Genomic DNA, 142,427 nt, shown 5'->3' on the forward strand with positions numbered 1-142,427 from the left:
TACTATGGCTACCATACAAACTGGAAGTGATCATTATAAATGACATTGTAACATGTCAAAAAGGTCTAGTTTACAATGGAAATAAAAATTTAATAATTCTTTTTATTAAATGCTATTTTTGTCAAGAATTCACACCATTGTTTCCTTTAAAATGTCCTTTCCTCTTGGAAAATGTTTTACTGACATTAAAACTAATGATCTGATTCTTCTGTGGGAACCAAGGGAATGTTTAATTGTGTGTGCTGACTGCTGAAGCCCAGCTTTTGTTACAGTATGATTATCAAGAGGCAGACCATCACCATAACGACTGCATACAATGCCTAGAATGCAAATGCTCCATGTAGGTAAATGTGCAAGAAAGGTTACAAGCAAAAGAATGATTAAATTACACGCATTCTATCCCAGGAACTCCTCTATCTAACTAACTCACTCAACTAGGCGAACCCATATTAATGTACAACTGGCCATGCACAATGTCGTGTCAGACATTTTACAAAAAAGAAATACAGATACCACACTAGTGGAAATGATTATGCATTGAAATATTGAACATAAAATATTTTTAATGCATTTTAAAGCATTATTGATCTTGACCGATATGATGCCTGAATGCTTTAGTGTATGGCTAATGAAACAATACACCTGGAAATAAGTGTTAATTTCAACATTCATATGAGAAACATGTGATACCAATTAGGTGCACCCACAGGCCGTGCAGTTTACACCATATGTGTGGCTACTCAGGTTCTGACAGACACTGTAAGGGACCAAAGGACCAGGTGGCATGATCTAGAATTGTGTTTAAATGCGTTTGGCATTTTGTATTTTTTTAATTAGTTATTAGTATGTGTGCACACTTTAAGAAATTAATAGGTTCAGCAGCACAACCAACACATCAGTTACCAGCACACAAAATTAAACATTGCCTTGGTGCTCACAGGAGAAACACATTGGCCCTCATTACGACCCTGGCGGAAAGTGACTGACCGGACCGCCACAGCGTAAATAGCGTTTCCGCCATTGCAAGAAGGAGCAAAGTGCGGCCCATTCCGACCCATCGGGCACGAGCACCACGGCATGGCGGAAGTGCAAAGTCTGCGATGGCGGAAATGACCCCAAAACGGCCCACACCGCCGCCGTACGGCGCCCTAGGTGCAATACCGCCACCCATCACAGCGGACACCGCAGTGTGCGCCTACCGTAAAGTACGGTGACCGGAAATATACGGAAACGGAAGTTAAAACACGGGCCCGGAACGGGAAACAACCCGCCGTACACCTATAAAACCACTGAAACCACACAACCACTAAAATCACCACCCTGAGACACAACCCAACCCGTCATCCACCCTAGCGAAACCAAGAAAAATGGGAAAAGTAGCGAAGAAAGCGTGCGACCGCAAGCGGCAGGTCCACTTCTCCCGTGAGGAACTCACCGTGCTAACAGAGACCCTCCAGGAGAATGCTGCCGTCGTCTTCTCCACGCAAATGACCAGGACGGCACTCGCAAACAAGAAGGCCATATGGGCTCTGGTGGCACAGCGGGTAAGTGCGGTGGGGACCGCACCCCGCACCCCACAGCAATGCCGCAAGCGATGGGACGACCTGCGGATACGCGTCCGCAGCATACTCTCTGCCAACCGCAACATTGCCACAGCCACCGGGGGAGGGTCGGAATCACCAATCAAGCTGACCCCCTGGGAAGAAATCTGTGCCTCCACCATCGGAATGGAGAGCATAGAGGGAGTCGGAGGGATGGAGAAAGGAGTGCAGACATCCGAAGATTCAGGTAGGTGGGCCTAATGAAACAATGCTAAATCCACAAAGTCCATCCATTCGAAGCACCATGTGTCCCCATAGTGCAACAGAAACACATGTCCAGGAGAACGTCCACACACATTGGCCTGATAGCGCACGTTAAAACCCACAATAAATACATAAATAATTAAAAACCCCTTAAACACGCACTACACGTGCAGCAGGCACACCCTAACTGCAGGCTGCCAAACAACTGCACCCTCACTCCACACACAAATGGAAGCACCTCCAAGGCCCCGACCCAAATCACCCTCAGGTACCACCCCAATGCATGTGATACATTGCCATTCCAATTCCCACAGACCCACCAATAACCCTCGCCCTCCTTTACTCCACCACAGGGTCCGATCCAAACGACGAGCTGCAGGACACCCCTACCAGCACACCTGCAAAGAGGGCCAAGACCGACGGCCAAAGACCCTCCACCTCAGCTGCACGCATCAAGACACGGCAGCAGCACTAATCAGGTGGCAGCACACAGGAGGGAACATCAACAGGCACCCCAGCAGCCAGCATGGCCACAACACCACCACCACAGGTCCCCCCAACGGATGCCACAGAAGGCACTGCCTCCGGTGGCAGCAGCACCATAGGTGACACCCCATTGATGGCAGCATGCTCCGACACAGAAGACGGGGATGTCGAAGTCAGATCCATCCATGACCTGTCCCAATCCCCCTGTCTGTTCCATCCCGTACCACATGAGGATACCACGCACAAGACGACGACTGGCCATCCCCCACAAGCCCTGTGGCAGGGCAACATGAGGACAACAGCCCCTCTGTGACACCCCCGCAAATGGCCATGGCCCAGCAGAGGCAACAGTCCCTCGACCAGTTAATCGTGCAACAGCAGCAACTGGCCACGCTCCTCAAGGACCATGCCGATGAATGTGGGGGCACTAAGGCAGACATAGAAACATCACCTGAGACACTTAGGGCACAAATGGAGAGTGGCACAGAGACACTAAGGGCACAAATGGAGAGTAGCACCGAGAGCCTGAGAGTCCAAATGGAGAGAAGCACCGAGAGCCTGAGAGGGGAACTGCATGCGACGTCCAAAGACGTATGTGGTGAACTTGCCGCAGTGCGCCGTGTGCTCACTGAGCTCTCGCAAACCCTTAGGGACATGCATGGACGTGAGCAGGCAGAGACATCATCCGTTGCAAGTTCCGTCCAGGGCAGCCCCCAACGTAGATCTGGGAGGAACCTGCGCTCCACAGGCAGGGGTGCCCCTGATACCCGCAGAGGGGGCTTGCAATAGCGACTGCCCACGGACGATGAGCATCTTTGGACACTGGTGTTCGGGGGGGAGGTGGGAGGGTGGAGGGGGTGTGTTGGGCTCACTTGGGTGGCGGGTCGATAGGGTGTACAACATGATATCACATATGCCATAAAAAGTGCACGATCAACCAATGAGATGTGTGGACATTGATCTTTGTGTACTAGGCCATTATAGGCGTACAGTCCATATTGTGCATGTACCAGACACACACAGTGCCACGCATCCCGTGTCCATGTATCAGCCACCAGGCGTGAGTGCTAGAAGCATGCATCAATGAGATGCTGACGAATGTCACGGGCCTCCGGTGCCTCGCAGACTCCTTGAGGTGCTGCCACATCCCCACCCTCATCATGACCATCTTCAGGTGCTTGCAGTTCTGCGTCAGGGGGCATGGGCACATTTCTACGTACGCACATGTTGTGGAGCATGACACATGCCATCACCATATTTGCAACCTTCTCATGGCGGTACAGGAGTGCCCCGCCAGACCTGCTGAGGCAGCGGAAACGACCCTTCAGTAGGCCGAATGCCTGTTCAATGACTACACGGGTACGTGAGTGGGCATGGTTGTAGTCCTCCTCATGCTGGTCCCGTGGGTTCCGGACTGGTGTGAGGAGCCATCTCTTCAGTGGATATCCAGCATCACCTGTATGTGGACGAGAAACGTATGATGTGGAATGCCATTGCTACGTACGCACACCCCCCCCCCCCTTCCTGCCAGGTCATTGCCGAATCACATACCCCACATTATCATGCATGTAATGAGACTCACCGAGTAGCCAGGATCTGTTCCCTGCGTGTCGCTCCATGTAGCGTGGTATTGTAGAGTTCCTCAAGACCATAGAATCATGGGTTGATCCAGGGAATCGGGCACAACAATGAGTAATGATCCTGTTGGAGTCACACACCATTTGTACATTCAGGGAATGAAATTGTTTTCGGTTGCGGTACTGGGCCTCCATGGCATGTGGGACGACCAATTCCACATGGGTGCAGTCGATGGCACCAATGCAACCCGGTATGCCGCCAAGTGCATGGAATCCCACTTTTGTGTTGGTAATTTCCTGCTCCGAGCGTGGTAGAGAGATGTAGTCGTCTGCGTGCTGCAGGAGGGCATCGAGCACTTGCAATAGTGTCCGTGAGAACAGTGGCTGAGAAATGCCATGCAACTGTCCGACTGTGTGCTGGTAGGTGCCTGTGGCCAGGAAGTGGAGTACAGACACCACCTTCAGTAGGGGTGGGATGGCGGTTGGGCTATCTATCATGCTGACAAGGTCAGCCTGTGTCATGTCCACAATGGCGGTTATGGTGTCCCGGTCCAGACGGTAGAGGGTGTGGATCTGCTCATCAGTGAGGTTGAACGGATGTGCTCGGAGGCGTGGGATTGCGGGCTGCCTGCGTGGTGGTAGTGGCTGTGCTGGCGGCCCTTGCTGGCCCTGCCTTGGCCTCCTCCTCCTCCTGCGTCTCCTCCGTGCGGCCGGTTGTAGTTGGTGTTCGTCTTCTTCTTGGAGTTGGAGTACTTGCAGTGCTATCAGGTCCCCCAGGGCCAACATCGCGAGTCCTGCCGGTAGCATTTCGGAGTGGGTGTGGGAGGAGACTGGCTGTGCAATTTATGTGTTTCCAGGCTGAATGGCCTCCACCTGTGGTGATTCATTCCACCTGTGCAAACTGCTCTCCCCTTCGGCCGAGCACGTCCCGCGCACAACGCTGCAATTCGTGGAATGGCATCTTGCTATTGCAATCTTGTATTTGTACCCGATGGCCGTGTAACATTGGTTGATATGTACATTCTGTTGTGGTCCCATTGTTTCACATACTATCTGTGCAGTCGCGAACAGAGTTGTGAAGGGTCAGTGGAACGTAGTACTCGAGTAACGGTGGGCCCTCATTCATCACTGTACCGAGTTGCAACGACGGGCGGGGCGTCCCATTCGTGGGTGAAGGCAGTTGCCATTTTCACACACAGCCGCACTCGATGGATTAATTAGTGTTTTCAAACGGCCACAGATGCCTCTTCGACGTGATGTTGCAAATGAGGAATTCGAAGGGCGGCGCTTTCGGTTTTCAGCTAGCGGCGAGGAGATGCCCACAGGTCTGACTGCAAATATAACGTTCTATTGTTCAATGTCCTTGGGACAGGGGCCATGGCGAGAATGCTATGATTGATATGAATAGTATGGGATGCGCAATTGCGTAGTGGACGATAAGGCAGGACGTTCCCAAATACATGTTACTTCACTAGACTGGAATTACGTGCTGGGGCACTGTGGATTTTGCAGGCTGCATAACGCACAGACTCAATGGATATTTCTAATGTTATGTGAGTAAATATTCAGGCGTTTTCATTACGGGATGAGGGAATGATGAATGGATGCATGGGCAGGTGATTTGATACAGTGTTTGCCATGTACAGGGCTTCTTGGGATCTGTCCGCCCCCCCTGCGCTATGTGATGCAGGGCTGCCATAGTGGGACCATCGTCTATCTGGCCTTGTTGAGCCCTCCCTGTCTCGACGCGCCTTCAGACACTTGTGTCCATGCACGTTACCAATCCCATCTGAAGGATTCTGTTTTCACAGGCGCATGCACAGGTACACTCGTTTGTGATGGTGTTTTCACCTCGATATAGATAGTTATGATTCGCAAGTGGTTTTGGGGTGGTGATGATCCTTTGGAGTGGGCTTGCATGCATATGGCTGTGGATCTAGTGTGATCATTGATGTGAGTTGTTCGAATGTAGTTCTGATGGCCATTCTATTCTGTTTCTTTTCTTTTGGTTGACAGGTATCTCCTCCCCTTTTGCCACTGCCATCTGTATGCCACTCCTGCAGATGGATTTTACTCCCGACACCTGCTGCTTCGTGTTAATCAGTGGAGCAGCATTACGATCTTATGGGACGATCGCCAATGGGCCACATGCCCTTACGCAGTACTGGTGGCTCGGAGCAACATTTCGGCCTTTCAGCTGGACTAGTGCCTCCCCATTGGGACGGCCCTGCGGTTCTGTGCGCTTCCATGTTGCCTTTTCGTACGTGTATGTGGCTCTGTGTACCATGAGGGAACAGGGCGTCACACGAGTAGTGGCTGGTCATTTCTTGCGGATGCAGCCCACAATGGTGAAATGTGTTTTGGAGTTCATGGCCTGATGGCTGTATGGGCTTGGTGATATTGATGTGCATTAAAATTCTATTCTGATATGGGCCGTGTAGCGTTCTTCTTCGCAAGTGATGTGGCATATTCCTATTTGGGGAGCGATGTATTGTGAGGGGATCTGCATTGGGTTCCAGCTTCGGAGTTTTGTTGCGTGGTCCTGTATTGGGCGCGTTTGCCTACGAAGCCCGTGAGGTCAGGGATGGGGGCTGCCAATATGACAGTTTGAATGTTGTCATGCTCAGGGGCGGGGGATTGGGTTTTGTGTGACAGATGCCGGTCAGCCAGGTGGACTGGTGGAATGTTGTGATTTTCGGAATATTGCTGGTCACAGGTGCCTGTGTTTGCGTGCGTTTCTTGGTGGGGGACTGTGGTCATGTCCATTGGGATGGCGTCTGTATTCGTGCCATCTGTGCCCTGCAGCTCCCATTGGCCCCTCTTGGGGTCCATTTGTTCGTTGGCATGCATGGGTGACTTGTGCATTTCACTGGTTGCATTGTGGCTTCGTTGCACCTACGGGGAGTTGTGCTTTGTGGGCAGGGAGCGGTGTACGGGCAGTCAGTGGGGCCGTTTACGGTTGATTCGCGATGCCGTACTTCTCACCATGGCGGTATGGTGCATTCCGCCATGCTTGATGGCGTTAGGTACATGTCCGCTGGGGTCGGAATTGGCGTACCGTTGCGCCATGGTGGTGTTTACGGTTTGGCATGGCGCGCGCGCGCGTGCTTGGTGCAGTTAGCGTTGGCGTTCACTACGGTGTCGCTAATGGCATCGTACTTTGCGGTGACGGGTCATAGTCGCACCGAGCGCTATTCGATGGCGGTATTGCATTTCCGCCATCGTTTTCCGAATTCCGCCAGGGTCGTAATGAGGGCCATTGTAAGTTTTATTCTGAGCATTACTTCTTTCAAGAAAGGCTATTTTGAGAGGAAAATGCTATTAAAATGTTTAATCTTACTAACATTGTAAAGTACCTCATTTTTAATTTTACATTAATTTCTAATGATCACGTTCATAATAATCATAATAAGAATGTTACACTTGTTTTATGGATCAGAGCACATTATCAAAACCTAGAATTCATGTGTTTCCGTACATATTGTTTGGATTGATGGTTATAATTCCAAAATAGACAGTCTGATACATTACTATTTCACTCTTTCCACATACCCTGATAAGAAAAGGGGAAAGGTCAAACAACACCAATGATGCTTTTATTATAATCAAAGATTACTTTGGGAGTAGGGATGTCCAATGATTTTTTTTATATATTTGGGGTAAATCCGTCCAGTAGTTTTTTTTAAATGACCAAAATGTAAGGCAAAAAAATTAGTGACATCTCCGTTCACTCCGCCGACGGACTTCCCGGTTCGCTCCGTGGACAGTGCCCTGATTGGCCGAGTGGCTTGCGTGTTGTTTTCAAAGAGACTGTGTGTAGTGAAGATGGCAGAAGTGGAGAAAGTCAGGGTGTTGGTGCTTGGAGATATGTTTGTGCATGGTTTACAACAGTACAACAGTATGCTCAATGCAGGTATGTTGCAAAGAATTTTGATGTTAAAGGAGTGGAGGTGGTCTGGAGCACTGTGCCTGATGGAAATGTACAGGGAATTGTACACGTTTGTGAAGATATGGGCAGGATCAACAGTCCCCATGTGGTAGTTTTGCACTATGGTGCTTTCCATTTGGGCTATGTCAGTGCCCCTACTTTGTTGGCAGATTTGGAACACTTGGTTCAAGCAGTAATGAACATCCTTCCAAATGCCAAAGTAATTTTTTCTGGATTAGTACCTAGGGCAATATGGGACAATAGTTCCTTTTTTTTCCTCAGAAAAACAATGTTAGGTGTGTAATCAACCGAAGCATGTGTGCCTTCATGCTTAGAGCTTATATGTTCTTCTGTAATAATGAGAATATTGATTCCAGTAATGCTGTTTATTTTAAAGAAGATGGCATTTCCTTATCTTTTATGGGAAATGCCATTCTGTTTTGGAATGTTGTTTTGGAATAATACAAGATACCAGGTATCTGTCAAGCATCTGCAAAAAAAATAAAAAAAAAATAAAACGGCTCTTTTCAGAGCCAACCTCAAAGGGGAAATGGGGCACACTATTTAAATTTACATTCACCACACTCAAATTTTCGATATGTCCGTGGACATGGCGGTAGTCCGCGGACATCAAAATCACTAGCTAGGGGTTCAGTATGTTCTATGTTACATGTATATAAAGTCAGGGATATTATGGTTAAGTTGTGCTACTAAAAACATATGAAATTCAGTAAAAAAACTTTGTTAAAGGGACGTTATGGTTAAGTTGCGCTACTAAAAACCTATGAAATTCAGTGAAAAAACTTTGTTAAAAGGGACGTTATGGTTAAGTTGCGCTACTAAAAACCTATGAAATTCAGTGAAAAAACTTTGTTAAAAGGGAGGTTATGGTTCAAAGTAAAACCGAAAAACCCCTGAAATTCGCCAGTTATGGTAAGATAAGCAACCATAACTCGTGCCACCGTGCACTGCTAACACTAACACACAGGACATCAAAGATGACATCAAAAATGTCATTGATGACTTCACTGATGACATCACATGGCTGGCTCTCCTTTTTTTCCTTTACTGACATATCTAAGCCACATAGTTTTCTTCAGTAACAGTCAGGAAGTAAAAATTGAAAGGTACTATATTTGTAGACTTAGGGTCAAGTCATATCATAGGAAACATATATATAGCAGAAGACACAGGCTTGAAAGAGAGCAATCCTTTCTGTGCATGAAGATAATCACTAGGGTTATCAGCATTTTCTCATAGTTTTATTTTTATTACTATACCTTCCCTGTATATGGTCATATTTGTATACATTGTACTCACAATCCTTTCCTTAGGGTTCACTGACATCATTTGATACACATACATACAGTAAGTAGCAGCTTTGAAACAGAGCAATCATTTCTATGCATAAAGATAATCAGTTAGGTTATGAACTCTTTCTGCTACTACTTCTGCTTTTTTGCTTACTTCTCTGTCCCTGTATATACTCATATTTGTATGTGTTGTTGTCTCTTTGTGTTTTGTCTGTATTAAGTGTAATTATGTATTAAGTGGGTTTTATTAGCTACTTATTACATGTTTCACAGTACGCAAAACTCTAATAAGAAAGCAGTTATCATTTCATTATTCTACATGGCAAGATTATGAATATTGCACCTTCATCGTGTATACTGCACACACTGCCTCGGTTTCTGCATGAGTTGCTTAGTATTCTGGATAGAACTTCATAATAGAATGCTATTTATATCAATGCATTGCTTAATGCACTAATTAGCTCATGATATTTATTCAAATGATCCTTGACACTTTTTGGTCAACATTATAAGAATCCCTCCTACAGAGTTTTCATGAAAAGTAAATGCACATGAGATGTCATCTTTGATGTCCTGGATGTTAGTGTTAGCAGTGCACGGTGGCGCGAGTTATGGTTGCTTATCTTACCATAACTGCCGAATTTCATGGGTTTTTCGGTTTTACTTTGAACCATAACGTCCCTTTAACAAAGTTTTTTTACTGAATTTGATAGGTTTTTAGTAGCGCAACTTAACCATAACGTCCCTTTTAATATATATATATATATATATATATATATATAGAGAGAGAGAGAGAGAGAGAGAGAGAGAGAGAGAGAGCAAGGCATAGTTAAGGTTCAAACTGAGTCTCAATGGCTTTCAGTAAAAGGTATTTTTTTAATAATGTTTGAACGCTTGCATGATAAATATGAAAATATTCAAGAGTAATATAAAATTTAAGATTTGTAACAACTTCATAAATTCATTTTTTTTTACTTTGATCGCGTCGTTTTGAACAGCTTATAACATGAGGTTTTCCATTAGGAGAAATAAAGCCCCTCCCAAATATGTGAGAATTGGCTGCTTTGACTTTCTTATTTGCAGGTGCCTAGATTTTATGTGGAATTGGTGCAGTGTAAGAAATGTGTGGAAAACGATTCAGCCAGTTTTTAGATATTAACGTTTGAAATGTATCTATCTATGACACATGCACATTACATAACTAACAGCTCCTAAAAGCTCATACCAAAGGCAACTCTCAGTTGACTTTGATGTCATTTTTAAGGTGATGAAATAAATATATACTTTTCATACGAACTGCACAGTGCATGAGTTTAACATTTCATACATTACACAATTGACATCTAAAAACTCACATCAAAGGCAAATGAGAGCTGACTTTCATGACAGTTTTAAAGTGATGGAATAAATGTACACTTTTCATACAAAAATATACACTTTAGGAGGCATACAATGTATGACCAGAGTGAAAGTACTCTTTCTATTAAATCACTGCTCCTACATTTGTGATATTAACATTATGTATATGAACGTTAATAATGTGCTCCTACAACACGCACACATGTGCTTACTACACATAATATCTAGACATGCAAGCGCTCTCACATGCACATAGAACACATGCCCCTATGACAAGTGCATCTACGACATGTGCACCTATGGCACGTGCACCTGTGACACATGCTCCTACCACACACACTCTTACAACAAATACTCTTATGCCACAACATGCACTCCTGCAACACTCACCAATATAATACATGTTCCGATGACAAGCAAACCTACCACACACAAGTCTACTACACATAACATGTGGATGTACGACACGTGAACTTTTGACACATGCATCATACACACATACTCTCACAATGCATACTTCGATGGGTCTTCATTGGCTAATTTCAAGTGCAACTTTGCACAACCTATTGCCGATTTGGTTTTGGCTTACCCTAATCTGATTCTTATGGGAGACTTTAATGTCAAGCCTAACAGCCCCACTGATTCCCACGCTAACAAATTTAATTAGTACCTTAATGACATGGATCTTGAGCTATGAAACTATCTCCCCACGCATAAGCAGGGAAATGTACTGGGCCTAATCCTTTCTGAAAATATAGTGAGGCTGTTTTTAATCCTATCCCAGTACTCTGGTTCGACCATTGTATTCTTCCTTGTACTATTTCTTTTTCTGTTGTTTCTTCTTTGTGTTCTTTAACAATCTCCTCACAGCATCGGCACTGGTGCAGGGTTTCACCCATCTCCTTAGCTAACCATTTGATGACAAGTACAAATGATTTTATTTCTGACGATAAGCAAGATCCTTGTAATGCTCTTTTGATGGCCATAGAAGATGCAGCAAACACATTTGCATCTGCAAGGGTCAGTAATGTTCCTGATAAACCCTCACCGCCCTGGTTTAATTCTGAGCTACAGGCCCTTAAACAAGTTTACCCGCGCTGTGAACTCAAATGGCGCCTTGATTTTGTTGTGAATTCTACACTGACCTGGAAACTGCCAGGAAGCAACTAAGCTGGCCAAATATCAATACTATGTCAATCGTATCTTATCATCTTCCTGTGCTGCTTGTGTGCTATATAAAGTAGCCAATGAGCTTTCAACTGTATCTCCTTTACTTGAACCATTGCGCTCACAAGCGCAAGGAGATTCTATTAGGTCCTTTTTCAATGAAAAGTTTCAGATGATTTCGGAACGCCATCACCTGTAGTGGGGTGGGTTGCCCGGAGGCGAGGCTTTTTGAGCCACCTCTGATAAGCAATGCCCCCAGAATGGCTTACTTCGAACCAGTCACAAATGACATTGTCATAGGGACCCTCATAATTTTGAAATAATCTGCTTCGGTGGACTCAATTCCACTCTGGTTTATCCAGTCTCTGCCATTCGAAGTTATTTTGCTTTTTACAGCAGCACTTTGTGTCTCTTTTTTCACAGGGATCATTCCTGTCACTTTGAAGCATGCGCTTGTGTCCCCTCTATTGAAGAAGCCACAGCTTGATACTTCCCTTGCATCCAACTATCAGCCTATCTCACTTTTACCTTTTATCATGAATCTCATGGAAGCTATTGTCACCCCTCAACTGTCTCGCTACCTTGAATCCCAGGCTCTTATACATCCATTCCCATTGGGCTTTCGCCCTGCCAGGGGTACTGAGTCAGCGATGATTTCTGTTTTGGCCGATATTGTCCTACTCCAGGACAATGGCGAGATAGAGGTTTTAATTCTCCTTGACCTTTCCACTGCGTTTGATACGATCGATCATAACATCTTTCTTCAATGCCTGGAAGAGGCGGGAATTTCTGGTCTCCCACTAGCCTGGTTCCCATCGTTTCTCTCGGAGTTTACACAAACTGTTTCTTTATTTTCTTTTATATCACCCCCAGTGGCTCTCACCTGCAGGGGTCCCTCACTTTCCCAGTTTATTTTTAACCTCTATCCACGCCCCTTTGCAGATCTCCTCCAGGAGCACATAGTACAGTTTTATACATACGATGATGATACTCAGCTGCTCTTTTATTTGGACTCTCCAGTCACTGGCTCCCCTTTCAAGCTTAGAAGCTGCTTGGCGGCAGTAGGCGACTGGATGGCCTAAAAATTTGCTAACGTTAAATGGTGAAAAAACAAGGATTATAGTCGGGGGTCTGTTACATCGCAGGCAGCCTGGACCAAGGATTTCTGGCCAGAAACTCTCGGTCCATGTCTCGAACCAAGCAAGTTAGTTAAACGTCTGGGTGTAAAAATTGTACCCTCTGGCTCTCGGGAGCTACAAATCTTGCTCGTATTTATTTATTTACTACCAATTCTTGTATACCGTGCCACATTCCCAGAGGCCTCAGGGCACGCACACACAACAAAACAAACAAATAGAGCATTACATAGAGCAGCAAATCAGGGAGTTGGAAAGAACAGAATAGAGGAGCTGAGGCGACTAATCAGGTGGTAAATTAAAAAGAGTAGTTTTCAGCTTTTTCTTAAACTCTTCCGTTCTTGGAATGGCTCTGAGGCTCATGGGAGCAGATTCCAATATGTAACTCAGGCTTTCTCAAGATGAAAACTCTTTAAAAATGGCTGCTGTTTCTTCCATAAGAATACTGAGCTAAAGTAGTGGCAGCATCTATTCTAGGTTCCTTACATTATTGTAATGGCATTTATTTAGGACATCCAGTTTTTTTAATCCAGAGGTTGCAGCTACTTCAAAAAGCTGCACCCTGGCTGGCTCTGGGAGCGAACTGTCTCTCTCACTCTCAGGGCCTTCTTCAGCAGCCTCACTAGCTTCTGGTGAGCAGTCCTATTAGATGTGAGTTCTTTTGCATTGCTCACTGTGCAATTGATCAGTGTGGTGCTGAGTACCATCATGCTAACTTGACCCCTTATGTACCATCTCGGTCTCTTTGTTCAGCTTCTCAGAAATTCCTGACAGTACCAAGATTCCACAGATTATGGGCGGGAGGTTGAGCTTTCTCAACTCTGGCACCTGCTATGTGGAACTCTTTCCCGGCCCAGCTATGGTAGGTGAGGGACCATTGGAAATCTCTAAAAACCTATCTTTTATAAATATCTTTTTTCCTGTCCTTCTGCTGTTTACAGTGGTTCTATCTCACTGGCTGTGCTTAGATGCCTCTGGGATTAGTTCAATGCTTTATAAATGCTGTTACATTACTTAACACACACTCTTACGACACACACTCCTACAATATGTGCTCCGACAACAGATTGCCTGGCCACCATTGTCAAATTATGTGCAGAATGGTTGACGCCTTTGATAACCAAATTTGTCAATCTCTCATTAAGGGAGAATATTGTCCAAAGCTCTCTTGAACAGGCTTGGATCTCACCACTCGTAAAAAAATAAAAAACTCTTTGGTCCCCAACATCCCAGTCATCTATCGTCCAATTATCAACTCACCCTTCCTTTTGAAGATCCTTGATAAAGTGGCTTATCAGCAAGTTAAAAAAATTCCTGGAGCTTAATAACATTCTTGGCTCCAATCAATTGAATTTCAGAAACAATCATAGCATGGAAGCCACTCTCCTTCAGCTAAAAGCTTCTATTCTGCAACATGCGGATAAAGGTAAAGCGTCACTTTTGATGCTGTTAGATCTTACTGTGGCATTTGATGATGCTGATAACACCATCCTAACCACTAGGCAAGATACTGCCCACTTCTCTACTGAGGCGACCGGTTGGGTGCTCTCTTTGTGGATCCAAGAGGATGGTGAGAGTTTACTTTAACAATTTTGTGGCAGAAGAATATGTTCTGGAGTGTGGTCCGCCCCTGGACCCTTGCCTATCCCCAATGCTCTTCAATATTTTTATTCTGCCTCCTTTCAATTGTCTGGATGCAGACGGGGTTGGAAATGAAAATTATGCGGATGACATATATAATCGCATCCACCATTGGATGACTACTAATGACCTGGTACTGAACAATGGGGAGATGGAGATAATGTTGGTAGACACAGCTGCCAAACTACATAAATTGGATACGGCGTATGCCTCTTTTCAAATCTGTGACTGCCTCTTAACAACACTCCCCAAAGTTAAAACACTGGGCCTTAAACTGGGCTCAGAGCTTACTATGAAAGCACACACCAGTAGCCTGTTATCTTGTGCTTCCTACTATGTCAAGTTACTTGTTCAGGCGAGACCTTTTCTTGATAAGGCAAACAGCGAAACACTGGCCCGTGCAATTATTGGATCATGTCTGGATTACTGTGCCACTCTTTTGCAGGCCATTGGAAAAACAGAGATAAATTGGTTGCAGGTGGTCCAGAATAATGCAGTTAGGGCCGTGACTGGCTTGCACAGAACGGTGCATGTTTCTGCAGCAAGAAGATCACTTCTTTGGCTGCCAGTACAGAAGCAAATCCAGTTCAGGACTCTATGCATCTCGCATGCCTGTCTGTATGGCAAAGGTCCAGCCCATCTAACCAAAAGGATTAGATGGTTGCCAGCTAGACGAGCACTACGTACCAACAACACTGGCCTGGTGGAAACCCTGGTAGCCAAACTCTCACATGTCCAGAATGGCTACTTTTGGCTGCTACAATTGGGAAGTATCCTTTGTAAAAAACAAATTTTGATTTGTAACAAACGAATTTTGATTTGTTTTCCTTGAATTAATGCTTTCGCTGCATAGAAGTATTTTTAGGAGTGCCTGTGTTGTATGCATTTATGAAGATGCATCTATGTGGTGTGTTCATAGACAATGTATAGAATGTTTTCCACAAATGTAATACATTGTTTGAAGCCAGACATCTTTGCTATAAATATCTGTTTTGTTTCTTATGTGTTATATTTATTTTCAGGTTTAGTCATATTCTGGATACTTGTCACATACTTTTAATACTCCTGTGTGGACAAATCGTTTTTACTCTTACAGTTCAATTTACACTCTAATTATAAATGCAATATGTAAAGTATTCCCACCTCTAAACTTCATCCGTGGCACAGATGAGTATGCGATGTCTAGTTTAAATATCCATTCTACCTTAATTTGGAGTCAATGCGATAAACGGTGCTATAATGGTACCTATTCCATGCATGCAGAGGAAGCTCAGTGTGTTTGTGCTCATCTGTTCCATTTCTTCACAAATCTGATACATTGACCGTAGCCAGATATCTCTGCTACCCAACTCCGTTTTGTTTCTTATGTGTTATATTCATTTTTAAGTTTAGTCATGGTCTGGTTGTCTGTCGCAAACGTTGTACACACTACCGCAGCACGTGCTTTACCTGTTAATTGTGGGAGGAATCTGGTTTTCTATCATGATGTGGACCGCTGCCACATGATAATGATTTAAATAGCGCTTTAATTGTGTGCACCTTTTGTCTGGATGTCATATGCTTTTTACTCTCTTGTAAAAGAGAAAACGTATTTTTACTTGCTTAAACAAACATTAAATATAAAAGTTTAAAAATAAGGAGTAAAATAGTCCCACCTCAAAATCTTATCTATAGCACTGGGTACAATAAACAATAAAACCAAACAACAAATTGTTCCATATAATGTATCAGTAAATAAATATACATTATAAAACCGTAAAGAAGAAAATAACAAAACAGACAGTGGCCTATCAGCTCATCTCATTTTTATATGATTTTCTACTAGGCCATGCTTTATGAATACATTTGGTGATGCAAATACCAAACTGTCAACCCTTGTCCTTTTGCAAGAGTACACAACTTTTAACCTTACGAACACCATTACTATTAAAAATAGGTTTCAGAAAAATAATTCTTAAACCTTTCTATAAAGGACAAAATAATTCAAAGTGTACCTATGTTTGTACTTCATTTAATCAGTAGCAGTAGAGCAAGCACTCAGTTACAAGAATCCCATGCCATAATACAATGTGGTAGCAGTAAAACACCAACTCTAAATTTCTAAAAAAAAAGGAAAAGAAAAATGAGGTCTCATAAAATCGAGGCCATGAATAAACAGTTCCCCTGCGGGTGAAATGCAAGCGGGAGGATCACATGCATAGGAATATCGCTCATATGATCTGGGACGACATGGAGGGGAGAATGTGGTATGTTGATACCCCTTATCAAACTCCCATATCCTTACAAACCCCACAGAGTAACGTTGTCCTTGCCTCCCCCATGTTATGCTGTAGGGTAGACTACATGAATGACACACCATGTACTGAGATGAAGAAGAAGAAGAGCTACCCATATCGATATCAAAGCAAACCTAGTGGTACGGTCCGTATGAACTATTACAGCAGACCGGGCCTTCCAATTATCGGGTATCACAATTCCTATAGGAGAGCAAAAATTCAAATTTATCATGTGAACTTACTAAAAGAGGGAAGATCTGTTGAGAATCCTCTTCAGTGGTAATGGCAGGTCTATTATCAGAGGAAATAGACGGGGTAAACTTAGTGTCATTTGATTTACCGACCTACCAAAAAGTAGATATACAAGATCTATTAAATCAATTTTCAGATGTCTTCAATTAAGAATCTGAAAGAGTGACAGGGTAGTTCACCCCATTCGCACCCCTCCAGGAAAAGTAGTGAACTTAAGACCTTATAGAATCTCAGAAACACATATAATTATTATCACAGAGTTGATAGAAAAGATGTTGGAGAGTGATTATAAAACCTCCTATAGTCCCTGGTTTTCGTCCATAGTGTTGGTGGACAAGCCAGAACGATTGTAGAGGTTCTGTATTGACTTCCCAAAGGTCAATGAGATCCTACAATTTGAGAACTATCCAATCCTTCCATTGATGATCTCAGTGAGAAATTAGATTCGGCCACTTATCTCTCCATGATCAATCTGACTAAAGGCTATTGGCAACTCCCCCTTAACAAAGAGGACAGAGAAAAGACAACCTTTCCGACCCCAAGGGGAGTAGGTCCAATTCAAAGTTCTCCCATTCAGGTTACATGATGCCCCCTGCAACATTCCAAAAGCTTATGGATAAAGTGTTGCACCCACACTCTAGTTTCTGTTGCACATATATAGCTGATGTAATTATCCACAGTGAAACCTAGGAAGTTCATATGATACATCTTTACCAAATCACAAAAGCCTTACAACAAACAGGTCTTACGGCTAACCCAAAGAAGTGCCATCCAGCCCAATCAGCCATAAGGCATCTAGGTTTTTTTGTAGGGAACGGGCTGCCACAATCAGAAAAAGTTAGGGCTGTGCAAGAAACCCCAGTTCCAAAATACAAAATGGATTTTAGAGCCTTCCTTAATGGTCAGTTATTACTGGACGTTCATTTCACTGTTACAGTTGGGTTAACCAAAAAATGGAAAAATGTGGCTCCACAGAAAATACAGTGGGAAAAGAAAAATTAGGCCTGTTTTGATACATTAAAAACAATCTTCGGTAGTGAACCAATTTTGAAAGCTCCAAATTTTAACAAGGAGTTCTTGCTCCAGACGGATGCCTTGAAGGTAGGCTTGGGGACCCTTCTATCCCAGGAATGCAGAGGGTTAAACACCCTGTACTCCATATTAGCCGTAAGCTCTTCCCTCGTGAGAGGAATGACGGGACTATAGAGTTAGAGACATTAGCCATCAAGTGGGCCATATGGTATTTTAAATATTACTTGATTGGAAGGAAATGTAAGCTTGTAACAGATAATTCCCCCCTTACTTGGCTAAGCCTCTGAAAGGATATGAACCCCAGGATAATGCACTGTTTTCTTGACCTCCAGCCCGTCTGTTTCTCAGTTGAACACAGAAGGTGTAAGGAACAGGGAAACAGACTTCTTATCTCGTTTCCCTGTGGAGGAGGAAGAAACCAGTGACGTTAGGTGAAGGATGTGTGACAAATCTCTGGATGTCGTCCCTTTTCCCATAGGGAAGAACCCTTCTCATGTGGCCAAGGAGGTGACACTGTGAACCAACATTTCCCCTACGGGGTGGAACGCAGTGGGAGGATCACATGGGGAGGGATATACCTGATGTTATGAGGGAGGACATGGGGGGGAGAACACAGTATATTGATACCTCTTAATAAACTCCCATACCCTTACACACCACACAGTTTAACGTAGTCCTTACCTCCCCCATGTTATGCTGTACTGTAGACTACATGAATGACACACCATGTACTGAGATGAAGAAGAAGAAGAGCTACCCATATGAATATCAAAGCAAAACTACTGGTACGAATAAGAAGCGCCAAACAATGATGAACACCGCGAAAGAATTAACAGCGCAGTTTAGTCAATATGGAAAATTGAGAATGCTTACCAGTTTAAATATGGAGGAAGGACTGGATACGAAGTCAAGCCCTCACCGGAGGAACCGTAGTCAAAAGTGACGCATGAGGAAGTTCGGAAGGCAGGTGGAGCTGGACACCGAGAAGGGAGCGAGAAGGAGAGAAGCTGGTACTAAGTAGAGAGGCCGCTCTCCACTCAAGGAAGCAGAAGCCTGGCCATGGGGGACACAGGGAGACACGAGGAAGCAAAGCTGCATCCCCAAAGCCTTACTTACCTCTGCTGGTCCACAGAGGAGCACCGGAGGATGGCGAGTGCAGACCAATCCCCACAGCAGACCGCTGGTGTTGCGAGAGACCCACAGCCATTGTGTACCTAGCAACAAGGTACAATGGCTATTGAGTAGATGTGGGGGCCCTGAGAAGTAGTAGCAGAAGTTGCCTGAAGGGGAGAGCCCCCAAAATACACGGTCACGGACCGTGGTGGACAAAGAGGAAGTGCAGGAAAGTGGGAGAAGAAAAGCAAGTCTGGGACAAACACATTTGAAGATTGCATCCAAGGAAATCTTCCTCATGACAGTACCCGGGAGGTGAGTGCACCAGGTCAGCTACAGACACAAGGAAGAAAATAAGGGTCTGGGACCCCCACCCACAAGCAAGTTGTATCCAGGGAGAGCTTCCTAGCCACAGCACCTGACAGGTTAGTGTACCAGGTTGGCTGGGACTGTAAGAGACATAAAACCAAGACCATTGAAACGATGTCTGAGAAAGGCAAATTGAGCAATGATACTTGCACGCTTACGAGTCTTCAAAACCACAGTGTCTGACAGGTTAGTGCACCCTATTGACTGTGAGACTAGAAGAAGAAATTAACTGTGAACCCCTTGAACTGTGTTATTAAGAAAGGCCAAGAAGCAGAAAGATGAATCAATGGAAAAGAGAAACATAAGCCCTTGAAGGAAAGTGGACATTGTCATCCACCAAGAGCAAGGAACCTCTCTCTTGCTGACACGAGGAGCCGACAGCCTGCGGGACCATAGTTGCCTATCTTTTGGAGTTGTTTTGGGGAAAAAGAAACAAAACCCCTTGAAGGAAAGTGGACATTGTCACCAGCCAAGAGGAGGAAAACCTTGTCTTGGCAACACCAGAAGGCGGCAGCCTGCAGGACCAAGGCTGTCTATCTTTTGGAGTTGTTTTGGAGAAAGAGAAACAAAATCTCTTGAAGGAAAGTGGACATTGTCACCCGCCAAGAGGAAGGAAACCCTCTGCAGGCAACACCAGGAGCCGACATCGTGCTGGACCAAGGCTGTTTATCTTTTTGGAGTTGCTTTGCAGCTTTTTAGAACTTTTTTGTTTTAAGCTACAGTGAAACTATTGAACTGTGAAGAAGAAGAACACCCCCAGACATTTGAGTTATTCGTGTGAGGGATAGAGATAGGGTTTTGGCATCACAGTGAACTTATTTGCTTTTGGACACCCTGACTGACCCATAAGAAAATCTTTGTTGACTTAGGGGTAACCCCTCTTAGTATTAGGGCTACCCAACCCTTCTTAAGTTGAATAAAAGTTGATAACAATGAACATGCCACCCCTTGTGTCGGTCTCTTGCTTCTACCCTTACAGCACTCAGAGGATTATCTGGCTAACAGAGAGTTAGTAGGTTCGTCTGTCTTAGACATGGCATCACTCATATCTGGACATGGGCCCATTGATGGAAGGGGTCTCTACAGCCCTCCCATATATCCTCTCCAAGGAACTTGCATCTGTAGTATGTGGCTCTTGACAGGCAGGATAGCTTGGGCTGGAGATCACGAGTTGATTTCATCATAATTGAGAAGATGGCAATGAAACCTCTTAATGTAGCGCTATTTCTTTTGGATTAGGTGCCAGCTACATTCAGTGAGATTATTACATGGCAAAGTTTAAATCCACTCAGGTTTGTGGGCAGCTATGTCTGTGTTGTATTTAGTATGATGCATGTATTCTCTTATTAGGTATAGGCACCTGTGTATGTTTGTGTAGTAACTTCTATATATGTCTTTTGGATGCTTTTCTGTTTCAGCTGTGGTTGTTTGTCCCTCCACTTAACTCCACTGTTGTCTCTATTTTACCAAGGGTATTGGACGGGCTGTATTATGCTACTGTTAGATGCCAGTCCAAATGCTGGCTTCCCAAACCTTGGACCGCACTTTGTTGCTCTTGAGCCAGGTCTGCGCTTTAAACAATAAAATAAAATGGTAGGTTTGTATTTTGTATTGTTATATTAAGCTATGTTAAAAGGATTTCCTTCTCGTCTTACAGTGCCGAGGCTTGTCACCGGCATATTCTCCCACGCATATCTGCCTAGGATGAAGTCTCATTGGAGCTCTCCTTCTACAATGGCTGCCATCCTTCACCTCTGCTGACTAATTCTGTTTACTCTTATGCTTTTTTTCTTGGGAAGCTATCCCGGAGTCCAGGGGGTTATCAGCACCCACCCTCCCATGGCCCTCGTACCGTTCACCCACGGGGAACCCTTCAGTGTCTGGCACCTCTATTCTGTTAAGGGCTGTGGGCATCTGCTTCTCGTTCCACTCACTGGAGTAGGGCCCTACTGTTGGCTGTTACCAACACTCACTAGTCCCTACCAACAATCAGATAAGGGCTCGGCGGGCCAGTTGAGCACTAGCTGGTGCAACTCACTGTAGATGAGTGGAGACACATGCATCCTCCTAAAATCAGATCACACGCACCATCTTATTTTATAGAGACCAAGCCTCAGCACTGATAGCTTCCTCATCTTACAAGATGGAGAGCCCTGAGCTAGAAGATTGGCAATCCTTGCACTCACATTAGCAGAGTGGCAGGCTGCCCTTGCCTAGGTATGTTTGGTGGAAAAGCATGAACATGTTCTTGCTCTGACTGCCGGCATTGTGTCAGTTGCTCTGGCTGATGCCGGTCAACTCAAGCACCGGACTCCGATGCCCTTGCCTGAGGCCGGGGCTGGCAGCAAAGCCCTGATCCACTTTACCAAGAAGACGGGCAGCCGACGCTCTTCTCTGCCCTTGGCTTGGGAACATTATCAGGTGAGATAGGATTACAGGCTGGTACGATTACTTCCGCCTGTCACTCCTAATCATTAAATGCTCCTCAGGGGTGGATTTCCACTTTCCAGGTCAGCTCCTTCCCCAGTGAGATTTTCTGTGCCCAGGACAAATGCATGAACCAATGAGATTCGTCTTCCTCTTGCTGTGGGTACCTTGTGCTATTGGTTGTGGGGGTGGGAGGGTGGGAGGGAGAAGAGCAATATAGCTTCAGTTGCTTATAACATAAACAGGGGTCCATGTGTTTTTACAGCAGAAATGTCACCACAATATTTATTACCACCGTTTTTACTGACCTTTTTGCTACGAAATTCAGGGGGTGGGGTGGAGACTGCCCCCCCCCCCTCACTTTCTCCCGCCACCCAATCACTCCCCATCTAATATTACCTCACCAAAACCTGGCACCTGCGATCTTTGGTGAATATTCGGTAAAGGAAACACTAAAAAAATGTCTGTGTTGACATTTCTGCAGTGAAAAGACTGGATACATATAAACACATGTATTCCCTTATTTATTCAGCTCTTTCATAATACCATGGCTCCACTGGTGAAGATGGCGCGCGCGCGCACGCACGCACGCACGCACACACACACACACACACCCCAACCCCCCCGCCCCCACCTTCCAGAAATAAATGTCATTAGAAAGGCATTTTATTGACATTTTATTGACTTCCTTTCATACTATAATCACAGTTACAAACTTCTAAACTGCAGGTAGGCGTAGGTCGCTGTGAAAGATGGACCACAGTAAATGTTGGCATGTATGTAAAAGATTAAACGCGTCATATTCGAACCAGCAGTGCCTACACACCGTTTGCAAAAATCAGGCATGCACCAAACGGCTACCCATTCTTTACCAACCAAATCATTGTGGTGGATTTCTAACATGGAGCCTGAAATGAATTATTCGGGCGCTTCAATCCGTTCCTTGTTGGGAATCCGGCGGAATCTCCACCCGCACGTGATGTTGATGCAGGCAGTGATAGTATGGATTCCTACGATTCCATAGGAATCCATGTAAATTGTTCCTGCTATGCACCTCCATGGCCGGGCCCATTTACACTTGTTTACAACTTGAGATGGAACAATGCACTGAAACCGAGAGCCGCCGGATGTCCATGCATGATTACCACCAAGGCATTACATCAATCATTACTGCATGGTTGGGACTGTGTGCACGCACATGCATCCATTTGCATTTACAATGGCCACCTCAGTAGTTTCAAACTTGCTAGCTGGTAGGACCAGCCATCGTGCATCAACCCTCACACACATAAGGGCAAATGCAGCATCACTTTGCCCCTCGCATTAAGCACCCAAAGCCCTTTGAATGCAAAGTCCCGATCCATTTAGGGGACTCTTGTGAAGGGTAGTGGCCGGGTTTCTTGCACATGGCACCTTCATGTAAGTGTCAGGCTGATTCCTGACATCTAGATCTGCATTGTCCTCCATCACCGCATGGCTCACGACTGGCACAGGCCTCAGGGCCTGGCTACACACTGTCATTGATAGGTCTTGAAAGGCCCATCACACTAATGATATTTTGCTATTTCCATCTCTATTTCAGAGATGGAGATACACTAACAAAAAAAATACAAAAAATAAGGAATGAGGGTCTCTAGTTGGAAAGTCCCATGTCTGCATTCGGCTTTTCTGCCTTGCGCTTTCCCTGGTGCCTGCCCTCTGGGAGGGAAAACCAGGTGCATGGAAAACTGATGCTGATATGCCTGCATTCTCCATCACGTTCGGAAGATAAAACCAGATGCACTCAGGGATGCAGCAGACACTCCTACAGCACACCCTGTGAACATATATTTTCTGGGTGTGCAATAACTGCCTGCGTAAAGTGAGATTCAGCATGGTCCCGAATGTTGGCTTTTTTCTCGCTTGCATGGACACTTGGGTGAGGGAAATACCTTTGTCAATCACTGCCCTAGTGTTTGTATTTGTATTTGTTTATTTATAACGCGCAAACCATCAGGCCCGGGGGCATCAGGGCCCAATTTGTACAGGGTTGCAAGAAAAGAACATACAGGGAGATAAATTACAAAAAGTATAACAATACAGCGTAAAAACAGACTTAATAATTACATATCTTGTCAGATTGTCAGATTTTGTTGGAAAATTCAGCACTACAATGCCACCCACCAGAAATACATTTGTTTGTACAGAAGGCTAAATCAATGGAAGACATTTCTAGTCCCTAAATAATGATCACTCTACACCAAACATACCACAAATTCAAACAACACCCAGAGAGAGATGTTCACCATCATCAATGTGATAAGAAACCTGACAGCCTGCATCATTACACCCACACCCTCACAAAAACGATGTGATGACTTTGCCAACCATTTAAAAAGCAAAAACACAAACATCCAACAAGTCATCAAGAGTATGCCCAAAAACTCCCAAGATACCACGAAGCAGCCAACCCCGGAACCAACCACAAGGCTGAACTATTTCTCACCAATGTCGATAGAAATATTCGACAGCCTAGGGAGCAAAAGCAACAAAGCAGGATCACCAGCAGACCCTTGCCCACCAGACATGGACAAGATTATCCTCACACAAAAGGCACCTGTAAAATTATTAAACATTCACTGGAAAAAAGAAAAGTACCACAAAACTTCAAATCCGGGTACTTCAACCCAGTCTTTAAAGACCACTCAGGAAACCGAAGACATTACTAATGATTGATATCAAACTTCACGTACCTGGCTTAATTCCAAGAAAGCTAAATATACAAACAAATCCTGGAACATGTAGAAAGCAAAAAAACAACACAGACTCCAATATCACTTCAGCCCTAATGCTACTAGACCTATCAGCAGCCTCAACACAGTCGACCATGAAGCTCTAATCAAAAGACTCATGGAAATAGGAATCAGCAACATCACCTAAAATTCAGAACCTTTCTGAAAACATGGCTATTTAATTGAGCGAGCAAAACAGGAAATAGTGTCTGGAGAAACGGCCAACACAATACAGGAGAAACCCCCAAAACAACAGAAGCCTAATTAACCAAAACCCGGATACTCAATGAAATAGAGCTTTTTAACGCAAACCACTGTAATACAAATTCAAGTTAAATGCGGTGTGAAGGAACGCACTTATCAGCTGCGAGAGTAGCATTGTAAAAAGGGAGGAGTCTCTTTCTGATTTCTGTGAAATAAAATGATTATTAAAACAATTTCATAAATAAAGAGGCACAGATAGGTATAATCAAACTTAGTAGTAGAACGAAACGCAGTAAATAGGCCTTAAAAGTTTCCTTCTGCAAAAAACGTTTGTTAGCATTTGGTGTGCAGCAAAAGACACTGTGGCTGGTGATTTATTGCAGAAGCTGCAATCCCAGACCATTGCTGAAAGAAGAATACAGTGGTTGTTATTTTTCTAGGTCACAAATTAGAGCTCAAAGGTTCCGCCAAGGGAATAAGGAATACATGACCATTTTATAATTCAAAATCATTTATGAAATACGATTTTCTAATGGAGACGAAAAAGAACCACAGCAGTTTCAAATTTCCCCGTAGAACATTTTCCCTGGGAAAAGGGTAAGAGTGCCCCGACATGCAACATATGTGTAGCTGTACGTCCATGGTTCAAGGCTCTGGCGATGTCATGGAGTTAAGCAATTTTCATGAGAAAAAGGATGAGGTGACCAGGGCAGTTAATTAAAGTTCTGCTGGTCGTCTCAAATGTTTCAATGACTTAGCTTTGTGCTGAGGGAATTGGGGGGGAATTGTTACATCACAAGTTGTAATTAAGAGCAGTGTGGGAAGGTTCGTGGACCCAATTATTGAACACAATGTATTTTTTTCTATAAGGTTCAAACTGTGAAATCCAATCAACTTAGTGCGGGGAGATTTGTTCATGTTGCACGATTACGAATACTAATGATTTGCATTGTAAAAAAGTTCTAACTTTAGGGGTGTTTCTTTGACAGCACCTTTTCATGCAGTTCTGTTCCATGATCTGTTTGAATTTGCTCTCCCAGCTGCATCTGGGGCCCTGAATTACTGTGTTACTTCTTGCACTCCTTTTTGACTACTTTTGTAATATTTTAGTGAGTTCCACGAGGCGACCCCCGATACACCACCATAGAGGAACATGAACACTGCCAAACCAACATAACCCGTGCAGAGAAGGGCACAGACCGCTCTCATCATTAACCCTACTAAAATCTTTACAATATCCTGCATACTCACCCTCAAACACCAAACAAAACTCACACATAGCTCTCCCACAGCAGAAACCTGAAGCCACCACAAACTGATGATTCTTAGGTAGTATTGAACCTGTGACCTGATAAAATTCAGCAAATAAATAAACTCCTCAATAGAAACTGTATACAATAGTAGATCATATTCTGTGCCTTAACACCTATATTACAGGGATTATCTGTTTTGGAACTCCAGCAACACCATCTTTCCAGCAGCCTACCCTCATGGATAAAAGCACCCACCCCTTCAGACCTGTTAACAAATGTAGGTTTAATTTTGGACACCAGTTTCTCACCACAACTTTAAATGCATTTAGCAGATGAAAAATCACACATCCAGCTCTATATCCTTTGGAAATGACAAAGAACATGGAGGTGACCCATGCTGCTGTCTTCTCTCGCCTAGAGTATTTTAATAATCTCTAACTAGGTCTAAACCAAAAACAATTAAACCAACCGTGATGTATCCAAAATGAAGCAACTAGACTTGTTTTGACACTGAGCCATGGTATCATATCCCACCACTCCTGGAAAATCACAACTGGCTGCCATTGCAAAGTAATAACACACAAAAACAGTGGTATTACTCGATACTAAATCCTCAATAACATTGCTCCTAAATAGCAGATCTCTTACCGACGGGATGCCTAAGATCATCACAAGATAACTACATAACTACACACATGTTCATTAGACTAAAACATGGAGGGAGATCCCTCACAGCATTAGGTCTGAAATTCTGGGCTAACCTCCCCACAACCCCAAAAACAGAATATACCCCCAAGAGGTTCAAAAGATATGTGAATGCCTGACACCATGAACAAAAGATCCAACTCATATATGTCTGTATACATTAACCAAATAGCCCAGCCATCATGACTCCTGTTGTGATAAATTCGACCATCCACATGGTGGCTTTGCGTCAGCCTAGGCTTTTTGAAATTTTGTATTAAATGGAATGATGGCAGACCAACCACAGAAAAATGTGTGGGGCTGGTCCACACACATTTTCATATGCTCACACCATGAGGAATGCATAGTCCTGGGTACTCTGGGTGGACACAGCCCACAAGCACAGTCCACCATGTCATATTTTGTTGGAATGTGACAGCTAGGAATGCACTATGTCATCTCCAGGAAGGAGGAGGACCAAATATTCCCCCTGCCATGGCCAGTCTGATTAATTAGCAATGGCTCCATGGATCCGCTCTGCTCTTATGTTAGACCCTGAAGCTGGTGGCAGCAATTAACATACCAATGGAGGATACTTCAAACAGGCCCACATGGGGCATGGCTGCAGAGGTTAAAAAAGGAAACAGGAAACCCAACAACCTTTCATATATAACTGTGCCAACCTGAAACCAGCTCCTGCCCTCAGTATCAATGACAGTGAGCTGTCATATCTGGGACTGCTGTTTACATTCAGATTCTCATACCTTATGAATGGCGTCCACTCTGCTAGGGGGACGCCATTCATAAGGTATGAGAATCTGGTTTGCAGGAGCCAGAGAGTCTGGTCTCACTGCAGCTTCAAGGGAGACCTGCCACTTCAATCAGGAACCACAGAGTGATCCATTATCCAGAGATACTGTTTGATGAACAATAGACAGGAAGATAGGTGTGACTTAGTATCACAAGGGAGTGTGGCCAGTGGTCTTTCTGCTGAAAAAAGAATTCCACCCATTTTAGTACTAGGGCACACCTTGTTTCTGTTTTCCCACTTTAACATTTCCTGTTGCAAAATGCTCTGGTTATGACCTCACGCATGCAGATGATTGTTGGTAGGGACCACAGGATTGGTTCATTAAGGTAGGGTTAGCCTACACCAATCACTGTGGCCTACTTGGCTTTAAAAGAGGAATGAAGCCCCTCTTTTAGCAGATCGCCTGAAGACTTCTCAAGGAGCGTTTCAGATGAAAATATCGAGAAAAAATGCTGAATGTGCTTTTTATGCACATTCAGCACTGTAAAAAAGAACGAATTCCGATAATGTTGACCAAGTGGAGTGGGGGCTGCAGGGGAGTCCCCCGCCCCCCTTAATTAACATTATGGGAATTCAGGGATTGTGGGGGATGTCCCCTGTTTCCATCAAAAGGAAAGCAGGGGAAAAAGAAAGTTGACAAAAAAGAAATAAAAACATTGACCCTGCAGCGGAAGTTCCGCCCCTTAATGGGGCGGTGGAACTCACATCATAGGGAAAGGGCTGCATCTTCCACCAGTGAAGGACGGTCAGGGTATCCAAAGGGGAAAGCAAGATCCCTCCCTTAAACATCTCCCAGGGAACAGAGGGAGATAAAGAACTCAGAGAACTCTCCAGAAACAGCTGGAAATGGTACCAAGCCAGCACACATGATTACCTACTAGGATCTGCAACAAGCTTCCTGGGTGGAAAGTGCCAAGAGGTATCCAAACCTTCAACCAAGGACAAGGCAGCTGCCTGCAACACACTCCACAGCTGTGGGCCGTCCGGCTTAAAGGACAACACAGGCCCATTGAAGAAGCTGGGTGAAGTGCCTCGATGAGCTCCTACCGACGTACGCGTTAAAGGACATTTTCAAGCCAGTCGAGTTCCTCGAGCTGCAACTGACTGCAACATTGACCGCTGTCAAGCCGCAGTCGCTTAAATCATCCGAGACGTCTCGACCAGTGATTCAGAACTGCCTACCAGCACTGAGACATCGATTCCTGACCCTGAGCCGCTATGTAAGCCAGCCCGCCAGTTATTCGTCCAGCTTCACTCGCCGAACCGTCTAACCACCTGATACCCGCAGCTGACTCCCATCTTGAACTCTGTCACAGAAGCCTGCAAAGCACCCTCTACGAGACTCGACCATATCAAGCACTAAGAAAACCTGCAGCCAAATGTACATTGTAGTTCAGTCCCCCTGGTCCTTCCCAAAGGGCCCCTACAGACAATTTAAGACCCTTTGTTCCATTTCTGCTGCAGCCAAGAAACCTTAAACTGTTGTGATTATTAACCATACCGACTACCCTGCTGTCAGTATGCAGAGTGCATTTGTTTCCTTCTTTGAAACTGCCTGTCCTCTGCACTCCTTTACAGGGTGGGTGGTATTTCGTAGTGTTGCTTGAACTGTCTGTTGTGATATAAATAAGGTAGATATTTTTGATATAACCTTGACTGGGCAGTCTCTTTTGTCATTGTGTAATAATTGTATTTTCGCTGTGTTGCAACTAACCAGCGATAAATGATTTTCCGGAGATAAGCCTGCCGTTCCGTCTATGTTACCAAAATTGGAAAAGGAGGTTCATAATTTGCTTGTTATTCCAATCTGTTCAGATCCCTTCTGGTGTATTAGAGGTCTGGGGCTGATTGATGGTTTAGAAACCAATATTCACCCCATGACCACTGGTATTGCAGAAGTTTATTTGTCACACCTGTACTTGTTTCTCCTACACTTATACTCCATGACCAGCACTTCCGCCCCATGGCCAAATTTAGCCATTACCTGATAACCTTCAATTTGCCAATCTTGTCCCTGCGAAAGGTTACCTGACTTGTTTCAAGCCCACTAGCTTTATGTTTGTTGTCACATGAGTAACGTACCCAGTAAACTACAAAATAGCACACATTTGATAAGTTTCATAAACTCAAATCAATCTTTTAGTAATTTTTTGTTTGGTGAGTGGGACAGATCTATGGCAAACTTTTCTGCAGGAACATTTTCACGTTTATACGTCGTCATTATTTATTAATTGAGGGAGAACCCCTGAAGTCTCCATAAATTGTTTGGGGCACCTCCACTGTGCTCGGTTGTTCGCAACAATTTATGTGAAAAATCATAATCCGCCACTAATCATAGAGTCATATGCCAAAGACAAGCCAAGGTGGATTCAGGCAGTTTTATGTTGCTGATTCGTCAATCATGGAAAAAGCCAATTGGGCTTACATGTCAACAGGTGATTTGAAATCTTCATTTAAAGGGGCCTCCACCATTTTTCTTTGAATGTTTTTTAGATTTCAAATTTGGATTCTATAATTGTAATAATAACTTGTTTATTCATAGTAATATTCTTGTATTCATATAGAACTTAATATAGAACGTTTTTAAATATAATTGCTATTATTCAACCTGAACTGGTACTCATTTGTTGATCTTGAAATTGAAAGGATGTTAGGCTGAGCGCTCCTGATCTCTCTCCTCCTTAAACCTCTACTTCCCCTCCCTCTTCTCTCCTACTCCTTCAGTTTCTCTCCACCTCTTCTCACTCTAACACCAGCTCTTAGGAACACCATCCTCTCGCCCTACAAAGCTAATAGAGCCTGTCTCTCTTTTATACTGTAAGAGGGTGATTGGCGTAATAAGGCCTTTGAGTGACTGGCTTGTTACTTCCTGAATTTCAATGGCATTCATTGGCCCCATGTGCCCTCCTCATCCCATTGTGGTAACACCTTACGCTCCTTATCTTCAGGTGAGGGGACATTTCTACGTTCCCACCATGCTAGAGTCAGGCCAGAATGTAATGGCTGCTTTCTGAACCAAGTCTTTTGGCCTCTTTGCTAGCTCACCCTCTGCCTGCCACAGGACTCCCTTCATTGGTCTGGACTTCCTTTCTCATGTACCTGATCCGTAAGAACCTGGCTGGCTGCTAGGCCACCTGGTGTGTTCCTCATGCATTGTGCAGTTTCTACCACCTCTCCTTCTCCTCTTCCATCTCTCTTGTCTCTCTCTCCATGATGCTTTCGATCTCCCCTATCTTCTCTAACTGTTATTCTGTCACCCATCCTATCTCTCTTTCAAAGTCTGTAAGGAAAATGTTCAAGAAAGATCTCATGGTCTCCAAACCAGGGCTGCCCATTGCTCACACCTATGTCAATGCTTCTTCCAGGCAGACTGTCACTGACATTCTCATTGTCGTTCCCTCTCCGGCCTTTGGATTCCCCACATGGTCTCAGTGCTCTCCCCTTTCTCTTCTTTGCCCATTAATGGTGGAATTTGATGGCAAGTACTATTGGCATATTTCCCATTCTATATGGGCATCATTAATGTCTACCAGAATGGTACTGGCCCTCATTCTGAGCTAGGAGGTAAGTACAGGTACTTTCCGGCATGGCGGAAAGTACGACACCGGCCTGGTGACAGACCGCTAATTGCGACCCATTACGACCTCGCGGACATGCGCTTTTCGCCATGCCGGAAAAGTACCTAGCGGCATGCCGCTAAATGACCCGCAAAACCCCCTACCGGCATGCTGCGACACGTACATTACAACACCGCCTTGGAAGCAGCAGCGTCTGTAAATTACGGTCACCGCAAAACAACGGAACTGGAAATTTCGTCATCGCACAGGAACGGGAAGGAGCGCGGCGGCCCTCTTTTAAAACACAATCCATTGCCATCCTCATCAGGCAGGACGTTTGGGAGCAATCCGAAGTCGGGGAAAGGACCACACACCCAGGAACAATGCCTAAAGCCCCAAAGAAGTCTGCGGACCGGCTCCACAAGAAGAGATTCAGCCCTGAAGAGCTGCAGGCCATGGTGGACGACCTGGCAGAGCACGCTGACATTGTGTTCAGCTCCGACATGAGGAGAGAATCAACAATCCGGAAAAAAAACATCTGTGCACAAACTGCCCAAAGGGTAGCGCAGTAGGCACCACCCCCTTGGCCCCCAAGGACTGCCGCAAGCGGTGGGATGACTTGCGGGTGCGGGCCTCCTCTCCGCCAACCGGAGTCAGGCAATGCAGACCGGAGGGGGCCCAAGTTCCCCAGTGAGACTTGAGCCATGGGAGGAGACATGCGCGGCATTGATCGGGACCGAATCGATTGAGGGCATCAGGGATATGGAGTGCGGGGCAACGTCGTCTGCCGATGGAGGTGAGTGTCCAAAGTCAACACTGGCAATGGCAATTGCATGATGTATACTCCCCCAAGGGCCATCAAAGGCACCTTGTCATGTTGCCTTCCCCCCATCCAACTAATGCAGAGCCAACTGCCACGCAATCAAGGGCCAAGTGCAAGTACATAACGCACATCAACCATAGTGCACTAACTTGCACATCCCATCATGCACACTGTGCAGCAGGTGCGGCAGTGTGCGAGCCAGACTGCACATTACCAGGGCAGGATGAGTCACTCCGACACCTGCGTACATTTCATACACATGCATATGTACTAGTAATGTTGCAACGCCCAAAAGGCCACAAACCCCAAATGACTGAAATGTGAATGCAGCCATCAATGCAATTAGCGCATCAAACAATCACTCATGTTGTCCCTCTCCTCTACCCCCACAGGCACCGATCATGACAGCGCAGATCCCCAGACGAGCCGTCCAACCACCTCCACGGGCAGAGGCAGGTCCCGCTGCATTCCAGCCTGGAAAAAAACACCCACCCCGGCTCCCCAAAGGTCAGTGGAGGATGCACCACCACAATCCCTCCCTGCATCGGCACCTGCCACAATGGCCACCCCAAGGTCGGCAGAGTCGAGCATTGCTGGGGAGATGGCAGCTACGGGCCCCCAGGAGAATGTGGACAGCCCCTTATCCATCTGTGGGGCATCCAAGGAGGAGTTCTACCCCACAGTCCACACCCCGGAGCCCAGCAATGTCCCCCTGGCATCGTGCAGTGACTCTGGGGAGCCTGAAACACCTGGCCGTAGTGCTCCTGCCGAAAAACAGGGAGACGCCGATCGTGGCCCAAGTTCACCAGTCGAAGCCATGCAAGGGCACGTAGGCCCAACACCCTCCAGGGATGAACAACCATTAATTGATGCACGTCGTGCAACTCAGCTGACTGACCTCATCACTGTGTTCATGGAGGACACCGGCCAGGCCAGGGTGGAGTGGGTAGATGAACTCAGGCAAATGCGTCAGGCGGTCACTGAGAGCTCAAACAGGTTGTGTGAGGTCCTAGGACTCATCGCAGATCCCCTTGAGTCTGCACCTAACAATCAGCAGCATCAGCAGGAGGACACGCCCTCATCCAGTGGTGCCACACCAGCAAGCCCACCAAGACGCACTCTGCGTTCCATGCAGCGCAGGGACATGCCTCCCCCCGGCCCCGGGCGCATGGATTAATCGGCAATGCTGCCACATGTGGCCTTAACATACTACATGGGACTACTGTTGTGGAGTTGGGGGGAGGGGGGTGTGGGGTGAGGGTTTGTTGTGGAGTTGGGGCGGAGGGGGGTGGGGAGTGAGGGTTTGTTGTGGAGTTGGGGAGAAGGTGGGGGGTGGAGGGAATGTTTACACATCCATTTTTTTTCAATACACTATTGGTGTTGCAAAGTTCAACCGTTGTGGACATTCATCATTGAGCATGTGTATTATGACGTCTGACAGTGCATGGTCTACAAGTATACACACACCCAGTGCCCTGTGTGCCCATGTAATGCCGCCCTCTGCTGACTTGTGTTTTAGTTATTATGTCCAATCATTGTTTGGCACACGACATGTCCCTCAAGTGCACCGCCTCCATGATGTTTTCTTGCCACTTCCTCCTCCTCCTTCACTCCATCTTCATGTGCTGCTAGCAGTCCCATGTCGGGGGACAGAGCCACATTCCAAGGGATGCACATTTTGTTCAGCTTTACACATGACATGGGAATCTTGGACACCACATAGCAGTAGATGGGTCCCCCACCAGTCCAGCTTCTGCAACTCATATGTGCCTTATGCAAGCCAGGTGACTGCTTCATCTCCACGCATGCACGGGTATGGCCAGTGTTTTAGTGCTCCCTGGGCCTGTTCTGTGGGTTGCTGACAGGGGTCATGTACCATGGTGTCAAGGGACAGCCACCAACACCTGTATGTCTAGCCAATTAAGGTAAGTGTTTGAACTGTCATGGTGGAGAACTGAACTTGGCTGACATGGCAGCGTGTTACTGATGGCCATACGCACATGTCCATGGATGCATTTAGCCCATTCATGGCCACAATATGTGTCCACTGCAATGGAATGCTGTAGGGGGGTGCGTCTACAAGATGGTCCATGAACAATGGCACGGACATCTCGTGGCACATGCTTCGTTGATGCATGCAGCAGTCTTGATGTTATAGCCATTAAGTGCTGTCTACTGTGTGAATCCGTAGTTGGGTGTGTTAGATGTAGTCAGTGGCTCATAATCATCATACTGCTCTGATCCATACTATGGTGAATTCCAACACTCCTATGGGTGTGCCAAACCGGTGACGTGGTGTGGTATCCCTGCTGCCCTCAGTTCAATCCACTCCCAGGGATGAGTCTCCGGTGTGGTGCCATGCTGGGGGCAGCCACATTCTGCATATTCAGTGTGTCTTCCTATATGCCCTTACGGTTGTGGTGGCCGCCAATGAGTGGTGCATGTGTTGTGGGATTTGGCCTTGTCAGATGTTGGTAATGTTGTGTTTGGTGTGTGCCTTACTCCATCGATGTGGGAATCTGTACTCATGTGCCGTTACACTGGTTCTGTGGCAGGGTGTTTGGTGGGGTGAACATCGTGCACTGGCTTCATCATTTCGACCCAGTTTGTTCATGCAGGCACCCACCTCATGGCACCAATGCACTGGCATGACACAGTCAGACGACTCACCAAGCAGCCAGGCACGTCATCCTGCATGTCGCCCCATGCGGCACGGTAGCGTGGCGTTCTGCCGGCCCATTGAGTCATGAGTTGTTCCTTGATGTCGGGCCCACCCATGTGTGATGTTCTTGCTTGCGTTGCATTCCGTGCGCACGTTGGGGGAGTGGTATTGCTTGCAGATGCAATCTGCCACCTGCATGCCATGCTGGTCCACCTAAGACACGTGGATGCTGTCAGGGGCACCCATGTCATTTGGCATGCCTGCCAATGCATGGGGGCCAACATTTGTGTCGTATATCTCCTGGGTAGTCCATGTTAGGGATTTGTAGGCCCTTGTGTGCTTGGGGAGGTGATCCAGCACTTATTTATGCGTCCGTGTAATGGACGGTTGTGACATGCCGTGCATGGGCCCCACTGTGTGCTGGTTGGTGCCTGTGGCATGGGTGTGGGGCACAGGCAACACCTTCAGTTGTGCCGGGATAGCAGTGTGTATTTGTATGCTGCTCGCTTATCTCGTTATTTCTCGGCCCAAATATGGTGGTGATGGTGTCACAGTCAAGCTGGTAGGGGGTGTGTATCTGCTCAGGGGTTTCCTTGAGGGACCGGACATGCTGCGTCGGAATGGGGGCTGCTGGGGTGGTGACGGAGGCTGCACTGGTGCTGCATGCTGGGCCTGTCTCCTCCTCCTTCTCCCCCTGTGTCTCCTCAGTGGTGGGGCCTGGTGTTGTTGGTGTAGGTCTTGTGGTTGTGCCCTTGCTGGCAGGGCCTCCTGCTTCATGTACTGCTACCACTATTGGTCTCATCTTGGTGTGGGAGGGGGTGTGGTGTGTGGATGTGATCCTTTTCTGCTGTGGCAGACTCCATTGCCTCCACCTGTGCTGATTGTGTGCACCTGTGGCTCTGGGAACCACTGCTCAGGGTTCTTTACTCCTTCTCTGAGATGCCTGTATGCACTCCATGCCAATAAGGTACTTTACGGCCTTAAGGAGTTCGTTATTTACGTGTGCTCCTTACTTGTGATCAGCTCTGGGTGTAACGCTCACCTGACTCCCACGGAGGCGCTGGCCTGGTTCGCGGTGCTGTGACCTCTTCTAAGGTGATGCACAGGGTTCGGAAGACGGACTGGACCGGGCCCCCAAATCTGGCTTGTCTGGCTCGCAGAAGTATCCTTCTGTAGGCGAAAATAGGGGATTAACTGTCTGCGGGGTAATGCAATCGGCCTCCCACTTTCCCCTCTCACCCTCCTCGAAACCCTTCTGTGATTCCCCGTAGCGTCTCACCTTAGGGTCTGGAAGGACGAGCTCTCCATCCTGCTTCTGATGCAGGGGCGCGTTGGTATCCAGTTACTTCACTGGATTTTCGGATTGGTGAGAACCAAACTTGCTTGGCTTCCAGGTAAGTTTTTTGATAAGAGGTTCCCCTTGTGTCCATGCATTAATGTACTAATGCTAGTGTCTTTTTCCCCATAGGGGCCGGGGTACGGAATGCCGGGGAACAGGCACCGACCCGAGATGAGAGGTGAAATCCTTGTAGAAATCAGGTAAGTCTTTAATGAGCGTTTTTTGGTAATGTCTTTTCATTCGCTCATTAACGCTGATGTCTTTTTTTCCTCTTAGGGGCCGGGGTCCGGAAATGCCAGGATGCAGCGCGGACCCGAAATGAAGAGGGAATGAATCAACAGGTAAGTCATAACATGGAGATTTAGCTTTCCTTATTCCCTTCTCTCTCTCACCTTTTGTTCTTGCCTTTTTCTCCCTAGGCGCTGGGGCGTGACTGCGAATCTGGATGATCGCTGCTGAACATGGAGGCGCCCTGTAAAGGTGAGTGGAATGCGGCGCTGCAGCGATCGACGCAATGAGCTTTTAAATAAGTCTTCCTTTTCAGGATTGTCGGAGAGATGTCTCCGGGATGCGGATTTAGCAGGTAAGGACTTTTCCTTTTTCTGTTCTCTTCTTCTCTTCCTTTGCAGGTGATCCAGGATGCTGGCAGGCGTGGCAGAAGTCAGGATGCAGGAGCAGACACTGTGAGCGTCCAGCTGCTAGATGCAGAACAACGCGAAGCACGTGTGGCTGTTCGGGTGGGGTTTAAATAGCCTTGGAAGAAGTTCCAGGTATGTATCCTTCCTCCAATCAGGTATGTATCCTTCCCCGACCACGCCCGGATGGTAAATTAGTCCCACAGGTAAAGTAGTTCCTTTCAGGCCTCAAGGAGGCCGGGATCCTGCAGCATGGTCTGCCTCAGGTAGGTGCACCCAAGCACTCCCATAATGAGCCTGGCGCCTATGGCGCCAGGACTGATGTCTTTTATGAGCCTGGCGCCATAGGCGCCAGGACACTGTCCAAAGGGCCCCTATATGGGGTTGCTGGGTCTTTCCTTGGGGACTGGATGTCCGCTTTCGGGGACGCAGGGCTTGAACCGGCTCCCCGGGAGCGGGCATCATGACAGCACTCCCCCCCAAGGCCCCTCCCAAGGTTGTTCCCTCTGGGGGTTTTGGTTTGTCTGGGAAGAGTCGGTGGAATTTCCTGACTAATCGAGGTGCATGCACATGGTCGCTGGGTTCCCATGACCTCTCCTGAGGTCCGTACCCCTTCCAATCAATTAGGTAGAACAGTTTTGACCTAAACATTTTTGAGTCTAAAATGTTCTTCACTTCGAATTCGGGCTCCCCATCTATTAGAATAGGTTCTGGAGGTTTGAGTAGTCGGGTTCCGGGTACCACTGGTTTCAGAAGTGACACATGAAAAACAGGGTGACTTCGCATACTAGCTGGTAAATCAAGTTTAAAAGCCACTGGGTTAATTATTGCCGTAATAGAATAAGGTCCCAGATATTTTGGGTTAAAAGTTCGAGGCCCTTTGAGTGGTAAATGTCTGGTAGCTAACCACACTTGATCCCCAATCTGATACTGAGGTGCTTCACTCCAATGTAGATCAGCATTCTCCTTGTATTTTCTCTTCGCTTGTTGTAAATGCGTAGTTGCCTCTTTGAAGGCTTGGGTAATAGTAGAATGCAGATGTTCTACTGCAGGCATTCCGAGGTTCTGAGGTGAGTCAAGGTTTGAGGTTCGAGGGTGATGCCCAAACAAAGTATAAAAAGGACTTTGGCCAGTTTCAGAGTGTACCGAATTATTATATGCGTATTCGGCTATCCAAAGAATGTCTTTCCAGTTGCTTTCAGATTGCTGTAACATACACCGTAAGTACTGCTCAAGGGTCTGATTTGTCCTCTCGGTCTGACCATCGGTCTGAGGGTGGTGACTGGTCGATAATCTTACATCGATTTGCGCCATTTGACAACATTTGCGCCAGAAGTGGGAAATGAATTGGCTTCCCCGGTCAGAGATTAGTATAGATGGGAATCCATGTAGCCGAACAATATTTTCGAGGAATTCTTTGGCTAGGACAGAAGCTGAAGGTAAACCTTTCAAAGGAATAAAGTGGGCCATTTTGGAAAACAAATCCACAATTACCAGAATAGTATTGTACCCCGAACAAGGAGGCAGGTCCGTAATAAAATCCATTGATAGGGTGTGCCAGGGTGCTGCCGGTATGTCTAGAGGTTGAAGGAGACCGGCTGGTCTTTTCTTTTGACTTTTATTTTGGGCACAAACACCACAGGACATCACAAAAGATTTAACATCTTTTCGCCAAGAGAGCCACCAAAATTGTCGTTTCACCTTTTCCTCTGTCTTGGCAATACCGGGGTGTCCCTCTATTAATGTATCATGATAACCGGAAATAACTCGTTCGTGTAATTCCTTATGTGGCAGGAATAAGCGTCCTCGGAAATAAGGTAAACCATTATCTATGGTAAAGTCTGATCCCTTTTGTATCCAATCCTGTAAGGTTGTAGGGTCCAGGAGTTGTTTCACTCTGGCTTGAATGTCTTCTAGTGTCTGTAACGAAGTCATGCCTAGAATCCTCTGTTCGGGAATTATTGGTACTGGTTCTGAGTTTGTATCAGATTCTCCCATTCCAATTCGGGATAAGGCGTCTGCTTTGCCATTCTTGCAGCCAGGTCGATAGGTAATCACGAAATCAAATTCAGCGAAAAACAAAGCCCATCGGAGCTGCCGTGATGACTGAGCCTTGGCGGTTTTCAAATATTGTAAATTCCGGTGATCAGTGATCACTGTGCTGGTATGTCGAGCGCCAAGCAGATAATGCCGCCAGGCTTTAAAAGCAGACTTAATGGCTAACAGTTCTTTGTCAGTGATTGCATAATTAACCTCGGGTGCCGAGAATTTTCTGGACCAAAATGCTACGGGATGCAGTTGGTTGGTTTCGGGATCTCTTTGGGACAGGACAGCTCCCATGGCTAGGCTGGATGCGTCCGTCTTGACGACATAAGGGAGATCTGGACGCGGGTGTTTCAATATAGGTGCGGAGGTAAACTTATCTTTTAAATCCTGAAAGGCCTGCTCGGCTTCTTCAGACCATTCAAAACGTTTATTATTCCTCAAGAGTGCAGTAATGGGTTGTACCACGCGTGAAAATTCCGGGATAAACCTGCGATAAAAAATGGCAAAGCCGAGCAAACTTTGAACCCCTTTCACAGAGCTAGGTGATGGCCATTTGAGGATGGAATCCACTTTTCTTGAGTCCATTCGGACTCCTTTGGGTGTCAGGATGAAACCTAGAAACTCGACTTCTGTGGTATGGAAAACACATTTCTCCAATTTAGCAAATAGTTTGTGTTGGCGCAGTTTTTCAAGTACTGCCCTGACGTGTTTTCTGTGATCAGATTCCGAAGAGGAGTACACCAGAATGTCATCGATATATACGACAACACAAACATCGATGAGTTCCCGAAGGACATCATTCATGAAGTATTGGAAGGCAGCCGGCGCGTTACACAATCCGAAAGGCATCACCTGGTACTCAAATAATCCGTATTTAGTACGGAAGGCAGTTTTCCATTCGTCGCCTCTTTAACTCGTACCAGATGATAAGCCCCCCGGAGATCTAACTTGGTGTATATGCAAGCGTCCTTCACCTGGTCAAGGAGTTCAGGGATCAGAGGCAGAGGATAACGGTTTTTAACCGTTATCTGGTTCAATGCGCGGTAATCGATACAAGTTCTAAGGTCGCCTTCTTTTTTGGGCACAAAGAACAAAGCCGAGGATGCCGGGGACTTTGACGGGCAAATAAAACCATTAGCTAGGTATTGATCCAAATATTGTCTCAAATGCAGGTTCTTAGGTTCGGTAAGGGCATAAATCCTGCTACAAGGGGGTTGTGCACCGGGCACCAGATCGATTTGGCAATCGTACGATCTGTGAGGAGGTAACGTGTTGGCCTGTTCCTTTTGGAAGACGTCCTGAAAGTCTTGGTATTCCGGAGGTAGTTGCATGGAGGCAGAGGTTACAGATGCTAGATTAATCTTCAGGTTTTCTGGGTAGCAGGTTCGTGTACAATCCGGGAAGGTTATTCTCTTAGCTTGCCAATCAATTCGAGGATTATGTGTCTCTAACCAAGGGATTCCAAGAATAACCTGAAACTGTGGAGCCTTGATTACATCAAACACAACACCCTCCCGATGGCCGTCGGGACCAATAAGAGTCACCTCAGTAGTGGAATGTGTTACCGGTCCAGAGGCAATTTCAGTTCCATCAACTGTGGTGATGACATCTTTGCTGGTTTTAGGACGGAGAGGGAGGTTAATCCTAGAGACCAATTCACGATCCACATAGTTTCCAATAGCCCCACTATCGATGTATGCCTTTATTGCATGCAACCGCTTAGGCTGTTCTGGATCTACGAGAACCATTGGCACAATGAAATGCGAGGTCTGAGAGTTAGTTTTCAATCTCGGCAAGCGGACCCCTACGCTTGTCGGGCGGAGTCGTTTCCCGAAACAGAGTCTTCATGGTTTTTATCAGCGGCTCCTACCGCCTTTCGGGGCGGTTTTGCCGGGCAATCTCATAGAAAGTGTCCAGAATTCCCACAATAAAGACATAATTTAAACTGCCACCTCCTTTCACGTTCCTTTTGAGTTAAGGGTCCTTTAACCCCTCCAATTTGCATAGGCTCAGAGACATCAACTCCCTTGGGATTAGCATGGGTCTTAACCAACACCCGGGTCTCAAACCTGGACCGATCTGCTTTTCTGTTTTGAAGTCTGTGATCCAATTGGACCACTAAGTCTATATACTCTGTGCATTCTTGGGGCGGATTTACAACTTGGGCCAAGACATCTTTAAGTTCTCCGCGTAGGCCTCGATAAAACAACGTGACTCTTTTATCCTCTGGCCATCCCGTTTCCACAATTAGTCTATTAAAGGTTGCAATATAGGATAGGAGGTCCTGATTGCCCTGTCGCAGGGATAGAAGTTCGTCATCCAGAGCCTGCCCCTGAGAGTGTCGAGCAAATAACCTTTCCATGCTTGCTTGAAACCCTTGAAAATCACGGAGAATCGGGTCATCTTGAGTAACCAGTGGAACTGACCAATCGGCAGCGCAGCCGCTGAGATATGATAATACAAAGGCTACCTTGGTCTGATCATTAGGGAAGGCCCCAGGTCTGCATAGGAAGTGCAAACGACACTGATTCATGAATACGACGAATCGTTTGGGGTCCCCAGCAAAGCGTTCGGGTGGGGCCAGCGGCATGTTTCCGGGTAGATTAATCTGCACAGGGTTACTGGAAACCACACGAGCGGGGTTCCCTCCGGAACCGGGTAGAGGAGTTTGCCCAGCTTGACCTTGCAAAAGCTGTCTGGCCAGGTCATCAGTTCTTTCCTTTGATATTATTAATTCCCTCCTGAGGGCATTAGTCTCTTGACGAGCGGCATGTACTTCGGCCCGTAATTCCCCCAGTAGTTGGGCCAACTGATCAGTCTCAGAACTTCCCATAGCGCCTGGGTGGGAATTTGTAGGAAGGCTTCGCGTTCTGTAACGCTCACCTGACTCCCACGGAGGCGCTGGCCTGGTTCGCGCTGCTGTGACCTCTTTTAAGGTGATGCGCAGGGTTCGGAAGATGGACTGGACCGGGCCCCCAAATCTGGCTTGTCTGGCTCGCAGAAGTATCCTTCTGTAGGCGAAAATAGGGGATTAACTGTCTGCGGGGTAATGCAATCGGCCTCCCACTTTCCCCTCTCACCCTCCTCGAAACCCTTCTGTGATTCCCCGTAGCGTCTCACCTTAGGGTCTGGAAGGACAAGCTCTCCATCCTGCTTCTGATGCAGGGGCGCGTTGGTATCCAGTTACTTCACTGGATTTTCGGATTGGTGAGAACCAAACTTGCTTGGCTTCCAGGTAAGTTTTTTGATAAGAGGTTCCCCTTGTGTCCATGCATTAATGAACCAATTAATGTACTAATGCTAGTGTCTTTTTCCCCATAGGGGCCGGGGTACGGAATGCCGGGGAACAGGCACCGACCCGAGATGAGAGGTGAAATCCTTGTAGAAATCAGGTAAGTCTTTAATGAGTGTTTTTTGGTAATGTCTTTTCATTCGCTCATTAACGCTGATGTCTTTTTTTCCCCCTTAGGGGCTGGGGTCTGGAAATGCCAGGATGCGGCGCGGACCCGAAATGAAGAGGGAATGAATCAACAAGTAAGTCTTAACATGGAGATTTAGCTTTCCTTATTCCCTTCTCTCTCTCACCTTTTGTTCTTGCCTTTTTCTCCCTAGGCGCTGGGGCGTGACTGCGAATCCGGATGATCGCTGCTGAACATGGAGGCGCCCTGTAAAGGTGAGTGGAATGCAGCGCTGCAGCGATCGACGCGATGAGCTTTTAAATAAGTCTTCCTTTTCAGGATTGTCGTCGAGATGTCTCCGGGATGCGGATTTAGCAGGTAAGGACTTTTCCTTCTTCTGTTCTCTTCTTCTCTTCCTTTGCAGGTGATCCAGGATGCTGGCAGGCGTGGCAGAAGTCAGGATGCAGGAGCAGACACGGTGAGCGTCCAGCTGCTAGATGCAGAACAACGCGAAGCACGTGTGGCTGTTTGGGTGGGGTTTAAATAGCCTTGGAAGAAGTTCCAGGTATGTATCCTTCCTTCAATCAGGTATGTATCCTTCCCCGACCACGCCCGGATGTTAAATTAGTCCCACAAGTAAAGTAGTTCCTTTCAGGCCTCAAGGAGGCCGGGATCCTGCAGCATGGTCTGCATCAGGTAAGTGCACCCAAGCACTCCCATAATGAGCCTGGCACCTATGGCGCCAGGACTGATGTCTTTTATGAGCCTGGCGCCATAGGCGCCAGGACACTGTCCAAAGGGCCCCTATATGGGGTTGCTGGGTCTTTCCTTGGGGACTGGATGTCCGCTTTCGGGGACGCAGGGCTTGAACCGGCTCCCCGGGAGCGGGCATCATGACACCGGGTCACGCCATGCCGCTAATTTCGGCATGGTGGGGCGCACGCACGACCCAAGACCGATAATTACGGCATTGTTGTTTACGGTGCCGTAAATAGCGGTCTGACAGGTCAGAATAGCCTGTAGTGGTAAACGATGCCGGTAATCCATTACCGGCATAGTTTTTCCCTTACCTCCAACCTCAGAATGAGGCCCACTGTCATGGTCCAGGGCTCTCAGTCCAACCTCCTCCTTCTTGATAGATGTCTTCCGTCCCTCACAAACTCTCTCCCTTCTCCTGCAACTGCTTCTTCTGCCACCCCTCTGACCCCTTCGCCACCACCGACGGGCATACCACATTCCTGTATCCCTCCTCAGAAGACCTTCAAAGGTGGCACCCAGCTCCACTTAGCTACCCTCAACTATTGATCTGCCGTTAAACACTCCTCTGACATCTGCCCCCTCCTGGAAGACTTCGACCTTGACGTCCTGGTACTCACCAAAACTGGTGTAGAGGAGCAGGTGGATGCCTCTCCTCTGGTCCCTGCTCCCTAACCACAGTCCTATTGGAGTAGAAGACAAAGAGCTACAATTGGGAACCCATGCATGAATCCATGCAACATTCCTATACTGCGTTGAGTGTATAAAAAAAGGCGATATGCACTCAGGCAGCCATTCAGAATATACCCTCACGTAGAGGCAGAAGAAGGATGCTACCAGGAAGGATGTCCATTGCCAAGATGCCAGAATATGGCTATGGGTAAAATCGACGACCTCTAAGTAAAGTCTGATGATGATTGAATGATATCCTAAAGAAGATGTATGAACCTATGCGGAAATAATATGAAAATACTTAAGACTGACAATATAACTGAAGCACTAAGGGAAACATGTACCTAAAGACAAAGTCATCCTGAATATAAGCGACAACGTTTAGGATGAACATTGGAAGAAAATGGACGACAGCCTGTGATAGAATTAACCCAGCTACCTCCAAAGATGAGCCTAGGATTGCAAATTGAAGAACTGATGAAGAAGCTGTTTTTGTGTGCAGAATAAGGGATTACCTTGGCCTGCAATCAAGGAGGCTATTTTGAGAGATGGGTGCAAGGCATGAAGGGAGTTGAATGAACAGACCATGTGCATACAACACATTTCTGCTAGGATTAGGCGAGACAAGGGCATCTGCAAGTGCCAAGAGTTGAACAATCACAAGGGCAAAAACCTATGTGAAGTAGGGTGAGTAAGTCTCTAAAGGCCAGAAAGGGTAATGGCACCCTGTTTAATAAAATCAGATAGTAGTAAATGAGAGGCTGAAATGGACAGAATCGTGGTCTCCTAACACATGACTCAGAAGTCGAAAACAAGAGCTATTCCTTAAAAGCCCAGGTGGAGATAGCAGTCTGTTCCTACTGCCTTGAATGTTCCAGGTCAGTGAGCAGACTAAGAGGCCAACTACAAACAGAAGACCTTGGCTAAGGATCAGGTCAATGACAGACAATGGGCTAATTGGAAAAACAAGGAATGAATTGAGGCATCTCGAGTACCTAGGTTTCGTTTTCAATCACATGCTGCTAAACAAGCTGAATGTCCAAAGTTGGATGGGGTTGCCAACCAAACATAAAGCCTGCCATGCACTTTTATTTACAATGTTGTATTCACCAATCTGCTGCCATATTCTCTGCTATAACCAATATAATATGTATGTAGATGTAGCTCAGGGTGTGTCCTACAAACAAGGGCTGTCAATGAGATATTAAACCATATATAATTCTATAAGTAGACATATTCCCCAAATCCAATCCCTCCCGTTAATAGGTTTTACAAATGCCACGTAGCATGATGTCATAAGGGACATATGTAAAAGTATATAAACCTTGTGCAACCAAGATAAAGTGTGAATACGCATGCATCTACTTTAATAGTTGTTATATCTCCCTGCTTTCTTTCATTGAGATTAAAGCAGTATTTTACCATCTTCCTTGGGTTTGTCCGGTTATTTGGTCCAAGATATTTACTGGTAATTCCATCTAGTGCATAGAAGACACTTCAAAGTTCCAGAGCACAGTGGTTCATGGTCAGCTCTGTCACTTCTTTTGACACTCTCCTCCCAGAGGGCTACAAGATCCTCTCTAAGCGCAGGCCTACCCGGTCTGGGTGCAGAGTGGCCCTGATCTTCCCTGAATGGGTCCCTGCTACTATCATATCCACTCAGTCCTACTCTTCCTTCGAATGTCTCATCAGCAGGCTTGGTGTCTCTCCAATTCTTTCGAGGACTCTTTCCACCATCTACAGGACCCCTGGTCTGGTCTCCCTCTTCCTCACCTCTTCTCTCCTGGCATCCATCTCCAAGTTTCTCTTCCTTGGAGACTTCAATATTCACCTTTACTCCCTTGATGCACCCACAGGACTCTTCCACATCCTGTGACTCTTGTTCCCTCACCATTCTTCCCTCCGGTCCGACACACACTCAGCCGGACACACCTTAGATGCTCTCATGTCAGTAGACATCCCCATCTCCAACCCTCTTACTACACCTCTCTCCTGGTCTGATCATGCTCTCCTGTCCTCTCACCTGGATCTCTTGGGTCCGCCGGCTGAGCCTCTGCCTACACTGCCAGTCTCCTTCTCTGTCATTCGACCAATGAAGTGAGTGTCAGTTGCTGCTTTTGCCACCGCTTTCATTCCCCCTCCCACTCTGGCCACTGACTCTCACACTGACACAGACCTTGCTAACCTTCACCTCTCCATCTCCAACACTCGGGATATCCTTGCCACTGTCATGAGGATTTGCATGAAGCCTGCCTCCAAACGCAACACCTGACATGATTCCGACCTAGCCTCACTGAAACACAAGTGCAGAACTGCTGAGAGGAAGTGGCAGGCTTCGAGCACATCCTCTGACAGACTGGCTTGCCGCTTTTTCCAAAGGCAATACAAACTCTCCATCCTCTTGATGTAGAAGATATATATCCAAGCCCCCATCTCTGGGGCCACTAACAAAATGGCTGAACAGTTCAAAATCTGCAAGGGACTCGCCAATCCTACTGCAGTATTCACTTCTCCTCCTGCCGTTCCTTACCCTCTGCAATGCACGGGCCTTTCAGTTCATAACCTAAACTCAGGACATCCTGTCCTCACTTTGCTCTACACCCCTCTCTTCTCCCTCGCCCACTCTCAGGCCTCCATTGGCTTGCCTCTTCCCGCCTCTTCCCTTCCCTCTTACTCTCCTCTTTCTAGCTCATATCACTGAATGAGGTTTCTAGACAAGTCCTCTCTATGAAAGTCTCTTCCAAACAGGTGGTCCCCTGCTCCTCCAGAACTATCAAGGACAATATTGCCTCCCTTGCTCCAGCGTTGGTTGATTTCTGCAATCACTCCTTTGCCACTGGCTTCTTTCTGACACTCCTCAAGCACTCCCTTGGGCACCCTCTCCTCAAAAGGCCGTCTGCCAACCCCTCTTGCCTGGCTAACCTGCACCCTATCTCCCCTTCCTGTGCAAACTCTTGGCGAAGCTGGTCATCTCCGAGCTGATCCACCTTGCTGAATCTGTTGGCTGTCTCCATGACCACCAGTCTCACTTCAGAGCAGCCATAGGCACAGAAACTGCACTCTTGAACACCCATGAAGACTTCCGCTCTAACCTCGATTCCAACTCTGCTTCCGTTCTCATCCTTCTGGACCTTTACTCCGCCTTTGACATGGCCAATCATGCCACCCTTATAAACTGTTGCTGTGATACCCTTGGCATCACGGACCTGGCACTGTACTGCTTGACCTCCATTTTCCCAGACCAATCATCCCACGTTCAACTTGGCCCTTTTATCTCCTCCATCACACTCTCCACCTGCAGCATCCCTCAGGGCTCTATCCTCTCGCCGTGGCTCTTCAACATCTACCTCGCGCCTCTAGCTCATTGAATCTCTACCTTCTCTCCTCACTTCCAGTGTTATGCGGACAGCAAACAGCTCTCCATCAAGCCTCACTCCACTGCCTCCTCTTCTTCCTCTCACATTCCAGACTGTCTGACTGCTATTCAGGCATGGTGTGCTGCTAACAATCTCTGTCTTAAAGCCAGTAAGACTGAGATCCTTCTCATTGAGACACCATCTCCCTCCTTCCCTCCTACTCTTTGGCCGACCTTCATGGTCCCCCTCCCCTCACCCTCTTGTGAGGCAAAAAACCTTGGTGTCATCTTCGACTCCTCTATTTCCTTTTCTCCTCACATCACGCACCTTGCCAAGAAGGCCCTCTTGCAGCTGCACCTCCACAGAGACATTCTCCCTTTTCTCACCTTCCCCCAGAAACTCAATGTCTCCAGAGCTCTGGTCCTCTCTAAACTGGACTACTGCAAAAGCCTCTTGCTCAATCTGCCTAATTCCTCCCTTCGCCCCCTTCAACTAATCCACAATAGGACTGCAAGATGTATTCTTGGCCTCAAGCCCAGGGACCCCATCTCTCCAGACCGAAACTCTCTCCACTGGCTCCGGGTTGCTGCAAGGATCAAGTTCAAGACCCTCTGCATCATCCACAAGGCTTTCTGGGGCCTGGGACCCCACTACATCCACCTCTCTCTCACTAAATACCTTCCTCCTCGAGCCCTTAGGTCTTCTAGCTCCAACTCGACCAGTTCCAGGCCGAGTGCAGACCACTACAGGCACTCCTGCATCTTTGTTTTGCCCACAGATGCAGCCCAATATGGGGACCATGAAGAGCAGCATTTTAAAGGTAAGCCCTGCAGGGCTTTCATCAGCATTTTCTGAGTATCCACTTTGCCCTGAGATGCCTGAATTTCAGAAAACGAAAATGAAAATTTGTGAGGCCAGTCTGACTGGGTCTACTTCAGCACAGCTATTGGTTTCAGTGAAAACCCAGCTCCTTTCTAAAATGGCTGTCGCTTCCTCACCTGACTGTCTGACCCCCACCTCAGCATACACAGGATGCGGATTGGCCACATCTCCTGTTGAAAGAGCCAAACCCTCGAAAGGCCCCATCACAAGGCCTAACTTCCCTGTCTGGCCTGTTGGGCCGTGACAGGGTGATGGTCACCCTCCTTCATCTCAGTTCACCATGCACCCCTAAACATATACTCTGGGGGCACCATCATACTCCGAGTTGATATGCCACTTGTGCGCACCTACTAGTTAGGTAAGTGTGGCTACCGTCACTTGACCTCCACTGCTTCCCTGACAGCAGCTTACTTCATATCTAACCACTGATCACCCCTTCTAGTGTGATCTTGCAAGCCAGTGGTAAATGCAGATATACCTCATCAATCCCTTGCTCTTTCACGTACCTGGACTACACCTTCCCCACCTTTCTGTGGGTCCTTCCTCCAATAATTATTTATAAACCGAGTTGTGCCCATGCTCCTCATCCGCAATGAGCGCCCCAACACCCATGATTAGCTCTCAAATGCTGAGCGCCATCTTACGTTATACTTTCTGCTCGCTATTCTCATCTAGCTTATCCGAACACTAGATGAAACCCACACACTATATGAGGAAACCCTTCCATTGCCTGCACACATCCAACTTGTACGCCATCTACATTGACTCTTGCACCCCGTTACTGCACCTGGGCTTTACTAAGAACCTACCTTAACTGTTTTCTATGCTACATCTCACTGCCTTTGCTCATAAACTGGCATTTATCTAGCAGTTTGCTATCTATCAACGGCACTCACATCCTACCGAATCAATGTACATTACCTTTTACATCATGCATATATGCCTGCATTCATGATGTAGGCCCCCGCAACATGAAGCATGGCTTTGTCAGTTTGTGCAGATACTTTAATTGTATCTCTCAAGTATCTTTATACCTGATGTAGCTCCCACAACATGAGGTATGGCTTTGCCGGTTTCTGCATGTACCTATATTTTGTCTCTCAAGTATCTGTAATCCTGATGTAATGCCCCGCATCATGAGGTGTGGCTTTGCCAGTTTGTGCATATACCTTAATTGTATCTCTCAAGTATCTGTATAGCTGATGTAACACCCCCATAACATGAGGCGTGGCTTTGCCAGTTTATGCTACTTTGAACCACCTGTATGTTGTGTAGGTTTGGGCCTTTGATCACTGTAACCAAAACCCACCCTTAAAGAGTACATTAACGCTTTGTCCGTAAAGCAAGTTTATTATACAAATGGTCGAGAGGGGTTAGATGACAGCAAAGAGTCAAACTAACCTGTCTCCCCGAACCACACAAATAATGATCATTTTATACAATTTTTAACAGTTAAAACACTCCCAAAGGTTTTGTTACAGAGTGAACCCCTCACACATGATCGGTTAAACCTATACAATGTAACTATATTCCCTTTAGTTACCACACTTCCTATTGGATATATTCATCTATGCACCATCCTCTTTAACTTATAATTGGATGTTTCACATTTACCCTACACCCCTCTCTGGGGCCTTTAAATACTTGGTCATAGTCCCATTTCCTAGGAACACAGTTTACAAAACTTACAAAAAATTTCAATTATCACAGGTTCCATCTGGTTAGAGACATTTACCCCCACTTGTAACGCACATGGCTAGTCTATGGAAATTCCATTAATGTAAAGAAGAGGAGAGCAAACACATTTCCTTTCGATCTATTGTGCTGGTTTTATTGCCCATACATGTTGGTGTGCACATTCCATTCTAAACTATGCAACATACCATTCCAGCCCACATGGCCCCAACCCACACCTTGACAACTTTATTGAAAATGCACAATCTATCGGTGCTCCTTTCCCCGCAAGTAGCCTGCATCAGGTTTAATTGTCTGGCCCTAACAGGTGGCCGGAATCCTACTGTGATTCAATAAGAGACTCCTATATACTTACAGACATTGCATCTCCCCTTCACAATGCACTTAGACCATAAAAAAGACATGCCCAAAACTGACCATCTGATATTCATCACAACTGACTTTCCACAATCTTGTAAAACTAGTTTTGCAGTCACACAGAGTTCAATTGCCCAACCCAGATTTTTAGCCAGCGCAATTCCAAACTTGTCAGAGAACTCTGCAGCAAAACAGATCGGTATATTCATACAGCGCGAAACCTTTTTCCCTAGGAACTCCCATGCATGTAAAACTATACATCTATGTTCAGGGCTACTGCATCACCTCACACTTATTTTCCCATTGCAAATCTCTTACCTCACATGAACATGTAGAGCTCCCGGCTGTCTGATTGTTAAGCGCTATGTGGCATGGCACACCTGTATTGCGTTTATATTGTATCAGTAGTTCTGACACTTATCTTGCTGTGCACATGCAATTCAAAAATGTATCAACTAAAACCCAAACAACACTAAAAATAATGCATATATCATTCCCATCAGCTACACTAGATTCATACTGAATTGCCACACTATGTCAACATCGCTGTCACCCTAGCCACCCATATGGCGCATGCAATTCAAACTTCTCTTTACCCGTGAGAACCTTATCAACCACCCCAACATTGCCCCTTTAGTTAATACATTAATTAACAAGCCAATTTTCAACTCATCAATCTCACCTTCTCGGGGGAATAAAACCTTACATCTATCTCTCATATTAGTCCCCTCTCACCCATGCTCCACTGCTGGACAATCCCAATTCGCCCTTCTACCAATTCCGCAAATCTACCCGTTGTCCTACATATTCACCCAACCTGGCGGAGGACATAAAACTACAACTGTATTCATTTCAAAATCAGTTTGAGTGCCCATGCGAGATGTAATGGCAGTGGCTCTAGCCTTAGAAATGGTCATGGCCATCAAAGCAGTGGCTCTAGGTATTTGAACAGAGCAGCACCATAGACATAGTTGACAGGAACAAAAGATGATAAAAAAAGACAAACATAGGTATGAGAATGTCCATAGTTACGCTCATCCATGAAGACACCGAAGAAAAAAGAGAATCCAAAAAAGAGCCATCAGCAATTCCCACCTCCCTTTCCATGGCCCTCCTCATATTGTGCAATGCAGCAATCGTTTGGGCCTGAGTTCCATTGTCCAAATCATTGGGAGGTGTGTATGTGCAACACATACTCCCGATCTATGTCAAACCCCACCAGTCATAGCCGTTAGGAGGTCAAGGATATACTGATTCTGTGATGCTACAAGCCTCAAGGCTCTGAGTTATTCTTTAACTACACTAATTGCTGATTCAGAGGAATTCATGAATAATAATAATTCATAAGTAACCATTTCTAACCAATTCGAGTTGGCCACAGTCTGTACGCCAGGGGCCAAAAGGGAAGTAAAAAAACTATCTCTGTCCAGCTAAATAGTCAAAAGTGTTCAGGAATGTTCATAAGAGCCTCAGTGGATGCTGATGAAATGTAGTTTGATCTTCTCGATCGTTTCAAAGAGTCAGTTTCTAACCAAGTCTGTAAAGTTCTGAATTGTCCATGTCTGATGACACAAGGGATGCAAGGGACACGGGGGACAAAGGGGACAGAAATGTAGACTGAGATTTGGATTTTGTGAATGTCAGGTGGCTCTGTGGAACCACAAGGATGGGCACATGCAAGGTGGTGAGACTGCAAACGCCTCGCCAGGCAGGAGGTAACTGCTTGTAGGAAAAGCGTCCACAGGACCAGTACAAGTCGGAAGTGCTGCCGTATCTTCAGCCAGATCGGTGATGTGAAGCGTGATGCTGCAGTTTCGATTCCTTCCTACAGACACTGTGCTATCGCCCTTAAAATGCAGAGAAAATGTGTAAGTAACTGGATCCTGACAGGTTTCTCTGGCTCCTTGAGCCATGTTAAAAAGTTCACATACTTTTGCCATACACTTCCACATATTCAGTTTATTTGTGACACCCCTTTTTCAGAAAGTCCCACCAATCCTCCTGCTCTGCAACTCTTCACACCTTGCTCCTATTCATTGTTCACGATAATTAGTCATTCAAGGTTCAACTTCACATGCAATGGACATGCTTCTGTTTTTCCCCATCTAATGATAAACATTCTTCTTCGACTGGAAGGATAGAATCTGCTATAGATTGCCCCTGAAACTGCCCTCGGACCCTCCACAAGGCTAGGTACACTAGTCACTGTACCTCCACTACCTCCACCTCATTGGGAATAAATAATCTAGGGACACCAGAAGCAGGTGAATAAGAGAGCAAATGTGACACGACTCCCTCACTCTCTCCCCACCCTCTTCATATTATGATACCACAAATTATATGATGCGAAGCCGTGTGAGTCATTTACTATTTCTAAATATACATCATTGAACTGGGTGATCTCCAGCCCTTTAAGATGAGTAGCAATACCCTGGAGATGGATGGGGATGCAGACCTTACTTATACATCAATAACCGAAATGACTCAGGCAGTTGGCAAAAAGGATAACTGTTTTAATATCAATTATCTAAAACAGGGAGTATGAAGGACATCAACGGACGTCTCAGCGCAAATTCTCTCAATGCATTACAAAAAAAAGCAATCTTGAATAGCAAGAAATCGTCATTGATGACGTTAACCTACGTATTACTAACGTCATCCAATTTGGCAAATTACAAAAACCTATTGAAGAAAGTAATTGGGTCTAAGGCAATATCTAAGTCTACGTTCTCTACTAGTATGGGAGAGTGAATGAACGTAATTGGTTCTTAACATCAGGTGGGGCAACTAAGCCCTCCCTTCAAAATGGCCACTATGAACGTCACTAAATACACATCGTCCCATTGGCTACACAAACTATAGGACCCTTAATTACATGGTCCCCTACAATTGGTTGGCATTCTAACCTTCGTCAGTACTTTTCCACCTACGTCTAGCAGTACGCAGATTGGACCTCAAGGTGCTTGTGAGCTCGTCTTGAACAGAGCTTCCCACCAATTAGCATATCCATCCATTGTCACCTCGGTAGTCTGCTGGCAATTAAGACTTTGAACTTGTCCTTGGGAGTGTTCTTACCTCTGGAGGATTCAGGGGAGTGAAGGCATGCTCTGCCCTCATGCGTAGGTGTGATAGTCCTGTTCGTCCAACTTCATCTGTCCAGGTGACTGTAGACCATTATTTCAAGCCTTTAGTTTAATAAAATACTATTTTCTAATAGACCTCTGACATCTTCCTCGTATTGTTCGTGCCTTCTGAACAGAAACTTTTTCTTTCACACGATTTTGTATCCAATGTCAGCTCACACCAGCCTGATAAGACCTTGACTTCTTGGCTTGGCTTAATGGCTCATCCAACCTCGCCTTTCTGAGATTCACTTTTAATTCATTTGTTTTCTTACTGCGACACACTGAAAATGAGGCCTTCCTCTTTTAGTCCAGCTCTGCTATAACACATAGTGGAAACATCCATCCTTTACTCTTTATACATATACGTATATATTGGCGCATGCCTCAATCTATTCACTATAAAGCTAGCCTCAAGAAGACTTTGTCTGCTTGCATTTCTCTGTATCTGTACATGTGTAAACCGACTTGACATCATAATTTCTGTGGCATAAGCTTCTTCACCTTGGTCCAAGATGTCACTTATCCTTGATACTTTCTTAATGCCTTATAGAATATCTGCATTCTCCTGTCTATGTACGTCAACTGGACTCTATATGACATCACCATTCATCTTGGTCATTCATTTGCTCTGCTTCTTCCGGGATTTCATTCAAATGGCCATCATATTTTCTCGTATGCAGGTATGATTTTCTCAATGGGAACCTTGCTTCCAGGATTCTCTTTGGTATCAGCATTTGTAGTGGTCCAGCACGTATCTCACTCTATGGCTCCCAACATATTGGCAATATGGGTGATGTGGTTGAGGTGGGGGTACTTGGCTCCTTCTCTACATCATCTTCATTATTTACAAAATTTATTTCAGTTGGCTCTTAATATTTTTTCTGCCATATCAATAGTACTTCCTAACTCAGACCCATTTACATTCCTACTATTTAGAACATATACCACTGAAATCAAGAGAGAAATATATCTACACATTCTCATACACATTTTTAAATGCATTCTTTTGTTTTACAGTCTGAATAACAAATAACAATTCTCAGTCTCTGTGCGCCCCCTGCCACTTTCACCGACATGAACTGTGTTTCCTTAGGACACACTTATCTTTTTAGGACTGCTCTTCCTCAGCTGTCAGTGAAGGGACTCCAGTATCCCTTTGTACAGCATGGACGTGTTTCCAAGTTTTGCTTCCCTCCACTTTGACCACATTCAGTGTAGAAAAGATCACTTGATGAGGTCCATTGAAAAGCGGTGAACAAAGGAACAGTAATCCGGGCAGTAGCAATGATTGCAGTTGATCTTCTTGTTCCTTGCAGTCTTTTCACGTTTCTTGCTGGTGTGATGCTGTAACCTGAGAAGACACAATCTTCACGCTCTTAGTCAAGGCCCGAAATATTCCCCAAACTCTTCTCCAAGAATTTCCGCTGACTTATGTGTGTCTAAACCTGTGTGTGTGGGTGGAAGTGGTGTATACAATCTACACTGCATCACCACCTCATGAGGACTGAGGTGATGGTCTTTCTCTGGCTTATTTTGTAAGTAAAACAAGGCCAACGGAAGACAGTACAACCAACTCTTTCTCAATTCACTACATAATTTAGACAACTGCATTTTAAGGAAACCATTAAGCCTTTCCACTATTCCATTGGCTTGGGGTGATACACCAAGCACAACCTCTGCTTGATCCTCAGAAGGGAATTCATCTCTGCAAATAATGCATACAAAAATGGGTCCTATTATCTGATCTCAGGACTTCACATATACCCGACTGTGGAAATACCTCCCTCAACAGAAATGTAGCTGGCGATTTTGCATCAGAGTGCATACAGGGACCAACCTCAAGCCATTGGGAAAATGGACACACAATTACAATCAAATACCTGAAATTATTACACTTCTGTATCATATCAACAAAGTCAATGTGAAGTTCTCTGAAAGTACCTGAAGGCCGGGGAAGGCCGGGGAATCACCCCTCTCACTGCGTTCATGGTGTTACCAGGATTGAATTCTTTAAAAACTATACAGTTCCCTTCGAACCTACTAGTCTGTTCGTGAATGTTTGGTATAAACCACTCCTCCTAGAGTTCTGTTGCACTTTGTTGTCGGGACATATGTGATTGGTAGTGGCGCTGCTCCAGAGCCACAAGAAGCAGTTCTACAGGCATTACTACCTTTCTTGTCAACTCTTGGTCTTTACAACAAGTCTGTTGGCGAGAGCATACATCCCCTCTTTTCCCAGAGGTACTTCTCCTCTTGAGGTGCCTTTCCCTGTATTTCTACTATTTGAAGAAAAGGGGCTGCAGGATACAGGAAAGGAAATTGTACGTGTTGGGACACCATTTCCATGTTTGGAGGTTCAAAAAGGGCAGTTATGCTGCTTACTTTGCTGCTCTTTTTGCAGCATCATTACCAAGTACAATTAAATCAGTTCTATTAGTATGCACCACGCACTTCTCTATTCCTACCTCTAAGGGCAATGTTAGTGGTTCGATTAGTCTGGATAGTAGCGCGGCATGCTGGACTGTGGTCCCGTCATATCTTTTAAACCCTCTTTTCTTCCATCTAGATAACCCAGAATGTACCATGGAGGTGATATACGAAGAGTCTGAGTAGATAGTGACTGCCTTCCCCTTACTCATCTCATCTAGTGACTCAATGAGTGCCATTAGTTCTGCCTCTTGCGTGGAGTAATGGGCAGGCTGTCGTTTCTCCACTCCAACCCATTGTTCCCCATCCACAAGAGCTGCAACAGCCACCCCTGTGTGCCTCTCACCAGTGCCCTGATCAATTATTGATGACCCGTCAACAAAGAGTACCTTGCCTCCTTCCAAGGCATCCTCCTTAACATTTGTCCTCTATTCTTCTTCTCCCTCATAAGTTGCACAGTCATGGACAACTTCATCAGGTTTTACTGGTTTTACTGGTTTGGCTAAGAATGTTGTTGGAAGGTGGCACCTTACCGGATGTATGGAAGCATTTGACAAAAAAAATCATACCCTGTTACTCTTTGGGCTATAGATTTTCCAAGATAGAAAGAAATGCATGCTTCATGTTCAACATCACCGGGCATCCTATAGTAACGGTTGAAGATGTTTGTATTGCAAAAGCTGCTGCAGCAAGAGCTTGTTCACACAGAAACCGACCTTGCATAACTGAATCCAAAACCCCGCTTTAGTAAGCCAAGGGCTTGTAACCTAATGATGTTTTTTGAGCTAGGTCTGTTGTCATTACTTTTCCATCTGTATGTGAAAATAGAAAAAACTGTTTCTGGTAATTCAGGGTCACCAAAACTGGAGCATTACTAATCGCAGTCTTAAGTTCATGAAAACATGTTCTCATTTCCTCTGACCATCTTATTGGACCCTTCTCCTTCCGTGCTTCCTTAAGCGCTTGAAGTAGGGGCCTCGTGTAACTAGAGTAGTAAAAAATCCAGGACCTACAATAGTTATAGATCCACAGAAACTGCTGCATCTGTTTTTCTGTAACTGGCTGAGGCATATTCTGGACTGCTGTGGCTCTCTCAGGAATCACATTTCTCCCTACAGACAATATTACCTGTCCCAAATATACTACCTGTGTCTGATAGTACTGCAATTTATCTTTGTCCACTTTGTACTCCTTCTCCATGAACAGGGTGAGGAGCTTGATTGTGTCTCATTGACACTGCTCTTCTGAAGTTATACAGACCAATATGTCATCCACGTACTGAATTACGGTACTGGGAACTTGTAAGTTTCCCAAATTGATTTGAATGACCCTGTTAAAAACACTCTCGGATTCACAGTACCCCTGGGTAACCTTGTATTCTCAAATCTCTGCCCACGATACGTAAACATTGTGAGGTACTGGAAATCCGGGTGTAAGGGGACAGAGAAAGGGGCATTTTTAAAATCAATTACTGTAAAATGGGTCAACCCAGCAGAGATGTTATAGAGAATGGTGTCAGGATTTGGTACCACTGGAAACTCTGCTTCAACAATGTAATTCAGAGGTCATAAATCCTGCACCATCCTCCAATTGGACCCCTTTGATTTCTTCACAGGGTAGATGGCCATATTACATGGAGTGCAGATAGTTTTATAATTCCTTGTTTTAACAGTGCCATAATGATCTGTAAAGTCCCTTTGTCAGCCTCCCTAGACATGGGGTATTGCCTAACTCATGGCAATATTGCTACTGAATTTAATTTAATCTGTACTCCTCCTACACTTTTCAGCAACCCCACATCATGAGGATTGCTGGTCCACAAGTGGTCCGGCACTTTCTCCAAATCCTCCTTCCAATATGGCAATGTTTTCCTAACGACGAGCATAGTCTGTGGTACTTCCCTTTGCTCTATCTTTACCTGGCAAAGCACACCAATCTCCAAGACCATCCTCCTGTGTCTTCTGCATACTCAAACAATTGCTCATTGGACACGTCTCTTAACGATGAGGTCGGATTGATACACAACACGGTGCCTGAAAGAACCACTCTGTCTTTCCTGACAACTATTTCTTCTAACAGAATGGTAACAATAGTCCCTGGCGCTATCTCTTGTGACTTAGCAGGCCAAAACTAAAATTCAAGAGGTACATACCATGTTAAATCTTTTATTCCTGGGACCCAACTCAACATTATCATCACCCCATACGGAAATAATTCTGAATGCACTGGCACCCCCTAGTCGTGCTGTCACTGTAATATGCAGGGGAAAGCGCTGCTTCTCTCACCGGCCATAATCCTGGAGTCGAGCATATTATGTCGTCTTTCAAAAAAGTAATCGACATATTAAACCTGCTCAGGTGGTCCCTTCCCAAAATATTTGCCGGGGAATTCTTACAGTATAACAAGGGTGCAGATAAAATGTGCCTACCTACCTACCCTACCTTGATACGCTGATCCTTGGTGTAAGGAACCGGCAGGACAGCCCCAAAAAATCCCTGTGTGTCCATCGTTTTGCATGACAGGGGGAAATTACCTCCTTTGATGCATGATTTTTTAGATCCCGTATCAATCATAAATTAAAGTGTCTGCTTACCTACCTTTACTCCTATTCGAGGTTCCTCTTCCTGATCAGTAGTAACCGATGGAACTGGACACATTAGAGATCCCTTTGGGCTTGTTATACTCCTGGTACATGTCAGCACCAGAAGGCAAAAAGGGATTTCCTCCTCACACACTTGGTCCGGTGTAGTGGGTGACTGTCCCGTGGGGTAGAGGGTTTTTATCCCAAACCTGTACCAGTGCTTGGGCTTATATGATCAGTGTGGGTGCATAGATCTGTGCCATTCCAGCTCCTGGGTTTTCATCAACCTGGACTTGCTGCGATGGCACAGAGCTTGGGGCGTATGGCAAACTTGGGGTATTCATTTGTGGGGGACCTGCATTGAAATATTGAGGCCGGCTTCAACAGTCCTGTGCAATGTGTCCCATTCACCCACATTGCCAACATTGCACTCAATACCCTCCATAACCTCCTCCCATCGGCCATTTAAACCGGGGCCCCATTCCTCCAAACCTGCCAAATGACCCAACACCCCATGAAAATCCACACCTACCCAGTGGAAACCATCTCATTGGTCTTAGTCCAGGTACATACCCTTCCCTCCATCCTTGTCCCATTCCGGTTTCCATTTGTACCTGCTGTCCTGATTGTCTCTACTGTCCATCTGTGGAGCTTGTTATCATTGCTCCACCTAAACACATTTTTACCAACTTTTTGTGAACCAGCTTGGCCTCGGCCTTCTGTGCTTGCTGCATGCTTTCCTTCTCTTTCTGCCTTTTACAAAAATACACAATGTGTGCTTGAATCTCCTGCCAACTCTTGGACTCTATTCCTACAACTTTACCCAGGTTGTACTATACTTCTTTGGAAGCCTCCTTTTTAACATGTGGTAGCCACATTCTTGTCCCTTGCTTCTCCCATCTCTGCCCTCCACATTTCTTGAATTAATTGAACATGGGCAGTAGGATCCTCATCTAGATTCATTGTTTCCACCAAGATAGTGTTTATATCGGACACAACGGGTACATCATTCTCAATGCCCCCCAAAAGACCTGACCATGCCTCCATCTCCCTTCCTCAACCTCTTTCACTTGCCTATTACTTCCTTCCGGTTCTTCACTCCTGCTCTGCTATATCTACATTACTTGATTCTCTGCTAACCTTACTGCTTCTTTCCATTTCCCTTGTTCCTGCCTCTCTACCACCATGCACAATCTATCTTCTATTCCAGTAACAAGGGGCACCTTCTCCCTTCTAAACTCTTCAATGCTCCTTGCTCTCAGTTCTCTCCTGCTATTGTTCCTTCAGCTCCAATTCCGGTGCTGATCTAAATGTTGAATAGACTTTTCTCATTCCACCTTCCATTTGAGACCCATCAATAACTTTTACTAAAGAAGATGTTATTCTCCTTTTCTCCTCAAGATCCCATCTTTGAAGATTGGAGCTGTCGAGATGTCACCCTTGTTCGTCTTGTAACCGCCCGAGGGGTCACTGGAGAGTATGGAGGTTCAAACTCAGGGTTAGTATATCCTTCTGCGGGTGACAAAGGATAGCACCCATATGGGTGCAGTGCGGAAGAAACTCCTACATCCTCCTTTCTTGTCCCCTCCTCAACAGTCACAATTTTGTGGGTCTTCCCGTCCTTCTCATACAACCTCCATAACTCCAAGATATTCAATCTATTCTCCAATTTTGAACTTTTATGCTTAGTCACTAGGAAATGCAAGTTCTCCAACATACCCTTATCTTAAGACCCTTCGTTAGGTCAGGAATTAAGCATTTTGCCTTTAGTTTCCCTCAACCATTCTCAATGGGTTGGGGATGTACTGTTATTTATTAGCAAAATTAGAAATCTAATCCACCCGAGCCAAGATAGTCCATAATAACATGGAATAGGCTCTTAGGTGTCATATTAATGGTTCGTACTAATAAGTGAATAGATGCGGTATAATGATGTTTTATATTTGAGATTTTATTGAGGACAAATTGTTTTATTATCATATGGATTATGATTGAGTTTTTGTATGATTAGTGTATGTATGTGGTATGGTTGTAGTGTAGTCGGATGTGATTTATGTATGAGAACGGTGTATCAGATCAGTCCATTAATGAATTGTAGGGACTGGTCCACATGAAATATTGTTGATACTAATGTTGGTGTATGTTTTTATTAAAATGACTTTTTCTAGTGATTTATTCAATAAATGTCAATAAATAACAAATATTTAATTGATTGAGCGTCTACTGGGTTGAATTTAATTGTTTCACCTCATAAGAATTGTTAAATGATAGGCGTATGCACCTCATGGTTGTTGTATGTACTCAGAATTTAGTATGAGTCTTTAGGTTTTGTTGCTATACCAACAGAGGCTACCAGAACACTTTACTACTGTGACCTTTTTTGTTAATTTTACGCTTGTTCTTTCCAGGCCAGGTCACAGTAATTGGATATTCCTGGTATCCCCTGTTACTCTAGTTTTTGGCATTTCAAAATGTTCACCTTATATCCTGGGAACATTGGACATAAATGATTCAATGGAGTCTCCATACTCAAGACCAATGTAACTCCAACACATTTTCAAAAATAGCGATATAAACCTCAAGAAGCAAACCCACAGCCCATGACATAGAACAATTAACTCACTCTTCCAACCTATTTGACCTCATCTAACCTTACACACACCTATCTCGCCCTATCCAAGAATTAAAAAAAAATAATTCCCATGTTACCCTCTTACTTTACCTAGCAAAGATGCAGTCGCGCGAAAGTGAACCCTGAAGCGCTCCAACGTGGTGCTCCTTTAATCTGGCCTGCACAACCGGGCCATGGTACCAGGGGGGCAGACAGACCTCTAACCAATATGATACCTGCATCCCTCCTCCTTGTCGAGCCCAAAGGCTGGTCCCTGCAGAGAAGCTCTGCGGCCAAGCTGGGCACACCAGAGACTCCTAATGGCTCGGAGAGCCTGGGGCCCACTCAGAGATGCCAAATGTATGATTGGGCTTTTGATCACTGTAACCAAAAGCAGGCCCACCCTTAAAAAGTACGTACATGCTATGTCGATAAAGCAAGTTAATGGTAGAAACGGCTGGGAGTGGTTGGATGACCTCAAAGAGTCAAAGTAACCTGTCTCCACAAACCACACAAAGGTCACATATTTTATACAATTTGCAACAGGTAAAAGCACTCCCAAAGATTTTGTTAGAGAGTCAAACCCCCCACACATGACTGGTTAAACCATTACAATGTAACCATATTCCCTTTAGTTCCCACACTTCTTCATGAATACATTCATTTAAACACCAATCTCTTTAACTTATAATTGCATGTTTCATATTTACACTATACCTGTCTCTCTGGCCTTTCCATATTTGTTCATAGGTCCATCTAGTTACACAGTTTACACAATTTACAATCAATTTCAATTATCAGATATTCATTCTGGTTAGAAAGCTTTACTCCTACTTGTGATGCACATGGCTATTCTATGGGAATTCCATTGATGTAAAGAGGAGAGCAAACACATTTCCTTTGGATCTACTGTTGCTGGTTTTATCACCCAAACATGATGGTGTGCACATTTCATTCTAAACGATGCGACTTACCATTCCATCCCATATGACCTCAACCCACACCTTGACAACTGTATTGAAAATCCATGATCTATCAGTGTTCCTTTCCCCGCAAGCAGCCTGCATTAGGTTTAATTTTCTGGCACTAACATGTGGCCAGAATCCTCCTGTGATTCAATGACAGACTCCTATATATTTACATATTTTTTTTTTTATTTGTAACATATAGTTTGTTACAAACTTTTATTACATCACACCAATAGAAAATCTTCAATTATTCACTCCACTGTTGTCATATCAATCCATGATTCTATCCAAGAAGTTTATTACTGAGCAGGTTAGCTGCACCAAACTCCCACTCAAAATGCGGAACCACAAATATACATATATTGCATCTCCATAATGCATCGAGACTATAAAAAAGACCTGCCTGAAACTGTCCATCTGATATTCATCACAACTGCTGCTCTCTTTCCCCAACCTTGTAAAACTTGTTTTTAGTGACACAGAGTTCAATTGCCCAACCCAGGTTTTTAGCAGCACAATTCCTAACTTGAATGAGAAATCCACAGCAAAACAGATCTGTATATTCATACTGCCCAAAACCTATTTCCCTAGAGACCCCCATGCACGTGTACCTATACATGTATGTTCAAGACTACTGCTTCACCTCACACTGATTTTCCCATTGCAAATCTCTTACCTCGCATGCACATGTAGAGCTCACTGCTGGCTGATTGTTATGCGCTATGTGACATGGCACACCTATATTGCATTTATGTTGTATCAGCAGTTTTGACACTTATCTTGCTGTGCACATGCAATTTGAAAATGGATCAACTAAAACACAAAAAAACACTAAAAATAACACATATCTAATTCCCATTAGCTACACTAGATTCATACTAAATTGCCACATTATGTCAACATCGCTGTCAACCCAGCCACCAATATGGCGTGCGCAATTCAAACCTCTATTTACCCGTGAGAACCTTATCAACTACCCTAACAGTTGTAACCTACTTGGCTGCTTTTGCACTCATACAAACGTCTCCTTGCACTTACTGTAACTCGCGCCGTGATGCCTGAGGGTTTGGTGCGCTGCTATAAATGCAAACATAAGAAATAAAAATAAACTTGCTGCAGATGAGACACTTTTCCAAGCAGAGAGTTGGGGTAAATCTCTCTCTTCCACAGATGCCTTCCTCTGGAATGGCCTCCCTACCCCTCTCAGACTTGAGCCGGATCTCCTTAATTTCCTGGAAGCTTCTCAAGACCCTCCTTTTCTCTTCCTCCTTCCCTCTCCCCTACTAATGTCCCCCTCTGCCTCATTTTGACTGGCTGCCTGGTTCCTTCTGATTCTTACAGGACACCAGGCCCCCCTTGACCAGTCTACTCCAGCACTTGGTCTCCCCTGACCCACCCACCCCCCCCAACCTGCACTTGCCCTTCCGGGCTTCCTTCCCTTGCACTAGGCTGGCTGGGCCTGCTCCCCTTTGAGCCCATCCGCACCTTCCTCGCACATAGCACGTGGACCTTCTTCCCCTGCACTCTCTGCATTCCCCTGGCACTTGTCCACCTGGCCTCCCCTTAGCACTCCGCTAGCCCATGGGCCTCCCCATCCCCCCTTTGTCCTCCACTCCCCAGCAATTGTGCACTCGCCGCTCTGACCTGCACTTCATTTCCCTCCTTAGCACAAATGCACTTCTTGTTACTGCACTTGCACGATTTGAATGGCACAAGACCTAGAAGGACCATTTTTGTTTTTCTTCATCCCTGTCCCCCACCCCTTTTGTCTTGTTGCACTTTGATACACCATCTGCTATATAGGCGCATTATAAATACCCAATAAATAAAAATAAAAAATGCATTAATCTTCCTGGCAAACTTTTAATGAACTGGCTTTCCTGACCGAGCACTCTGCCTGTTAAGTCAACAGGGAACTGTCTTTGCCTTTTATGAAATGTGCCTTTAATTTAATGGTGCAAGCCATGATTGCATTAGTGTGGGAACCCAATTCCTTTTTTCTGCTGCATGTTTTATTTTAGGGTCTGGTCCACAGTCCATGTTGGGTTGTGCCTTCGGGCATGCCACCCTTGCCCCACCTCCCATTCCCCCACTCACTGCATCGACGCACAGACCTCGGGCAGGGTAAGTGGTGTATGTTTCTGTCTCCTCTCATCTGTGTGTATGTGTATATATAAATATATATATGTGTATGTGTGTCCTAGACAGACCTTGGATTCTCTTCCAGCTCGCCGTAGGAGACACATGGATTTCAGATATTTTCTTTAGCATCTCTGTGGATCGCATCACAGGTCAGGTGGCTCACTGCCAGAGATCCCGATTCTCCCTTTGCTGCTAGTTGAGACAAAGTTACTTCATTATAGTCTACCTTCAACAACAAAAAAACACATAGATGAAATAATGGAAAACCATTACAAAGTGTGTGCCTGCGGCTGTTTGTGCTCCGACAAGGCGCACCTCCCTCTGTCCCCCCCCCAACTCCTCCAAGTGTATTAGTGCTCGGTCTGGAAAGCCCCCCCCTCTTCTTCTGCCTACCATGTCACTATCTATATCTCCTATCCTTTCCAACTGTTTCACAATCATCTATCCTTATCTTATCACTAAATCTAGTTGGAAGAAACTTAAGAAGGATATCCTGAGTTCCAACCCAGGCCTTCCTATTGCAGACACCTATGTCAAGGCTTCCGCCAGAGAGACTGTCACTGACATCCTCTTCTTCGTAACCTCACCTGACCTATGGACTTGCTACATAGTCGATCTTCTCTCTCCTATCGCCTCCTCTCCTATTAATGGTGGCATTCGCTGGGAGGTCCTCCTTGACCTCTTCACCATTTCCAGAGTAATCATTAATGTATATCTCAACTGAACCATCATGGTTCAGGGTCCTCAACCCAACCTCCTCCTATTTGATAGGCTCCTCCCTCCCCTCTCTAATCTCACCCTCTGGCCAGGCTCACTTGACCACTGTGCCTTCCTCCTCCTCTACGCAGGCACCATTGCCCACTATACCTTCCGCCTCCTCTGTTCAGTTGCCTGGACCTTGGCCTTCTGTCCCGGCACCCTTGCCGTCCTTGACTCCTCTTCCATCCTTTACTGTCTCCCTGGCCCTCTTACCATCCTCGGGGGAGGGGGTGTACTATCCCATGCGCCCCCCCCTGCGGAAGACATTTAAGGACTGCAAGTGACTCCACATTGCCACCCTTAACACTCGCTCTGCTGTTAAACACTCAACTGATATCTGCAACCTCCTCGAACTCATGGACCTTGATGTGCTCGCCATCACTGAAACATGGTTCAAGAACAGCTTTGTCACAAGCTTTGACACTCTGCTCCCTGAAGGCTACAAAATCATCTCTGCGCCCATGCTGAAGAAGGCAGGTGGTGGAGTAGCACTGATCTTCCCTGAAAGGATACCTGTGTCTATTATCCCTATTCAGACTTACTCCTCTTTCGAGTGCCTAGTCTGCAGGCTCTCACTCTCTCCTAAATTCTCAATCCTCCTGGCCACCTGCTATCGGCCTCTTGGAGAGCTCTCTCTCTTCCTCTCGGAATGGGCCGACCTAGCCTCTTCCCTACTCTCCTCCTCCTCTCAACTCCTCCTGCTGGGTGACCTCAAAATCCACCTTCACTCTCCTGACTTGTCGGGACCTTTCCGCAACCTACACGACTCTCTTTCCTTCTCTATTCTACCCTTTGGCTCCACTCATACCGCAGGCCACACGTTGTATGCTCTCATCTCCACTGACATCTCACTCTCTATCCCTCTCACTACCTCTCTCTCTTGGACTGACCACTCTTTTCTATCAACTCACCTGAGCTCTCCACTCCTATGACAGCAACTCACCCGGCACAGCCACTGGATTTCAAGATCAACAGACCCATGAAAAAAAGTGTAAGTGGATGCCTTTTCCTCCTCCTACTCTCTTCCTCCCTTTACTGCGTCTCACTCCCACCCTGACACAGCCCTCACTGCCCTTAATTTCTCTGTCTCCAATACTCTTGATATTCTTGCCCCTGTCATGAGGGTCTGACTGAAGCCTTCCAAAAAGTTCAACTCTTGGTACGACTCCGACTTGGCTGCCCTTAAATGCAAGTGCAGGGCAGCTAAGCAGAAATGAAACTCGTCTGATGGACCATCTGACAAACTGGCATGCAGCCTCCTTCAAAGGCAATATCGACTCTGCATCCGCTCCAAGAAAAGAGTCTTTATTCAAGCCCGCATCTCTGCGGCATCAAACAACTTGGCCGAACTTTTCAATGTCTGCAAGGAACTGGCCAATCCGGCAGCGGCCTCCTCCTCTGTCACTCACATCCAGGACCTCTGTTTGGCCCTGGCAGCACACTTCACGATCTTCTCCTCCCTTACCCCCACACCACAGGACACACTGTCATGATTCCTGCCCCACATGTCCCCAGCCCTCCAAGATGTCAGGCTGGAGCCAGGCCACGATCACCTACATGGCCCTCAACGGCCTCTCGATCCCTCCAAAGACCCACTTGGAGTCAGACTTGGCGCTTGTGGCACCAGACTCACTCACTCCCATAGGATAACATTGGGGATTGGACTTGTAGTGCATTGATGTGGTCAAGATGGATGCCCCCACATATTTCGGTTCCCAGAACTGCATGTGCAGTCTAGTCTTTTGGGTGTGGTTCAGCCCAGAGACACCTGGGATACCCAGAGACTATTTAAGCCATGCCCAGGCTGAGAAACATGCTTTGTGTTTTCTGCACCTGCAGCGTGACACTCACCGTGTCGGATCGGTCTCCAGTAGGCCTGCATCTTTCTTCTGCGCTCAGCTCCTGCAAGAACAAGAACCCTGTTAGGAACAGCCTTACCTTGCAGCGCTTCTGCCCATCATTCATCACTCCTGCTGTTCTGCGGGCATCTTCTGCGGTGTCATTCCCATCCCGGCATGCCGCTTCCTAAGGAAAAGGGAAAAGAACAGAAAAAAGGCATTAGTAAGCATTCTGCAAATCTTTGCTTATTTTTAAATTCTGTACGAGCTTCAAACGCTTACCTGAATCCCAGCCGCTCTGGGCAAACTCTGTCTCCGGAACTTCTCATCCATCTGCAAGAGGGAAAAGACACTCCAGGTTAGTGTGGAAACATCTAGAGGTGCCGCATACCGCGCTTACTCACTGCATTTGTTCTTCATAACCGGCATCCACGCTGAAAACGTCGCGGCACCTAAGAGACACAGGAAAATAACTCAGTTCAATACAAATACGAAAGGGGTGCATCGCGCATCGCGCTCTTACTCACCTTCAGCGCTACTCATCTCAGCAGCACGCCGCCATCCCCGGACGCCGGCCATCATCTAAGGAAGGAAAGGAATGAAGTTAGAGAACTGTTCAAAAGACTCATTATACTTACCTGTCGGACTCTTGCCAGTGAAGTAACTAGGCAGCAACGAGCCCGCATCAATCAACGTGCCCCTGCACTGAAAGCAGGATGGAGAGAACACTATCCAAGAAAACAAGGTGAGCTGTGGATCAAAGCGATGGGTTGGACCCTGGGGAAGAAGGGGTTCAAGCACACAGAGACAATAGGGAGTTAAACTCTACCAATCCTGAGTTTCAACCCAGTCTCCAGTTGAATAGCCTCCAGGGAAGGGTTCGAGGTCGTAAGAGGTCAGAACAGCCTGAGTGACGTCCCCGTGGATACCAGGTGAGCGTTACACACACCAGCACCGGTGCCTCCCTTGGCCCCACCTCCACTTCTACTCTCCTCTCTCTCTCCTGTCACACCTGATGAGGTCACTGGACAAGTCCGGTCTATGAAGGCCTCATCCAAGCAAGTTGACCCCTGCTCCTCTAAAACCATCAAGGACAACATTATATCCCTCACACTAGTCTTGGCTGAGCTTTGCAGCCTCTCCTTTTCCCCTGGAGTTTTCCCAACTGCCCTCAAGCATTCCCTTGTGCACCCTCTACTCAAGAAGCCCTCTGCTGAACCCTCCATTCCATCAAACTACCGCTCAATCTCTATCACTCCTTTCCTGGGGGCATGGGGGCAATCTCCTGGAGAAGCTGGCTATCTCTCAGCTAAACCTCCACACTGAATCAATCAGTTGTTTCCATGACCATCAGTCTGGATTTAGAGCATCCAGAGGCACGGAAACTGCTCTTCTGAACACCCGTGAAGACCTGCTCTCAAATCTTGATTTGATACTCCCTCTGTCCTCATTCTCCTTGATATCTCCTCTGCATTTGACACAGTTAACCACAACATCCTGATCTGACGGTTTCGTGACACCTTGGGAATCACAGTTCAGGCTCTGGCTTGGCAAACCTCTTTTCTCTCAAACCGCCCACCCTAGGTCGAACTTGGTGCCTTTCTCTCAACTATCACCCTCTCAACTTGCGGGGTTCCCCAGGGTCCTAACCTATTCTTCAACATCTGCATGGCTGCCTTGGCACGTGTGATTGACACTTTCACCTCTAATTTCCAGTGTTACATGGATGACACACAGCTATCTTTCAGGCTACCCTCAGCCGCCTCCTCCTCCTCACTCATACCTTCCTGTCTGTCTGCTATTCAGTCATGGTGTGCTGCAAATGACCTTTGCCTCAATGCCAGTAAAACTGAGATTGTTTGCATTGGGACACCTACTCCCGCTTTCCCCCTCTTACTCTGACCGACCTCCCTTGGCCCTGCGTGTACCCCCACCTGTGAGGCTAAAAACCTTGAGGTCATCTTTGACTCCACTCTCTCCTTCTCCTCTCACATTTCTGACATTTTAGAAAAGTCTAACTATCAACTACAACTCCTTAGAGGCACTCAACATTTTCTCACTTTCTTTCATCGGCTCACTGTCTCCAGAGCCTTGGTTCTCTCCAGGTTGGACTACTGAAACAGCCTTTTCCTCAACCTCACTGCTTACGCCCTTCACCCTCTGCAACTCAATCAGAACAGAACCGCAAGACTCATCCTTGGCCTCAAGCCCAGGGACCGCATCTCTCCGGCACTGAAATCCCTTCAGTGACTCCTCGTGGCTGTAAGGATCAAATTCAACACCCTCTGCATTGTCCACAAGGCTTTCTGGGGCCTGGGACCTTCTTACCTTGAATGTTGCCTTCCTAAATACTGTCCCTCTCGTACACTCTGCTCCTCTTCCTCCAACCTTCTGCTAGTGAGCCGGTACTCCAAGCAGAGATTTGGGGGAGATCCCTTTCCTCAGCAGGTGCCTCCCTCTGGAACAGCCGGATATTCTCAAATTCTGGAACCTCCTCAAGACCTTCCTCTTCTCCTCTTCCTTCCCTCTCTAACCCTAACCTACTAACCTAGCTCTCTGCTCTTCCTTCTCTCCCTCCCACTATACAGCTTATTGACTGGTTGCCCGGTGCACCTCATAGTCTCACACGTCCCAGGCACCCCTACCAGTCCTTCTGCACTTGCCGCAAGGCCCTACACCCCACTGCACTTATAAAACCTTGAGAGCCCTCTCTCTCCACACTTCACCAGTCTCTACTGACCGGGTGCACTTGGTCCCGTAGCTCTCCCTAGCCCTCCCACACTTGCATGATCTGTATACAGCCCAGCCTAAAGATCTTCTGTCTGTTCTCCCTTGTCTTCACCCCTTAATGTGCACATGAAAAAAATGCAGAATCACCGGCAGGCCTATTTTCTGTATCTAAACTGTTAAATGTATAATATTCACTTAATCTGCCTGTACGGACCGTTTATCGTCTCAGAAATTCAAGGGCTCTGAGCGATTGTTGTTTTTTCCCCGTTTTCCTTTCCTCCTTGAGCGCTTTGAAACGCTTGTGTATAGGCGCTATATAAATAAACATTACCACACCATTATCATACCTTACCTTACATCAAACTAGCAGCAAGAAACAATAAAAGTAAAATAAAATTAGATGTGTCAAAAATGATTAATTATGCTACTATACTACCAAATAAATTCATGAAGAGCTTTTCTTAGTGGAGAAAGATGAAAAAGAGATCAAGAGAGGGCCGTGTTGCGATCCCTGGACATACAATGAGGCACTGCCATATTGCCCAATTATCAGGCAAGAGCGGTGAGAAGTTGATGTTCATCGCGGGCATGCCACGTGGGTGAATGGACCATGTTTTTATCATCAGGTGGTGTGGCCTTTGTTGACATCATAGCTGGGGCAGGATGAATTAGACACTGGTGACTCTCTCACTTTCTGCGCGCGCTACTATGCAGCAACTTCCCTTTGTCCTCCCTGGCACCAGTGGGATAGATGGTGAACCACTGGAGCAAGATGGAGGGTGCCATGAGGAATTGTCATCTGGATGTCAGAGGTGAGTAGGGGTCATAGAAAGACAGAGCACATGTCAAAGCAGTGAGCATGTTCAGATCTGAGAACCTGCTATAAGGTGCATTTTTCACTTGTTAGCTGCTTATCAAAATTCTGACCCACTAGTTTGATTTCTGGACTGAGAAAACCACCAATTGCTCCTTCCGTCCATTGCACGTGGTTTCCCTCACTGGGGAACTTGTTCACCGAGACACTACTCTCTCTCTGCAGAAATGGCCTATGGAGATGCTGTAGAACGCTGCTCACTTCTTTGGTACCAAGTGCTCCATACTTCCATGCAGCAGAGCACTCTCTCTTTCTTACCTCGTGCCCCAGTTGACCAACCTATTGAAGCGGTGCACTGTGCCAACCGTCGATCATTCCTTGCTTTCCAGCCTGCAGAGTGAGCCTAGCTTAACCGGTGCCAAACGCTCCCACTACTGAACCACAGGGCCTGTTTCATTCTCACTCTGCAGATTACTCCTGACAAGGTGCTCCTCGATCTAACATTCACCAGAAGCAAAGCATGCCCTATGTCAGCCACGCACCAGGTCCACCGCGGTGGACCGCTACTGAATACATTGTATCAGAGACACAACTCTCCACCCCAAGACACGGCTGCTGTATAATAAAATGATCAAACCCTCTGTAGAGTTGTAACCTTGATTTTATTGATGAGTACTAGTGGCAGCATAAATGTAGGCAGTAGCAAAGCACAGTTATATTCACTGCAATATATAGTGTTCAAGTCTCTAGGCCTTCTCATGGTCCTTGTGGCTATAGCAAGTCTCTAACTCCCCATGGAGGAGGAGCGCCGGAAGCTGCTGCTGCTCCATGGCTCTCTTGCCTCATCAATGCGGATGTCGCTTCCTTCAGTGTTCCGCACCTCTCTCGTGCAGATCTCAAGAGATCGCTGCGTTGCTGGATCTCACGAGTAGTTCTGTATACCTCCCTTTGGTAACACAACAAAAGTTTTAATTCATTATATAGTCGTTATAATTCACCGGTCTTCTGCGCTCTCTCCTTGGCCGGTCCTCTTGCTCACACTCACTGACCGGCATGTGGAATTCTTTGTTGTCGTCTACGGCTGTTCATTTCCTGTTTCACTCTCCATGTGGGGTGCCCTCTGTGCCTCCCGCTGCGGCTCCCGTGCTGCTTCCTGGTCTTGGTGAACTCGGATGTTTGACTCATCGTTTGCTCTCTCCTTTGGTTGATGCCTCTCAAACACTGTCACATGTTCTATGATCCACGTACGGCCGTCTTGGGTGCGGACGTGGTCGGTACCGCTGTGCACTACCTTGATAGGCCGACTGAACTTGGATCCCGTCACTTGATCTTTGAGTGGTAGGCTAATCTTGATCCAGTCACCTACTCTGACTTCTTGACTTTGGGCTGCTCTCTGCCGATCATTCTATTTCTTCATTTGGGCCTTGCTATTCTTTATCCTCCATACCACGTCCTCCATATTCACTTCTTCGTCTTCCCTCAGGCTAGCCAACCATGGGGGTACTAACGTGGACGCTGCTCTCCTCCCCCTCAGCATGCGGAAGGGTGACACTTGGGTGACCCTGTTGGGGGTCAAGCGGTGGGCTGCTACGGCTTCTTTGACCATTTTCAAGGGGTCCATTCCAGATTCCGTGGCCGGCTCTATTGCTCCATTGATGAATCTATACGCTCTTTCCACCAGCCCATTGGCCTGGGGGTGGTACAGCGCTGCTTTTATTTTTTGTATGCTGTTCTTTTTCAAGGAAGTCTCAATTTCTCGTGAGATTTTTTGGACTCCGTTGTCAGTGACAATGTCCTTGGGTATCCCCTCTCCCTGGAACACATTTGTCAGTACTTCTATGATGGTTGACATGCTGATATTTGACACGAATTCGGCTTCCACCCCCTTTGACAAGTAACCGACCATGACTACTCCATAATGGTTCTCAGGCGACATCGCCTTCATGGGGCCGATAAAGTCTAGTCCTACTTTTTGCCACACACCTTCCGGAACTTCCGTGGGTATGAGTGGGGCATGTCTTGTCTTTAGCCTCTTATCGCTGTTCAAGCATTTGTGACATCTGTCGATCGTCATGAGGATATCATGATCCATGTCGGCCACCAGTAGGCCTCTCTCACTCGACGTTGTGTCATGGTGTTACATAAATGATCTGAGTGGGCCCTAGACAAAATTACTTTCCTCATGCCCACTGGTGGCATCATCTGGTTGCCCTTTATGATCAGTCCTTCAGCATCAAATATCTCCTCTGATACTTTCCAATATGTCCTCATGCCTCTTTCCTCGGGCCACCCTCTCCGGGCCCATTCCCTGATTCTTACCATTGTGGGGACTTTGCAGGCTTCCTCGTTCCAATGGCCCTCTCTCATTTCCAGAAATTCAGCACTTCTCAGATCCACTACGGATGCTATCATGCATTCATATTATAAGAACGTGGTTGCCTTCTCACTGTTTCTTGGTAGCTTGAGCCGGCAGTCTGCTTGGGCTGTCTTCCACCTTGCTATGTACACTCTGTCAAACGTGTACTCCTGAAGTTTTCCTGCAGAGCGAGCTTGTCGTGGCGTGAAGGTTTTTATCCCTCTGAGATTTAACATGCGTATCAATGGTTTATGATCAGTGACCAGTTTCAATTGTGTGCCCCAAATCTAAGTCCTGAAGTGCTCCACCGCCCATACGCAGGCTAACATCTACTTTTCCACTGTTAAGTAATGTCTCTCAGCTTTGCATAATGCCTCGGGTGCAAACGCCACTACGCTTTCTGAATCTCCTGTCTTCTGAGTCAGGACATCTCCCAGCCCGTACACACTGGCGTCGGTGGTGATAATCGCATCCGACTTGTGGTTGGACAACTGCAAACACAAGGCTTTCACAATCCTTTCCTTAATATTTTCGACCGCTTGCTTATGTGCCTGGGACCATGTAAACTTAGCTTCTTTTTTGAGTAGATCTCTTAACAGTGCAGTGACCTCCGAAACATTGTGAATGAACTTGGCATAATACTCGGCGTGCCCCAAAAAGGATTTTAGCTCATCCTTGTTTGCGGGTTCATGGGCTTTTACGATAGCCTGCACCAGGTTTCGCTTGGGTCTGATCCCCTCACTGGATATCTTGTATCCTAAGTATTCGACTTCCTTGGCCCTCAGCACACACTTGTCGTACCAGAGCTTGACACAAACCTCTTTTAGCTTGTTGAGGACGTTTCTTAGTATTCTGTCGTGAATATGCTCATCTTCCACATAGACCAATATGTCATCTTGAAAATACGAGACGCTACTCACGTCCCGTAGAAGCAAATCCATCATCCGCTGAAAGGCAGATGCCATTGATGATAGGCCGAACAGCATCTTGGTGAACTGATAAGTGCCAAATGGGGTGATGAACGCAGTTAGGGGCCTGGATTCCTTATGTAGGTGTATCTGGGGATATGTCGCCTTGATCATTAGTATCAGTTTTTTATGCTCTGGAGGTGATATCTGTCCGTGATCACAGTTTAGGCTGCAGAGGTCTAAACAAATTGTCAAGTCCTCAGAGTTCTGTTTTTTATTAGCACCACAAGACTTTGCCACACGAAAGCTTACACTTCCTCGATGGTACCTTCTTTTACCATTTTTTCCAGTTTCATCTTTAGTATGTTTCGGGCCGTCGCTGGCACGGAATGTACTTTGGGTTTCACTTTGAATTCGTTGGTTCTGAGCATTATCTTATGTACGTACTTCTTGATTCTTCCTGGCCCTTCAGAAAACAGTTTGGGGAAATCTTCCTACGACACCGGCACTCCTCCTGTATTGACTGCTAGTACTTGATCCTCCATGCTGGGATCCAACTTAATCTTTAGTCTGGCTTGGTTGTCCCACCCCAGAACCACTGGGCCTTCCCTGGCCAAATACACTCTGGTCCTGGTCTCCCTTCCTTTGAACTGGACGACTCTGTTAATGTAAACCAGCAAACTTACTGTAGCGCCCCCAAACACTGTGGGTTTGTGTTTCGTGCAAGGTATTTCTACTTTATCGCTTCCCATCATCTCCTTATATGTGTGTATGGGCAGTATTGTTAAGTCACACCCTGAGTCAGCCATTACTTTCATCTCCATCCCATCCTCTCTGATGATGCAATGAGGCTTTTGTTTCCTGGCCTTCGAGCTGTTTACCATTATGACAGTGGGTCTTGCTCCCTGTTCGGACGACGTGTCTCCTTCCTCCGCCTGTACAGTGTTCACTTTCTTGTTGCGCCACCTGCATGCAATCGCAAAATGCCCAATCCTTTTGTAGACAGGGCATTCTTTGTCCCTCGCAGGACATTCCCTGTCGTTGGCCAAGTACGGTGCATCTGTGGAATTTGAGGGGTTCCTTCCTCCCCACCTTCCTTCTCAGGGTTCAGCTGGTTGTTTCTCTTTCCTCCCTGTAAACATTAGGGCCTGGACTTCTGAGCACCTGAGTTACCGGGGAACTCTTTGCGCCTTTGCGCCGTTTCTTCAACAGCTCTCGCAATCTGAACGGATTTGTCCAGCTGGAGTTTCTTCTCCATGATGAACTTGTCCAGCACCTTCCTGCTATTTGTGTGTACTTTCAACATGTCGCAAATCATCCTTTCTGAATTATTCCCAAAGTTGCAGAGGGTGGCCAACTCTTGTAGCTTTGTGATGTAGTGCCCACTGGTTCAAAAGCCTCCTATTCATGACCATAGAATCAAATTCTGTGAAATACTGTGTTTCCTTTGCTGGCGAATCATCTCACGATCCTCCTCACTGCTTCCTTGTACACATCATCATCATCTCCCATCACCGCTTCGCTTCTGGTGTTAGACTGGCAAACACTCTTTGTCCTTCTACTCCTAATGCATTTAGCAGTATTGCCCTGAGCCTCAGAGCTGTGTATTCCGCACCTCCCAGCGCATCAAAGTATGTTGTAAATAATGGTTTCCATTGAGGCCATGGCATAGTGGGCCTATCTGGAGATTTCAGAAAAGGTGGGGTGGAGTTGCACCTTGCATGGTGGGTCATGGGGTCTGAGTCCGCTCCTTGTCGACCATTATGTTGTATAATAAAATGATCAAACCCTCTTTAGAGTTGTGACATTAATTTTATTGATGAGTACCAGTGGCAGCATAAATGAAGGCAGTAGCAAAGCACAGTTATATTCACTGAAATATAGTGTTCAAGTCTCTAGGCCTTCTCATAGTCTTTGTGGCTATAGAAAGTCTCTAACTCCCCATGCAGGAGGAGCGCAGGGAGCTGATGCTGCTCTGTTGCTCTCTAGCCTCGTCAATGTGCATGTCGGTTCCTTCAGTATATTTCGCGAGATCTCACAATTGCCGGGTCTCGCGAGTAGTCACCAGTTATGTATTTCTAAAATGCAGGCTTAGTGGCACTGGCCTAAGCCTGCACTGGCACATGTGACTGTCTGCTCCCGTATTTTCTCTTATGGTTCTGAAATGACACCCGCTTCTTCAGTAACATGCATTAGGCAGTGATTACAGATTATTACCAGGCCTGCCATACGTAGTTCTTCGGGCAAATGTGTGGAAATGATTCTGGGTTGCAGGAATATGCTTTAATACCGCATGCACCATTCTTTGAATATTTCTTCTGCTAGTTATTTCCCTGCATCTAGGATAGACTCCTCAGATAACTCATCCAAGTATGGCAGTCTGCGAATAAGGGTGCCAGTAGCAACGTACCGGCACCCTTTCCGGACCACCATACTACATTGATACCGATAGAGGCCACGGATTCCTTGGCAGGACTGACCTGCCGGGTTTTCAGGCCCCTAACGGCATGGTTGCCACAGAAGCAAGGTACTGTTAGAAACAGTGCCAGTGCTACCGTGTCCCCATTTCCATGGAGTCCTATAGGATGCCATAGAAATAGGGATTTACTGTTTCTGCCACCTGCCGTAATATCCCGGTGTTTAACAACTGTACACTCCCAATTTTCTACCCAAGTGTTTCTACTGCATCTGTTTTGCTTCCCTTTTCGGCCACTAGGCCGTCTGGTGAGTTTGTGTTCCTACCGTGCAGTCTCTCCTTCTATCCTTCATTCTCATCTCCTGCCAGCCCTATGGCACTCAGTATCTCACCTATCTATTCTTACTCCTTTACTATTACCTATCCTCCTTCTCTCACGAAGTCTGGAAGGAGAAAGTTTAAAAAAGAGTTCCTGACCACCAACCCTGGTCTACCCATTGCAGTCATCTACGTCAGCGCAAACTCCAGAGAGATTGCCACTGATATCGTCTTTTCTGTCACCTCTTCATATCTCTGGACCACTCATCGTATCTCTAATCCCTCTCCTTTCATATCCTCTCCCATTAATGGTGGCACAGATGGGAAGTACTCTTGGTGGGCTTCTCATCATCCAGGTGTATCATTAATGGCACTATCAAGGCTCACGGTCCACAACCCACTTTCCTCCTCTTTGACCAGCGCCTGCCGTCCCTCATCAATTTCCTTCCTGCACCTGCTACTCACTCTTCTCTCCCTCCTCCCCCTCCTACAATTGGTGTACCACGCCCCTGTAGCCCGTGGAAAACCTTCAAAGGCAAAGACCTGCTTCATCTACTTACGCTTAATGAATGCTCTGCTATCAAACACTCTGCTGCCATCTGCCTCCTCCTTGAATACATTGGGCCTCATTAGGAGTTTGGAGGTAACCATGGCACTATTAGCGCCATGGCTGCCTCCAAATCCTTACCGACTCCGCCCTGGTGAATGGAGCTATTACCGCCCCATTCCAAGGTTGGCGGGGGCGGTAATTCCCCATTCACCAGAGCCCTTCCCCATTCCCATTTGAGCCCCCATAGGGCTCAATGGGAATGGGGAAGGTGCTAATAACGGTACCGCAAATTGCGGTACCGTTATTAGCACCAAAGTCCCTTTGCGGGTCCCGTCCTTAACGTCTGGTAAAACCAGGCGTTAAGGGGGGACCCGCAAAGGGAACTCGTAATAGGGCGGTAAGGGATTACCAGTACCGGTGCCCTTACCGGTACCGGCAATCCCTTACCGCCCACCTCGTAATGAGGCCCATTGACCTCAATATCTTCACTCCTACAGAGACATGGCTCATTACCAGCTCAGTCACTGCTTTTGACTTCCTTCTCCCTGATGGCTACAAGATCATCTCTAAGCCTAGCCCTAACCATTCTGGTGGTGGGGTTGCCCTTATCTTCCCTGAATGGGTCCATCATACCCACCCAGCCATACTCCTTCTTCGTAGGCCTGGTCTATAAACTGGTCATCTCTCCTATCTCCTCCCTGACCATTGTCACTATCAATAGACCCCTTGACTCGATCACCCTGTTCCTCTCTGAATGGTCTGATTTCTCCTCCTCTCTCCTGACATCTTCCTCTAAACTCTTTCTACTGGGTGACTTCAACGTCCACCTTGACTACTCAAGCATGGCTTCCATTCTCTTCCATGTCCTCTGCACCTCGCTCTCCCTCGCCATTCTCCTCTCTGGTCCTACCCACTCGTCTGGATACACTCTTGATGCCTTTAGTCAGACAGATGTTTCATTCTCAACCCCACAAACCACTCCACTTTTCTGGCCAGACCGTTCCCTCCTCTCCTCTGACCTCTTAGCCTTCTGACCACACCTCCCCCAGATCTGCCAACATTGTTCACGGACATACGCCTGATGAAACGAGTGTCAGTTGCTGCCTTTGCATCCACCTTCATCCCACCCTCTCCTCTCACTGCAGACTCCACCTTCAACTCGGCTCTCAGCAGCCTCCATCTCGCCATCTCTAACACACTCGACATTCTTGCCCCAATCATGAGGATCCACCTGAAACATGTCACCAAGTGTAACACTTGGTCCGACTCCGATCTAGCCGACCTGAAGTACAAATGCAGAGCTGCAGAACGGAAGTGGCGGGCGTCAGGCTCATCCTCTGACAAATGGCCTGTTGCCTTCTCCAAAGGCAATTTCGTCTCACCATTTGCTCTAAGAAGAGGGCCCACATCCAGGCCCATGTCTCTGGAGCATCCAACAACACGGCTGAACTCTTTAAAATCTGCAAGGAACTAGCCAATCCTTCTGAAGTCTCCACCTCGCCTCTTCCATCTCAGGGCCTCTGCACTGCACTGGTCACCCACTTCACTGCAAAAACTCAGGAAATTCTTAGCACTCCCTCTTTCCCTTCTCCCCCCTGCCCCTCCTATACCCCTGCCAACCCTGGCCTACCAACCTCCCTCAGCTTTTCTCTCCTATTCTCCTATCACATCGGAAAATATCACTAGGGCTATCTGCTCTATGAAGGTCTCCTCCAAACAGGTCTCCTCCTGTTCTTCAAGAAATATTAAGGACAACATCGGCTCCCTTCCCCTGCTGATTTCTTCAATCACTCTCTTGCAATTGGGTCTTTCCCCTCTTCCCTCAAGCACTCTCTTGTGTGGGGTGAAATAGCCTTGGATGCCATAATTAAATGGTCAGAGTCAGTTGTGAGGTCTCCCCAAAATTGAAAGGCCTGCCCTGAAATAAATGTGGAAATGAGGTCCTGCACTTTCAAAGCAAAAAGGAGTGAAATTGAGCCTCCAAACATGGAGATGCATAAAAATGGCAATTGCCTGGCATACGTGAATGACACAATGCAAGATTTGCCAAATTATTGGAGAGCTGAAGCAACATTCTCAGAAACAGCAGTGCCAGAATATTAAATGAAGATGCCAGAGATGTGTATTCAGTGTGGGAGCAACTGGAGCTGTATGACCAGATGATGACATAATTTGGCATTAAAAATTATCACAATTCCATGGAGCTTGTCAAGTGGACTTTCTCCACGATTACTCCACCTTCTTTGCTGGGCTGGAGGATCAAGATCATTCAAGATGGTCTACCTACAAGGCGGCCATATTGAAACACTTGTCTCTGCACAGGAACTCTCAGGAGGCTTGCAAGGCGGCCTACAACCTGCAGCGTGGAGAGGATCAGGCACCTAGAGAGTTCATGCAGGAACTGAAGCAGGCATTTGCCCAGGCCTCTAGACAGGTGTGCACAAATAGTAGGGAGTTTATTAATGTATATTTCCATGCCCTCCCTAAGTATATCATGACCCAATTGATAATGGACTTCCATGATCAAAGGACCCTGGATTGGGTAATAGAACAGACTACCCAGATCTATGAGGTCCAAAAGCCTGTTGAAAACAAAAACAATCCCAAAAGTCCCGAACCATCCAACTCCCCTGCTGCTGCCAAGGTGGTGAAGGTGAAGAATACCCCCAGTCTGGATTTAGAAATGGGGGGGCTAAAACACTGCTCCCTCTAATAAGCTAAATGAGAGGCAGAGGAGACCCTCTGATCTATCCCAAGTGGGCGGTAGCCAGGCAGGGTATCCAACACATGCATCACCTGATTCTGCCACCTACATTAGCCCGAGGTACAAGGGTAACCAACCCATCCTGGGGTATGTATGGACTTCCCCGGCACAAGGGGCTGTTCAATCAGGTAAGTACGGCCCCAGGAAACCTCCCTCTAAATGTCCCACAAAACGTTCCACAAAACTTCCCTCAAAACGTCCCTCAGGAGGGAAGAAATGCTCCACACTCCAACTTAAGTTTCTTCCCCAGCTACCCTCCAAACCCTAACTTTCAGAACAATCCTCTGCTCTCTCCCTGCTTTCAGGACCCTAATACCCCAAATCAGGGAGAAGGGAGACCAAGGATGGAGGGCTACCAGGGAAACTCTCAATACCCGAGCTACTCTGGGAGAAGGGGAAGCTACCCTTCCTGAGAGCAGCAAAGGTATGGCTCTAGATCCCCAGACCAACCAGAGATGATGTCGCAACTGAAATGCCAAGTCCAGAGTCTGACCCAACACCTGCGTCGCATGTTGAGGGCTCAGCAGGGCCCTCAAATGTACCTGGCTGCCCAGAACAGCTCAAACCCTGGGTCTGGTACCCCGGAGCAACGATGGGGAGGAAACCCTGACAATCAACAGGTTCCAGGAGGAGGCCCGGGGGAAGGGTAATGCAAAGCCCTAGAGGAAAACTTCTTCCTTACCCGAGACAAACCCCTAAAAACTTCTGAGCCTGAATCCAAATCACCTGCCCCCGAAAAGCTGCAACCTAGGGAACACAGGGTAAGTAGGAGAAACCAAGGGACAAAGAAAACCCAGTTTGTGGAGGAAGTCTGCGTCATCCAGTTTGAAGGGGAAGAATCCCTGGAGAATTCAGAGAAGAAAATCTTCTCTTTCAGGGATGGGGGATTCCTCCCAAGGAAAAATATGTCCCAAAAGACCCTAACTCAGACTGGCTAAGTATGGGGACTGACCCAGAACCACCAATTCCTGAACCCCAGCCATGTCACCCAGAGGATTCTGAAATCAATGAGGGATCCTCCCCCCAAACCGGTTCAAGTGGCTGTCTCTAGGAAAAGGGGGACACCTGAGAACCAGGGGAAAAAGGGCACTTTACAAACCCCCAAATATCTGGGTGCCAAATTTTCTTCACAGATTCCGGGACTCCGACACCAAAAGCTGCCCAAGATCACACAGTGTCAGAGTTCAAAATAAAGAAATGAACTGCTAAGCTGGCACAAAATGCACATTTCCTTTGCCCCTTAGAGGAGAGAGAAGGCAGATTTTATGCCTCCATCAAGGCGCAGGACCAGGGTGTCTTTTCAGCGCTGGTGGATACAGGATCTCAAGCCACCCTTCTGTCAAAAAAGGCATTTGACCAAATTAATTCTGGAAGGTGGAAAGTCACCAAATTCTCATCACACCACTTCCTGGACAACCCCAAAACTTACATTTCCGTCGAGGGGACTGCAGATCAGGAGATCGAAATTGGGCGACATAAGGTGAAACACCCTGTGATAGTAGTCACTCCAGAGGGCACACCTTGTCTCCTGGGGAATTACCTGCTCCAGAGGTTATCACCCCTGATTGACTGTGTGAACAAGGTCTCTGGACACATACTAACTGGCCAATAAAACTGAAACAGAGCACAAACTACGTAAGTTTAAATGGCACATGTGACATGATTGAACAATGGCCTGACCAAATAGAATTCCACTTTGGGAACAATCAAGACCCCACATTCAGTGTCATCTCTGTAGGAGAGCAAACTGGTGATGGGAACCTTTCTCCATTTTTGAAAAAAACCTTCCTCCCAGTTTCAAGTGCCATTCCACACTGGAAGGAAATACCCTGAAATGTTATACCGATTCACAATTTGAAGAAAACCCAAATCCCTTGATAAATTCACAATTCCCCTAAAAATTAAGCGAGGACAGAACTTCAAAAACCAGGACGCTTATATCAAGTAGAATTATCACCTCCAACCTCAAGGTTTGTATTTGAACCCGACTCCACTAGTTGACCTAGAACACAAAACCATTTGAATATTGGTGGATAACAGCAGCCATAGGAGTGTCACTCTAGGTGCAGACACCTTTATTGGAATGGCAGTTGATGCCCAACATTTTTCCATTGATTTAGGGAATGAGATCATGGGATGAATTCCAAATGACTGTTTCCTCTGTGACAATGACTTACCTCCGGAAAAGATTTTCATTTGGCAAGGGGGGAATTTCTTGGTGTACTCTTCCTGCCCTTATCGGGGGGAAGAGGAAACCTGCGACATCAGGAAGGATGAGGAGGTATTTCAAGTCAACCATGACTGATTCCCCTCCTTGAAACCTCTTGTCCAGGCCAACACCATAACAAGAGATCTCTCCACGCAGAAATTGCAAAACCCAGGGACATTCCTGGCTTCAGACATCAGACAGATGGCTGAGGAACGAATCAACCTTGCTGATGCTTGTGAGACTGAGGAGCAAAAGCAGAAGCTGAAACAGGTGTTTTTGGATTTTCAAGAGATTTTTGCAGTGCATTGGTACGACTGTGGTCGCACGGAGATACATTCCACCTCCATACCAACAGACCCTTGGATGGCTCCCTTGTTCGTGAAACAATATCGATTGCCCCTCGCATCTATGGAGTCACTCATGTAGACTATAAAAAATGTAGAATCCTGTGGGATAATTTGTGCAATCCACAGTACCCTTAATAACCTGGTACTGTGGATACTAAAACCCAATGGCCAATGGAGACTTTGTGCAGACCTTAGGCAGTTAAACAAATGGGTCCACATGTCGAGATGGCCTCCTCCCTACATCGATCAGGGACTGGACCAGATCCAGGGGTCAAAGGTGAATACCGCCATTGACCTGACCAATGGTTACTGGACAGTACCCGTGTGTAGAGAAGATCAGTACAAGCTAGCCTTTACCATTGGGGGGCAGCAGTACACGTGGACACAACCCCCCTTTGGATAAATAAACTCTGACAATGAATGTAATATTTTTCTGCATAAGGCCATACCCGACTTGGGTGAAAGGGGAAACCTTGCCTATGTAGATGATGTTCTAATCAAAAGTTCAACTGTGGAGGAACACATAATAGAAATATGCTATGTTCTGAACCCGTTGAAGGAAGCCGGAGCAAAACTGTCCATCAAGAAGGCACAGTGTTGTAAGACCCGCTTGAACTTCCTAGGCCATGAAATTACCCCTGAGGGTCTCAGTCCTCAGGCGAAAAAAGGTGGAAGTCTTACTGAAATGAAAATACCCTACCAATCTGCGGGAACTAAGAAGCCTTCTTGGACTTACAAATTACAGTAGGAAGTTCATAGAAGACTATGCAGAGGCCACAAGACCCTTGGTCCAGTTACTAAAGGCCGGAGTCAAGTGGGAGTGGGGTCCAGAGCAAGCCGAGAAGGCAAAACAACTCAAGAGAAGCCTTTCACAAGCAAATTGTTTGGCTTACCCCATCAAAAACACAGAGTTCTTCTTGGAGACGGACTTCTCGAACACTTGCTTAACAGCAGTAATATACCAGAAGCACGACAAGGTCTGCAAAGTCATCTCCTATGCGAGTAAGATTTTGTCCTCTGTGGAGGAAAAATTCAACGATTGTGAAAAGGCACCCTGGGCAATGGTGTGGGCCTTGAAAAATGAGCACCCGTTTATCCGGGGGGAGCACATCATTGTTGAGACTCCTCACCAGCCCATGCAATATCTTCAAAGTGATAGAATCCGGGCAGGGAACATAAGTAATTCCAGAATTACTTCCTGGATTCTGTCCATGCAAGGCTTTCCTGTTGAGGTCAGATATGGCCAAAACAAGAAGAGTCCTCTCACGCAAGGTTTGACTGACTTGCATGACTGTGCTCAAGAAAACTGCCCCAAGGACGACAGTCTAAAAACCAAAGAAAACAAGGAGGTGTACCCTGCACAAAGTCGATGAGGGAGACACATGCCATGGGATACCTACAGTTTATGTGGATGGGTGCTCTGCCATGTTGATAACAATGGGAAAAAGAAACAGGTGGCGGGCATTGGGAATGCCTGGGTGAATGATGCCCCAGAGTCCTCTGCTGGGTACAAGATCGGTCCCAGAAGTAGTCAGGCAGCAGAGTTGATGGTGATTCGTAAGCCATCCTCACTGCCATGCAACACCAACTCCATGAACTTGTCATAATCACCAATTCAGATTATGTCATGAATGGGTTCGTGGAGCACCTGATAAATTGGAAAAATCGTGGCATGATGTGTCTAAACAACAAACCACTCAAGCATGGGAAATTAATACAAGCCATTGATGATCTGGTCACCTCTAATGAGATGACTATTTACTGGAAAAAAATCAAGGGTCATTCCAGAATAGAGGGAACAGACAAAACTGCAAATTACTTGGCTGACCAGTTGGTCAAAACCGGAGCCATCAACAGGGATCTCATAGATATTGAGTCCCTGTTGGGGGAAATCCAGGTCGCTACTGTCACCAGATCCCAACACCTTCCAAAAATGAACTCTCAACTGCCCAGTGGAGTAAGGAAACCCCAGATGCTGGTTTGATTATGGCACAAAAAGGGGATCCGATTATTGGGAAATGTTATGAACACATTGAAGACCCTGTGAATTTGTGTCTGACCGAATCTGATTACCTCAGGAAAGAGGATCTCCGGGTGTTGATGAAGTTTTCCATAATGTTCTGAATCCAAGACAGTTTGCTGGTACGGAGATCTATCTAGAATGTGACCTGTGTGAAGTGGGAGAATGGAAGAAAAGGCTCCCACCAATCCCCTCTCTCCCTTGGCCTAGAGGATCACGGCCCAGGCACCCGCCACGAGAGGAGTTTGCCCATCTACCAGATGACCAAATACCCTGGTACAAGAACATACGGATGTGCCCTCCCGCGTGCCCGCCAGCCTGCCATACCCTTGCCGACGCCTGCGGCATGGAGGGACTCGACTGAATCATCCAGCGCTAACTCAACACATCGTTAGAGATGCCATGACGACCCAGCCAACGGCCAGAATACCCGTACAACATACACACTGGACACTCCCACACCAATCCACACGAAGAACATACTCAGTGCTATGACGTAGGTGACGGACACACCCACAGACGCGCATCTTTATTATTTTTCACATAGGCTTCTCAAAATGCAGAAACGCAAGACGCACAATGAACTCACCTAAAAGCTTGCTCACGCTTCTCCTAAACCCACGCATTGCAATAAGAAATATAACGAAGACACGATACTGGGGATAAAGCAATATGATACCATAACTTAAAGCGCTGTGTATCAAACGTTTCCGCCTATGCACCAGGCCAAGTAGGCCGCAAGCAAGAGCTTCCATGAACATTGAACGAGCAAGAGTACAGTTGCTGACCCTGCAGAATGAGCCCGGCGATGACTGACAGTCAAGGGCACAATGTTGCAATCTCGTATGCCGCAAGCCGACGCCGAGGTCACACCTGCAATTAAAACCAGGCACACAGTGGAAAATACAATATTAATTGTGCAGAATTCTGCCTCGACCACGGTCCCACCTCACATGACCAAACCAAACCTGACAGGGTGCCAGGCCCAGGAAAAGGGAGGCACCGAAGCCCCCCGTTTCAAGACATAGGCAGATACAATTAAGTGATTCATTGGACATCTGCGGCGGTGGGAGTAGTCGGCCTTCAGGCATACCAATAAATCTTCACGTTGTCTGCACATAACCATAGTGAAACATTGTTGCAAATGACAGGTGCACCGCAAGCTGGGAACAACGATGGTCCCAGACTGGGGGGCTCGTGCGTGGACCAATCAGAACATGGGGCTCTTATCACTGACGCCATTAACATTGACCAATCCCCAGGGATCTTCATGTAACAATTTTCATGTATCAATTTGAAGGGACAACCCAATTATACCACCTAACTAACCCTCAACCACTAACAATACTCTCTATACGTATGCTATACTAACCCTACCACTCGAGGAACCAATCCAGAGTGGCGATAGGTTTTTTTCTAACTTTCCAAGGTGACGCAAGTAGCGCGTCATACTAAGGTAAAAAGGTCCTGCGAGCCCATGAGGAGAGAGAGAGTCAGGACGGACGCGTACGTTCCTTGACCCATCCCTGCCGTTTGTTCAATAAACAGCAGAACCACCTTGCTTCTTGCGTGTGCCTCATACTCATTTTTTGGGATACACGGGAGGAGTTGGGGCCTCCCTGCCCGGAGGTCCGCGGACGGCTCAGCCGACCCCGGGAGAATTTCCCCCCGACAAGTTGGAGGCACTGCTGAGATCTGTTTGAGGTCTGCTTTTATTTTTATTTTTCCGAGTGCTCCCGTTGCGAGGAGGCCCGGCGGCGCGGCCCCCTCTGCCGCTGCCCCCTTTTGAGGACTACAGGACCATCGCGAAACTGCGAGAAGACCGGACAGCGCAATCCGGATATTGGCCTTCGGGAGCCGGTTGAGAAGTATCCCGCCCGCGGTTGGCGAGTGTCCAGACGTGGTCCAGACAAGGGGAGGTGGCGAGACGCTTGGAGGGGTGCACACAGTCGAGCGGCCCCGCATCAAGAGCACTTGGTGAGTATGCCACGCACAACAAGCAATGTGAAATTGTGAGGGAGGGGGGAGGAATTGAATGAGGGAGGCGGGAGGTGTTGCACAGGTGCGCGGCGAAGGTTTGACAAATTAGTGTTGGCAATGAATGAATGGTAGCCGGACAAGTGCGAGAGCAGTCCGCTACGCTACGGGAGAGAAGGGGGCGGAGCACGAAAACATCACGTGCGGCCGCTCGGAGACACTGATTGGCCTAGGTCGCGACCACGTGTAAGGGTGTGTGTGCGTGCGCGGTTTCCTACGATTTTGTGATTATTGATCAATGAGTAGATGAGGATCCCTATTGATCGAGCAGGAAACTCGATAGATAGATGACGTTTCCCTGTAGGCGGTAGCTAGCTGGTTGCCCAATACGGAAGATAATTGGCTGGTTAAGCCCTCCTGTCGAGGGGCGTATCACACGCGAGGCGACGCAGCGTGCGCAGTCCGATTATATTGTTGATTACCTTGTTCCAGGCGTGACAGGAAGACAGCTGTGGGGTTAACGGGGGTGGACTGCAAATATAGTTTGAACTTTTGAAGAACTTACCAGTAGTTTGAAGAAATCGGTGACGTCACCAGTAGGGTTTTCATAGGATATCTCGAGCACCAGGCATCTTTATTTTTGAAAGTGGAGGGGAAGAGAGTTGTGGTAGGGGAGTGGAAACAAAGGTAAACGGTAGTGAATTGATCGGGGGGAAGGCGGAAACGGGGACGTGGCTGCGCACGAAGAACACCGGCCACGGCAAGTGTAAAGGAGGGAGGAGGAGCAAGTGGAAGTGGGGCGGTTGTATAAGAACGCAATAAGGGGCACGCAGCCGCAGGGGGCTACGTGCGCCTCGGCCGCAGGGGGCCGTAAAGGTGAAAAAAAAAAAAAAAAAGAATATACAAACGTGAATGCTATATTTTACGTTATTGGATTATCACAAGTCCCCAAAAATTTACGGGGCCAGGTAAGAGGCTGTACATTATAAACTGTCAGTAAGGTAACGGCTACCAAATAGGGGAAGGACAACAAGTAAAGAGCTACCATGTCATACGGGGCAGGATCGGGAGGGTGGGGGAACACCCTCACTACCCAGTTACAACACATATGTAAAACATTATCGCCCCATAGGGAGAAACTGATCAAGTATAGCATTGAATAGACACAGGGGACGGACAACAAAATGACGACACCATGGCCACCTAATGGTAGTTTCGATCCATATACTCAACATTCGCTACTGACCTATCTGCATAACACATACAAGGGGAAGAAGTTGACACACCACGTGGAGGTGTTTAACTTATGGAGAATGTTCCAAGGGTCCCGACCAGGACCAAACGGAATGTTTATTATGGGTGGAACAACGGAGGAAGAGAAGATTAAAGAGGGAGGAGAGAATGAGGAAAAGGAGAGTGAAAGCCCACAGAACACGGGGAATGGAGAAGAGGGAGAGAAGAGCAACAACATAAAAGAAAAGGAAATGAAAAAGGAACAGAGCGACGATATACCCCTTGCGAAGGTAGTGAAAAAGGAGGAAGGGGGGTTATATCCTTTAACAGAACTACGAGACATGGTTCAATTAAGGGCAGCTGAGGGGTACTCGAACCCGGCATACAGCCCGCCACCATATACAGCCACAGGTAGCCACACAGAAAGGGAGCAGAGTAACACGACGGGATCAGCTCGCGCAAAAATGCCCGCAGGGGAAGGGGGGATTGACAAAGAGCAAATAGCAGGAATAGGACAGGATGACTGGGTAGCTGCGCAGGTATTATTAAAATTACGAGGTTCATTAACAGAAGAAGAGGAAGAGGTGGTAAGGAAAATGGACGAGGAAAACATTAGAAAGAGCGAAAAGAAAAGAGAAGAGGGGAAAAGAAAGGGGGAGGTGCTGTTATGACAAAAGGAAGAGATTTTGGAAGGACGATTAGCAGAATTAAGGGATGAGCAGAATACACTGATCAAGCAGCTCGAGAGAGAGGAAAGAGAGAGAGCACGGGAAAGGAAAGAAAGCAAGGATGAGTTGGACAGAATGAGGGAATGAACTGAGGAGAAAAAGAGAGAAGCAGAAAGGGCGAAGGCAGTAGCAGAAAGGGTATCGAGAGCAGCACTGCGTGAAAAGAAAAGGAAAGAAGAAGAGAAAGAAAAGGAAGTGGAAATATGGAGAAGGGGATTACTATCAGAAACGACAAGGAAATATGAAGAAAGAAGGATGATAGAAGGTATATTAGAGCAGGAAAGAGCGAAATGGGAAAAGAAGAAAGAAGAAGAAAGGATAATGGAAAAGATGAGTATTGAAGTAATGGAAGAATTGAAAAGGAAAAGAGAGGAAATTGATAGAGAAATAGCGGAGAAAAATGAAGGGGAATGAGAAGAACGGGGAGGGGGGAGTGAAGTAAGGAGGTATGTATACGGAGACACAGAAGTAGCAACAACCTCAGCACAAAGGGGAGCAATTGGCAATGAGGACAAGGGAGGAACGGATCTAATAGACTTAAGAACAGTGATGATTAAGGGAAAAAAGATAGATTTGGGGTTGCCATTAATGGAGGACTTTTGCAGTGAGGAAGGAGAAGGGAAAGAAAAGGAAGGGAGAGACAGTGAAAGGGAAAGCTTAGACAAATTATACATCACCCGGACAAACGGAGAATCACCATGGATCTGCAGGAGAAAGGAAGAACTGGAGGGAAGTGAGGAGGAAGAGCAAGGAATAGCGGAAAGGCAGACACGCGCAGCCACACCGTCGACATCCCGTCCCACATGCTCCACTACCTCACGTTCATTACGTGCAACATACCCATCTAAACTCGCGCCCTTCACACACGAACTAACACCCTATGCAGGCAGGCTTAGAGAACTCCCTGGACGCAGGCAGGAAGTACGAATACACACGCCCACATTAAATAAAGGAAATGGCAAAAGAAAGGGAAGAGATGGAGGAGAAACAGTTACGAGCAGGGGAAGTATGGACTCCATTGACGATGTAGAAGACAGGGAAGAAGAGAAGGGGTGTACGGATTTGATTGTGTGGAACCCAAAGCGCCAACAAGGACACAACCTAATGCCACTTCTGGAAAAGGGAGGGATTAGCCCACAATACGTCCCCTGGAAGCATGCAGACAAGGAAAATATAAAGTGCACGCTCCCATCATTAAGTGGAGGTGCGGGAAAATGGATATATGAAATGGAAAAACACACTGCAGGACAGAAATTGGCAGTGGGGAATGTAAAGGGCCTTCTAATATCAATATTAGGGGATGCAGCAGATGACATCTGGAAGAGAGCAGGCTTCCCCGGGGTCACAATAACAAACACATCACACGATGGGGCACCGTTCGCAAACTGCAGACAAACTGCTTTATGGCAGGCACTGAGGGTACAGTACCCAGACACATCAGACATAGGAGCTATTACCTCACGCAAGATGCGTGAGAACGAAGATCCTGTTGATTATATCCAGGAAATTCAAGAGAAGCGGCGTATGGAAACTAGAGAACAATGGGACAAGACACCAGCAATATTCTATCATATACTAGTACAAGGGCTCCCAGAAGCAGTCCAGAAACAACTGAAGAAAGTAGTGGGGATGGAAGCAAAAGCATGGCCAGAAATACAACTAACAATAGTGCATCATTGTAGGACATGGCAAGAAAAAATGAAGCAAAAGGAAGAGGATAGGAAAACGGAAGAGGCTAAATTAGTACAGAAAAAACTTACTAAATATACAATGGAAGGCGCACTAATAACTACAACTGCAACAATGACTCAAAACACCACACAAGTAGTAGCTGCACAAGATCCCTCCCAAATACAATCATCACAGACTGTAACACAACAGCTGCCGCCACTCCAACCATACACGACTAACATGGGAGGAGGATACTCAACGCCAGTAGCTGGGTACTATAATTACAACAGGGGAAGGGGAGGAATAATGAGGGGGAGAGGATACGGATATAGCACACAACAGCAGGGGGGAGGATTTCGAAATTTCTACCCCACCGTGCAACCAGTATACCAGGACAACCCAGGAAGCTTTCCATGGCAGAACAGGGAACCACCGGTGTGTTGGATTTGTGGATTAGTAGGGCACATGTCACGCACGTGTAGAGTGAGACCAGGCACACCATCATGGAGTGAACAGGGACAACAAGGGCCCACACAGGAACAGCAGGGCATCCAGCAACAGCAGATATTGCAACGGGGAAATGGGCAGCAACAACCAGTAACACAACAACAGCCACAGACATATTCGCTGCCACAACAACAGGTAGCAATGACACAACAACCCCAAGTACAGCAAGCACAGCAACCTGCCCAAATCCAAGACCATAACATAACCTCTACCAATACACAACTACAGCAAATGCAACTGGGAAGGGTGACGGTCCTGGGACACAACCCTTACACAGGAAGTGGTCAATCATTATACCCTCAATAGGACAGCCCACAGACGGCCTTGGTGTGTCCCATCCTGTCGGTAACACCTAATAGTGCGGAGGAACCACGCATAGAGGTAACGATAGGTGACAAAAGATTATCATTCCTTGTCGACACCGGAGCGACCCGTTCTTGCATAAGGGAAGGTAAATTTAAGATGTCAGGTGAAGCCATGAACACCCAAGGATTTTCTGGGGCTAGGGGATTGGTTCCCTTTAATGATAACATTCCCTTATCGATTGGGGATTATGACATGTCAGTCCCGCTTTTATATTCTAGGGCCTCACCAGTAAACATACTGGGGAGAGACATAATGAGCAGATTGAATATGACGATCTCCTTTACGGAGGACGGCATAGTTTGCTCCACTCCAGGAATTAACATGCTCACTGCACGACAAATTATGCAAGCATACTGTGGACAGACAGTGATTAGGGCTGAGCCAGTAGATGGTGAACTGTTCCAGTACGGGACAGACATGGCATTTGCATGGATGCCAGGAATTGAAGGAAAGATCTGGAGGAGGCCAGCAGCCTACTTGTTTAGACCAGAAACACCAGCCAATGAACCAGAAGGAAAGGTGATTGCCGTGAACCTGGAGAGCATTATAGCAACTGCTGATTACATTGCAGTACACGCCCATGACGGAGAAGGGAGAGCATGGAGGGCAGTGATAGCACTAGCAGAGGGATGTAGACTCACCCAGGTGTCAGACGAGGAGCTCTTCTCAGAAGAAAATGAAGAAGGTGAAATGGTGTTTATGATGAGTGTAGAAGTATGGCTTAGAGTGACGTACAAACAAGTGGCACAGAAAATTGCAATGGCACTTGAAGCACCCACATCCACCCCAGCTCCCTTCTTTGAGGAGGATATGGCAAAGGTACCAACATCATTATGGACTACTAGTCCCTATGACGTGGGGTGTATAAAAGGTATAGGGGGAGTAAGAATAAAATTGAAAAAAGGTGCCATACTCCCCAGAGTGAAACAGTACCCACTATCAAAAGAGGCAGATGAGGGCATATATGAAACAATAACGGCCCTTATAAATAGAGGCATATTGGTACCATCAGAATCACCATGTAACACAGCTGTATACCTAGTGCGCAAAGCTAAAGGGGGGTCTTGGCGCTTCATACAGGACCTCAGGTACTTGAACAACATAGTGGAAGCAGAATACCCCATAGCAGCGAACCCGGCCACAATATTGTGCGGCATTCCAGCAGAGGCATCACGATTTACAGTGATAGACCTAAAAAATGTCTTTTTCTCAATACCCCTGCACCCAGACTCACAAGATCTGACAAGCTTCACGTACAGGAACACAAAGTGGAAACACACCAGATTGCCACAAGGCTACTGCGAGTCACCCTCAATCTTCAACAGGGTAATACAGATGGATTTGGGTAACATTGAAGTGGAAAGCACAGTGTTGCAGTACGTTGATGACATAATAATTTGCAGCACAAGCAAAAGAAGATGTAGAGAGGACTCATTGAAGATGCTGACGGTATTGGCTGAAAAGGGTTACAAAGCCGACAAGGAGAAGTTACAGTACTGTCAGGAACAGGTACTTTACATTGGTCAGCTTATATCTCAATACGGGAGAAAGATTGCACCACAAAGAGCACAGGCTATTTCAAAAACGCCGCCGCCCCACACAGTGAGGGAACTGCAGCAGTTCCTGGGATTGTGCAACTACTGTAGAGCCTGGGTATTTGATTACAGCTCATACATAAGACCCCTACTTGAGACTTTAAAAGAAGCTAACAAAGGGGAGAGAAAATTGGGGTGGACAATGGAAATGAAAGAGGCTTTTGATTAACTTAAAGATGCAATATCAACTGCTCCGGTGCTGGCCACCCCAGATTATGAACGACAATTTTTTATATTTTCACATTGCGACTCAGCAGTTGGCTCAAAAAACAAGCATGGGCTACAAACCAGTAGCGTTTTACAGTGATCACTTGGATCCTGTGATGTTAGGACATTTCCCTTGCGAACAAGGTCTCGCCGCAGCTGCCTTTGCGGTAGAGAAAGCATCAGCAATCACAATGGGGTGCTCAACCACACTATTTGTGGAACATGCACTATTTGCAATATTGAATAAGCCTAAGTCCACACTCACCACGCAGAGGGCGTCAGGTTATGAGATCATCCTATCTAGACCAGAACTATCAATTGTTAGTTGCAGCACGGTTAACCCTGCAAGGTTTATAGCAGAAGTAATTGAAGAAGGAGATTATGCACACGATTGTACGCAGACTACCGAAATGTACTCGTGTACTAGAAAGGTTGAAGAGAACGCACTAGATGGAGGAGAGCTCTTGTTCATTGATGGGTCCTCAACGATAGACCAAAGTGATGGGATAAGGAGAACTGGGGCAGCAGTGGTAAAAATGACAGAGGAACCGGTGTGTGTGGCGATGAAATGTGTACAATTACCACAGCATTACTCTGCTCAAGCAGCCGAATTGGTTGCACTGATCTTGGCGTTGAAGGAAAGTTTCGACAAATGAGTGACTATATATTGTGACAGCGCATATGTCACGTCTACTGTCCACTCCGGATTGTCCAAATGGAGGAGAAGAGGGTTTAGGAGAGCTGACGGCACCCCAGTGCAACATGCTCTCTTGTTGGCTGAACTAATTGAAGTAATAAATGACCCCCAAGAATTAGCTTTAGTCAAATGTACCGCACACACCAATGGAGAAGATCATATCTCAAAAGGGAATGCAGCAGCTGACGCACATGCGAAGTATGCTGCATATTTTGGTGAGATATGGAACCCCCCAGAGTCAGAGAGAGGGAGAGGGAGGGGAATAGCTAAGGAGATGTTGATAAGAGAAGGATACACCCATCTCCCAGCCACACAGATAATGGAGCTACAAGCGGCTGCACCAATGGCAGAAAAAGAAATATGGGTAAGAAGAGGATGTACAATGTCACCAACGGACGCAAGGGTAACACTGGAAAGATGGTAATGCCATTAGCACTATTGAACACCGCCTTAAGCCAACTCCACCACCCAGCCCACACAGGCAAGGAAGTTATCGCAGCACGAATTAGAGAAGATTGGTTCTGTCCCGAGTTAGATTCCCATGTGACGAATTTTATCAGCAATTGTCTTACATGTCAACAGTTCACGGCCGGTCACACGCTGAAGGTGATAAAAGGTACTATACCCCGGCCTGAGGGACCCTTCCTGCACATCCATATTGACTATGTTGATATGATCAACATATGTCAAGGAAATAGGTATATGATTGTAGTAGTGTGCCCATTTTCCAGGTGGATCGAGGCAGGACCCTGCTCACACCCAGATGCATTCAGAGCAGCTAAATTTCTAGTGAGGGAGGTTTTCCCCAGGTGGGGAGTATGCGAGGTACTGCGGTCAGATAATGGTCCGCATTTCGCTAATGAAATGTTCCAACACATCACATCCTTACTGAATATCAAGCATAAATTTGCCTGTGCATATCACCCGCAGGCCAACGGTGTATGCGAACGCCTGAAGGCCTACTGAAGGAGGCAATTGCAAAGATACAGCAGACAACAAAGAAAAGTTGGCTGTATTGCCTTCCGCTAGCCCTATTTGAGCTAAGGAATAGACCAGGCTCCGATCACCACCTCACCCCTCACGAGGTGGTGACCGGACGACAAATGCGCCTTCCTTTAACGCCTACATCAAGAGCATTCACAGACCATGAAAATACAGCAATTGTTCTTGGTGATGAAATGTACCAATATGTGTCTTCCTTGATTACTAGTGTGGTGTTTGTGTCTCAACAGCTCGAGCGCACGCGGGGCGAGTCTAAGAGTCATCAACAAGAAGACACGGATAAAGAATTGGAAAAGGGAAAACTGTGCAAAATTGCTAAAGGTGACCACGTACTACTCCGCAATTTTCAACAGAAAGTGGAACAGCCCACGCTTCACTGGCCCCCACCTGGTAGAGGAAGTATCAACGAGAGCAGTAAAGCTACAGGACAAACGTGCCTGGAATCATCTACACGACGTAAAGATCTGCAAACTCCACACCCGCCCTGCCATCACCGACAGGGCCATTGGAAGAACAGCAACAGCGTCTCCCACGGAGGAAGAGACTTTTACCACAGCTAACGACCCAAGTGTCCCTCTACCCTACCACCCCCCTGATTCCCCAGAGACAACTACTGGCATACAGAAGGGTAATTCCCACACCGCCCACCCCATGGTCACACGATCAAAGAGTAAAGTGACTTCCGCCAGTTGAGCCCTAAGCCCCCTGCCTGAATAACCCAACTGAAGGACATTTGAAGGACATTGTTTTGCACATATACACATGTAAACACTTGAATGTTCTCTCTTCTTTTTTTTTTTCTCTCGCACATGCAGGTACCGTGTATTATTGTACTGCCAAGAATATAAATAACTAACAAGATTCACTGCCCAGGAGTAGATGCTACCCTCAGACGATAACTACCCTGAAGAATTATCACACCAATTTGTCCATCACATAAAAAGGCCAAAGTACCTAAAAAGAAGGAGGGTACGTGTCTACTACACGGCATTTCTCTTGGCCATAGAACAATCAATGCCCCATCTCCACCCTTACTTGCCTGTCCTAAGAGATAGATCACTTAGATTGGCGTGGGAACAGCTCTTCGCCTGGGCACTGAACGACTACCTGATAGGGAGAGCTTGAAAACAACAACTAACACTAATAACGAGCATATTGAGAATTTTCAGGCAGGCAACTTTAACGTCGCAAGAATTAGCTGCCGGACTGCAGCAAGGTAAGAGCAAAATGCCGGTGAGATTAGCATCTGTAATAAAAATGATAGGGATCTTAATGATCACCGTGTTCTTGGCTGCCTCTGTGTGGCAGAACAGTTGTGCTATCAATATTTTGGCTGTTCCCAAATCTAATATACCCCCACCCCCGGCTGCAACAGGTGTTACATCAGGTGGTACTAGCAAAATCCCACACAAGGGAAATAGAGTTAAACGCAGCACATACTCAGACCGTAAAGGTATTGACAACTACATACAAGATTCAGCACACGTCCCGAATAACATGTGCTACCAACACATGACCCAAATAGGTAAGCAGACAACGGAAGACAGCTGCTATGTCTGCTCATTGATCCCATACGCCATGAGCGCTTCCAGAACTTTCGTTGCCACGGAAATTGATGAAAAAACAGCACGATGTATAATATACTTGACACTGTTCCAAACGAAAGGGAGATTCCAAGGGAACACGGTGCACCTGGTATGGAAAACACGAGACACATACCCGTACGAAAACAATTTCCTCAAGGTTTATTTGAGTTACAACAAGGCCAGTTTACACGCTGAAGCATTCAAATACATAACAAGCGGCCCTGAAAAAGGAGAAACAAAGAAAGTAACATTACAGTACCTGCCATGTGATTGGTACGCCACTGAAGTCCCTGGTAAACAAGGATGTTGGGAAAGACCACTGATAATAATAACAGGGAAGGTGTACCTGGGTGACAAATGGAACATAGGAGTGGCAGGCAGCAACATGATAACGAGAGAGGATACTAAGAGTATTGCTGAACACAACGACAGATGTTGGATGACTTGGGTCAAATACGTACCCATGCTAACATGGTTAGAGAAGGATGAAGACCCAATAACAATACTGCCGCTGACTGCGCCTAAGGTATGCTACCAACATAAAGGAGAAGTGGACGTGGGATACAACACCAACTGTGCAAGTGTGACGGAGTTACCTGAGGGGGGAGCAGGAACAGCAGTGGTAATGGACCATTACTGGGCCTGCGGAAACAAGGCATACCACACACTGCCCCCTCTGTGGAATGGTATATGCACAATGGTACACGTCAATGTACCATCACTAGTGGTGCCCCAGAAACATGTGAATGTGGCAAGCTTTCCCAAAATGGATGAAGGAAACAAGAGGAAGAAGAGATCTGTACACACTCAAAAGGAGCCAGAGAACCAAAACAGCGGCAACAATTCTGTCCTGAATAGGAAGAAGAGACAAGGAGAACCTCTGACAGGAAATTACCCATGGGGACGGTCGGAAACAGCACTCTCTTCAATCCCACCAGAACACAGACTATTCAGCAGAGCAGCAATGTTCTTCTCCTCAATAATACATCCGGGACTACAGGCTTACGCAAACGCAAAATGGCTCCAGATAACTAGGTGGGAACTAATGATGACAATTAATTCTACAGTAAATGGATTCAACGCAATAAAAGAAGAACTGCGAGCAGTGAGGATGGTAGCACTACAGAACAGATATGTACTGGATTCCTCACAGCAATGGAAGGAGGAGTTTGCGCGAAGATAGGACAATCATGCTGCACATTCATTCCTGCTAACGATGCTGACAATGGTACACTGACAGAAGCAGTATCACAACTGGCCCAGATGCACTCCAAGATGATGGATGAAAGTAAAGGTGTGAAAAAGGATGAGAGCTGGTTTTCAATATTATGGTCATGGATGCCATCTTGGTTGTCAGACGGACTGAAGATTATAGTTGGGTGCATTATTTTGGCTGGAGATGCACTGATCTTGATAAGATTTTGGAAGGCCCGTAAGACACGCACCACTGACGAAATGATCGAAATGGTTGGTATGCACCCCTTGATGCCAGCAGATGACGGCCAACACACTGGAATAATAATAAAAGAGAGAGAAAAGTTGCGCAACCAGATCATCACCAACCACCTGGACCCACCATCTGTGAAGCTCGAAAACCCAAGAAACCCAAGGAGCTACATAGGAAAGTGGGTATACTGCACACCTGGAGGAACATGTGTATATATGTATTGGTCATTTGAAGACCATGTTAACCACTATGGACATTTGGGAGGAGTAACTAAAATATGGAGGGTGAGAGGAGATAAGGAAAAGGATATGTTTGTGGTCGACAAGTCGACCAGAGGGGGGACTGAAGTGGGAGAATGGAAGAAAAGGCTCCCACCAATCCCCTCTCTCCCTTGGCCTAGAGGATCACGGCCCAGGCACCCGCCACGAGAGGAGTTTGCCCATCTACCAGACGACCAAATACCCTGGTACAAGAACATACGGATGTGCCCTCCCGCGTGCCCGCCAGCCTGCCATACCCTTGCCGACGCCTGCGGCATGGAGGGACCCGACTGAATCATCCAGCGCTAACTCAACACATCGTTAGAGATGCCATGACGACCCAGCCAACGGCCAGAATACCCGTACAACATACACACTGGACACTCCCACACCAATCCACACGAAGAACATACTCAGTGCTATGACGTAGGTGACGGACACACCCACAGACGCGCATCTTTATTATTTTTCACATAGGCTTCTCAAAATGCAGAAACGCAAGACGCACAATGAACTCATCTAAAAGCTTGCTCACGCTTCTCCTAAACCCACGCATTGCAATAAGAAATATAACGAAGACACGATACTGGGGATAAAGCAATATGATACCATAACCTAAAGCGCTGTGTATCAAACGTTTCCGCCTATGCACCAGGCCAAGTAGGCCGCAAGCAAGAGCTTCCATGAACATTGAACGAGCAAGAGTACAGTTGCTGACCCTGCAGAATGAGCCCGGCGATGACTGACAGTCAAGGGCACAAGGTTGCAATCTCGTATGCCGCAAGCCGACGCCAAGGTCACACCTGCAATTAAAACCAGGCACACAGTGGAAAATACAATATTAATTGTGCAGAATTCTGCCTCGACCACGGTCCCACCTCACGTGACCAAACCAAACCTGACAGGGTGCCAGGCCCAGGAGGAGGGAGGCACCGAAGCCCCCCGTTTCAAGACATAGGCAGATACAATTAAGTGATTCAATGGACATCTGCGGCGGTGGGAGTAGTCGGCCTTCAGGCATACCAATAAATCTTCACGTTGTCTGCACATAACCATAGTGAAACATTGTTGCAAATGACAGGTGCACCGCGAGCTGGGAACAACGATGGTCCCAGACTGGGGGGCTCGTGCGTGGACCAATCAGAACATGGGGCTCTTATCACTGACGCCATTAACATTGACCAATCCCCAGGGATCTTCATGTAACAATTTTCATGTATCAATTTGAAGGGACAACCCAATTATACCACCTGACTAACCCTCAACCACTAACAATGCTCTCTATACGTATGCTATACTAACCCTACCACTCGAGGAACCAATCCAGAGTGGCGATAGGTTTTTTGCTAACTTTCCAAGGTGACGCAAGTAGCGCGTCATACTAAGGTAAAAAGGGCCTGCGAGCCCATGAGGAGAGAGAGAGTCAGGACGGACGCGTACGTTCCTTGACCCATCCCTGCCGTTTGTTCAATAAACAGCAGAACCACCTTGCTTCTTGCGTGTGCCTCATACTCATTTTTTGGGATACATGGGAGGAGTTGGGGCCTCCCTGCCTGGAGGTCCGCGGACGGCTCAGCCGACCCCGGGAGAATTTCCCCCCGACAAGTGGGTGGTACCTACCACATTCCAAAGCCTGATGTTAAGTCACGCCCATGACGCGGCCACAGCCGGTCATAGGGGGTTTCATACAACTTTGGAAATCTTGCAAGAGGTCGCATACTGGCCCCATATGGGTGAGTACCTCAACCAATACTTGAAGGGGTGTCTTGTGTGTGTGCAATTTCAGCCAAGTTCCCTCACACACCAAGCTCCCCTACAGAAAAGGTGTATGACACTGCCTTGGTCAGATTTGCAAGTAGATTTCATCAGGCCCGTGATTCGCTTCTCTAGAGGAAACAAGTACATGTTAACCGTCACATGCTTGTTTACCAAGTGGGTGAAATGTCTCCTGGCCCCAAATTGCAAGGCAGAAACAGCAGCTGTCCTGATTATAAATCACATCTTCTCGCGTTTCGGGCCTTCCCCAAAGGATTGTGTCAGACCAAGGAAGTCACTTTACCAGCAAGGTCATGACAAAGATGTGGGAGATACTCGGGGTAAAGAGAAAACTTCACATTGCCTACCGCCTAGCTTCTAGTGCGGGAGTTGAGAGGTACAATAAAACTATTGTGGGCATTCTATAGAGATTTGTGGCAGACTTTGGGCCTAGTTGAGACATCCGACTACTGCTTGTCCTGATGGCCATCAGGTCTACACCATATTCTGTGACAAAAATGTCTTAGTTCGAGCTAATGACTGGATGAAAAATTGTGCTACCTCAGCATCTGCTCTATAGAACTCAAGAGCAGACCCTGATCAATGCATCCACGACACCTGAATATATTGAACATCTGAGAAAACACCTTGCTTTTGCAAACTCTCAGCGAAATCTGGAAAAGTCAGCAGAGGGGATGAAAACCCACTACGATTTAAAGACCACTCAGAAAGAGTACCAAGTAGGAGACAGGGTCTACTTGTACAATTTCCAAAGTAACCAGACCAAAAGTGGAAGTTCCTTCCCTCCTGGCGCAGAGCCTTTGAAATCGTGGATAAAATCTCACTTTTTCCCTATAAGATCCGCATCCCTAAGGGAGAACAAATGGAAAAGAAATGGGTTCAGATCAATCAGTTGAAGTCTTGTCATCCAGGCAGAACTGGTGACTGATTGAAGAACCCAGTGAGGGTAGAGCCCAGGAACCCTCTGAAGAGTAAAAGTAAAGAATTGGAACCCGGATAAAGAAACTCATACATTTACAGGGAGTAGAACCATTATCCTTATTTTGAAGTGCTGGTGAATGATTGGCATGTAAAACAATGTTCGTAATGCTATATATGGTGATATGTCTCTTATTCTTTTGTTGTCAATTTTCACATCCCTACCTGGGAAATTTGTATTGTATGAAATACTTAATCTCTCTGTTCTTGGCAGATAAAATAACTCCTTGCCTCAACAGGCCAGAGAGGATCCGCCGGAACGTAAGATGACCAGGAAAAAACCCTAATGGAAAAATAAAAATTGTAGTGGAGGATCGACCAGTGCACCTCTCCATCTGGACCGGGAAAAGAGTGGATACACTCCGAAGGAGAGTCTTGGAACAAACCAAAGAGCAGGCACACCCTAAAGGAGATTCCTGGGGTGAACCCATGCTACCATGAAAGGGAAACCCCACTCTCTCCGGTTCCATGTAATAATGTCCCCTCAAAAATATCGCCATGCAAAAATGTTGCCGAAAAATGGCTCTTTTTTGTGGGGACATTATTCCATGGAACATGCGGGGGACACCCCCGCAACCCCAAACCCTTTTTTTTTTTGCTGCCCCTGTCCGCATATATATGGTCACCCATATAATATCACCACAACCTTTTCCCGGCGATATTATATACGGCGACCATATATATGGGGATAATATTACCTGATACCCTCTCTCCTACCTCTTCCCTCTGCATAAACACATCAAAGAGCTAAAAGGGGGGATTATGTGGGGTGAAATAGCCCTGAATGCCATAATTAAAAGGTTGGAGTCAGTTGTGAGTTCGCCCCAAAAATGAAAGGCCTGAAATAATGAGGAAATGAGGCCCTGCACTTTCAAAGCAAAAAAGAGTGAAATTGAGCCTCCAAACATGGAGATGCATAAAATGCAAATTACCTGACATAAGGGAAATACACATGGTAAGGTTTGCCACATTATTGGAGAGCTGAAGCAACATTCTCAGAAACAGCAGTGCCCAGAATATTAAATGAAAATGCCAAAGATGTGTCACAAGCCTTCGCATCAGAATGTTACATTTTTACTGTGAAAGAAACAAATGTATGAATATAAATTTTTCCCTTTAAACTAAAGATATGCTCATCCAAATGTGTGCAATATTTGTAAAATATAAACTTGGTTTCTCTCATGCTTGGAGGCTAAAATGGGTTAAAATGCTGCAGTAAATTGAAGGCCTTCTCCATGACTGAGACTAACAGAAGGATATTTCGATGTTGCTTCTGAAGTAACACTCTGCACAGCCAGATGTGCATCAAAGCATTTAAAAGTGTTATTACGTTGCCCTCCTTTAACCACTGTATGCAGTGATACTTCAACATATTAATGGTGTGTCGTTCGAGAGTTTATGTTAATTAAAATGTGAGCTAAAAAGTCAAACTTAGCTTAGGGGGAAAGGCTTTGGCCTGCTTTTAATTTCCTAAATTACTTCCTTTAGTTTGTCATAGAGACCAAAAGGGGTCTTTAAGCTTCAAACAGAAGGGTTTCCCTTAAATATACAGCCTAAATACTTGTAGAGATCTCATTTGCAGTGTGGCAAGATAAGGACAAGTTCTGCTCTCCAGTTTTATGATCCTGGGCCCCTCAAACTGCCATAAAACCATGCATTAGCTGGCATTTAGCTCTTAGAATGTGCAATCTAATCTCAACACAGTACCCCTCTTGACGTCACAGCCAGGAACAAGAACTGCAAAGATGGGGGTCAGAGGTCCAGGAGGGATTTGCTTGCCCATTGTGTAAATGGGAGACATGTTTTTTATCATATAAAATCAAGAATATTCATCCCACAAGAGTCGTCATTGGATTTCTGAAAAGGTGACAAACAGGCCTTTCTAGTCACACAAAAAATATTTTTATGGGACCTACACAACTCAAGTTATTTAAGAAAACATCATGAGGCACTCCTGGTGTAGTTGAGAGATATGTAAATTTAAGGAAACATGTAAAATATGATTAATATTCTGGCCACCGAGCGCCATAATTTTCACAGATATTGTTCTGGGGTGAATGAGGAAAAACTGTACCTCCATATAGAAATGACGTCCAAACTTCTAAGTAAGATCATTGGACTTGCAGTAAAATATTGCGTTAAAAATGCCATCATGTTTGTCAAAAGGGCACTTATCAAGCAGTGATATTTCTATGTCAGTGAACCAGACCAAGCCCCCCTCTCTAAGGAAGATGATGGATTGGTCTCCTCCCCTGCTATCCCAAAACACTCCTACATTTTCTGGACCTATCAGGCCCACTCCCTTCTGTGGGAACTCTGACACATTAGTGATGTCATCTGTCCTATAACTAGATATGTCTGGCACAAATCAGGACTTTTCCCACTAAATCCTGAGGCAAGCAGCTGGCGAAATTTGGAAGCACCATCCCAGCACAGTGTGGCCTAACCTGCAGTGGAGCCAGGACATTTAGGAGCTGCTTTGGGACCCCTTGGAGGAAAGAGGGAATCCTTGACTGATCCCATTGGCTGTCCCAGCAGTGTCCTGACACTACCTGATGTCCAGTCTAGATCTTTCCTGTAAGTGTATATTCCTCAAGCCAGAGATTGCATAAACCCTATATTCTTTCAGCATTGCCATAGAGATTCCCCATGGCAAAATCCCCTCATTTAGTGTATTCCAGTCATTTTCCCATTGAAGAATTCTTTGCATGTGTATTTCAGCCATTTACCCATTGAAGACTTATTTGCCTGTGTATTTCAGTCATTTTGCCATTGAAGAATTATTTGCCTGTGCATTTCAGTCATTTTCCCATTGAAGCACCCCATTTTCCTGTATAAATCCTTAGTATATTTTTCTAGGTAAATCAATTAATTTCCCCATTAATTTCACGGGATTTGTATGGTTGGAATTCGAACCCAACCATCACTTCCCAGTGCCTTGTGAATTGTTTTAGTTATAATGTGTTGCCCAAAAGAATTAATCCCATTGTGATCTGAAAAAAGAATTTGTCCCTGTGTTTAAATTGTGCCCTGCTAAACCAATTTCCATCTGCAATTGTATATTCCCCTTGCATCTGTCATCCTGAACCAAAACCGTAAGCATCAGTTAAAACGAACTCCCATTTGTATTTTCTTTCCCATTGAAATTGAGTTTCACATCCAAACATATGATTTTCGTCCTCTGTTCCTCTTTCCCTATGGCGAGATGATAACGCATTTCCATTTGCATTTTCTTTCACATTGCCAATGTGTTCAAATATCCAAAAAACGATGATCCCCCTTGTGTGCTGGCTAGTATTCTCTAAAGCCTTGCCTGTCTTTTAAGTGTAAGCAATCCGAATTCCCTTCTGTTCTTTCCATAGCGGTTGTGCTAGATAATAAAAAAAAACATTCTTTCCTTGTGTTCTAAAACAAATTGGCCCATTCTTTGCTTGCTCCCCATATTGTATGTGTGGGCACCACAACAACACTGATGTTCCCCCTGTATTCCTACTCCCTGTCACTGCCTTCCATTCAAAGGAATCAAGTCCAATTGATGTTTGGGGCTGAGTGTCACAGGGAGAGTGCTTAATGATATGTGATATCATCATGTGTGAATTGTTCTTCTTCTGTTTTGCCATTCAAAAGGAAGTAATTGTGACAGTATATCTCAACCTATATTTGTATTCGTATTTTGTTTATTTGTATAGCACGCCTGGCCCAAGGGAATCTGGGCGCATATCTTCAGTTACAGTGACATTCAACAACAACAACAACAACAGTATAATAGGATACACAATATATATATAATCAAAAATTACAGGAGTTTACAATCAAAGTAAATGCCATGCAACAGCATCAACAACGGTGCAGGGTCATTCAGAGGAAGATACATAATAGAGAGGTGGCTAGTAGGAGTTAAGAGGTGTCTTGAGCAGTGAGCCAGAGTTTAGCTTTGCTCTTGAAGGAGTGGAAGGAGGGTTCAGATCTGAGTGGGTTGAGCAATGAGTTCCACAGTTTAGTGGCTACGTCGGGAATCTAACCCCGTCAGCTTTCTGGAGCTTGCTTGAATCTAGGAGGGGAGAGACAGTGTGCTTGGGCTGTTCTCTGCAGACGGCTGGAGGTGTGAGGTGTGAATCATCTGGCAAGTAGATGGGAGCCTGGTTGGCCAGGCATTTGTGGATGAGGGCGATCATTTTAAGGGAGACTCTCTGGGCTGCTGAGAGCCAACGTAGGTTGCATCTGGTGTCAGAAATGTGCTGATTCCTGGGAATATTTAGAGCTGCCCTGATGGCGTTGTTCTGAGTGACCTGTAGCTTGCTTAAGTTTCGTTGGCTGATTCCTATGAGAGGGCATTACAGTAGTCAAGTTTTGACATAAAGTTCTGGCCAGGATGGCGCAGTTAGCAGTGGTGAGAAAAGGTCGGCAAGCTATGATAAGTTTGCACATATAGGCGGATGATGAGATTACAGCATTAGTTTGTCTGGAGAGTGGTAAAGTAGAGTCAAGATAGATGCCTAAGGTTTTGGTATCATTGGATACCTTAATGGTATTGCCATCTATGATGAATGATTTAAAGGAAGGATCAAGTCTATTAAGTTGATGATGGGAATCCAAGATGAGAAGCTCTGTCTTGTCATCATTGAGAAAGAACTCATGATGTGCCATCCATGCCTGAAGGACCTGGTAGACATCATTTAGGGATTTTGTGTCCTCTGTTTGGTCTCCGGTGATAGGGATGAGTATCTGGATCTCATCGGCGTAGTTTGTGTAGGTGATACCCAGATAGTTGAGAATATCGAAGAGTGGTTTCGTAAATCCATTGTAGAGTGTCGGTGAGACACAAGATCCTTGTGGGACACTGCATTGGACCGGTGACGGTTCAGCAGAGGCAGAGGGTGAGAAGACCCACATAGATCTATTCTCCAAGAAAGATATGATCCAGGTGGTGGCTGAGTCAGAGAAATGTGCTGCTGATTTGAGATGCCGGCAGAGTATTTGGTGGTTAACCAAATCAAAAGCTGCCGATAGGTCTAACCTGGTCACTTTATAGAGGTTATTGCATCATTGTGTTGCCACCACATTGGTGGCTGTTGTAATTTGTTCATTCTCATTCGAAATTAAATAATAAATTGATAAATATCGTATTGACACACACCAGGCTGGTTCCTAGTCCATTGTGACACAGGGTATTGGTGGAGGTTGGGTGCGAGACGTGTTGGAGGCCTTCTTTAAAAAAGGACATACAATGTAAAAAAGTAAAAGTGCTTTCATTGTGCGCCACATTCATTACAGTGGAAGGAGACTGTGTAATAAAACTGTGACATGTGTGCGCCCCTTCTTAAAAAAGCTGACCCCGCCGACCCCTCCTACCCGGTTAACTACCGCCCCATATCTTTCACTCACTTCCTTGGGAAATGCCTGCAGAAGCTGGTCTTCCCCCAAACGGCCCTGAATTCTGAGCTCATTGGTTGCCTACATGACCATCAATCTGGAATCCAAGCATCCAGAGCCACGGAAACTGCTCTCCTGAACACCCGTGTAGAAATGCATCTATTCACACACAGTGGGTTCGGGGGCATCCATGCTTATACTTCCAATGATTGATACCTTAGTTACTTTAAGTCCCGTGGTGCAGCCTGTAAATGTCATATCTGTGAATAAAGGCACACTACCTGACTGCATTCCCACCGCAGCAATGAATATCCTTTCATTTCTCTCCATATAGCAACCAAAGTCAAAAAGGAAAGAGAAGGGCACTCTCCACAATTATGCATCCCTCCCTTCTTAACACAAGGTTCCTGCCCAAACATGTGGATGATGTCCACAACTATATCGTTGAAAACCAGGTTGATATAATGTGTCTCACTGAGACATGGCTACTGGACTACCTTCCCCACTACAAAAACCAAACTGCTCTATGATTATGTTGGGCGATCTTAACCGTTGGAAGGGGGATAAACCCACCATAGACATAAAACGGTCCTAAAAAAATATAGATATCCATGTCTACAATTCAGACACCTCGCATATAAAAGCCCACAAAGTAGACTGGCTTGCTATAAGGAACATGAAGGTGACTGATATGACTACTGCTCCCTGTATATGGTCAGATAACTTTTTCATCACCTGTAAGGTGGAGATTTCATCTCCCCAGCGGCGTAAACAGGGGCCACACAAGAGCAATTGGTTACTGCTGTTTATTAGAGGAAACAAGCAGGGACAAATTCACGGAGCGTAGGTTCCAGGCAACTTGTCATCCGAGTCGGGCTCACAGGCCTGTTTTCTATCTACGTGACGTAACAATTTGCATCACCTGAGAAAGCTCTTCCCTAAACCTATCGCCACTTCAGATTGGCTCCCCGAGTTGTAGGTTCAGTATAGGACCATATAGTGAAAAGGGTTATTGGTGGATTAGAGGTCAGGTGGTACGCTTGGTTCGCCCCTAGAAATTGCTACTCCGAAAATGATACATGGAAAGGTTTAGTGATTGATTGTGTGGTGTTGTCGTCAGTGGTTAGCCCCCCGTGTCCTGATTGGTCCATATGCGATCCCCTAAGCCTGGGACCATCGTCATTTCCAGCCCGCGATGTACCTGGTGTTGGCAACAATGTATGACTATGTGTCAGTGAGAGACAATGGACATGTTCTGCTACCGCCGTTAGAGTGCTCCTTTCCCAGCATGGCTTGTGTATGAGTTGTTACAACTTTGTTGCAAGAGGGGCCCCAACGTGGGACACTAGTGCTTCTTCAGTCTTTGGGACTTGGCATTATATCAGGTTGGCCCAGTCACGTGTTAGGAGACCATGGCTGAGGCAGAATTACAGTGATTTGATTTGTATTTTGTTTCGGATAGTCACAGCAGTGGTGGGTGCACCTTGGCTTGGAGCGTGCAGAATGTGGGCTGCAACATTGCGACCTTGGTTGAGGTGGCTCCAGCCAGGAGCTGTTCTGGATGCTCACCATCTTGGAGCTCCGTAGTCTCTATGAGCCGCTTCTGGTCTGTCGGTTTTGTTCTGAGGCCTACTTCGGCTTGTGCTGTATGTCATGGCATAATGTCCGTAGGCGAGGAGGTGTGGTGCGTAGGGTGATTCCTTGTGCATCAATCCATCCATAGGGTCTTATCCTCAGGTTTAGTAGCATGAAGCCTCTGCAAGCATATACATGAACTCTTCCGGCGTCTTGCGTTTCTGCGATGCGGTTGCTGGCCTATGTGGAAAATAATAACGATGTATGTCTGTGAGTGTGCACGGTCCGCTAAGTCATAGCACTGAACGTGTTCTTCATGTGGATTGGTGTGTGAATGATCCAGGTGCACGGCAGCACATGTTTCTGTCTATCGCGGCTATGTCATCATGTCATCTCTAACGATGGCAGCTTAGGTTGCGAAACGTTTAGTCGAGCTGGTCCATGCGATGGGTCCCAGCTCCGTCTTGGTTCCCGCTGCGTGTCTTGGGCGGGATGCAGCCTGGTTTCACAGGTGGAGCATGGTCATGGTGTGTGTTGGCATCCGGGCAGTGGGCAGAGGTGCAAACTCGTGTGGTCGGTGGTTCTTTGGCCATGACGTTGTCTTCCAAAGTTTGGGCATGGCTTGAGGGAAGGTACCCTCCCATTTTACCTCTTCAACAGCCAACCAAGACTCTCCTAACTCCTTGGCCAACAGATATTATACCAACCTATTGGCCTTTTTAAACAGAACTGCCCTTCTCACGTATAAAACAGTTTGAGATAGTACAAACCATCAGAACTGGTTCACTCCTGATCTTACCCTGCTAAAGCAGTCTAAAAGGCAAGCAGAGCGAAATTGCTTCAAAGAAAAATCTCAATAAGTAAAAAAGCTTGGAAATGTATTGAGACGGATTTTGAATTTAAAATTATGGGGACTATTATTATAATGCACAAATCATCAGTCCTGGAAATGTAACCAGAGAAGTGTTCAAACTTTTAAAATGCTAGGAAAAACTTCATGCCCTGAATAGATCATTTGAGCCTTCTTGTACCAACTGCATCCAGGTCCAGAATGCCTTTGTGGGTAAAATGATTACTGCACGCACTTAGATCAGTATAGATCGGGGCAATCAGAACTTACTGGATTTTTATGCTCCCACTGGGACCAAGCAATGTCAAGCGCGCCAGCCTCTCTTTAACTTTAGCCCAGTAGCTAATTTTGTTGTTGTTGGCCTGTTAAAAGAGGTGCACCCAACCAACTGCCCAGACATCTTTTCCCCATCCAAAATTAGATTAAAAAAATAAGGAAATGTTCACCGCCTTCTATAGATGATTTATAAATGCCTCCTTTTTAAGGGGTTATTCCTACCTGTATTAAGAATGTAGCAGTGACTCCCATATTAAAAAAGAAAAATGATTTCGACCCTAAGGATCCCGCTAATCATAGGCCATTTACTAACACCTTGTTTCTCTTGAAAATCATTGACAAAATGGCCACTTCTGAATTGCAACAGTTCATGGATGATATGAGTCTTCTCCATAAGAAACAGTCAGGGTTTCGTAGTGGTTACAGAACGGAGAGTGCCCTTTTGGATTTGTGTAGACATATTCTGATGGCATTGGAAAGAAGTGGGTCGGGGCCCCTGAGCCTGTTGGATTTATCAGATGCTGTAGACCTCCTTGATAATGAATGGCTATCCAAGGCGCTGTCTTATACTGGGCATTGTTCAGAAAAAGCTATCAAATGGATGGATTCCTTTCTTTCTGGTCAGAATTTGAGAGTGTGTTGGGGAGATGCCTCATCTGATCCTGTCCACATTTCCTGCGGAGTACCGCAGGGCACGTGCTTGTCCCCATCTTTGTTCGCCATTTATATTAAGCTGCAGAAATTAGGGATACCATTTTGTAATTATGCTGATGACTTCCAGCAAACAATGGAGCTAAGTGGACATTTTTAGACAAATCAAGAAAATCTAAATAACATCTATAGGTTTATCAAAGATTGGATGTCCACCAATTGACTTTGCTTAAACTCCACTAAAAGGAAAGGCCTGCCTTGAACTAATGTGGAAATGAGTCCCTGCACTTTTAAAGCAGAAAGGAGTGAATGTGGGCCTCAAAACCTTGAGAGACATAAACATGTCAATTGCCTGGCACAAGGGAAAGATATGAGACAAGAGTGGCCAAATTATGGAAAAGCTGAAGTAACATCCTCAGAAATTACAGTCCACAGAACCCTAAATGGGATGTCTGCACTGTGACCTACAGCTGCAGTGAAGCAGATTGCAATCAGGCAGGAACGCTAAAGAAAATGTGTAAATTCATTTTATCCTTTAAATTAAAGACATGCTCATGAAAATGTGAGCAAGATGTGTAAAATTGAACTTGGGTTCTGTCCATCATGAGCCCACCACAGAGGAAATAATGCACAGAATCTACAAGGGGATGGTTGCAGCAGAATGAAGGCTGTTTCACGGCTGAAACTGCACAAAGTGACTTTTGAATTGTGCCTTTAAAATTACACTCTGAGCATCCAGATGTACACCTAAAGTCTCTAAATATATAATTATGTTGCCCTTCTGTAACCACTGCGTGCAGGGAACTACTTTGCAGGGGTTTTTACTTGTTATAATGGTTGTTAAAATGGTGTGCATTTCTAAGAGTTTGTTTAAAGTAAAAGATTTTCAGTGGGTGCAGCGCGAATCTTGGTTTAGTTTTTCTCTGTGTCTTCAAATGTGAAACTAGATTCCAAAGCCCGTTGTTATGGGGATGTAGGTCTGGTTTCCCTTCAAGCATGAGTGCGTGCTCTTAGAAATACAATTTTAAATTCCAGCAGAGATCAAATTTGTGGTGGGACAAGATAAAGGCAGCTCTGTTCTCCACCTTTTATGATCTAAACCACTTAGGCCGCAATAAAACTGGCAATTATCTCTTGAAGCTGTGAGCTAATCAAAATATGAGACCCCCTCTTGACATCAAAAAGGAGAAGATTCAAGCTGTGAACCCTCCCGTCCCCTGCACACTATAGGGTGTGTTGGATAATCCAACTACAATATCCTCAAGGAAATAAATTCTTTGTGAGTAATTAAGTATTATTCAAACACAAGAAGTTTCAAACACAAGAAGTTTTTTTTTAAAAGCACATAAGTGCATATATTATTATTTTCAAGTAGAGACTTTTGGGTACAAAGACAAAAGCAATCTTAGTACATTTGCAAAAAACAAGTGAAGAATGATGAATGAAGAAGTGTTGCCAGTTGTCTGTTTCTGGGTGGGGACGCGTTTCGAGGCTGGACGCCTATTCTTCATTGGCCTCAACAGACTCTAAACACAATATTTATATGTTAAAAGGAAGGTTTTTTGAGTATGACAACATATATTAACACAAGAATACCTATCAATTTGAGCTGGTTTCATTACCATAGATATTGTTTTTGTGGTTCCCATGGTTAAAATGTCCCTGTTTTCACATCAAAATAATTGTATGGCTGGTTTTAAATTTGCATGGTTTTCAATCACTAAGATAACATGCTAATAGTTAGTTCAAATGTATATCCTAGACATAAATGTGCAAATGTATATATAGAGCACTTATGGTCCACATGGAGTGACTAGATTAGTCTGACATTGCCCATAAACTAGAGTACCTGAGTTACCTGATAGAATCAATTGGGGGGGAGTGCTGTAAACAGAAAAGCGAATATTCTTCCAATATGTCGGGATGAAGCAAAAGGTCGATGCTGAGGCTTCAATAGTAAAGGTGCAATTAAACAGAAAATGGCTCAAAGTAGAGTTCAATCAGCATATACATGAGGTATTGTTCTGATCTGAGAGCGAAAGAAAGTGATGTAAAAAATAAGGAAGAATAAATATAAGGTACAAATCTAGTGTCGCAAAATAATAATAATATAAACCTGAAGATTTACAATCTAATTTTGTCAAGACGTACTCGTGTCTGAAAGCAGCAATGAGAGTCTGCAATCTACATAAAGGGCGCGAAGCGCACTGTATAGCCCAATTAGAATCTCTAGTGAGAGCAAAATAAAGTAAAATATAGTTGGAAAAAATATATATCCATGTGAGCTAAACACAGGCCATCATGGCCCGAAAAACAAGAGTCAGCAATGTATATGGACAAAGGAAACTATCAATTAACATTACCCAATTGCGAAGAACTGGGTGTACTTCCAAGTCAGCAGGATTCCTAAAACGGGTCCAGGGCGAACATAATGACGATTGAACCATACGCTGGCACTGGAACAGATCGAACTGCGGTGCTAAGAAGAGGTAATCATGAGAGTATGTAATGAAAACAGCGATCCCTGGTCTATTGTAAAGAAAAGAGTTCTAATAAAAGCGGTCATGTACCTTCGATATCAATCAGTCGACCTTGTAACTGCAGGATAGCCAGTGTTGAACGGGGAAAGCGCGAAGGCATCGGCAACCGTTGCCATAGTTACGCGATCCGTCATAAAAGAGAAGTGGAATAAGACCACGTGGGCTGTTACAACCAATGGTAGAGTATCTACGCAAAAAGTAGAAAAGGGACTACTAATGTCCTCTGGGGGGACATTGAGCAGCCATATTAGAGTATGTTCCTAATGGGGAGCCGGCAGGCGGCATTGCATAGAGACGAAGTGCACTAAATAAGACGTACACCTACTAACCAATTTACGAATGATGTATCGCCAAGAAGTTGACGAAATGTGAAAAATAAAAATAATAATAGTAATAAAAATAAAAATAAGGGGACGATTAAAGAAACAGAAAAATAGAATACCTCAGTGAAAACGACATATGAGGGCAAGAATTGTATGTTTGCGAACAGTAATATTTGTTCGTAATGAGTAATGGAAGATGGACTAACGTTCCAAATGAAAGTGGAAGCTAGAGTAAAGCCGGGCAATGTCAGAGCAGATCATCACAGCCATAGGGCTAAAAAAACATCTTCTTACTACCTCTCATTACTTCACATGATGGCCAAGTAGATCTACATAGATTAACATGTACAGTAAGGGATAATAATGAACATATCAGAACATTATTGAACAGTTGTAACAGAAAAAAAATTGTACTCATTTCAATCATGAGTTAACACAATCTCAATGACAGGGCATCAATATGTATAAAACATCATTTTTCTATGATTCGGTGGTGTCTGTACAGAGACTAGCTAGGAATGCAGATTAATAACATATTAGTTGAAGAAGTTCAAAATACTCTAAAACCAAAATGTAACATAGGAGATGCTCAAAATTCCATCATAGAATACTCATGAGTACTAAACACAAGTCAACGGTCAAAGACCGGTAAATATTTACATTTTTACAAGTAGAAAACAACGGTACAAGTATAGTCGTGGTTGTCTGGAGATACCCTCAGGTATTGTTTCAACCCTTGACAGACATGATTATCATAGGAAACAATTAAGAGAATGTTCTTCATTGAGACCTTTAAGTTGAACAGTGTCCAAAAAATGTATCCAAAACAGTTCTCTCCTTAGGAGCATGGAGTGGTAATCTCCCCCTCTCAGGTTTTTTTTTTACAACCTCCAGGATTTTAAATCTAATCTGAGCAATTGTGTGATGTTCGAGATTAAAATGCCTAGCCACTGGCGATCGTTGGTTGTTACACCGTATGTTAGATTTATGCTCGGTCCAACGTTCTTTGACAGGTCTCATGGTCTGGCACACGTACATTTTACCACAGGGGCATTTGATTGTGTAGATTACCCCCGATGACAAACAAGTGTAGTAATCATGTAGTTTAATTTTCTTTCCTGTTTGGGGGTGAAAGAGCAAGTTACTCCTAGTGATGTTGTTACAATGTGTACAGTTAAGACACGGGTAAGTTCCCTTTTTCAGGGTAGTCAAAAACTGCTGGTTTTCTTTAAGGGGTCTTTCAGCTTTAATTAATTTATCTCTCAAGTTTTTGCCTCTCTTGAAGCACATTATGGGGGCCTTCGGGAACAATCTTAGAAGTGATGAGTCATTGTGCAGTATTGTCCAATGTTTCTTAATGCTTTTACTGATTTGGAAACTCTGGCGAGAGAATTTTGATATAAACAGTAGTGGAGTGTCTTTATCACGAGTTTTAGTTTTCAAAAGATCAGTCCTTGTCACATTCAGTGATCTATTTTTCGCCTCATTGAGAACTGTGTCAGGATAACCTCTTTGCCTAAATTTGTCAATGAGTGTGGAGCACTCCATATCCAAGCCTTCCGGTTCTGAAATAATTCTTTTAAGTCTTAAAATTTGACTATATGGGAGGCTATGTAACATAGCTTTGGGGTGAAAGCTTGAAAAATGCAGTAAGTTGTTGGCATCTGTAGGTTTGTGGTAAATATTGGTCATAATATTACCGTTTTCAATCTTTAAATTAACATCTAAATAATGCAGATATGGATTGCCAATCTCCATCGTAAATTTGATTCTTGAATGTACCGAATTAAGGTATGTAAAAAAAGATTTTAGTTCATCATATGTACCACACCATATCCCAAAGATGTCATCAATGAAACATTTCCAAATTAAGATGTATGCTGACCATTTAGGATGGTCTAATACAAAGTCGCTTTCGAATTTAAACATGAAGGTGTTTGCATACATAGGTGCCCTGGAGGACCCCATGGAGGTCTGTAAATAGTATTTACCCAAAAATCGAAAGTAACTATTGTACAGTATGATGTTGAGCAATTCAATGACAAATTCAGCTTCACCTCTAAGGTTTGTTGTGTTGAGGAGTAGCCACTAAACTGCTTCAATACCTTCTGCATGGGGTATCGAGGTATAAAGGCTACAGACATCGAGACTGAATAAAATACAGTCCGAACTGATGGCCGTAATCTCTTTCAGGCAGGTTAAGGAAATCAGTAGTGCCCTTCAAGCAGGTGGGCGTAGCTTGGACAAGTGGTTGGAGTAACATGTCGACATATACTGAAAGGGGGTCAAAAATGCTTTCAGTACCCGCCACAATAGGTCTTAATGGTGGGTTTGCTCTGTCTTTATGAATTTTAGGTAATCCATAAAAGACGGGAGTAATGGGATGTTTGTTAATCAAAAAGTCAAATGTTTTGTCACTAATCCATTGATTTGATTTAGCTTTATCTAAGGTGTTCATAATAAGGCTTTTGATGTTAATGATTGGATCATTAGTTTCATGTACGTGCCTTCATCGCTTAGTAACTCAAAGCATTTTTTGTTATAGAAGGGAGTATCCATAACTACGATGCCCCTCCTTTGTCAGCCGGTTTAATGGTTAGGGATTCATCCTTAGCCAGGCTCTCAATATGATCAAGTTGACTGTTTTTGATATTCAATGGGGAATTTCTTTTGTAGTTATTCGATTAAGATCTTGTAACACATTTTTTTCAAATAGGTTTAATACTGAGTTCTGGATGTGTGGGTCAAATGTACTTTTTGGGCGATTTCCAATGCGTCGTCAATTGTTGGGTGCTGGTCCATAGTTGGTTGTGTGTCAAAAAAGATTTTTAATCTAATTTTCCTCTTGACATCACAGCCAGGAACAGACCCATGCCAAGGGTGTGGGCCAGGGTTAATGAGTGGCAAAATGGGAGATATGCTTTTAATTGTATAGCATTGTCAATATTGGTCACACAATAATCAGGGTAGGATATTTGAAAAGGTGAATGTTGACTAGTCAAAGGGCCAGTCCTTCCTCATCCCCAGGGTCCCATTGGACCCAGTCCTGGCACCTCTGGCGCCAGGCTCATGTAAAAGTGTGCTCTGCATACCCTATGCCAAGGGCATGGCCATAGAACAGAACTGGAAGGCACGTGCTACAGTCCCAAAGAAGGGCAAGGTGGAGCTAGTAGGTGGGGCTAAAGGGAGGGGCCTCAGCCAGCCTATATAAGGCCAGCCAATCCACATGCCTTTGCTTCACGTTATTCTGCTTTCAGCAGCGTAACGCTCTCCGCTGTGCTTACCTGTGCATTACTGGATTCCTGCAGCCCCATTCTGAAGATATTCCTGAGAGTGTTTCTTACCTGCAGTCTACCACTACATCACCATGCACACCTTCCACCCCAACTACTCCATCGCTGAGGGTGCTCCTTACCTGTTGCCAGCCACTACATCACTGGGCATGCATCTTACCTGCTGCCAGCCGCTACATCGATGAGCGCGCATCTTACCTCCTGCCAGCCGCTACATTGCTGAGAGCGCTTCTTACCTGCATCTCATTGCGTCCGGAGTCAGACTCTTCCTCTTACCTGCATTCCATCACGGTCGGAGCCAAGGTCTTCTTTCTCATCGGCATTCCATCACGGTCAAAGTCCGAGTCTTCATCCTGCAACCGCGAATCTTCATTGAGAATTCAGACGCCATTCTTCATAGTCGGCCTGCACCTACGAGGAAATAAGAACACAACAGGTTAGAACTCATATGCATATCGAACGCACTGCCACATCATACAAAAGACTAGAGTTCCCTTGTAAAGACCAACTTACCTGTCACTGTTGAAACTCCATCAGCCTCTAGGGTCTTCTGGACTCTTTTCAGTCCCAATTTACTTCTCCGTACCTATGGAAATGGAATGAGACATTGCAAGAATAACTATTAGACGAAATACAGACAGTCTAATCGAACAATAGTTATAACAAACGACTTACTTTCAAAGTGGATTGGTCGCAGCTGGTCTGGAAAAACATTCCCATGGACCAGTGAAGCAACTTGGTCCATTCAACTCGTCCCTGCTAGGATAAGCAGGACGGATAGCTCAACATTACAGAACTACAGGTGATTTTATATGGGAAAGCGTTTGCACACTGTATTTTGGCACGAAAGGGATGGGGGAAGTCACGATATCCTACTCTGTTTTCATTGCCTCTCCTCTTCACTCAGGGGCAACACCCATCTCCCGAGCCGCAGGTCCAACCACTATCTGGAGGGGAAGGCAATTCTGAGGAGTCAAGTCAAGGGAGGGCTCCAACCATGCCCAAAAGCGCCCCCGGAGACCAGTTGAGCGTAACAGTTGACTGCTTCTGCTCAACCAAAAATGATAAAATAAAGTTATTTAGGAAAACATCATGGGGCACTCATGGTGGGGTTGAGAAATATGAACATTTGAGTAAACATGTAAAATATGATTCATATTCCGCTCACCGAGTGCCATATTTTTCACGGATATAGTTTGGGAGTAAATGAGGGAAAATTGTAGCTCTGCAATGGAGTAACCTATCCACTTCTAAATAGAGTAATTTGAGTCACAGTAAAATATAGTGCTCAGAAATGCCCTCGTATGTGTCCAAATATGAAGATTAAGGGCATTTTTCATGCAGTGAGATTTCCATGTGCAAAAGCTAGACCGAGCCCTCCTGTCAAAGTAAGATGACAAAGGGATCTCCTCCACTGCTTTCCCAAAACACTCCCACATTTTCTGGACCTATCAGCCCACAGATGGGAGTGGACTTTTGAATAGTGCCCAATCCATTCTGCGAGAACTATGACACTTTAGTGAGGTCACTTACCCTATAACTAGGTAACCCCATATCAAATCTTGACTCTTCCTACTGCATCCTGAGGTGGGCAGGTGGCAAAATCTGGAACCATCCCAGCAGAGTGAAGCCTAAATCTTGCAGAGGAGACAGGTGGTTTAGTAGCTGCCTTGGGACCCCTTGGAGGACAGAAGGAATCCTTGACTGATCCCATGACTGTCCCAGCAGTGATGCCCTGACGCTCCCTGATGTCCATCTAGCCCTCTCTCTTGTAAGTATAAATATACCAAGCCATAGATTGCATAACCCCATATCCTTTCAGCACTGCCTTAGAGATTTTCCCATTGGAAATCCGCTATCTTATTTGTCTGTTCATTTAAGTAATTTTCCTATTGAAAAATCCTTTATTTGTCTGTGCCTGGTAATCGTTTTCCCATTGAAGAATACTTTGTTTGCCTGTGCATTTCAGTCATTTCTCATTGAAGAATCCCCAGTTGCCTGTGTAGATCCTTAGTATATTTTTACAAGTAAATAAATTAATTTCCCCATTTATTTCATGGGATTTGAATCATGGGAATTTGAAACCCACCATCTCTTCCCAGTGCATTGCGAATGGTTAGTCATAAAATTGTTGGCCAAAATAATTAATCCCAGTGTGAGCTGAAAAACGAATTTGTCCCCGTTTTTAAAGTGTGCCCTACAAAACGAATTTCCATCTGCAACTGTATTGTTTTCTTGCTCTGCCATCCTAATCCTAAAACCGATTTTCCTTTTGTGAGCTGTTCCTTTTCCCAGAGCCTACCTGTTATTTGCATTTGTCATTTTACCTAAAAAATGATTTTCCTTTTGTGAGGTATTCCTTTTCCCAGAGCCTACCCGTTATTTGCATCTGCCATACTACCTAAAAAAATGATTTTCCTATTGTGAGGTCCCCATTGCCCAAAGCTTGCCTGCCATTTGCAGCCTCAGTAAAAAGAAATTCCATTTGCATTTCTTTTCCATTGAAATTGAGCTTCATATCCCAAAAATCAATTTTCCTCTTCTGTTCCTCTTTCCCTATTGTGTTGTCAAAACAAATTTCCATTTGCATTCCCTTTCCATTGCCCACGTGTTGCATATCCTAAAACCGATTTTCCTTGAGTGTGCTGGCTAGTATACTCTAAAGCCCTGCCTATCGTCTAAGTGTAAGCAGTACGAATTCCCTTCTGTTCTGTCCCACATCAGTTGTGCTAAATAATTAAAAACCCATTTTTCATTGTGTGAAAATGAGTTGTCCCATTCTTTGCTTGCTCCCCATATTGTTTCTGTAAGCATCACTCAAAATCCGATTTTTAACTTGTGTTGCCACTGCTTGCCACTGCCTTCCATCCAAAACTGACAAGCCTAGTGGAGGTTGGGGGGGGGGGTGGAGTGAGGGTTGCTGAGGCTCAAGTATAATTCTGTGTGTGCATGCACTTTCCTGTTGTTTGCATTCATTTTCTTGGTGTTTTGAACTGTCCTCTGATGGTAGAGGTGAAAGAAAGAAATCCTTGTACTGTATCTATTTGAGTTGTCTCAGTGTGCTGCTTGACCAAAAAGGACTCTGCAATTTGTGTTGTCACACCATGGTGGCCATTGTAATTTTTTAATTCTAATTCAACATTAAATCATAAATTAATATAATATTAATTGATAACACACCGGCCTGGTTCCTAGTACATTATGAGACGGGGTGCTTGTGGAGGTTGGGTGCGAGACAGGTTGGAGGCCTCCTTAAGAAAGAATCTATGTTGTAGGAATAAAAAGCGTTCATGTTGTGTGTCACATTCATTGTAGGGGAAGGAGATCCCTGACTTGCTTGTGCTGTGAAATATGTCGTGACAATCATAAGGTGAGATCTGAGTATGTACAGATGTTAAGACGAGCCCAACATGAGTCCACGTATACATGCCATGCTTTAAAGAGACATAGCTTTTATGGGCCTAACAATGGAGACAGAGCCCCCAGATGCCAAAGCCTAACTGCAGGGTCTTTCACATGTAATTTATGGGATATTTTGGGGCATTTTTGATAGTGCCACACACAGTTGGGAGCCACTTCAGAGCGCTAGGGTTCGCTGCTTGCAAATATTCCTGCAACTTTCATGCTATCCAAATTATCACTGCTCCTGTGTAAGCATGCTCTGATCATGATGGTTAAACAGGTGTGGATTACTGCCTTTGGGGTTGAATTGGTCAAGTCATTTGGAAGAGTTCATAGGTAATTTGCAAAGAGCTAAGAGGCTAACATGGAACTTGATCAAACTTACTGAGGGGTATACATTGCAATGGTGTGAGTACTTGGGAATATGATGTCAATTGTGTGAGTGTCAGCATATATCATGACAGCTCCTTAAAAACGAGGGTATTCTCTGGCGATATGATGTCAGTAGTTGCCGAATCGAGACAATGTCTGCAAAATGCATATACACCAGCCAAAACTATTGGCTTTGACAATGCTAGCTTAGGGAATTATTTCCATCCAGATTTAACTCCAGCCTGGGGTTTAATGATGTTTCCAAATATGCTGCCACATCTGTCGCCATTGGTGACGCTCCCTATGGTTAAGTTAGTAGAAGTGAGTGAACTAACTGGATAAAATCACACGCAAATTATGATGCTAGTCAATATGTCATTCCAAAATCCAAGTCGGTAATGCTATTTCTATCAATTCATTCAGAATTTTGCTAATCTATCAGATTCTGAATTCCAATGGAACTGAATGCCAATTATTTTCAACATTGAGTCATCCCTGGTGATTGCATTCTGGTTTAATGCCTCTGTTCTGGCTGAGACTATTGCCAGGGCATGATATAACATGTTAACCTTTGGCCCTTGTGTCAGAGATCTGCAACACTGAAGAGTGGTGTCTGAGCCCTGTCCGAAATATGTAGATGGATAAACAGGGCCATCATCATATGGAGACACTGGTGTACACACGCTCCGAGTTGGAAGTAAACAGCAGCAGCTGTCTCCTGTGCAGCACTAGGGGCAGTCAGCCTAGCTGCAATGTATTTATCCGTGCATGCTGTTTCCCCGCTTTTGACCTGACGTTCGTGTAGACCGCGGGGGATGGGGGATTATTGAAAGACCAATAAAGACACAGGACGAACAGATGGGAGAAGACAATATTGTGATTATTCTGTGCCTCTGTTTATCTGCTCTCTGGAAAAAGAGAGGCCACGTCAGTACATTGAAGAGTAATTAATGAATTCGCTGCATGGGAATAGCTGGAGGTGTGTTTCCCTTGCCATAAACGGCTTGATTTTTCAATATCTCTTCACGCGTTGCTGAGCATTTTTGATGATTACGGAAGTGGGGTACGAGGGGAAGCAGTGATCTGATCTGGATCACACAGTGCGATGTATCACTTGGGGAAACCAGGATTAGAAATCGGTTTCTCCATAACATAGTTAACTATTGGGCGACTATACCGTCTGCATATCTGTTCTCTTGCGAGAAAGATCATGGGGCAACAGTGGCATCAATACACGTTTGCTGGCATGTGCAGTGAAAATGCCTCCACATCTATATAGGGTTACAGACACTAAGGGGGTCGTTACAAGGTTGGTGGTAAGGGGTTAACGGCGCCGGTAGAGGTGCTGGTGCCGTTAACCCCTTACCGCTACATTACGAGGTCCTTTAGCGGGTCCCGCTAAGGGCGGCTGGTTTTACCAGGCACCCTTAGTGGGAGCCGCTAAAGGACCAGCATGGTAACAGCGGGCCCGTTATTAACGGGGTCCCCATTCTCATTGAGCCCTATGGGGGCTCGAATGGGAATGAGGATGGGTTCCCTGAATGGGGAAATACCGGGTCCTCCAAGTTGGAATGGCCCGGCATTCAGGGGACCCGCTATGCGGTAAGGGGGTAGCCATGGCGCTAATAGCTAACAGCACCATGGCCACCTCCAACCTCGTAATGGCCCCAGATCACGAGTGGGCTACTGGTGGCAAGAAGCCCCATTCTTGGAATCTGTAGGACATGCAGGTGGGTTCTGAGGAAGTGTCACTGGATGTGATTCCATCTGTGATCATTGTTTGGCGGGACAGTGAAGGAATCCTACCGTGCAAGTGCTTGAGAACGTGGTAAGTGCAGAGGGTGAGAAGTGTAGGAGTGGGGTGCCCCAGGGAAGAAGACAGGGAAGTGCTTGGCGCGCCAAGGGAGCAAGTGCCAGGGGAAAGGAGGGGAAGGGAGGATGAGTGCAGTGGGCAAGTTGGACAAAGTTGGGCTAGTCTGGGAAAGTGAACCTGAGGGCAAGTGCTGGTCCAAGTGCCCAAGCGCAAGCGCAATTGAGCCATCAAGCCATGTTTTATTCTTATAATGATCCCCTCTGAAGATACCAGTCTGGGTCCAGTAAACGTGCTGATTATGATGTAATTGATCCATAGGATTATTCAGTTACAAGGCAGCTGTCATCGGGAGGTTCAGATTTTAGCAGGAGCAGCACTTGTCAGACAACCACTCATTTAGATCAGGACCAAAGGACATTCACACAAAAAAACACAGGCCACTGACTTTCCCATGGTTCCCTGTAACTTCCCGTTAATGACATCATCCTCCCTCTGTCACTCAAGCATGCATTCATTCAGGATCCAAAACAGCTCCCTTCCATACACAAAAAGACACACACCAGTGAAAGCAAGACACAGCAACACGAGGGCACAACCATGCACTGAAGTCATATATCATTCCGAAATGAAGATTGCACACTCAGTCCAGCAATGACTTAGGAAGAAACAGTCACCTGCATGAGCGGGTACCAGTCGGCACACATGCATTTCCTCCAGGCTATGCGCTTTTCTAAAGGAGCTCCTGGGCCAAGGCCGGAAAGCGACACACTTAGCATAACAGGATTATGAACTATGGTACTGCGCCCTGTTTTATGATAAAAAAATATATATTTTTATTAGTGTGTTATATATATAACACCTTTTTACACAGTTGCATGAACAAAGAAACCTCAATTCAAAGTACGTCATATACCCTCATTATAGAAACATTCAAATATTAGAACATGAAAATGTATAATTATACATATATACCTTCATTCTACGGTAATTGCTTGTATCTCCTAATATACAGTGCTACTAATATAGTACAGATTAGCCAGCTATAGATAGCCATATTGTCGTTCGGGATGCTACCACATGCTGCCATAAAATCGGGTTACTCACAGGGCCCTAACGCTGAGTCACAAATGCCTGAATCTCGAGGCCCCTTCCTATCTCTGTGAGCGTACCAAGGTCTACCAACTCTGCTGCTCGCTCTGCTAGGCTGATCAGGCCAGCCTCCATCAACCTAAATTCAAGCTGAAAGGGTTTGCTGGCGCCTCCTTCAATGTGGGCAGGCCCCCTTGGCTTGGAATGCACTTCCTCCCACCTAAGAAAGATATTATCTCTGTCATATTTCAAGAAAGAAATTAAGACTCGCTTTTTTAACCTTGCATAACCAAACCTCTCCTCTCTGCTTCCTTCTGACTCCAGTTGTCTGTCTGTCTGTCTGTGTTTTTTGAGTGCGCCCTGAGACCTCTGGGTGAGTGGCACGTTATAAAAATTAAAATAAATAAGAATCATCAAGCTGCCCGAAATACAATATGATCAGAAGTCATGGGTTTCCATATTCTGCACTTCATGGACACATTTCCCCAGACGTCTCCCTACTCCTGCGTAAGTAAGTGTCTTGTAGTTTCTAGGTCATGGCCGGTCCTACAGATCCCACCTTCGCGGTTTCCCCTAGATATTCCTAGTCCGAGGCCACATATCACAAGAGACGACACATGATTTAGGTGCAATAACCTAGCGAACCTACGCAATTTAATGAAAGGAATCACTCCAAGATATTCCTGTAGAGTGCTGGGTTTAAAACCTCGAAAGGCAAAAATATGCAATTTAAGTTGCTTAAATGCCAATTCATGGAAGAGTGCACAATATCACACTGGTTCTAACTACTTGCGTGGCATTGATGAATGTACACGTTAGTTTCATATATTTATAATTGAGAGATTTAACATGATACAAAGTAGATGACAGTAAGATGAAGGATGTTGAGTAACACATTGTTGCGATGTTTAAATGAGTGACTGGATGTGTTACTGTGTGTATGAGTGATACTGGAGTGAGGAGCTGATTCTGGCAGGTAGAGGGTGGGAGGTGGGGTGTGTGCTAGTTGGTAGGAGAGGGAGAGCTGGTGAAAGGGAGATAGGATATACGTGCTCCCCACCAGACAACCCTTGGGGCAGAACAGAGGGGGCGGAGCCTCTAAGTTTTCCCAGCCCCGTTTCTGAAGTGGCCCCATATATAACCAGATAGCCCGCAACCCCCCCCCCCCCCCCCAGCCCCCCGGAAATGTAGGTTTCGTTGCACTCTGGTAACAATGGCAAGTTGGGTATGAGTTCACACAGATTAATTCCTATTTTCAGCAAGAATACATTTTCAAGACGCATAATATGCGCGGGGGAAAACCATTTTGAGGCAATGTTGCATGCTGACAAACTGGCACTGTAATTATTGGCAAATATGGTCTAGGAAGGATTGTTTCACGGGAATAACATGTTCAAGCGGTTTACTATGTATGGTGATTTGTTGTTACACATTTGATTTTCATCAGATTGCCGTGAAGAGACACATTCAACTGGGAGACAATGGCTTAACGCACACCCATTCAACACCATTCTCTGAGGTATGGCTCAGCGCCACTGTCTTCTCCTCATGGGATAAGGATAAACAGATTGAAGCAGATATGTTTGTCCTCATAAAAAGAAAGGTCAGGGGACTGGCCTCAATATAATTCTAAAGATATTTTGATGTTTGCTAAACCCCAACGAGGGAAGCCTAAAATTGAGAGCCAATATTATTGTTGTGCAAGAGTGTTGTGTAATACGTACAGTTTATGATGTGTTTGGGTGAGATGCTAAGAATGTTTTTGTTATTTGTTTTCCCACTGTAGGAACCTCAAGAACCTCCAAACAAAGTTATTCCGATCTTTTTTAATGATCAAATCACACCTAACTATTTGATCACTGTTAACTAACAACACTAACCATATGTCCTGATGAAGAGCACATTGCTCGAAACACGTTTTGGCATACACAGTGTTATATGTTGTTGCATTACAAATACAGATAAATACATGCTGTATTTAACGTCTGAAGTGACACACTGATTGAGACAAAAAGCGTTTATCAACTTAAATTGCATCATTGAATTATGATATATGATATGATGATATGATATGGCATTTATAACGCGTGTTTCAAGGCGCGACGAGGCAAGGCAGGGGAAAAAAGGGAGGACGGACAGCGATCCTACTAGGCCTGGTGTCATTCAGATCGCGCAAGTGAGTGGGAAGGGGGCAGGGACAGTGCAGTACATGGGAAAGATAATAACAATAAGTAAGTAGCAGCCAGCATATGGCAAGTGCATGGCTAAGTGCAGACAACAGGTGTCAAGGGCTGGGAGGCGGGCTGTAGGGATACAGAAACAGTCCCAAGTGCGGGGGTTGCCAGGTGGGCAGTGCAGGTGGTGCCGAGATCAGAGTGTGTCAAGGTAGCAAGTGCAGTTCTAGTTCCAGTTAGGGGGTCAGCAGAGGAGAGGAGGAGAAAAAGCAGAAACAAAGAGAAAGGTTTTGAGGTGCTTCCAGATTCGGGAACCGGAGATGGTTCTCCTCAAGTTTAAGGGAGGCAGGGAGACTGTTCTAGAGGGAGGCACCAGCCGAAGAAAGAGATCTACCACCAACTCGTTGCTTGGAGAAGCGACTGACCCTGAGGGAGTTGCAGGTGGATGAGCGAAGTGCTCGAGAAGGAAGGTATTTAGGAAGAGAGAGCTGAAGGTATTGGGGTCCCAAGCCCCAGAAGGCCTTGTGGACGATGCAGAGGGTTTTGAACTTAATCCTCGCAGCCACTTGGAGCCAGTGCAGAGATTTCAGTCCTGGAGAGATACGATCCCTGGGCTTGAGGCCATTTAGAAGAGGCTGTTGCAATAGTCCAGCCTAGACAGAACCAGAGCTCTGGAGACAGTGAGCTTCTGGGGGAAGGAGAGGAAAGGAAGAATACCTCTCAGGAGGTGCAGCTGATAGTGTGACTTCCTAGAGATGTCAGAGATGTTAGGGGAGAAGGAGAGAGTAGAGTCTAAAATTACCCCAAGGTGAGTAGCTTTGCAGGCAGGAGCAGGAAGAGGGCCAAGAGAGGCCGGCCAGAGAGCTACAGGGAAGGAGGGAGCGGGTGTGCCGATGAGGAGAATCTCAGTTTTATTGGCATTAAGGCAGAGGTCATTGGCGGCACACCACTCCTGCATAGCAGACAGACATTCAGAGATAAGGGAGGGAGAGGAGGAGGCCGAGGGCAGCCTGAAAATGAGCTGGGTGTCATCCACATAGCACTGAAAGTTGGGGCAGAGAGCGGCAATGCGGTGGTAAAGGAGTGCCAGGTATTGGTTGAACAGCCAGGGAGAGAGGTTAGACCCTTGGGGGACACCACAGGTAGAGAAAAAGATAGAGGAGAGGAAGGACCCAAGTTGGACCTGAGTGGGTCAGTCATAGAGGAAAGAAGTCAGCCATGCCAGAGCCTGACCAGTGATACCCAGGTTATCACAGAGACGGTTGAGCAGGATGGCATGGTTGACAGTTTCAAAGGCAGAAGAGAGATCGAGCAAGATGAGGACGCAAGGGGTGTTAGAGTCAAGGTTGGAGAGCAGGTCTTCACGGATGTTCAGAAGAGCAGTTTCTGTGCTTCTTGCAGCTCTAAAGCCAGACTGATGGTCATAAAGACAACCAACAGATTCAGTGTGGAGATTAAGCTGGGAGATGGCCAGTTTCACCAGGAGTTTGCCCAGGAAGGGAGTGATGGAGATAGGGAGATGGTTAGCCAGGCAGGAGGGGTCGGCAGAGGGTTTCTTAAAAAGAGGGTGCACAAGGGAGTGCTTCAGGGGGGTTGGGAAGACTCCAGTGGCGAAGGAGTGATTGCAGAAATCAGCGAGTGAAGGAGCCACGGAGTTGGTGTGGTCCTTGATAGTTTTGGAGGAACAGGGGTGAACCTGTTTCGACAAGACTTTCATAGATCGGACTTGTCTAGAAACCTTGTTTGCAGAGAAAAGGGGAAAGGCAGAGAAGGAGGGAGTGGAGTGGTGGCTGCAGAAGGGCCAGAGGAAGAGCAGGGAATAGTGGGAGAGAGGCGAAAGGAGGAGAGTGAGGACAGGATGTCCTCAGTTTTTTAAATGAAGTGAGAAGCCGGGGAAGGGACAGGAGAGGTAGAGACTGCGACAGGATTGCCCATTTCCTTGCAGATTTTAAAAAGTTCAGCCGACTTGTTAGATGCCACAGAGATGCGGGCTTGGATATGAGCTCTCTTCTTAGTGAGGACGGAGAACCAGTATTTCCTTTGCAGCAGGCGGCAGGCCAGTTTGTCAGAGGATGAACATGAAGCACGCCATTTCCTCTCAGCCACCCTGCACTTGCGGTTTAGGGTGACAAGGTTTGAGTCATTCCAGGAGTTACACTTGGCTTTGGGCTTCAGGCGGATTCTCTTAACAGGAGTTAGTATCGTAATTCATAATCCTTTTATTTTGAGACTTAGTTGGGTTTGAGGGTTGTTTATGGGGTACCCCTCTTATAGATAGCTACTGTGACACTGCTTATACTGTTTTCGAGGTACCCAGTGCGTAACAGAACGGTCCCACTCTTTTTGTTGGATTTCGGCTTTAGAACATTAGCATAAGACTTAAGCAAGGTGTTACCCCTGCCCAACATTTGATGCAATTTGAGGCCCAATTATGGGTATCCATTGAGCACATTTGTGATTGGGTCCACATGAGTGCACCTGGGAAGTCTGGAGTTGTTGCATCTCTTTGGAAATTATTCCAAAAATATCCAGCTGTGCATTAGCTCACAGGAGTATATCCACAGAATGTGCATCTCTTTGTAATTATCCTAAAGAGTTGCAGCTGGTCAGTAGCTCACTAGGGAATAGCTAAGTATAGGTGCGCCAGGGTCTAACTATTTGTAGAAGAAACTTGTCAGACAGTAGCCTACGGAAACTGTGTAAAGTTGCCCTGCATAATAATAATTGGTTATTTATAACACACTTAATACCCAGAGGTGTCTAAGCACCGACCCAAGGACCGAACCTGTGTTGCTCACAACATTGTCTTGCTTCTAAGTCGAGCGCATTCCCCCTGAGCTATCCTCCTGAGTCGATGACTGTGCCATGTGAAGGGGCTGAGGGAACCCTTCAAGTGAAAATCTAGGAGGTTGCCAAAGTAGCTGGAGCACAGAGGCGTAGCCAAAATTGTTTAACAAGAGGGGCCTGAAAATAATTGAGTTGGGGCCTCCACAGTGACATTAAGTTAAATGCCCACACAGAGTTGCTGAGTGGGCATTTACAGATTTTCGGTGAGCATTGCCTGCTCAGACCCTAGCATGTCTACGCCTCTGCTGGAGCAAGGAGAAAAGCGAGACGGCATGCAGTTGGGACCTGAAAAGAAGAAGCAAGATCGTGTTGAATGATATAACGACCGCAAGTGATATCGGCTACTTGTTAAGAATTGGTGCACGACGTGCACATTGGTGAATTAAAACCTGTTAAGAATTGGTGCACAATGAGATCGTAGCCGTTGGACCAATGAGAATTAATAGGTCCCTCCAGATTGAGCTGCGAAGAATCCCTCTTGAGGAAAGAGTTTGAATGTCCTGTAGTAATACAAAAAAGGGAGACACAATCTAGTTGAGTGGTGATACTCACTCTACTCGAAGCTTATGGGAATAAGGAAACTCCCCTAATTTTGTCCTGAAGAAGGTTGTATGAACAAAGGGTCGATGAATGTTGACGTCCTGAAAAAAGACAACCGAAACACGTGTAGACGAACGTCGGTGTAATTAGGAACACACAGACGGAATCATCAGATAATTCAATGGAGGACTTTTGTGTAATGTGGAATTAGGGTTGGAGGCGTCCATATATGAGGCCATACATATTTACATATCAAAAATTTGATACGAAAAAGCAAAAAACAGAATGAATGGTAGGAGTGACTGAGTATGAGTGAAACTTGTAGATACTTGCATGTGGAAATGTTCCAGTATTTTATATGAATTTGATATGCAAATAAAAGTTTTTAGAAATTGAAAATTGAACATTTATTGGTATTTATGAAATAAATAAATGTATTGAGAGGCTATTCCCGGTTCCATAGGTCCAATTTTTTTGTAGACTATTATATAACGCCTGAAGGACCTGGGACTGTAATCAGGCCCCCCTTTGTTTTATAAGCAAGGAGAACTACAACAGCTGTTACCCCATCAAAGACAAATAACGTATTGCTTTTGAATATGAAGTCCGGGTAGGATAGCTCAGGGGCAACGTGCTCCCCTTGGAAGCAAGACGACATGGAGCACCACAGGTTCGGTCCCCGGGTCCACGCTTTGAAACCTCTGGGTATTAAAGCGCGTTATAAATAACCTATCATATATCATATCATGTTAGAAAGGTGGTTTCAGTGGGGTGCATGCAATAAAGCAATGGGCCATACTGAGGTATACACCTAAACCAATCACCAACTCGCGTGAGCTGTACGCAAACTGCAGAATGATTCCAAAATAAGAATGACATTCTGTTAGAAGGGCTTCATTACAATGTAGAAAAGGGAAAGTTGTTGGAGTAGTACGATAGGACTAACTAAACCTTTAGTAGGCAAAAGAGAACATGCTAGACATTGGGGACTAACAGTTTTATCATAAGGCATTTACAAAAGGCTATTCAAAGTTCACAGCAATGCATTAATCAATGCCATCCTGTGGCATAAAGGGATGTGCCCCATGGTAAGGCGCTGTTGCTGTGTCCAGATGTGTTTGTACCTGAAAACCAGTGAGCATTAGGATTGTGCCCCGCGGTGCAGCGGTATCTCCATGACGTACAAATGTCAAAGAGTTTAGTAGGTCTGCAGGCTTGGTGCTTGCAATGTCTGCAGCCTTGATGCTTGCAATGGAAATATGAAGAACAAAGTGCAGCTCTTTCCAGTACCTAGGAGAAATGACCTTATATCCTGATGATGTGACACATATAGGCAAAACATTCTTGGGCCCTTCCCTTTGTTATGCTATGTTATGTTATGACAATTGTTAGAGCGCACAGTCACTCATAGGCATCATGGCACTGGAGAGGTAGGTGGCCACCCACAGAACAGCACATCTTAGCCAAGATTGTTAACAGCTCAGAACAGGTGAGTTTTAAATGCTGACTCTGACAAGGTGACAACCCCCACAAGACATGTGCCGTGGTGTGGCATTTTTTATTTTATTTATTTATTTATTACATTTATTACACACCCAGACCCTGGGGTATCACAGCGAGGTTACAGACAGCTTGGTAATAATTGGTCAGGAGAAAATTGAACATATATACACTAATACAAAAGATTTACAATGAACGTTTATACAACACATATGCAGCATTACTTACAAGTTCTAAGATTGCGGATTTATTGGTATTGGTTAAATAACCAAGTTTTTAGCAGTTTTTTTAATCCAAGGAAGGACTCCTCTTTTTTGATGTTGAGTGGTCGGGAGTTTCAATGTTTAGGGGTCAGACATTGGAAGCTACTAACCCCGGCTCTAGTATTTCTATAACGGGGAGTTGCCATGAGTAGGTGGTTGAAAGCAATATGCCCCGAGCGGTGGGGCATTACCTGAGTCGGTAATGCCCCCACCACAAGGGGTATATAGCTATTAGCACCCCGGCCCACAAGAACTGCGTGACCGGGGAACTAAGCTTTTTTTTGTCCCGAAACGCTTCAGCGTTTCGGGAGGAAAAAAAGGAAAGAAAATGGCCGCCGGGAACGCGAAAACAGAGTCCGTTTTTCCTTTCCATGGCGGCCATCGGGTGTGGACGCGCTGGGAACAGAAGCTTTTCCAACGCTTCTGTGCCTGAAAAAAAGAAGGTAAGTGGGGTTGGGAGGGCGTAAGAGAGGGGAAATAAAATTAAAAAAATAAATAAACGTACCGCGGTCTCCGGAGAGGGACAATGGAAGCCTCCAGCCCTGTGGAGGCTCGGAGCAGTGATGGCCCCGCGCCAAGTCTCCACACACCTAGAGGCTGCCCTCGTCCCCCATCAGGGACCAAGGGATAGAAGGTAAGTGGGGTGGGGAGGACAGGGAGGTGGAAGGTGGGAGGAAACGGGAAAAAAAAGCCTTACCTGAGTCCTCGGCAGGGGGCGAAGGCAGCCTCTCAGCCGTGGGTAGGCTCGGAGCGGGGATGTCCCCGCTTTGATCCTCCTCATTGGCTGAGGGGCAGCCATGCCCCCCGGTGAGGACAAAGCAATGTCCTCACCGGGGCAATGTAAATCCTCAGCGAGGGTCAATAAGAATGGCTCTCTCATTCTGATTGTGCCCTCGCCGGGTACTTATAGATCTTGGGGATCTAGTAGATTCTTTTTTAGCTATAGCATTGTGCAGGTAGATGGGTGCTTTTTTGTAGTGGCATTTGAAGGTGATGCATACTGTTTTAAAAATGATTCTGGCTTTGATGGGCAGCCAGTGGGAATCTTTCCTTACCTTGAAGATATGATCACATTTTTTTTATTCCTAATGCGGTCCGTAATGCTTTATTTTGTATTAGTTGTAGTTTGATGATGTTGGAGTTGGATGTTCTGAGTAACAACACATTGCAATATTCAAGCTTTGATAAAAATCAAAGGCCTGGCCAAGGTGATGCAGTTGGTCGGCGTCAGGAATTGGCGGTTTAGGGCAATTAATTTGGCCATATGTTTGCTTATATGTTTGGCCATTGTGAGATTGGCGTCAAGGTAAACTCCTCAGGTTTTTACTTGCTTAAGTACAGGGATCATTGTGCCGTCAATGTTAATGACGGCGTAGTCTGGGTGGAGAGCACCTATTTTAGCTTGGGAGCCCACAATGAGAATCTCTGTCTTCTAATCGTTGAGGCAGAGGCTATTCAGGGCCATTCAATTTTGTATTATGGCTTACATTTTATTGATGGTCAGTGTGTCTTGGGTACAATTACCTGAGAGAGCTATAAGGATCTGGGTGTTACCTGCAAATTTGGTGTAGATGACACCCATGTCATCTACAGCAGAGAAGAGAAGCTTTGTATATGCATTAAAGAGGGTTGGTAATAGGCATGAACCTTGGGGTACTCCAATGGGGAGGGGGATGGGGTCTTCAGCTTCTTTACCTATAGAGACTCTGGATGTTCGTTCGGGTAGAAAAGATTTCACCCACATGGTGGCATCATTGGAGAAATTGAAATCTTTAGCTAGGATGGAGCATAGTTTGTTGTGATCCACAAGGTCGAACATTGCGGATAGGTCCAACAAAAGGAGAATGCAGAGTTTTCTGTGTCCCTGATGGTATCCATCTGGATTTTCAAATCTAGGATGGTCGCTTCCGTGCTGTGGTTGGGTCTAAAACCAGATTGTCTGATTCCAAGGAGCTGATTATGTTCCAGGTGGGCTTGGACTTGAGTATAGGCTATTTTGGCTATGATTTTGAGCAAAAACAGGACTGTCGTTATTGGTCGGTAGTTTGTGGGCACAGTAGGATCTAAAGTAGATTTTCTTAGGAGCGGGGAGACCCAGGCTTCTTTAATGCTGGCTGGGACAAGATTGGAGTTGAAGGAAGCATTGATAAAATTGGTTATAATAGGTGTGGGAGTATGGGCGCAAGATTTAACTACTTGCGCTGGGACAGTGTCTCCTTTGCAATTTGAGGCTTTGAGTTTAGTAATAGTGTCAAGCACTAGTTCTTGGGTGACTGAGGTGAAATAAAATAGGGGGTTGGTATTCTCGTTAGGTTTCATGTGGGAATTACTAGTAGCAAGTTTATCAGCTAATAATTGCCTTTTTCTTATTATTTTGTTTTGTAGAAGATCAATCTTAGCGGCTTAAGCATCTTGAGTGGTGGTAGAGCACTCTTTACAGGAAGTAGTAGAGGCTGTGACCGGGGTGGGGTTTTCCAGTTCTCTCAGGATCGAGAAAAGTTCTTTGGAATCACACACATGGTTACTAATCCTAGTATTGCAAGCATTGGCTTTGTGAGTGATGACAGCAGTTTTATACATTTTGTTTGCCGCCTGGAAGGCAATTTCAGACTCAGTAGTGGGATATCTTCTATGGGCATGCTCAAGGGCACGTTTGGTTCGCCTTAGTGATACTAGAGCTTCGTTGAACCAAAACCAGGTTCGTTTGTTGGCACGTCGCGTCTTGGTAGTTAGTGGCGCTACGGCATTGATGGTGGAGGTGAGACATTTATGGTAGGAGTCTGCAAGGGTACAAGGGTTGTCACGGGTAATCGATATGGTATCTAACAATTTCCCAAGTGTGGGGGCAAAGTTATCAAGCGTGAGCTTACGCATATTTTTGGTTTCGTAAGTGTCTCCATTACCATGGAGACCATGGCTACATGCCTGATAGTCAGTGTGGTGTCTCTATGTCATAGTCAGGGTGTCTTTGGGCAACAGCCCTATTGAAATGTGAATGGCAGAGAGCGCAGCAATCCCTTCAGCAGCGAGTGGCACCATTCTCCAAAATGCGCCACCAGGGGACAGATTACAGAAACATTGCACTGGTGCATGCACAAAGTTGCACAGTATTAGCACTAGTGGTAATACCGTTGGTGCAACATTGCAATGCAATGTTTCTGTAATCATCAGTGGATCAAGATTGCAGCAGACGCATCACCCATTGGGCATCCACTCAGCTCCCTCAGGATGACCTGACACTCATGGAGCACATATGCCTTTGACATGCCTAGGGTTCCATGCACCATCCCATTTGTGACATTATCCACTCTCTGTGAATCAAGCTGTTGACAAGGGGAGGAAATTACTGACGGGCCCATTGGTCAGTACTCACCTTCGAAAACTAGTAATACAAGATAGCTGCACCATGCGAGGACAGAGTGCAGGATTCACATACTCCAGCAAGGTTCAATAATCAGGACTCAATAAATTGGCAAAGGGAAGTCAGTTTAATGATACATACATCAGTTTATGGAAATCAGCAGCATCACGAACGCCTGCCTCACCCCGACTTCCTCGAACATTAGTCAAACAACATCTTTTATGGGCAAAATCTGTCATCATTGATGTCTAATTCTAGAACAAATCATCATGCAATACAATTGGTTGGGAAAGGTAACTTAAGTATAGGTGCTATATCTGTATATGGAAATAATGCAAGTGGATTGGGTAACTCTTATTGGGTGGGCGTCTACGCCCTTCCCTCTACACCACACGTGATTGACGTCACTACAAGTACGACGTCTCATTGGTTACAGTGTCTATAGGACCCTAGATTACATGGTCCCTTGTGATTGGGCAAGTTACACCCCTAAACATAAATCTCCATTTTAATTAGCAGCTTTAGAGTAGACACCCAGGTGCCTAGTTTCCCAAGATTCACCCTTCCTCCCTTCCATCAATCAGTGTTTTAGGGCTGTGTGTCAATTAGTTGGCTGGGTATGGCCTCGGATCTGTGGTCTCTTATCAAAAGTTATGGCACCCCCTGGTTCTGGATGACATCAGGCGGGGGTACATCTTCACGCCTGTCTGGTCACCTGCTGGTTCACCGTGAATCTGCTTCAGTTTCCAACCTTTTGTGCATTTAATTCTGTGTGCGCTCGGCCACCTGCATGGGCCTCTCTTATTTTGACCTTCACGGGCGGGCTGGTGTTCTCTGTAGTTGGAGTCTCGTGAGCTCATGCTCACCTCCTCTTCTCTGGTTGACCTCGATCTCCCCGGCATAAACCTCTCTTTGTTGAGTTTCGATTCTGCTCCTTCTCTGGTCTATGCTGGGTTTCTAAACTCGGCCTGTCAGGCCTTTGGCTTCCTGGGTACATTTCTGCTTTCACAAAATGGGGTCGCACGTGTACATTGTGCAGTATTGAGGTACATATATGGTTGGCGCTTGCCGCTCTACTCTTCTACTAGGCATTGCAAGCAGTATCGATTTCTTAGCCTCTTGCATTTCAAGCTTATTTACACACATTCACAGGGGGGTTGCTTCCATCTTGTCTTATGGCACCATTCTCTTACGTTTTAACAGTGTCTCTCCCTTGCATCCATTATCATTATCCTTGCAGTTACTAGTACTGGCATTCATGCTTACAGTAGCCAAGTCTGTTTGTTCTTGGGGCTGCTCGGGCCCTTGGATTGTTCTCATTGGCCTTCCATTAAGGCTTTAGAGGTCTCCTCGTGGACCATGTGCAGGTATTCCTCATTTCGTATCAGTGGCTGGTATGGCTGTCTGATAGGGTATCGTGCTGCCGGTATTTATCTCCTTACGTACAAGGGGCAGAGCCCCAGTGCGGCTCTCTGTTTGTTCATTTGCTCCTCATACGTCACATACCACGGTGAGTACCTTACTGGCAACTCGTAATGGGGGCAGGGTGCAGGTCATACCTGGGACCTCCTCTACACTCCCCCCTCTGGTTGGTTCACCTACCACTCCTACCTCCTCCTTTATATTCAGTTTCTTTGATTCCTCAGCTTCTTGCTCATCGTCTCCTGGGTTTACACAAGAAGGCGTGAAAGTATGCAATTTTGGTGTCCATGTCTTTATCACCCCTTTCAAGCTTCCTGCTGTTCTCACATGCTCATCTTTGTTCCAGGTCATCAACTGGCATTGTCCATTTGGACTGCAGTAAATCCATTTACCTTCGTACCTTCTTCGTTTCTTGGGATAAGTGAATTTTGTTCCTTCTGGTGCAAATTCACTGGCCTTCACAAAGTCCTTTATTTCCTCATCTGTCAGGTCTCTGGGCTTCCAGCCTGGCTCGACATCAACCATAATTTTCATCCCAATGGCCTTCTTTGCTGTTTTCTGGCACTGTGTGATGATTATCTTGATAACACAGACTCCTAGCAGCACCATTGCTAGCAAAGCTCCCAGGAACTTGAATATATCTGCCATCCATTGTGGGACCCATGAGAATAGGTACCCAAACCAGCTGTCGTCGTCCACTTCATCTGTCTCATCGAGGAAAGAGATCTACCACCATGGTTGTTAACATGTCTATGGCCTCTGTGAGGGTTCCATTTTCTTTGTCGTGTGATGGTATAAATGTGCAACATGATTCTCCAATTTGTGCGCAAACACCTCCATCCATTGCGGTCAGCATGTCAAGCACATATCTGTTCTGGAGGGTCATCAGTCTGACTGCTCTCAGCTCTTCTTTGATCGCATTGAATCCTTTTATTGTGGTGTTGATGGTCTGCAGTAACTCCCATCTCGTTATCTGCAACCACTTGGTGTTTGCACCAACTTGGATATGCGGCAAGAGTATTGTTGTAAATACTGATGAAGTTAGGCTGAACAGCCTGTGTTCGTAGGGAATGGCGTAAAATGCGTCTTCTGATTTGGCAGAGAAGTAATTCTCTCTCTTCATCCTTGACATTATTCCCACAGACCTCCTTTTCCTCAGGTGAGCATCCACTTTCGGGAAACTGTCCAAATTCAGTTCATTTTTTGGAATCACTAGTGCTGGAACGTGAACGTTCACCAGTGTGCATATGCCCCCCCAGTTCCTCGGTAGCCTTATGTATGCATTGGATCCACATGCCCAGTAATGGTCCATTAAGACTGCGGTTCCTTGCATCATCCCTGGGGATTCATATATTCATTCACAGTTCTGATTCTCCCCCATTTCCCTTGTGCCATTGCTTCTAAAGCATAGTTTTGGGTTTTCAAGTGGTACTATCTGCAAGGCTCCTCCTCTGTCTTCGACCCATGTCAACAGCTTTACCAATTTTGGCCACAATGGTCTGCATAGTCTCTGTGAGTTCTCTATTTCTTCTTTGCAGGCTCCAAGGACCATCCAAGCTCGGAAGATTACTACTCCTTCTTCCCATCCGTCTGGGGAGACTACTAATCCCCAGATCTGCATTTGTCCTCGGTTCTTCCATATTTGAGCTTCTTCTGCCGATTTCCCTTGGACGTTCAGTCTTGAGTTTATTTCCCACCTTATTCCTGATCCCTTGACGTCAGGGTTTTCATATCTAATCACATGATTCTTGGTGTGTGCCCTGTTTCTTGTTTTGATGTCCTGGACATATCCGTCTTCATCAGGGTAGTCCTTTTTGTTGGCCCATATCAACGAGGCGTCTCTCCCCATGAATTGTCCTCTGGTGTTACACATTGCCACATGTGACATGCAGTGTGCTATGAGGACATCTATTTCTACAGCCACAAAGATTTTGGACTTGCCCATGCAGTACGGCAGGAGTGCACAGACCAGGGGCGTTGCTAGGGGGGGGCTAAGGGGGCTATAGCCCCTGATCTTTTGGTTGTAGCCCCGGATAGAATCTCAGGAGCTACAGCCAAAAGACTAGCTAGCCCCCAGTCCCAACAGTTCTGACATCAGTTTAGCCCCGGGTCTTTTCCAGACCTAGCAACTCCCCTGGCATAGACGAAACATTCTCCTTCTGGTTGTCTTCATCCAACTTCCTTCATGTGCTGGTACCATATGTTGTTTCCAAGATGGGCCGTGCTGTCCAAGTAATCGTTTAACTTGTTATCGGTTTCATATGTACTTCTCTTGATCCTTAGCGTTTTTCTGTGGTTGGCTATCACTATGTCTCTGAATGCGTCTGTACTGCTCTTTCGTTCAGGCAGACTCTCGGGCGTTATCCTTGGAGGGGCAGGTTTAATTTCCTGCCCTGCAGTAATAGGGGGAGGTTTTGCGCTTCTTTTCCTTCCCTCCTGCATTCTTTTGTAGACCTCCTCCCACCGCATTTGATTTATCATCCTTCCAACACGTAGCTGTGTCATAGGCTCGGTAGTTACTTCTGGCGTTGGAGCTGGCATGCTCGCTATCACAGTTGTGGTGGTTGTCTTGCTCAGCTCCTTCTGTAGCTTCTATGCCCTAAGTATGAGTGGAAACACATACTCAACTACCGCATGTGTTTTCTCTGTGAGTTCTTTCGTTGCTTCCTCTGTTCTATTGAGTGATTTTGCTATTTCACTTCGATTCGGTTTCTCATGTTGCTCCCTGCTTTCGGGAGCTGCTTGTTCCACAGGTGATTTCTCTCTTTCAGTTGGTTTGGCCTGCAGTTTCGTAGCCATTGACACTTGCCCTTGTTCGTGTGCATTCAGTGTATGGGTGCGTGCTGTGGATAGTGCTATGTTATCATTCATTCCGTGCTGACCCCGTCTCCAGTCTTTCTCACCATTAATTACTTCAAGTGTATGCGTGTTACTACTAATTACATTCAACTGTAAATCGTTTGCTTTATCATCAGTTTTTCTTGGAACAGGGATGACAATAAAAGGTCTGGCTGCTTTTGTGGGCCCAAGATGTTCATTACCTGGTGGATGCACAGACATTGGGACGCTTCGTGCACCAATAAAAAATGAAGTTCTGATAGAGACAAAAATACTACAATAATCATTATGCATATACATATAATATCCTTGAAGGACAGTTTACAGCATCTCCTTCCGGGAAACCGGGGGTGCCCTTCCGCTGGTGGCACAACTAGGTTACTGTTTTGGGCCCCCATTTCAATCAAGTCCATAGTCCACTATGTATTTATTTCTTCGTTCTGATCTCGTTGTTCAAAGTTCAGCAAATACTAAAGTGACAAGTGCTGTTCAATGTCCCCCCTCTTGCGAGTGATGATGATAGTCTCTGAGTATGGAGTACAGTTCCTTTGTTAGACTATGGGAAAAGGTTAGACTACTGTTTTCAGCACATCACATTCATCCTGCATTTGTTGTGGGAACCGCATTCCCAGGGCACTCCTTCAACTCGTCATGGCCCTGAGGATATGCAGGACAATGTTTGCAGTGACACCATGAGAAGATGGATTCGCTACAAATCACGCAAAAATAAAATATTGAAAAAATAAAAATACAAATAAAAGTGAACATATGAAAAGGTAGGAAAAAATAAGAAAAGGGTTAAAAAGGTAAACAGGGCAGTGAAGTTCGTGTCTCTGTTCCTTTCACTTGGTCGTTCGAGGTCGAGTTGATGAACAGTCTCTCTCTCACCCATTTATTCTCCTGCGCGATAATGATGAACAAATAGAAAACACAAAACAAGAAAAATAAGAACGGATGTAGTTATCCTTGTTTCTGCTCCTTTCGATCTGTCCTATGTTGGAAGCATGAAGAACTGTGTCTTTTGTTTTCTTGCCTTGTCCCCGGCTGGGGATTATGAAAAAGGTTTTTTTGGAACGCCCCCTTCTAAGGCTCTTCTTAGATGTGGATGTCCATAGTTGCTTCTGAGTTGTGATGCAATAGCTCTTAGGAGCCTGTTCAATTGGGCATTCTTTGCTGGATCATTAAAAAAGGCAGGCACATCAATGTTGCGGGGTCTGCCCACTAGTTCTGGAAAGTTTTCAATGAGGTGAAAGAAAACACGAAAAGCATAACGACTGTCTTCAGGTTTTAATGACATTTGTTCTGGTTCTTTGGCTCTAAAGTCACAGGCCTTTTCTTGCAGTGTGATCAGTTGTTTTTTCTTTTTTCGATCTGTCCCTCGTCGGCTAGTCTCACTGAAATCTCCTCCGGAATTCTCACTGGAAATTGGAGATCTCCACCTGGAGCATGATGCCTTGGAGGAGTGCGCCCATGTGTGGGGTGTTGGCCGGATTCCTAAGAAAGGTGATGACGTCAACATCTGCAGGTCTCCCCACCATTTCCAGATAGTCTGTGACTAATCAAAATAAATCGTTGTGTGCCAGCCGTGTATCCTCATGTGATAGGGACATCTGCCTCGTTTTCTGGGACCTAATCACAGTCCCTTCTTTTGATGCAAACAGGTTTTGCACTTTCCTGCTGCGTGAGTTGCAACCACTTGGTTCAGCTTGTACCACACTTGGTTGAGAAAGTAATTGTTTTTTGGATCTCTAATGAATGTCAATGTATCTGTAGTTCTCCCGATAAGTCCTGGACATTCTTCGATGATGCAGAAGAACAAAGTATATGTGATCTCGTCAATGATTACTTGTGGTGGAAGCATCCGTGTCTTTTCCGCTGTGTTCGGGTAGTGTATTGAAAGTTTCTGTTATGACAGTCAGTAGTTGTCGGATTATTTTCTTGTTTGCAGGGTCTTGAATGAATTCAGTAACGCTGGCTTCTCTGCCTATAAGTGAAGGATAGGACAGTACTACCAGCTGAAAATATTTGAGCACATCCCACTTGAGACTTCTGCTGGGATGAACCATATGTCCATGTAACTTGTCTGCTCATGCGTCCTTCTTCCTTGCCATAGATCTTGTCTGCACGTGCTGCGGTCCTTCCCCGTTGTCTGTGGATTCCTTGGCAGTAGATGTAGTAGGAGTGCTCTCTCCTATAAAGAATTTTATATCATTCAGGAAGATCCAGGCTCTTCTGTCTATGAGCTTGACAGCTAACAGGGTGCAGTCCTCTACGATGAACTGGCCATTAAACCTCAGCTCGTCCCATCTTTTTCTTGTGAAATTCTTCACGAGGACGTGATCTCCAGGGAAGACAAGAGGCGTGCATAGGCTATGAGCTGCACCGGCATCAGCACTGTCTGTTGTGGTTTCTGCTGTGTCATCTCTTTTCTGCCGTCGCTGCAGCTGGCCTGAAATGACAGTGGAACTGGATGTGAGACAAACCAGATAGGCCTTCATCTCCTCTCCCAGAACCTCCCTAGTTGACTGGGCATCACATCTAGCTCTGTCTCGGGGGGCAAGAGGGGCCCTCATCCTTCTCCAAGTGACTATTTTGTGCGGTGTTAAATGATAGTCGGAGCCTGGCTGGTTCCGAAGAGCATACAATGCCAGTGGTAGGCAGTGCATCCATCCCTTTCTTAATGTGAGCTTCAACTTGGCTATCCTTTCCTTAAGCAAGCCGTCGATCCATTCACATATCCCGTTTCCCTCTGGGTGATACGCCGATGAGAATTTGTGCTTTATACCAAGCAACAAGCTAATCTGCTCAAATACTGCATTTACAAAATGTGCCCCATTATCTGATCTCATTACCTTGCACACCCCCCATCTAGGGAAAACCTTCCTCACCAGGAATTTAGCAACACAGGCAGCTTCAGGGTGTGTACAGGGGCCTGCTTCTACCCATCTGGAGAAGGGCCACACCACCACAAGTAGATACCTGTACCAATTACACACCTGAATCATATCGACATAATCAATATGTAGGTGCTGGAAAGGTCCATTTGGTCTGGGGATGACTCCTCTCACTACTTTTAATGTGTGTCCAGAAGTGAATTGCTGGTCGACAATGCAGTTTACCATAAAGAATGCAACATGCTCGGCTAAATTCAGTATAAACCAGTCTTCCGCGAGCGTTGCAGCAAGATTTTCTTTTGACATATGAATGGGGTAGTGAAGCTGTTCTAACGCTACTTTTAGAAGGGCGACAGGCATTACTGGTTTACCAGTGCTGTCTTGCCTCCACAATCCGTCAGAGGGGTTTAAAGAACACCTTTGACGCTTCCATACATTTTTCGCCTCCTGAGGTGCCTCCCCCTGGAGCTCCATCAATTGAGACTGCCCCATATTGCTATAGGCTTCTGGAGTGGCTCGTGCTACCATCATTCGTTCATGGGTACGTGCCACCTCCACGTCCATGATTGTTTCAGTTTTGGATGCCATACGTTTGGCTTCTGTGTCTGCTTCATGATTTCCACGTGACACAAAATCTGTCCCCTTGGTTTTAGCGGCGCATTTTTTGACCGCTATGCCCACTGGGAGCTGTAATGTTTTTATCAGCCTGTCCAACAAGGCTCCGTGTTGCACTGGCGTGCCGTCTGCTCGGAGGTAGCCCCTCCTCTTCCAGCGCGCTAATCCTGCATGCACTGTTGACGTCACATAGGCGGAGTCGTTGTACACTGTTACTTCCTGGTCTGCATGGTTCTCAATGGGGAGTATCAGTGCCACTAGTTCTGCAGCCTGTGCCGAATAGTGAGAGGGTATTCGCGCACTGACAAGTACTCGGAACTCTCCATTCACCATGTGTTTGATCACGGCACGCCTGTATACCTTTGCCCGTCTTCTTGGTCGATTCTCGAAGACCCGTCAATAAAGACGATCTCTCCAACTACCAGGGCATTTTCCTTTACCCGGGGGATCTCGTCATAGAATTCCTCATAATTTGGACAGTCATGCACAGGTTCTCCCTCTGTAACTGGCTCGGCTATAAACATAGCAGGGTTCACAGTTTTGCATCGCACTATTTTGATTGATGGATTAGAGATAATCACCACGTAGGCGGATGCTCTTTGCGAAGTCAGTGTGCCCTTTGGCTTTTCTAGTATGGCGAATAGTGAGTGCTCAACATATAATGTCATGGAGCATCCCATCACAATGGATGATGCCTTCTCAATGGCGAACGCAGCAGCAGCTAGGTTTTGTTCGCATAAGAAGTGGCCCTTCATGACCGGGTCCAGACTCCCGCTGTAATATGCTGGGGGCTTTTATCCCAATGAGGTTCGCTGCGCGAGCACTGCTTTCATAAAACTGCCATCGGTATGAGAGAACAGATAGAATTCCTCCGCATAATTAGGAATCCTGAGAACTGGGGGCTTACAAATTGCCCCCTTGAGTTCTGTAAACCCCTTCTCCATTTCTTTATTCCATTCAATTTCTTCTCTTGTTGCCTGGGCCTTTTTAAGGGCCTGTAACAAGGACTTGGTATATGAGCTGTAGTCAAAGACCCGTGCTCTGACATAATTGCACAAGCCTAAGAAGCTTTGCATTTGCTTTATTGTGCGCGGCTTGGCCATGTGCATGATAGCCTCGGCCCTTTCTGCGGTTACCTTTTTCCCCTCATGTGAGATTAGTTGCCCTATGTACAACAACTCCTGTTGGCAGTACTGCAGCTTGTCCTTGTCTACTTTGTATCCTTTCTCAGCCACTATAGTCAATAACTGGACAGAGTCCTGTCGGCATTGCTCTTCAGTGATGCTGCAGATTAGAATGTCATCTACATACTGCAAAATAACACTGTCCACTGCAATATTGCTTAGGTCCATTTGCAGGACTCTGTTGGAAATGGATGGAGACTCGCAATACCCCTGTGGCAGCCTCGTACTTTACAGGCGCATTTGTCTGAAAGTAAATGACATCAGGTCTTGTGAGTCACGGTGCAATGGAATCGAGAAAAATGCATTTTTCAAATCGATCACCGTAAAGTATTTTGACTCAGTGGGTACGTTGCACAAAATTGTGGATGGATTAGGGACTAAAGGGAATTTGGCTTTGACTATGTCGTTCAATGCTCGTAAATCCTGGATTAAACGCCAAGACCCTCCCTTTGATTTCTTGACAGGATAAATCACTGTGTTGCACAGCGATTCTGACGTCACAAGGATGCCCTGCTCCATCATGGCAGAGATTGTCTTTGCAATCCCTTCATCCGCTTCTCTGGACATGGGATACTGTTGTGCCCATGGCAGAATTCCTCCTGGTTTCAATTTAATTTTTACTTCGCCGGCCCCCTTCAGGAGACCTACATCATGGGGCCCTGTAGTCCATATATTGGCCGGCACCAGGTCCATGTCGTTATCAAAGTATTCTGGATGTACTAAAGCTAACATTATCCTCTGCGGTACCTCCCGCTTGATCATTTTGACCCAAAATATTAGACTCACTTCCACCCGCGTCTCTTCTAGATCGGGGTGTTCTTCGAACAGATCGTCATCGGTGACATCAGTCACTCGATACCCTTCTTTGATGGCGACAATCGCACACCATGGTCTGCCCTCATTGTCACATCCCTCAACCAATACCACTTTTCCTCGCACTGCGGCAGAGTGTATCATTAAGGGAAATACTTGTCCCTCCTCTTCGTGCATGGGTATTCTTGGTCTGAATAGAAACTCATCCGGAGTTCTCATAGTTTTGTCTGCGAGGCCTGGCAACCCCTCCATAAGCACTCGTACGCCATATGAGAACACTTCTGATTCCAGTGGTATGTCTCTCATGGCTGCACGTCCGGAGTATGCTCTAATCATTTCGCACACATTTGAATAATGCATTCCTGGGGTGGAGCACACTATGCCATCCTCAGTGAATGAGATGGTCATATTCAACTTTGTCATCAAGTCCCGACCCATGATATTTACTGGGGACTGACGCGAATACAATAAAGGTACATTCATGTCGCACTCTCCCACGGAGACTGGGAGTGCATCAGTAAAGGGAACTCTGCTATGAGCTCCAGTAAAACTCTGGGTATCTATTGCCTCACCGGACAAGGAGAACTTGCCTTCTCGTATGCACAAGCGCGTTGCACACCGTGTCAACTAAGAAGGAATATTCTTTCTCCCTTATGGTGACATTTACCCTAGGTTCCCTGTTAGGGTCTGGTGTCACTGATAGGATAGAACACATCAGAGTTCC

The 142,427-nt window shown here is 45.8% G+C and overlaps 1 long non-coding RNA gene across 1 annotated transcript; it reads left to right on the forward strand.

Annotated features, from left to right (window-relative positions):
• Positions 1–63,513: 63,513 nt before the first annotated feature.
• LOC138565848 (uncharacterized) lies at positions 63,514–100,821 on the forward strand. The gene is made up of 2 exons (XR_011301658.1): positions 63,514–63,618; positions 99,935–100,821. It is a non-coding gene; the product is annotated as an uncharacterized lncRNA (long non-coding RNA).
• The last annotated feature ends 41,606 nt before the right edge of the window (positions 100,822–142,427 follow it).

Source organism: Ambystoma mexicanum, chromosome 2p, assembly GCF_040938575.1.
Source record: "Ambystoma mexicanum isolate Mex_15411 chromosome 2p, UKY_AmexF1_1, whole genome shotgun sequence".
NCBI classification, from domain to species: Eukaryota; Metazoa; Chordata; class Amphibia; order Caudata; family Ambystomatidae; genus Ambystoma; species Ambystoma mexicanum.